Raw genomic sequence first — 139,030 nt, forward strand, 5'->3', positions numbered from 1 at the left:
CGAATCCAATGTCTAATCGCCGCCGACTTTTAGCAAGTCCACACCCGAGGGTGGTTGGGGTCCAATCCAGCCCCGGGCCAGGCCCAGGCCCCTTGGACTGGGCCACAGGAGGACACAGAGCAGGGTCCCGGCAACCACGGTAGCGGTGCCGGCAGTTCTCCAAGGGCTTGGGGGTTTTCCAGAGGTGGGAGATGGAGGGGACTGATCTCTTCAGCGGCCCCCAAACCACCTCGCCCCACCGCAGCCATGGGACACATCCCGAGAGACGCCCCTACACTCGCTCCCCTCCCCCACGCGCTGTGCCCCAGCCCTGGCCCTGGGGAATAGGCGGCAGCCCGCCCACCCACAGGGCGGGGGGCGCAGCTGAAAGGGGTTGTGCGGGAGGGCGGCCCCTGGCTGGGGTCAAAGGGTGAGCGCGCGTGCGCAGTCAGCAGCGGCGCGCTGGGGGTGGGGGCGGGTAGGTGAAGGAGGCGAGGTGAGGGGAGGAGGGGGGCTGGAAGGTTTCCACCTTGGCAGGTCCAGCCGTGGAGGCGCATCGTGTGTGCGTGTGTGTGTGTGTGTGTGTGTGTGTGTGTGTGTGTGTGTGTGTGGACAGCCCCCCACCCCACCCCACACCGCCCCGTCCCTCAACTCAGTCGGGTCAGCGCCATCGCGGGGAAGCGCGGTGAGGCTGGCTTCTTGAGCGGGGCAGGGGCGCCCTCCGCCGTCTACAGCCACACCACCCCGAACGCGCCCCGTCTCGTCTGATCTCCGAAGCTAAGCAGCATGGGGCCTGGCTAGTATGGCATCCCGGGGGGGGGGGGGGGGTGCCGTAGGCTTTTTTTTTTTTTTTTTTTTTTTTTGCCTGTTGCTCTGTCCCCTTGCTGGGAGCGCGGCCGGGCGGCGGTCCGGCGGATCACCCCCACCCTCAGCGCCCGCCGCGGTGCCTGCCGCCCCAGCCCGCACCGTGGGGCCTCCTTCTTGTCCCAAGACGCGACACCGCCGCCACGCGGCAGCATGCGTGGCATCTGGACTGTCAGGTCTCACACCAAAGGTCTGCTCTGTGGGAACCGACACGCTGGAGGAAAACTCGAGAGTCTGAGAGGGGAGGGAGCTCTGGAAGGATTCCAGGATGTCATTTTGAGCGAGTATGTCACCAGAACTCGTCCCGTTGCTTTTGGGGTTCTGTGGGCTACACGTAGGAATCTCTGGTGGTGGCACTGGAGGTTGGGGGATCCGGAGTCACACCCAGACCTGCTCGACAGGCCTCCTTTTACTTTTCTTTTCGGATTCATTTTCTTAGAAAGTGTCTCTTATCTCTATTATTGCATTTTCTTTTCTCTCTCTTTTCAAGCAGATGATGGGAGTACAAGTATTGAGGTGACATGTGTTGCCCGTGCCCCCCTCCCCCCTGTTTCCTTATTTATTTCTCATTTTCTCCCAGCGGATTGTGGGGGTACCAATGTTCAGGTCGGGTGCATTGCTCTTTCCCCGCCTCCCCCCTCGGGGCAGAGCTTCAAGTGCGCCCATCCCCCAGGCGGTGCGCACCCACCCCCTCCCTAATGGATGTGTATGCCCACCCCCTCCCCACGCCCGCCCGACACCCACCCGATGAAGGTGATTCCTCTGTGTCCACTTAGGTGTCCATCCGTTCCTACCAATTTGCCGGTGAGCGCGCGCACGTGGTGCTCGTGTGTCCATGCTTGGGATACCTGGCCTACTGGAACGGGTTCCAGCTCTGGCCAGGAGAGCACGAGAGGTGCCCTCTCACCGCTGCTCCTCACAGCCGAGTAGCACTCCGTGGTGTCCACGCGCCACATGTTATTAATGCACTCCTGGATGGATGGGCACTCGGGTCGCTTCCACATCTTTGCGATTGTGAATTGTGCCCTAACTGTCACCCTACCCCTTACCCAGCCCGACTCCTCTGCCCCTGCCTGACGCGCTCCTCCCCAGCCAGGCCCGTCACTGTCCTCGGCCCCTGCCCCTGCCTGACCGGCTCCTTCCCGCCCCGTCACCGTCACCGTCACCGTCCTCTGCCCCTGCCTGACAGGCTCCTCCCCGCCCGGCCCACCACCCGGGCCACTGCCTGACTGGCTCCTCCCCGGCCAGGCCCGTCGCTGTCCTGGGCCCCTGCCTGACACGCTCCTCCCCGCCCGTCACCGTCCTCGGCCCCTGCCTGACCGGCCCCTCCGTCGCCTGGGCCTTCCAGGGGCTTGGTGTGGACGCTGATTCCAGGAAGCCCTCCAGGAACCCGGCAGCAGGGCGGCCGCAGCAGTCTGGCACAGGCATGGCTAAGTCGCCTGCCGGGGACGTGCCCCCGCTGTGCCTGTGCCGCGGGGGCCCAGCCTGGTGTCTTCCCTGAGGCCCTGGGGCTGCCGCTCCCCGCAAGGGGAGAGCCGCGGAGGTGGGGACCGCCTCCTGATGGGGACGTACACGCAGCTCTCCACGTCGGATTCCGGGGCCCTCTGTCCTGCCTGAAGGCCCAGCTGGCCTGCGGGTCCTTAGAGTGGCAGAAACATCCTCAAACTGATATTGCGAGTCCGGTGGTTGTCTGCACTTTTGTGCTGGGCACCCCAGGGAGGCCCAGGGGCTGGCTGGACAACGCGGTCTGCTCGGGGGCTTTGGAGGAGCAACCGATGCCCTGTGGATTTTGGTAGCAGCGTCCGAGGTGTCTCTGAGCCCTGCGCCATGTCGGGGAGGAGGTGGGAGGGGCCGCGACCTGCAGTCGTGTTCCCGGGGTGGCACGGCATGTGGCTTCTTCCACAGGCTGCCTGGCCTGGGCTCCCCGCACCTGGGCCTTTGGAGGACTGGCCCTGTTCTTGCCAAGGCTTCCTGCAGGGACCCGGAGCTGGGAGGTTGCATCTCCCAGCCCTGGGTCGGGCAGAGCCCCAGCGGGCCATGCCCACAACCTCTCTCAGCACGGGTCCCCCAGAAGGCTCCTTTGGGACCAGGATTCTCCTGCGGGTGACTTCTTAAAGTCTGGCCCCTGGATGGAGGGGCACCAGGAGTAGAGGAGCCGGAAGCGGAAGGGGGTGCCCATGCGAGGGGACATTTTCAGGCCAAGTCCCAGCTTCAGCCTGATCCTCCTGGGAACCCCGGGGTGTACATCACACCCCCTGGTTGTCCCGCTCTGAGACAAGGAGCCGGGCTTCTTCGCATTCCCACTGCAGCCAGTCGTGGGCTGAGGACACCTGGGGCGTTGGGAACTCCCTGGCTTCTCTTTGGATTACCATTTGGAGCTGCTTGGGAATTGTGCCGCCACACACACCCGAGTGCAGGTGTCTTCTGCACAGACTGCGGGCCTCGCTCTTCTGAATGCCACTGGCTCGCCACCCACCCACGGGTGAACCTGGTCAGGGTACTTTCTCTAAGGAGCAGACTCTGATCCGGGCGGGCTACCGGTGTTTCTGTTTGCTCGTTTCTTTCTTCCATTTCGGGAAAGGCTTCCTTACTGGGTTTGGAAATCTCCTATGCCTTTCCTCGCCTATTCTGTCAGCTTTCAAATTCTCTTTCAGTTGCCACCCTCACAGATGGATTAGGAAACTCTTTTCGGTGCATTCATTAGTGAAATGACCTCAAGGAAGCTCGAATCCAATGTCTAATCGCCGCCGACTTTTAGCAAGTCCACACCCGAGGGTGGTTGGGGTCCAATCCAGCCCCGGGCCAGGCCCAGGCCCCTTGGACTGGGCCACAGGAGGACACAGAGCAGGGTCCCGGCAACCACGGTAGCGGTGCCGGCAGTTCTCCAAGGGCTTGGGGGTTTTCCAGAGGTGGGAGATGGAGGGGACTGATCTCTTCAGCGGCCCCCAAACCACCTCGCCCCACCGCAGCCATGGGACACATCCCGAGAGACGCCCCTACACTCGCTCCCCTCCCCCATGCGCTGTGCCCCAGCCCTGGCCCTGGGGAATAGGCGGCAGCCCGCCCACCCACAGGGCGGGGGGCGCAGCTGACAGGGGTTGTGCGGGAGGGCGGCCCCTGGCTGGGGTCAAAGGGTGAGCGCGCGTGCGCAGTCAGCAGCGGCGCGCTGGGGGTGGGGGCGGGTAGGTGAAGGAGGCGAGGTGAGGGGAGGAGGGGGGCTGGAAGGTTTCCACCTTGGCAGGTCCAGCCGTGGAGGCGCATCGTGTGTGCGTGTGTGTGTGTGTGTGTGTGTGTGTGTGTGTGTGTGTGTGGACAGCCCCCCACCCCACCCCACCCCGCCCCGTCCCTCACCTCAGTCGGGTCAGCGCCATGGCGGGGAAGCGCGGTGAGGCTGGCTTCTTGAGCGGGGCAGGGGCGCCCTCCGCCGTCTACAGCCACACCACCCCGAACGCGCCCCGTCTCGTCTGATCTCCGAAGCTAAGCAGCATGGGGCCTGGCTAGTATGGCATCGGGGGGGGGGGGGGGTGGTGCCGTAGGCTTTTTTTTTTTTTTTTTTTTTTTTGCCTGTTGCTCTGTCCCCTTGCTGGGAGCGCGGCCGGGCGGCGGTCCGGCGGATCACCCCCACCCTCAGCGCCCGCCGCGGTGCCTGCCGCCCCAGCCCGCACCGTGGGGCCTCCTTCTTGTCCCAAGACGCGACACCGCCGCCACGCGGCAGCATGCGTGGCATCTGGACTGTCAGGTCTCACACCAAAGGTCTGCTCTGTGGGAACCGACACGCTGGAGGAAAACTCGAGAGTCTGAGAGGGGAGGGAGCTCCGGAAGGATTCCAGGATGTCATTTTGAGCGAGTATGTCACCAGAACTCGTCCCGTTGCTTTTGGGGTTCTGTGGGCTACACGTAGGAATCTCTGGTGGTGGCACTGGAGGTTGGGGGATCCGGAGTCACACCCAGACCTGCTCGACAGGCCTCCTTTTACTTTTCTTTTCGGATTCATTTTCTTAGAAAGTGTCTCTTATCTCTATTATTGCATTTTCTTTTCTCTCTCTTTTCAAGCAGATGATGGGAGTACAAGTATTGAGGTGACATGTGTTGCCCGTGCCCCCCTCCCCCCTGTTTCCTTATTTATTTCTCATTTTCTCCCAGCGGATTGTGGGGGTACCAATGTTCAGGTCGGGTGCATTGCTCTTTCCCCGCCTCCCCCCTCGGGGCAGAGCTTCAAGTGCGCCCATCCCCCAGGCGGTGCGCACCCACCCCCTCCCTAATGGATATGTATGCCCACCCCTCCCCACGCCCGCCCGACACCCACCCGATGAAGGTGATTCCTCTGTGTCCACTTAGGTGTCCATCCGTTCCTACCAATTTGCCGGTGAGCGCGCGCACGTGGTGCTCGTGTGTCCATGCTTGGGATACCTGGCCTACTGGAACGGGTTCCAGCTCTGGCCAGGAGAGCACGAGAGGTGCCCTCTCACCGCTGCTCCTCACAGCCGAGTAGCACTCCGTGGTGTCCACGCGCCACATGTTATTAATGCACTCCTGGATGGATGGGCACTCGGGTCGCTTCCACATCTTTGCGATTGTGAATTGTGCCCTAACTGTCACCCTACCCCTTACCCAGCCCGACTCCTCTGCCCCTGCCTGACGCGCTCCTCCCCAGCCAGGCCCGTCACTGTCCTCGGCCCCTGCCCCTGCCTGACCGGCTCCTTCCCGCCCCGTCACCGTCACCGTCACCGTCCTCTGCCCCTGCCTGACAGGCTCCTCCCCGCCCGGCCCACCACCCGGGCCACTGCCTGACTGGCTCCTCCCCGGCCAGGCCCGTCGCTGTCCTGGGCCCCTGCCTGACACGCTCCTCCCCGCCCGTCACCGTCCTCGGCCCCTGCCTGACCGGCCCCTCCGTCGCCTGGGCCTTCCAGGGGCTTGGTGTGGACGCTGATTCCAGGAAGCCCTCCAGGAACCCGGCAGCAGGGCGGCCGCAGCAGTCTGGCACAGGCATGGCTAAGTCGCCTGCCGGGGACGTGCCCCCGCTGTGCCTGTGCCGCGGGGGCCCAGCCTGGTGTCTTCCCTGAGGCCCTGGGGCTGCCGCTCCCCGCAAGGGGAGAGCCGCGGAGGTGGGGACCGCCTCCTGATGGGGACGTACACGCAGCTCTCCACGTCGGATTCCGGGGCCCTCTGTCCTGCCTGAAGGCCCAGCTGGCCTGCGGGTCCTTAGAGTGGCAGAAACATCCTCAAACTGATATTGCGAGTCCGGTGGTTGTCTGCACTTTTGTGCTGGGCACCCCAGGGAGGCCCAGGGGCTGGCTGGACAACGCGGTCTGCTCGGGGGCTTTGGAGGAGCAACCGATGCCCTGTGGATTTTGGTAGCAGCGTCCGAGGTGTCTCTGAGCCCTGCGCCATGTCGGGGAGGAGGTGGGAGGGGCCGCGACCTGCAGTCGTGTTCCCGGGGTGGCACGGCATGTGGCTTCTTCCACAGGCTGCCTGGCCTGGGCTCCCCGCACCTGGGCCTTTGGAGGACTGGCCCTGTTCTTGCCAAGGCTTCCTGCAGGGACCCGGAGCTGGGAGGTTGCATCTCCCAGCCCTGGGTCGGGCAGAGCCCCAGCGGGCCATGCCCACAACCTCTCTCAGCACGGGTCCCCCAGAAGGCTCCTTTGGGACCAGGATTCTCCTGCGGGTGACTTCTTAAAGTCTGGCCCCTGGATGGAGGGGCACCAGGAGTAGAGGAGCCGGAAGCGGAAGGGGGTGCCCATGCGAGGGGACATTTTCAGGCCAAGTCCCAGCTTCAGCCTGATCCTCCTGGGAACCCCGGGGTGTACATCACACCCCCTGGTTGTCCCGCTCTGAGACAAGGAGCCGGGCTTCTTCGCATTCCCACTGCAGCCAGTCGTGGGCTGAGGACACCTGGGGCGTTGGGAACTCCCTGGCTTCTCTTTGGATTACCATTTGGAGCTGCTTGGGAATTGTGCCGCCACACACACCCGAGTGCAGGTGTCTTCTGCACAGACTGCGGGCCTCGCTCTTCTGAATGCCACTGGCTCGCCACCCACCCACGGGTGAACCTGGTCAGGGTACTTTCTCTAAGGAGCAGACTCTGATCCGGGCGGGCTACCGGTGTTTCTGTTTGCTCGTTTCTTTCTTCCATTTCGGGAAAGGCTTCCTTACTGGGTGTGGAAATCTCCTATGCCTTTCCTCGCCTATTCTGTCAGCTTTCAAATTCTCTTTCAGTTGCCACCCTCACAGATGGATTAGGAAACTCTTTTCGGTGCATTCATTAGTGAAATGACCTCAAGGAAGCTCGAATCCAATGTCTAACCGCCGCCGACTTTTAGCAAGTCCACACCCGAGGGTGGTTGGGGTCCAATCCAGCCCCGGGCCAGGCCCAGGCCCCTTGGACTGGGCCACAGGAGGACACAGAGCAGGGTCCCGGCAACCACGGTAGCGGTGCCGGCAGTTCTCCAAGGGCTTGGGGGTTTTCCAGAGGTGGGAGATGGAGGGGACTGATCTCTTCAGCGGCCCCCAAACCACCTCGCCCCACCGCAGCCATGGGACACATCCCGAGAGACGCCCCTACACTCGCTCCCCTCCCCCATGCGCTGTGCCCCAGCCCTGGCCCTGGGGAATAGGCGGCAGCCCGCCCACCCACAGGGCGGGGGGCGCAGCTGAAAGGGGTTGTGCGGGAGGGCGGCCCCTGGCTGGGGTCAAAGGGTGAGCGCGCGTGCGCAGTCAGCAGCGGCGCGCTGGGGGTGGGGGCGGGTAGGTGAAGGAGGCGAGGTGAGGGGAGGAGGGGGGCTGGAAGGTTTCCACCTTGGCAGGTCCAGCCGTGGAGGCGCATCGTGTGTGTGCGTGTGTGTGTGTGTGTTTGTGTGTGTGTGTGTGTGTGTGGACAGCCCACCACCCCACCCCACCCCGCCCCGTCCCTCACCTCAGTCGGGTCAGCGCCATCGCGGGGAAGCGCGGTGAGGCTGGCTTCTTGAGCGGGGCAGGGGCGCCCTCCGCCGTCTACGGCCACACCACCCCGAACGCGCCCCGTCTCGTCTGATCTCCGAAGCTAAGCAGCATCGGGCCTGGCTAGTACTTGGATGGGAGACCGCCTGGGCATCCCGGGGGGTGCCGTAGGCTTTTTTTTTTTTTTTTTTTTTTTTGCCTGTTGCTCTGTCCCCTTGCTGGGAGCGCGGCCGGGCGGCGGTCCGGCGGATCACCCCCACCCTCAGCGCCCGCCGCGGTGCCTGCCGCCCCAGCCCGCACCGTGGGGCCTCCTTCTTGTCCCAAGCCGCGACACCGCCGCCACGCGGCAGCATGCGTGGCATCTGGACTGTCAGGTCTCACACCAAAGGTCTGCTCTGTGGGAACCGACACGCTGGAGGAAAACTCGAGAGTCTGAGAGGGGAGGGAGCTCCGGAAGGATTCCAGGATGTCATTTTGAGCGAGTATGTCACCAGAACTCGTCCCGTTGCTTTTGGGGTTCTGTGGGCTACACGTAGGAATCTCTGGTGGTGGCACTGGAGGTTGGGGGATCCGGAGTCACACCCAGACCTGCTCGACAGGCCTCCTTTTACTTTTCTTTTCGGATTCATTTTCTTAGAAAGTGTCTCTTATCTCTATTATTGCATTTTCTTTTCTCTCTCTTTTCAAGCAGATGATGGGAGTACAAGTATTGAGGTGACATGTGTTGCCCGTGCCCCCCTCCCCCCTGTTTCCTTATTTATTTCTCATTTTCTCCCAGCGGATTGTGGGGGTACCAATGTTCAGGTCGGGTGCATTGCTCTTTCCCCGCCTCCCCCCTCGGGGCAGAGCTTCAAGTGCGCCGATCCCCCAGGCGGTGCGCACCCACCCCCTCCCTAATGGATGTGTATGCCCACCCCCTCCCCACGCCCGCCCGACACCCACCCGATGAAGGTGATTCCTCTGTGTCCACTTAGGTGTCCATCCGTTCCTACCAATTTGCCGGTGAGCGCGCGCACGTGGTGCTCGTGTGTCCATGCTTGGGATACCTGGCCTACTGGAACGGGTTCCAGCTCTGGCCAGGAGAGCACGAGAGGTGCCCTCTCACCGCTGCTCCTCACAGCCGAGTAGCACTCCGTGGTGTCCACGCGCCACATGTTATTAATGCACTCCTGGATGGATGGGCACTCGGGTCGCTTCCACATCTTTGCGATTGTGAATTGTGCCCTAACTGTCACCCTACCCCTTACCCAGCCCGACTCCTCTGCCCCTGCCTGACGCGCTCCTCCCCAGCCAGGCCCGTCACTGTCCTCGGCCCCTGCCCCTGCCTGACCGGCTCCTTCCCGCCCCGTCACCGTCACCGTCACCGTCACCGTCCTCTGCCCCTGCCTGACAGGCTCCTCCCCGCCCGGCCCACCACCCGGGCCACTGCCTGACTGGCTCCTCCCCGGCCAGGCCCGTCGCTGTCCTGGGCCCCTGCCTGACACGCTCCTCCCCGCCCGTCACCGTCCTCGGCCCCTGCCTGACCGGCCCCTCCGTCGCCTGGGCCTTCCAGGGGCTTGGTGTGGACGCTGATTCCAGGAAGCCCTCCAGGAACCCGGCAGCAGGGCGGCCGCAGCAGTCTGGCACAGGCATGGCTAAGTCGCCTGCCGGGGACGTGCCCCCGCTGTGCCTGTGCCGCGGGGGCCCAGCCTGGTGTCTTCCCTGAGGCCCTGGGGCTGCCGCTCCCCGCAAGGGGAGAGCCGCGGAGGTGGGGACCGCCTCCTGATGGGGACGTACACGCAGCTCTCCACGTCGGATTCCGGGGCCCTCTGTCCTGCCTGAAGGCCCAGCTGGCCTGCGGGTCCTTAGAGTGGCAGAAACATCCTCAAACTGATATTGCGAGTCCGGTGGTTGTCTGCACTTTTGTGCTGGGCACCCCAGGGAGGCCCAGGGGCTGGCTGGACAACGCGGTCTGCTCGGGGGCTTTGGAGGAGCAACCGATGCCCTGTGGATTTTGGTAGCAGCGTCCGAGGTGTCTCTGAGCCCTGCGCCATGTCGGGGAGGAGGTGGGAGGGGCCGCGACCTGCAGTCGTGTTCCCGGGGTGGCACGGCATGTGGCTTCTTCCACAGGCTGCCTGGCCTGGGCTCCCCGCACCTGGGCCTTTGGAGGACTGGCCCTGTTCTTGCCAAGGCTTCCTGCAGGGACCCGGAGCTGGGAGGTTGCATCTCCCAGCCCTGGGTCGGGCAGAGCCCCAGCGGGCCATGCCCACAACCTCTCTCAGCACGGGTCCCCCAGAAGGCTCCTTTGGGACCAGGATTCTCCTGCGGGTGACTTCTTAAAGTCTGGCCCCTGGATGGAGGGGCACCAGGAGTAGAGGAGCCGGAAGCGGAAGGGGGTGCCCATGCGAGGGGACATTTTCAGGCCAAGTCCCAGCTTCAGCCTGATCCTCCTGGGAACCCCGGGGTGTACATCACACCCCCTGGTTGTCCCGCTCTGAGACAAGGAGCCGGGCTTCTTCGCATTCCCACTGCAGCCAGTCGTGGGCTGAGGACACCTGGGGCGTTGGGAACTCCCTGGCTTCTCTTTGGATTACCATTTGGAGCTGCTTGGGAATTGTGCCGCCACACACACCCGAGTGCAGGTGTCTTCTGCACAGACTGCGGGCCTCGCTCTTCTGAATGCCACTGGCTCGCCACCCACCCACGGGTGAACCTGGTCAGGGTACTTTCTCTAAGGAGCAGACTCTGATCCGGGCGGGCTACCGGTGTTTCTGTTTGCTCGTTTCTTTCTTCCATTTCGGGAAAGGCTTCCTTACTGGGTTTGGAAATCTCCTATGCCTTTCCTCGCCTATTCTGTCAGCTTTCAAATTCTCTTTCAGTTGCCACCCTCACAGATGGATTAGGAAACTCTTTTCGGTGCATTCATTAGTGAAATGACCTCAAGGAAGCTCGAATCCAATGTCTAACCGCCGCCGACTTTTAGCAAGTCCACACCCGAGGGTGGTTGGGGTCCAATCCAGCCCCGGGCCAGGCCCAGGCCCCTTGGACTGGGCCACAGGAGGACACAGAGCAGGGTCCCGGCAACCACGGTAGCGGTGCCGGCAGTTCTCCAAGGGCTTGGGGGTTTTCCAGAGGTGGGAGATGGAGGGGACTGATCTCTTCAGCGGCCCCCAAACCACCTCGCCCCACCGCAGCCATGGGACACATCCCGAGAGACGCCCCTACACTCGCTCCCCTCCCCCATGCGCTGTGCCCCAGCCCTGGCCCTGGGGAATAGGCGGCAGCCCGCCCACCCACAGGGCGGGGGGCGCAGCTGACAGGGGTTGTGCGGGAGGGCGGCCCCTGGCTGGGGTCAAAGGGTGAGCGCGCGTGCGCAGTCAGCAGCGGCGCGCTGGGGGTGGGGGCGGGTAGGTGAAGGAGGCGAGGTGAGGGGAGGAGGGGGGCTGGAAGGTTTCCACCTTGGCAGGTCCAGCCGTGGAGGCGCATCGTGTGTGCGTGTGTGTGTGTGTGTGTGTGTGTGTGTGTGTGTGTGTGGACAGCCCCCCACCCCACCCCACACCGCCCCGTCCCTCACCTCAGTCGGGTCAGCGCCATCGCGGGGAAGCGCGGTGAGGCTGGCTTCTTGAGCGGGGCAGGGGCGCCCTCCGCCGTCTACAGCCACACCACCCAGAACGCGCCCCGTCTCCTCTGATCTCCGAAGCTAAGCAGCATCGGGCCTGGCTAGTATGGCATCCCGGGGGGGGGGGGGGGGGGGTGCCGTAGGCTTTTTTTTTTTTTTTTTTTTTTTTTGCCTGTTGCTCTGTCCCCTTGCTGGGAGCGCGGCCGGGCGGCGGTCCGGCGGATCACCCCCACCCTCAGCGCCCGCCGCGGTGCCTGCCGCCCCAGCCCGCACCGTGGGGCCTCCTTCTTGTCCCAAGCCGCGACACCGCCGCCACGCGGCAGCATGCGTGGCATCTGGACTGTCAGGTCTCACACCAAAGGTCTGCTCTGTGGGAACCGACACGCTGGAGGAAAACTCGAGAGTCTGAGAGGGGAGGGAGCTCCGGAAGGATTCCAGGATGTCATTTTGAGCGAGTATGTCACCAGAACTCGTCCCGTTGCTTTTGGGGTTCTGTGGGCTACACGTAGGAATCTCTGGTGGTGGCACTGGAGGTTGGGGGATCCGGAGTCACACCCAGACCTGCTCGACAGGCCTCCTTTTACTTTTCTTTTCGGATTCATTTTCTTAGAAAGTGTCTCTTATCTCTATTATTGCATTTTCTTTTCTCTCTCTTTTCAAGCAGATGATGGGAGTACAAGTATTGAGGTGACATGTGTTGCCCGTGCCCCCCTCCCCCCTGTTTCCTTATTTATTTCTCATTTTCTCCCAGCGGATTGTGGGGGTACCAATGTTCAGGTCGGGTGCATTGCTCTTTCCCCGCCTCCCCCCTCGGGGCAGAGCTTCAAGTGCGCCCATCCCCCAGGCGGTGCGCACCCACCCCCTCCCTAATGGATGTGTATGCCCACCCCTCCCCACGCCCGCCCGACACCCACCCGATGAAGGTGATTCCTCTGTGTCCACTTAGGTGTCCATCCGTTCCTACCAATTTGCCGGTGAGCGCGCGCACGTGGTGCTCGTGTGTCCATGCTTGGGATACCTGGCCTACTGGAACGGGTTCCAGCTCTGGCCAGGAGAGCACGAGAGGTGCCCTCTCACCGCTGCTCCTCACAGCCGAGTAGCACTCCGTGGTGTCCACGCGCCACATGTTATTAATGCACTCCTGGATGGATGGGCACTCGGGTCGCTTCCACATCTTTGCGATTGTGAATTGTGCCCTAACTGTCACCCTACCCCTTACCCAGCCCGACTCCTCTGCCCCTGCCTGACGCGCTCCTCCCCAGCCAGGCCCGTCACTGTCCTCGGCCCCTGCCCCTGCCTGACCGGCTCCTTCCCGCCCCGTCACCGTCACCGTCACCGTCCTCTGCCCCTGCCTGACAGGCTCCTCCCCGCCCGGCCCACCACCCGGGCCACTGCCTGACTGGCTCCTCCCCGGCCAGGCCCGTCGCTGTCCTGGGCCCCTGCCTGACACGCTCCTCCCCGCCCGTCACCGTCCTCGGCCCCTGCCTGACCGGCCCCTCCGTCGCCTGGGCCTTCCAGGGGCTTGGTGTGGACGCTGATTCCAGGAAGCCCTCCAGGAACCCGGCAGCAGGGCGGCCGCAGCAGTCTGGCACAGGCATGGCTAAGTCGCCTGCCGGGGACGTGCCCCCGCTGTGCCTGTGCCGCGGGGGCCCAGCCTGGTGTCTTCCCTGAGGCCCTGGGGCTGCCGCTCCCCGCAAGGGGAGAGCCGCGGAGGTGGGGACCGCCTCCTGATGGGGACGTACACGCAGCTCTCCACGTCGGATTCCGGGGCCCTCTGTCCTGCCTGAAGGCCCAGCTGGCCTGCGGGTCCTTAGAGTGGCAGAAACATCCTCAAACTGATATTGCGAGTCCGGTGGTTGTCTGCACTTTTGTGCTGGGCACCCCAGGGAGGCCCAGGGGCTGGCTGGACAACGCGGTCTGCTCGGGGGCTTTGGAGGAGCAACCGATGCCCTGTGGATTTTGGTAGCAGCGTCCGAGGTGTCTCTGAGCCCTGCGCCATGTCGGGGAGGAGGTGGGAGGGGCCGCGACCTGCAGTCGTGTTCCCGGGGTGGCACGGCATGTGGCTTCTTCCACAGGCTGCCTGGCCTGGGCTCCCCGCACCTGGGCCTTTGGAGGACTGGCCCTGTTCTTGCCAAGGCTTCCTGCAGGGACCCGGAGCTGGGAGGTTGCATCTCCCAGCCCTGGGTCGGGCAGAGCCCCAGCGGGCCATGCCCACAACCTCTCTCAGCACGGGTCCCCCAGAAGGCTCCTTTGGGACCAGGATTCTCCTGCGGGTGACTTCTTAAAGTCTGGCCCCTGGATGGAGGGGCACCAGGAGTAGAGGAGCCGGAAGCGGAAGGGGGTGCCCATGCGAGGGGACATTTTCAGGCCAAGTCCCAGCTTCAGCCTGATCCTCCTGGGAACCCCGGGGTGTACATCACACCCCCTGGTTGTCCCGCTCTGAGACAAGGAGCCGGGCTTCTTCGCATTCCCACTGCAGCCAGTCGTGGGCTGAGGACACCTGGGGCGTTGGGAACTCCCTGGCTTCTCTTTGGATTACCATTTGGAGCTGCTTGGGAATTGTGCCGCCACACACACCCGAGTGCAGGTGTCTTCTGCACAGACTGCGGGCCTCGCTCTTCTGAATGCCACTGGCTCGCCACCCACCCACGGGTGAACCTGGTCAGGGTACTTTCTCTAAGGAGCAGACTCTGATCCGGGCGGGCTACCGGTGTTTCTGTTTGCTCGTTTCTTTCTTCCATTTCGGGAAAGGCTTCCTTACTGGGTTTGGAAATCTCCTATGCCTTTCCTCGCCTATTCTGTCAGCTTTCAAATTCTCTTTCAGTTGCCACCCTCACAGATGGATTAGGAAACTCTTTTCGGTGCATTCATTAGTGAAATGACCTCAAGGAAGCTCGAATCCAATGTCTAACCGCCGCCGACTTTTAGCAAGTCCACACCCGAGGGTGGTTGGGGTCCAATCCAGCCCCGGGCCAGGCCCAGGCCCCTTGGACTGGGCCACAGGAGGACACAGAGCAGGGTCCCGGCAACCACGGTAGCGGTGCCGGCAGTTCTCCAAGGGCTTGGGGGTTTTCCAGAGGTGGGAGATGGAGGGGACTGATCTCTTCAGCGGCCCCCAAACCACCTCGCCCCACCGCAGCCATGGGACACATCCCGAGAGACGCCCCTACACTCGCTCCCCTCCCCCATGCGCTGTGCCCCAGCCCTGGCCCTGGGGAATAGGCGGCAGCCCGCCCACCCACAGGGCGGGGGGCACAGCTGACAGGGGTTGTGCGGGAGGGCGGCCCCTGGCTGGGGTCAAAGGGTGAGCGCGCGTGCGCAGTCAGCAGCGGCGCGCTGGGGGTGGGGGCGGGTAGGTGAAGGAGGCGAGGTGAGGGGAGGAGGGGGGCTGGAAGGTTTCCACCTTGGCAGGTCCAGCCGTGGAGGCGCATCGTGTGTGCGTGTGTGTGTGTGTGTGTGTGTGTGTGTGTGTGTGTGGACAGCCCCCCACCCCACCCCACACCGCCCCGTCCCTCACCTCAGTCGGGTCAGCGCCATCGCGGGGAAGCGCGGTGAGGCTGGCTTCTTGAGCGGGGCAGGGGCGCCCTCCGCCGTCTACAGCCACACCACCCAGAACGCGCCCCGTCTCGTCTGATCTCCGAAGCTAAGCAGCATCGGGCCTGGCTAGTATGGCATCCCGGGGGGGGGGGGGGGGTGCCGTAGGCTTTTTTTTTTTTTTTTTTTTTTTTGCCTGTTGCTCTGTCCCCTTGCTGGGAGCGCGGCCGGGCGGCGGTCCGGCGGATCACCCCCACCCTCAGCGCCCGCCGCGGTGCCTGCCGCCCCAGCCCGCACCGTGGGGCCTCCTTCTTGTCCCAAGCCGCGACACCGCCGCCACGCGGCAGCATGCGTGGCATCTGGACTGTCAGGTCTCACACCAAAGGTCTGCTCTGTGGGAACCGACACGCTGGAGGAAAACTCGAGAGTCTGAGAGGGGATGGAGCTCCGGAAGGATTCCAGGATGTCATTTTGAGCGAGTATGTCACCAGAACTCGTCCCGTTGCTTTTGGGGTTCTGTGGGCTACACGTAGGAATCTCTGGTGGTGGCACTGGAGGTTGGGGGATCCGGAGTCACACCCAGACCTGCTCGACAGGCCTCCTTTTACTTTTCTTTTCGGATTCATTTTCTTAGAAAGTGTCTCTTATCTCTATTATTGCATTTTCTTTTCTCTCTCTTTTCAAGCAGATGATGGGAGTACAAGTATTGAGGTGACATGTGTTGCCCGTGCCCCCCTCCCCCCTGTTTCCTTATTTATTTCTCATTTTCTCCCAGCGGATTGTGGGGGTACCAATGTTCAGGTCGGGTGCATTGCTCTTTCCCCGCCTCCCCCCTCGGGGCAGAGCTTCAAGTGCGCCCATCCCCCAGGCGGTGCGCACCCACCCCCTCCCTAATGGATGTGTATGCCCACCCCTCCCCACGCCCGCCCGACACCCACCCGATGAAGGTGATTCCTCTGTGTCCACTTAGGTGTCCATCCGTTCCTACCAATTTGCCGGTGAGCGCGCGCACGTGGTGCTCGTGTGTCCATGCTTGGGATACCTGGCCTACTGGAACGGGTTCCAGCTCTGGCCAGGAGAGCACGAGAGGTGCCCTCTCACCGCTGCTCCTCACAGCCGAGTAGCACTCCGTGGTGTCCACGCGCCACATGTTATTAATGCACTCCTGGATGGATGGGCACTCGGGTCGCTTCCACATCTTTGCGATTGTGAATTGTGCCCTAACTGTCACCCTACCCCTTACCCAGCCCGACTCCTCTGCCCCTGCCTGACGCGCTCCTCCCCAGCCAGGCCCGTCACTGTCCTCGGCCCCTGCCCCTGCCTGACCGGCTCCTTCCCGCCCCGTCACCGTCACCGTCACCGTCCTCTGCCCCTGCCTGACAGGCTCCTCCCCGCCCGGCCCACCACCCGGGCCACTGCCTGACTGGCTCCTCCCCGGCCAGGCCCGTCGCTGTCCTGGGCCCCTGCCTGACACGCTCCTCCCCGCCCGTCACCGTCCTCGGCCCCTGCCTGACCGGCCCCTCCGTCGCCTGGGCCTTCCAGGGGCTTGGTGTGGACGCTGATTCCAGGAAGCCCTCCAGGAACCCGGCAGCAGGGCGGCCGCAGCAGTCTGGCACAGGCATGGCTAAGTCGCCTGCCGGGGACGTGCCCCCGCTGTGCCTGTGCCGCGGGGGCCCAGCCTGGTGTCTTCCCTGAGGCCCTGGGGCTGCCGCTCCCCGCAAGGGGAGAGCCGCGGAGGTGGGGACCGCCTCCTGATGGGGACGTACACGCAGCTCTCCACGTCGGATTCCGGGGCCCTCTGTCCTGCCTGAAGGCCCAGCTGGCCTGCGGGTCCTTAGAGTGGCAGAAACATCCTCAAACTGATATTGCGAGTCCGGTGGTTGTCTGCACTTTTGTGCTGGGCACCCCAGGGAGGCCCAGGGGCTGGCTGGACAACGCGGTCTGCTCGGGGGCTTTGGAGGAGCAACCGATGCCCTGTGGATTTTGGTAGCAGCGTCCGAGGTGTCTCTGAGCCCTGCGCCATGTCGGGGAGGAGGTGGGAGGGGCCGCGACCTGCAGTCGTGTTCCCGGGGTGGCACGGCATGTGGCTTCTTCCACAGGCTGCCTGGCCTGGGCTCCCCGCACCTGGGCCTTTGGAGGACTGGCCCTGTTCTTGCCAAGGCTTCCTGCAGGGACCCGGAGCTGGGAGGTTGCATCTCCCAGCCCTGGGTCGGGCAGAGCCCCAGCGGGCCATGCCCACAACCTCTCTCAGCACGGGTCCCCCAGAAGGCTCCTTTGGGACCAGGATTCTCCTGCGGGTGACTTCTTAAAGTCTGGCCCCTGGATGGAGGGGCACCAGGAGTAGAGGAGCCGGAAGCGGAAGGGGGTGCCCATGCGAGGGGACATTTTCAGGCCAAGTCCCAGCTTCAGCCTGATCCTCCTGGGAACCCCGGGGTGTACATCACACCCCCTGGTTGTCCCGCTCTGAGACAAGGAGCCGGGCTTCTTCGCATTCCCACTGCAGCCAGTCGTGGGCTGAGGACACCTGGGGCGTTGGGAACTCCCTGGCTTCTCTTTGGATTACCATTTGGAGCTGCTTGGGAATTGTGCCGCCACACACACCCGAGTGCAGGTGTCTTCTGCACAGACTGCGGGCCTCGCTCTTCTGAATGCCACTGGCTCGCCACCCACCCACGGGTGAACCTGGTCAGGGTACTTTCTCTAAGGAGCAGACTCTGATCCGGGCGGGCTACCGGTGTTTCTGTTTGCTCGTTTCTTTCTTCCATTTCGGGAAAGGCTTCCTTACTGGGTGTGGAAATCTCCTATGCCTTTCCTCGCCTATTCTGTCAGCTTTCAAATTCTCTTTCAGTTGCCACCCTCACAGATGGATTAGGAAACTCTTTTCGGTGCATTCATTAGTGAAATGACCTCAAGGAAGCTCGAATCCAATGTCTAACCGCCGCCGACTTTTAGCAAGTCCACACCCGAGGGTGGTTGGGGTCCAATCCAGCCCCGGGCCAGGCCCAGGCCCCTTGGACTGGGCCACAGGAGGACACAGAGCAGGGTCCCGGCAACCACGGTAGCGGTGCCGGCAGTTCTCCAAGGGCTTGGGGGTTTTCCAGAGGTGGGAGATGGAGGGGACTGATCTCTTCAGCGGCCCCCAAACCACCTCGCCCCACCGCAGCCATGGGACACATCCCGAGAGACGCCCCTACACTCGCTCCCCTCCCCCATGCGCTGTGCCCCAGCCCTGGCCCTGGGGAATAGGCGGCAGCCCGCCCACCCACAGGGCGGGGGGCGCAGCTGAAAGGGGTTGTGCGGGAGGGCGGCCCCTGGCTGGGGTCAAAGGGTGAGCGCGCGTGCGCAGTCAGCAGCGGCGCGCTGGGGGTGGGGGCGGGTAGGTGAAGGAGGCGAGGTGAGGGGAGGAGGGGGGCTGGAAGGTTTCCACCTTGGCAGGTCCAGCCGTGGAGGCGCATCGTGTGTGTGCGTGTGTGTGTGTGTGTTTGTGTGTGTGTGTGTGTGTGTGTGGACAGCCCACCACCCCACCCCACCCCGCCCCGTCCCTCACCTCAGTCGGGTCAGCGCCATCGCGGGGAAGCGCGGTGAGGCTGGCTTCTTGAGCGGGGCAGGGGCGCCCTCCGCCGTCTACGGCCACACCACCCCGAACGCGCCCCGTCTCGTCTGATCTCCGAAGCTAAGCAGCATCGGGCCTGGCTAGTACTTGGATGGGAGACCGCCTGGGCATCCCGGGGGGTGCCGTAGGCTTTTTTTTTTTTTTTTTTTTTTTTGCCTGTTGCTCTGTCCCCTTGCTGGGAGCGCGGCCGGGCGGCGGTCCGGCGGATCACCCCCACCCTCAGCGCCCGCCGCGGTGCCTGCCGCCCCAGCCCGCACCGTGGGGCCTCCTTCTTGTCCCAAGCCGCGACACCGCCGCCACGCGGCAGCATGCGTGGCATCTGGACTGTCAGGTCTCACACCAAAGGTCTGCTCTGTGGGAACCGACACGCTGGAGGAAAACTCGAGAGTCTGAGAGGGGAGGGAGCTCCGGAAGGATTCCAGGATGTCATTTTGAGCGAGTATGTCACCAGAACTCGTCCCGTTGCTTTTGGGGTTCTGTGGGCTACACGTAGGAATCTCTGGTGGTGGCACTGGAGGTTGGGGGATCCGGAGTCACACCCAGACCTGCTCGACAGGCCTCCTTTTACTTTTCTTTTCGGATTCATTTTCTTAGAAAGTGTCTCTTATCTCTATTATTGCATTTTCTTTTCTCTCTCTTTTCAAGCAGATGATGGGAGTACAAGTATTGAGGTGACATGTGTTGCCCGTGCCCCCCTCCCCCCTGTTTCCTTATTTATTTCTCATTTTCTCCCAGCGGATTGTGGGGGTACCAATGTTCAGGTCGGGTGCATTGCTCTTTCCCCGCCTCCCCCCTCGGGGCAGAGCTTCAAGTGCGCCGATCCCCCAGGCGGTGCGCACCCACCCCCTCCCTAATGGATGTGTATGCCCACCCCCTCCCCACGCCCGCCCGACACCCACCCGATGAAGGTGATTCCTCTGTGTCCACTTAGGTGTCCATCCGTTCCTACCAATTTGCCGGTGAGCGCGCGCACGTGGTGCTCGTGTGTCCATGCTTGGGATACCTGGCCTACTGGAACGGGTTCCAGCTCTGGCCAGGAGAGCACGAGAGGTGCCCTCTCACCGCTGCTCCTCACAGCCGAGTAGCACTCCGTGGTGTCCACGCGCCACATGTTATTAATGCACTCCTGGATGGATGGGCACTCGGGTCGCTTCCACATCTTTGCGATTGTGAATTGTGCCCTAACTGTCACCCTACCCCTTACCCAGCCCGACTCCTCTGCCCCTGCCTGACGCGCTCCTCCCCAGCCAGGCCCGTCACTGTCCTCGGCCCCTGCCCCTGCCTGACCGGCTCCTTCCCGCCCCGTCACCGTCACCGTCACCGTCACCGTCCTCTGCCCCTGCCTGACAGGCTCCTCCCCGCCCGGCCCACCACCCGGGCCACTGCCTGACTGGCTCCTCCCCGGCCAGGCCCGTCGCTGTCCTGGGCCCCTGCCTGACACGCTCCTCCCCGCCCGTCACCGTCCTCGGCCCCTGCCTGACCGGCCCCTCCGTCGCCTGGGCCTTCCAGGGGCTTGGTGTGGACGCTGATTCCAGGAAGCCCTCCAGGAACCCGGCAGCAGGGCGGCCGCAGCAGTCTGGCACAGGCATGGCTAAGTCGCCTGCCGGGGACGTGCCCCCGCTGTGCCTGTGCCGCGGGGGCCCAGCCTGGTGTCTTCCCTGAGGCCCTGGGGCTGCCGCTCCCCGCAAGGGGAGAGCCGCGGAGGTGGGGACCGCCTCCTGATGGGGACGTACACGCAGCTCTCCACGTCGGATTCCGGGGCCCTCTGTCCTGCCTGAAGGCCCAGCTGGCCTGCGGGTCCTTAGAGTGGCAGAAACATCCTCAAACTGATATTGCGAGTCCGGTGGTTGTCTGCACTTTTGTGCTGGGCACCCCAGGGAGGCCCAGGGGCTGGCTGGACAACGCGGTCTGCTCGGGGGCTTTGGAGGAGCAACCGATGCCCTGTGGATTTTGGTAGCAGCGTCCGAGGTGTCTCTGAGCCCTGCGCCATGTCGGGGAGGAGGTGGGAGGGGCCGCGACCTGCAGTCGTGTTCCCGGGGTGGCACGGCATGTGGCTTCTTCCACAGGCTGCCTGGCCTGGGCTCCCCGCACCTGGGCCTTTGGAGGACTGGCCCTGTTCTTGCCAAGGCTTCCTGCAGGGACCCGGAGCTGGGAGGTTGCATCTCCCAGCCCTGGGTCGGGCAGAGCCCCAGCGGGCCATGCCCACAACCTCTCTCAGCACGGGTCCCCCAGAAGGCTCCTTTGGGACCAGGATTCTCCTGCGGGTGACTTCTTAAAGTCTGGCCCCTGGATGGAGGGGCACCAGGAGTAGAGGAGCCGGAAGCGGAAGGGGGTGCCCATGCGAGGGGACATTTTCAGGCCAAGTCCCAGCTTCAGCCTGATCCTCCTGGGAACCCCGGGGTGTACATCACACCCCCTGGTTGTCCCGCTCTGAGACAAGGAGCCGGGCTTCTTCGCATTCCCACTGCAGCCAGTCGTGGGCTGAGGACACCTGGGGCGTTGGGAACTCCCTGGCTTCTCTTTGGATTACCATTTGGAGCTGCTTGGGAATTGTGCCGCCACACACACCCGAGTGCAGGTGTCTTCTGCACAGACTGCGGGCCTCGCTCTTCTGAATGCCACTGGCTCGCCACCCACCCACGGGTGAACCTGGTCAGGGTACTTTCTCTAAGGAGCAGACTCTGATCCGGGCGGGCTACCGGTGTTTCTGTTTGCTCGTTTCTTTCTTCCATTTCGGGAAAGGCTTCCTTACTGGGTTTGGAAATCTCCTATGCCTTTCCTCGCCTATTCTGTCAGCTTTCAAATTCTCTTTCAGTTGCCACCCTCACAGATGGATTAGGAAACTCTTTTCGGTGCATTCATTAGTGAAATGACCTCAAGGAAGCTCGAATCCAATGTCTAACCGCCGCCGACTTTTAGCAAGTCCACACCCGAGGGTGGTTGGGGTCCAATCCAGCCCCGGGCCAGGCCCAGGCCCCTTGGACTGGGCCACAGGAGGACACAGAGCAGGGTCCCGGCAACCACGGTAGCGGTGCCGGCAGTTCTCCAAGGGCTTGGGGGTTTTCCAGAGGTGGGAGATGGAGGGGACTGATCTCTTCAGCGGCCCCCAAACCACCTCGCCCCACCGCAGCCATGGGACACATCCCGAGAGACGCCCCTACACTCGCTCCCCTCCCCCATGCGCTGTGCCCCAGCCCTGGCCCTGGGGAATAGGCGGCAGCCCGCCCACCCACAGGGCGGGGGGCGCAGCTGACAGGGGTTGTGCGGGAGGGCGGCCCCTGGCTGGGGTCAAAGGGTGAGCGCGCGTGCGCAGTCAGCAGCGGCGCGCTGGGGGTGGGGGCGGGTAGGTGAAGGAGGCGAGGTGAGGGGAGGAGGGGGGCTGGAAGGTTTCCACCTTGGCAGGTCCAGCCGTGGAGGCGCATCGTGTGTGCGTGTGTGTGTGTGTGTGTGTGTGTGTGTGTGTGTGTGTGGACAGCCCCCCACCCCACCCCACACCGCCCCGTCCCTCACCTCAGTCGGGTCAGCGCCATCGCGGGGAAGCGCGGTGAGGCTGGCTTCTTGAGCGGGGCAGGGGCGCCCTCCGCCGTCTACAGCCACACCACCCAGAACGCGCCCCGTCTCCTCTGATCTCCGAAGCTAAGCAGCATCGGGCCTGGCTAGTATGGCATCCCGGGGGGGGGGGGGGGGGGTGCCGTAGGCTTTTTTTTTTTTTTTTTTTTTTTTGCCTGTTGCTCTGTCCCCTTGCTGGGAGCGCGGCCGGGCGGCGGTCCGGCGGATCACCCCCACCCTCAGCGCCCGCCGCGGTGCCTGCCGCCCCAGCCCGCACCGTGGGGCCTCCTTCTTGTCCCAAGCCGCGACACCGCCGCCACGCGGCAGCATGCGTGGCATCTGGACTGTCAGGTCTCACACCAAAGGTCTGCTCTGTGGGAACCGACACGCTGGAGGAAAACTCGAGAGTCTGAGAGGGGAGGGAGCTCCGGAAGGATTCCAGGATGTCATTTTGAGCGAGTATGTCACCAGAACTCGTCCCGTTGCTTTTGGGGTTCTGTGGGCTACACGTAGGAATCTCTGGTGGTGGCACTGGAGGTTGGGGGATCCGGAGTCACACCCAGACCTGCTCGACAGGCCTCCTTTTACTTTTCTTTTCGGATTCATTTTCTTAGAAAGTGTCTCTTATCTCTATTATTGCATTTTCTTTTCTCTCTCTTTTCAAGCAGATGATGGGAGTACAAGTATTGAGGTGACATGTGTTGCCCGTGCCCCCCTCCCCCCTGTTTCCTTATTTATTTCTCATTTTCTCCCAGCGGATTGTGGGGGTACCAATGTTCAGGTCGGGTGCATTGCTCTTTCCCCGCCTCCCCCCTCGGGGCAGAGCTTCAAGTGCGCCCATCCCCCAGGCGGTGCGCACCCACCCCCTCCCTAATGGATGTGTATGCCCACCCCTCCCCACGCCCGCCCGACACCCACCCGATGAAGGTGATTCCTCTGTGTCCACTTAGGTGTCCATCCGTTCCTACCAATTTGCCGGTGAGCGCGCGCACGTGGTGCTCGTGTGTCCATGCTTGGGATACCTGGCCTACTGGAACGGGTTCCAGCTCTGGCCAGGAGAGCACGAGAGGTGCCCTCTCACCGCTGCTCCTCACAGCCGAGTAGCACTCCGTGGTGTCCACGCGCCACATGTTATTAATGCACTCCTGGATGGATGGGCACTCGGGTCGCTTCCACATCTTTGCGATTGTGAATTGTGCCCTAACTGTCACCGTACCCCTTACCCAGCCCGACTCCTCTGCCCCTGCCTGACGCGCTCCTCCCCAGCCAGGCCCGTCACTGTCCTCGGCCCCTGCCCCTGCCTGACCGGCTCCTTCCCGCCCCGTCACCGTCACCGTCACCGTCCTCTGCCCCTGCCTGACAGGCTCCTCCCCGCCCGGCCCACCACCCGGGCCACTGCCTGACTGGCTCCTCCCCGGCCAGGCCCGTCGCTGTCCTGGGCCCCTGCCTGACACGCTCCTCCCCGCCCGTCACCGTCCTCAGCCCCTGCCTGACCGGCCCCTCCGTCGCCTGGGCCTTCCAGGGGCTTGGTGTGGACGCTGATTCCAGGAAGCCCTCCAGGAACCCGGCAGCAGGGCGGCCGCAGCAGTCTGGCACAGGCATGGCTAAGTCGCCTGCCGGGGACGTGCCCCCGCTGTGCCTGTGCCGCGGGGGCCCAGCCTGGTGTCTTCCCTGAGGTCCTGGGGCTGCCGCTCCCCGCAAGGGGAGAGCCGCGGAGGTGGGGACCGCCTCCTGATGGGGACGTACACGCAGCTCTCCACGTCGGATTCCGGGGCCCTCTGTCCTGCCTGAAGGCCCAGCTGGCCTGCGGGTCCTTAGAGTGGCAGAAACATCCTCAAACTGATATTGCGAGTCCGGTGGTTGTCTGCACTTTTGTGCTGGGCACCCCAGGGAGGCCCAGGGGCTGGCTGGACAACGCGGTCTGCTCGGGGGCTTTGGAGGAGCAACCGATGCCCTGTGGATTTTGGTAGCAGCGTCCGAGGTGTCTCTGAGCCCTGCGCCATGTCGGGGAGGAGGTGGGAGGGGCCGCGACCTGCAGTCGTGTTCCCGGGGTGGCACGGCATGTGGCTTCTTCCACAGGCTGCCTGGCCTGGGCTCCCCGCACCTGGGCCTTTGGAGGACTGGCCCTGTTCTTGCCAAGGCTTCCTGCAGGGACCCGGAGCTGGGAGGTTGCATCTCCCAGCCCTGGGTCGGGCAGAGCCCCAGCGGGCCATGCCCACAACCTCTCTCAGCACGGGTCCCCCAGAAGGCTCCTTTGGGACCAGGATTCTCCTGCGGGTGACTTCTTAAAGTCTGGCCCCTGGATGGAGGGGCACCAGGAGTAGAGGAGCCGGAAGCGGAAGGGGGTGCCCATGCGAGGGGACATTTTCAGGCCAAGTCCCAGCTTCAGCCTGATCCTCCTGGGAACCCCGGGGTGTACATCACACCCCCTGGTTGTCCCGCTCTGAGACAAGGAGCCGGGCTTCTTCGCATTCCCACTGCAGCCAGTCGTGGGCTGAGGACACCTGGGGCGTTGGGAACTCCCTGGCTTCTCTTTGGATTACCATTTGGAGCTGCTTGGGAATTGTGCCGCCACACACACCCGAGTGCAGGTGTCTTCTGCACAGACTGCGGGCCTCGCTCTTCTGAATGCCACTGGCTCGCCACCCACCCACGGGTGAACCTGGTCAGGGTACTTTCTCTAAGGAGCAGACTCTGATCCGGGCGGGCTACCGGTGTTTCTGTTTGCTCGTTTCTTTCTTCCATTTCGGGAAAGGCTTCCTTACTGGGTTTGGAAATCTCCTATGCCTTTCCTCGCCTATTCTGTCAGCTTTCAAATTCTCTTTCAGTTGCCACCCTCACAGATGGATTAGGAAACTCTTTTCGGTGCATTCATTAGTGAAATGACCTCAAGGAAGCTCGAATCCAATGTCTAACCGCCGCCGACTTTTAGCAAGTCCACACCCGAGGGTGGTTGGGGTCCAATCCAGCCCCGGGCCAGGCCCAGGCCCCTTGGACTGGGCCACAGGAGGACACAGAGCAGGGTCCCGGCAACCACGGTAGCGGTGCCGGCAGTTCTCCAAGGGCTTGGGGGTTTTCCAGAGGTGGGAGATGGAGGGGACTGATCTCTTCAGCGGCCCCCAAACCACCTCGCCCCACCGCAGCCATGGGACACATCCCGAGAGACGCCCCTACACTCGCTCCCCTCCCCCATGCGCTGTGCCCCAGCCCTGGCCCTGGGGAATAGGCGGCAGCCCGCCCACCCACAGGGCGGGGGGCGCAGCTGACAGGGGTTGTGCGGGAGGGCGGCCCCTGGCTGGGGTCAAAGGGTGAGCGCGCGTGCGCAGTCAGCAGCGGCGCGCTGGGGGTGGGGGCGGGTAGGTGAAGGAGGCGAGGTGAGGGGAGGAGGGGGGCTGGAAGGTTTCCACCTTGGCAGGTCCAGCCGTGGAGGCGCATCGTGTGTGCGTGTGTGTGTGTGTGTGTGTGTGTGTGTGTGTGTGTGTGTGGACAGCCCCCCACCCCACCCCACACCGCCCCGTCCCTCACCTCAGTCGGGTCAGCGCCATCGCGGGGAAGCGCGGTGAGGCTGGCTTCTTGAGCGGGGCAGGGGCGCCCTCCGCCGTCTACAGCCACACCACCCAGAACGCGCCCCGTCTCGTCTGATCTCCGAAGCTAAGCAGCATCGGGCCTGGCTAGTATGGCATCGGGGGGGGGGGGGGGTGCCGTAGGCTTTTTTTTTTTTTTTTTGCCTGTTGCTCTGTCCCCTTGCTGGGAGCGCGGCCGGGCGGCGGTCCGGCGGATCACCCCCACCCTCAGCGCCCGCCGCGGTGCCTGCCGCCCCAGCCCGCACCGTGGGGCCTCCTTCTTGTCCCAAGCCGCGACACCACCGCCACGCGGCAGCATGCGTGGCATCTGGACTGTCAGGTCTCACACCAAAGGTCTGCTCTGTGGGAACCGACACGCTGGAGGAAAACTCGAGAGTCTGAGAGGGGAGGGAGCTCCGGAAGGATTCCAGGATGTCATTTTGAGCGAGTATGTCACCAGAACTCGTCCCGTTGCTTTTGGGGTTCTGTGGGCTACACGTAGGAATCTCTGGTGGTGGCACTGGAGGTTGGGGGATCCGGAGTCACACCCAGACCTGCTCGACAGGCCTCCTTTTACTTTTCTTTTCGGATTCATTTTCTTAGAAAGTGTCTCTTATCTCTATTATTGCATTTTCTTTTCTCTCTCTTTTCAAGCAGATGATGGGAGTACAAGTATTGAGGTGACATGTGTTGCCCGTGCCCCCCTCCCCCCTGTTTCCTTATTTATTTCTCATTTTCTCCCAGCGGATTGTGGGGGTACCAATGTTCAGGTCGGGTGCATTGCTCTTTCCCCGCCTCCCCCCTCGGGGCAGAGCTTCAAGTGCGCCCATCCCCCAGGCGGTGCGCACCCACCCCCTCCCTAATGGATGTGTATGCCCACCCCTCCCCACGCCCGCCCGACACCCACCCGATGAAGGTGATTCCTCTGTGTCCACTTAGGTGTCCATCCGTTCCTACCAATTTGCCGGTGAGCGCGCGCACGTGGTGCTCGTGTGTCCATGCTTGGGATACCTGGCCTACTGGAACGGGTTCCAGCTCTGGCCAGGAGAGCACGAGAGGTGCCCTCTCACCGCTGCTCCTCACAGCCGAGTAGCACTCCGTGGTGTCCACGCGCCACATGTTATTAATGCACTCCTGGATGGATGGGCACTCGGGTCGCTTCCACATCTTTGCGATTGTGAATTGTGCCCTAACTGTCACCCTACCCCTTACCCAGCCCGACTCCTCTGCCCCTGCCTGACGCGCTCCTCCCCAGCCAGGCCCGTCACTGTCCTCGGCCCCTGCCCCTGCCTGACCGGCTCCTTCCCGCCCCGTCACCGTCACCGTCACCGTCCTCTGCCCCTGCCTGACAGGCTCCTCCCCGCCCGGCCCACCACCCGGGCCACTGCCTGACTGGCTCCTCCCCGGCCAGGCCCGTCGCTGTCCTGGGCCCCTGCCTGACACGCTCCTCCCCGCCCGTCACCGTCCTCGGCCCCTGCCTGACCGGCCCCTCCGTCGCCTGGGCCTTCCAGGGGCTTGGTGTGGACGCTGATTCCAGGAAGCCCTCCAGGAACCCGGCAGCAGGGCGGCCGCAGCAGTCTGGCACAGGCATGGCTAAGTCGCCTGCCGGGGACGTGCCCCCGCTGTGCCTGTGCCGCGGGGGCCCAGCCTGGTGTCTTCCCTGAGGCCCTGGGGCTGCCGCTCCCCGCAAGGGGAGAGCCGCGGAGGTGGGGACCGCCTCCTGATGGGGACGTACACGCAGCTCTCCACGTCGGATTCCGGGGCCCTCTGTCCTGCCTGAAGGCCCAGCTGGCCTGCGGGTCCTTAGAGTGGCAGAAACATCCTCAAACTGATATTGCGAGTCCGGTGGTTGTCTGCACTTTTGTGCTGGGCACCCCAGGGAGGCCCAGGGGCTGGCTGGACAACGCGGTCTGCTCGGGGGCTTTGGAGGAGCAACCGATGCCCTGTGGATTTTGGTAGCAGCGTCCGAGGTGTCTCTGAGCCCTGCGCCATGTCGGGGAGGAGGTGGGAGGGGCCGCGACCTGCAGTCGTGTTCCCGGGGTGGCACGGCATGTGGCTTCTTCCACAGGCTGCCTGGCCTGGGCTCCCCGCACCTGGGCCTTTGGAGGACTGGCCCTGTTCTTGCCAAGGCTTCCTGCAGGGACCCGGAGCTGGGAGGTTGCATCTCCCAGCCCTGGGTCGGGCAGAGCCCCAGCGGGCCATGCCCACAACCTCTCTCAGCACGGGTCCCCCAGAAGGCTCCTTTGGGACCAGGATTCTCCTGCGGGTGACTTCTTAAAGTCTGGCCCCTGGATGGAGGGGCACCAGGAGTAGAGGAGCCGGAAGCGGAAGGGGGTGCCCATGCGAGGGGACATTTTCAGGCCAAGTCCCAGCTTCAGCCTGATCCTCCTGGGAACCCCGGGGTGTACATCACACCCCCTGGTTGTCCCGCTCTGAGACAAGGAGCCGGGCTTCTTCGCATTCCCACTGCAGCCAGTCGTGGGCTGAGGACACCTGGGGCGTTGGGAACTCCCTGGCTTCTCTTTGGATTACCATTTGGAGCTGCTTGGGAATTGTGCCGCCACACACACCCGAGTGCAGGTGTCTTCTGCACAGACTGCGGGCCTCGCTCTTCTGAATGCCACTGGCTCGCCACCCACCCACGGGTGAACCTGGTCAGGGTACTTTCTCTAAGGAGCAGACTCTGATCCGGGCGGGCTACCGGTGTTTCTGTTTGCTCGTTTCTTTCTTCCATTTCGGGAAAGGCTTCCTTACTGGGTTTGGAAATCTCCTATGCCTTTCCTCGCCTATTCTGTCAGCTTTCAAATTCTCTTTCAGTTGCCACCCTCACAGATGGATTAGGAAACTCTTTTCGGTGCATTCATTAGTGAAATGACCTCAAGGAAGCTCGAATCCAATGTCTAACCGCCGCCGACTTTTAGCAAGTCCACACCCGAGGGTGGTTGGGGTCCAATCCAGCCCCGGGCCAGGCCCAGGCCCCTTGGACTGGGCCACAGGAGGACACAGAGCAGGGTCCCGGCAACCACGGTAGCGGTGCCGGCAGTTCTCCAAGGGCTTGGGGGTTTTCCAGAGGTGGGAGATGGAGGGGACTGATCTCTTCAGCGGCCCCCAAACCACCTCGCCCCACCGCAGCCATGGGACACATCCCGAGAGACGCCCCTACACTCGCTCCCCTCCCCCATGCGCTGTGCCCCAGCCCTGGCCCTGGGGAATAGGCGGCAGCCCGCCCACCCACAGGGCGGGGGGCGCAGCTGACAGGGGTTGTGCGGGAGGGCGGCCCCTGGCTGGGGTCAAAGGGTGAGCGCGCGTGCGCAGTCAGCAGCGGCGCGCTGGGGGTGGGGGCGGGTAGGTGAAGGAGGCGAGGTGAGGGGAGGAGGGGGGCTGGAAGGTTTCCACCTTGGCAGGTCCAGCCGTGGAGGCGCATCGTGTGTGCGTGTGTGTGTGTGTGTGTGTGTGTGTGTGTGTGTGTGTGGACAGCCCCCCACCCCACCCCACACCGCCCCGTCCCTCACCTCAGTCGGGTCAGCGCCATCGCGGGGAAGCGCGGTGAGGCTGGCTTCTTGAGCGGGGCAGGGGCGCCCTCCGCCGTCTACAGCCACACCACCCAGAACGCGCCCCGTCTCCTCTGATTTCCGAAGCTAAGCAGCATCGGGCCTGGCTAGTATGGCATCCCGGGGGGGGGGGGGGGGGGTGCCGTAGGCTTTTTTTTTTTTTTTTTTTTTTTTGCCTGTTGCTCTGTCCCCTTGCTGGGAGCGCGGCCGGGCGGCGGTCCGGCGGATCACCCCCACCCTCAGCGCCCGCCGCGGTGCCTGCCGCCCCAGCCCGCACCGTGGGGCCTCCTTCTTGTCCCAAGCCGCGACACCGCCGCCACGCGGCAGCATGCGTGGCATCTGGACTGTCAGGTCTCACACCAAAGGTCTGCTCTGTGGGAACCGACACGCTGGAGGAAAACTCGAGAGTCTGAGAGGGGAGGGAGCTCCGGAAGGATTCCAGGATGTCATTTTGAGCGAGTATGTCACCAGAACTCGTCCCGTTGCTTTTGGGGTTCTGTGGGCTACACGTAGGAATCTCTGGTGGTGGCACTGGAGGTTGGGGGATCCGGAGTCACACCCAGACCTGCTCGACAGGCCTCCTTTTACTTTTCTTTTCGGATTCATTTTCTTAGAAAGTGTCTCTTATCTCTATTATTGCATTTTCTTTTCTCTCTCTTTTCAAGCAGATGATGGGAGTACAAGTATTGAGGTGACATGTGTTGCCCGTGCCCCCCTCCCCCCTGTTTCCTTATTTATTTCTCATTTTCTCCCAGCGGATTGTGGGGGTACCAATGTTCAGGTCGGGTGCATTGCTCTTTCCCCGCCTCCCCCCTCGGGGCAGAGCTTCAAGTGCGCCCATCCCCCAGGCGGTGCGCACCCACCCCCTCCCTAATGGATGTGTATGCCCACCCCTCCCCACGCCCGCCCGACACCCACCCGATGAAGGTGATTCCTCTGTGTCCACTTAGGTGTCCATCCGTTCCTACCAATTTGCCGGTGAGCGCGCGCACGTGGTGCTCGTGTGTCCATGCTTGGGATACCTGGCCTACTGGAACGGGTTCCAGCTCTGGCCAGGAGAGCACGAGAGGTGCCCTCTCACCGCTGCTCCTCACAGCCGAGTAGCACTCCGTGGTGTCCACGCGCCACATGTTATTAATGCACTCCTGGATGGATGGGCACTCGGGTCGCTTCCACATCTTTGCGATTGTGAATTGTGCCCTAACTGTCACCGTACCCCTTACCCAGCCCGACTCCTCTGCCCCTGCCTGACGCGCTCCTCCCCAGCCAGGCCCGTCACTGTCCTCGGCCCCTGCCCCTGCCTGACCGGCTCCTTCCCGCCCCGTCACCGTCACCGTCACCGTCCTCTGCCCCTGCCTGACAGGCTCCTCCCCGCCCGGCCCACCACCCGGGCCACTGCCTGACTGGCTCCTCCCCGGCCAGGCCCGTCGCTGTCCTGGGCCCCTGCCTGACACGCTCCTCCCCGCCCGTCACCGTCCTCAGCCCCTGCCTGACCGGCCCCTCCGTCGCCTGGGCCTTCCAGGGGCTTGGTGTGGACGCTGATTCCAGGAAGCCCTCCAGGAACCCGGCAGCAGGGCGGCCGCAGCAGTCTGGCACAGGCATGGCTAAGTCGCCTGCCGGGGACGTGCCCCCGCTGTGCCTGTGCCGCGGGGGCCCAGCCTGGTGTCTTCCCTGAGGTCCTGGGGCTGCCGCTCCCCGCAAGGGGAGAGCCGCGGAGGTGGGGACCGCCTCCTGATGGGGACGTACACGCAGCTCTCCACGTCGGATTCCGGGGCCCTCTGTCCTGCCTGAAGGCCCAGCTGGCCTGCGGGTCCTTAGAGTGGCAGAAACATCCTCAAACTGATATTGCGAGTCCGGTGGTTGTCTGCACTTTTGTGCTGGGCACCCCAGGGAGGCCCAGGGGCTGGCTGGACAACGCGGTCTGCTCGGGGGCTTTGGAGGAGCAACCGATGCCCTGTGGATTTTGGTAGCAGCGTCCGAGGTGTCTCTGAGCCCTGCGCCATGTCGGGGAGGAGGTGGGAGGGGCCGCGACCTGCAGTCGTGTTCCCGGGGTGGCACGGCATGTGGCTTCTTCCACAGGCTGCCTGGCCTGGGCTCCCCGCACCTGGGCCTTTGGAGGACTGGCCCTGTTCTTGCCAAGGCTTCCTGCAGGGACCCGGAGCTGGGAGGTTGCATCTCCCAGCCCTGGGTCGGGCAGAGCCCCAGCGGGCCATGCCCACAACCTCTCTCAGCACGGGTCCCCCAGAAGGCTCCTTTGGGACCAGGATTCTCCTGCGGGTGACTTCTTAAAGTCTGGCCCCTGGATGGAGGGGCACCAGGAGTAGAGGAGCCGGAAGCGGAAGGGGGTGCCCATGCGAGGGGACATTTTCAGGCCAAGTCCCAGCTTCAGCCTGATCCTCCTGGGAACCCCGGGGTGTACATCACACCCCCTGGTTGTCCCGCTCTGAGACAAGGAGCCGGGCTTCTTCGCATTCCCACTGCAGCCAGTCGTGGGCTGAGGACACCTGGGGCGTTGGGAACTCCCTGGCTTCTCTTTGGATTACCATTTGGAGCTGCTTGGGAATTGTGCCGCCACACACACCCGAGTGCAGGTGTCTTCTGCACAGACTGCGGGCCTCGCTCTTCTGAATGCCACTGGCTCGCCACCCACCCACGGGTGAACCTGGTCAGGGTACTTTCTCTAAGGAGCAGACTCTGATCCGGGCGGGCTACCGGTGTTTCTGTTTGCTCGTTTCTTTCTTCCATTTCGGGAAAGGCTTCCTTACTGGGTTTGGAAATCTCCTATGCCTTTCCTCGCCTATTCTGTCAGCTTTCAAATTCTCTTTCAGTTGCCACCCTCACAGATGGATTAGGAAACTCTTTTCGGTGCATTCATTAGTGAAATGACCTCAAGGAAGCTCGAATCCAATGTCTAACCGCCGCCGACTTTTAGCAAGTCCACACCCGAGGGTGGTTGGGGTCCAATCCAGCCCCGGGCCAGGCCCAGGCCCCTTGGACTGGGCCACAGGAGGACACAGAGCAGGGTCCCGGCAACCACGGTAGCGGTGCCGGCAGTTCTCCAAGGGCTTGGGGGTTTTCCAGAGGTGGGAGATGGAGGGGACTGATCTCTTCAGCGGCCCCCAAACCACCTCGCCCCACCGCAGCCATGGGACACATCCCGAGAGACGCCCCTACACTCGCTCCCCTCCCCCATGCGCTGTGCCCCAGCCCTGGCCCTGGGGAATAGGCGGCAGCCCGCCCACCCACAGGGCGGGGGGCGCAGCTGACAGGGGTTGTGCGGGAGGGCGGCCCCTGGCTGGGGTCAAAGGGTGAGCGCGCGTGCGCAGTCAGCAGCGGCGCGCTGGGGGTGGGGGCGGGTAGGTGAAGGAGGCGAGGTGAGGGGAGGAGGGGGGCTGGAAGGTTTCCACCTTGGCAGGTCCAGCCGTGGAGGCGCATCGTGTGTGCGTGTGTGTGTGTGTGTGTGTGTGTGTGTGTGTGTGTGTGTGTGGACAGCCCCCCACCCCACCCCACACCGCCCCGTCCCTCACCTCAGTCGGGTCAGCGCCATCGCGGGGAAGCGCGGTGAGGCTGGCTTCTTGAGCGGGGCAGGGGCGCCCTCCGCCGTCTACAGCCACACCACCCAGAACGCGCCCCGTCTCGTCTGATCTCCGAAGCTAAGCAGCATCGGGCCTGGCTAGTATGGCATCCGGGGGGGGGGGGGTGCCGTAGGCTTTTTTTTTTTTTTTTTGCCTGTTGCTCTGTCCCCTTGCTGGGAGCGCGGCCGGGCGGCGGTCCGGCGGATCACCCCCACCCTCAGCGCCCGCCGCGGTGCCTGCCGCCCCAGCCCGCACCGTGGGGCCTCCTTCTTGTCCCAAGCCGCGACACCACCGCCACGCGGCAGCATGCGTGGCATCTGGACTGTCAGGTCTCACACCAAAGGTCTGCTCTGTGGGAACCGACACGCTGGAGGAAAACTCGAGAGTCTGAGAGGGGAGGGAGCTCCGGAAGGATTCCAGGATGTCATTTTGAGCGAGTATGTCACCAGAACTCGTCCCGTTGCTTTTGGGGTTCTGTGGGCTACACGTAGGAATCTCTGGTGGTGGCACTGGAGGTTGGGGGATCCGGAGTCACACCCAGACCTGCTCGACAGGCCTCCTTTTACTTTTCTTTTCGGATTCATTTTCTTAGAAAGTGTCTCTTATCTCTATTATTGCATTTTCTTTTCTCTCTCTTTTCAAGCAGATGATGGGAGTACAAGTATTGAGGTGACATGTGTTGCCCGTGCCCCCCTCCCCCCTGTTTCCTTATTTATTTCTCATTTTCTCCCAGCGGATTGTGGGGGTACCAATGTTCAGGTCGGGTGCATTGCTCTTTCCCCGCCTCCCCCCTCGGGGCAGAGCTTCAAGTGCGCCCATCCCCCAGGCGGTGCGCACCCACCCCCTCCCTAATGGATGTGTATGCCCACCCCTCCCCACGCCCGCCCGACACCCACCCGATGAAGGTGATTCCTCTGTGTCCACTTAGGTGTCCATCCGTTCCTACCAATTTGCCGGTGAGCGCGCGCACGTGGTGCTCGTGTGTCCATGCTTGGGATACCTGGCCTACTGGAACGGGTTCCAGCTCTGGCCAGGAGAGCACGAGAGGTGCCCTCTCACCGCTGCTCCTCACAGCCGAGTAGCACTCCGTGGTGTCCACGCGCCACATGTTATTAATGCACTCCTGGATGGATGGGCACTCGGGTCGCTTCCACATCTTTGCGATTGTGAATTGTGCCCTAACTGTCACCCTACCCCTTACCCAGCCCGACTCCTCTGCCCCTGCCTGACGCGCTCCTCCCCAGCCAGGCCCGTCACTGTCCTCGGCCCCTGCCCCTGCCTGACCGGCTCCTTCCCGCCCCGTCACCGTCACCGTCACCGTCCTCTGCCCCTGCCTGACAGGCTCCTCCCCGCCCGGCCCACCACCCGGGCCACTGCCTGACTGGCTCCTCCCCGGCCAGGCCCGTCGCTGTCCTGGGCCCCTGCCTGACACGCTCCTCCCCGCCCGTCACCGTCCTCGGCCCCTGCCTGACCGGCCCCTCCGTCGCCTGGGCCTTCCAGGGGCTTGGTGTGGACGCTGATTCCAGGAAGCCCTCCAGGAACCCGGCAGCAGGGCGGCCGCAGCAGTCTGGCACAGGCATGGCTAAGTCGCCTGCCGGGGACGTGCCCCCGCTGTGCCTGTGCCGCGGGGGCCCAGCCTGGTGTCTTCCCTGAGGCCCTGGGGCTGCCGCTCCCCGCAAGGGGAGAGCCGCGGAGGTGGGGACCGCCTCCTGATGGGGACGTACACGCAGCTCTCCACGTCGGATTCCGGGGCCCTCTGTCCTGCCTGAAGGCCCAGCTGGCCTGCGGGTCCTTAGAGTGGCAGAAACATCCTCAAACTGATATTGCGAGTCCGGTGGTTGTCTGCACTTTTGTGCTGGGCACCCCAGGGAGGCCCAGGGGCTGGCTGGACAACGCGGTCTGCTCGGGGGCTTTGGAGGAGCAACCGATGCCCTGTGGATTTTGGTAGCAGCGTCCGAGGTGTCTCTGAGCCCTGCGCCATGTCGGGGAGGAGGTGGGAGGGGCCGCGACCTGCAGTCGTGTTCCCGGGGTGGCACGGCATGTGGCTTCTTCCACAGGCTGCCTGGCCTGGGCTCCCCGCACCTGGGCCTTTGGAGGACTGGCCCTGTTCTTGCCAAGGCTTCCTGCAGGGACCCGGAGCTGGGAGGTTGCATCTCCCAGCCCTGGGTCGGGCAGAGCCCCAGCGGGCCATGCCCACAACCTCTCTCAGCACGGGTCCCCCAGAAGGCTCCTTTGGGACCAGGATTCTCCTGCGGGTGACTTCTTAAAGTCTGGCCCCTGGATGGAGGGGCACCAGGAGTAGAGGAGCCGGAAGCGGAAGGGGGTGCCCATGCGAGGGGACATTTTCAGGCCAAGTCCCAGCTTCAGCCTGATCCTCCTGGGAACCCCGGGGTGTACATCACACCCCCTGGTTGTCCCGCTCTGAGACAAGGAGCCGGGCTTCTTCGCATTCCCACTGCAGCCAGTCGTGGGCTGAGGACACCTGGGGCGTTGGGAACTCCCTGGCTTCTCTTTGGATTACCATTTGGAGCTGCTTGGGAATTGTGCCGCCACACACACCCGAGTGCAGGTGTCTTCTGCACAGACTGCGGGCCTCGCTCTTCTGAATGCCACTGGCTCGCCACCCACCCACGGGTGAACCTGGTCAGGGTACTTTCTCTAAGGAGCAGACTCTGATCCGGGCGGGCTACCGGTGTTTCTGTTTGCTCGTTTCTTTCTTCCATTTCGGGAAAGGCTTCCTTACTGGGTTTGGAAATCTCCTATGCCTTTCCTCGCCTATTCTGTCAGCTTTCAAATTCTCTTTCAGTTGCCACCCTCACAGATGGATTAGGAAACTCTTTTCGGTGCATTCATTAGTGAAATGACCTCAAGGAAGCTCGAATCCAATGTCTAACCGCCGCCGACTTTTAGCAAGTCCACACCCGAGGGTGGTTGGGGTCCAATCCAGCCCCGGGCCAGGCCCAGGCCCCTTGGACTGGGCCACAGGAGGACACAGAGCAGGGTCCCGGCAACCACGGTAGCGGTGCCGGCAGTTCTCCAAGGGCTTGGGGGTTTTCCAGAGGTGGGAGATGGAGGGGACTGATCTCTTCAGCGGCCCCCAAACCACCTCGCCCCACCGCAGCCATGGGACACATCCCGAGAGACGCCCCTACACTCGCTCCCCTCCCCCATGCGCTGTGCCCCAGCCCTGGCCCTGGGGAATAGGCGGCAGCCCGCCCACCCACAGGGCGGGGGGCACAGCTGACAGGGGTTGTGCGGGAGGGCGGCCCCTGGCTGGGGTCAAAGGGTGAGCGCGCGTGCGCAGTCAGCAGCGGCGCGCTGGGGGTGGGGGCGGGTAGGTGAAGGAGGCGAGGTGAGGGGAGGAGGGGGGCTGGAAGGTTTCCACCTTGGCAGGTCCAGCCGTGGAGGCGCATCGTGTGTGCGTGTGTGTGTGTGTGTGTGTGTGTGTGTGTGTGTGTGGACAGCCCCCCACCCCACCCCACACCGCCCCGTCCCTCACCTCAGTCGGGTCAGCGCCATCGCGGGGAAGCGCGGTGAGGCTGGCTTCTTGAGCGGGGCAGGGGCGCCCTCCGCCGTCTACAGCCACACCACCCAGAACGCGCCCCGTCTCGTCTGATCTCCGAAGCTAAGCAGCATCGGGCCTGGCTAGTATGGCATCCCGGGGGGGGGGGGGGGGGGTGCCGTAGGCTTTTTTTTTTTTTTTTTTTTTTTTGCCTGATGCTCTGTCCCCTTGCTGGGAGCGCGGCCGGGCGGCGGTCCGGCGGATCACCCCCACCCTCAGCGCCCGCCGCGGTGCCTGCCGCCCCAGCCCGCACCGTGGGGCCTCCTTCTTGTCCCAAGCCGCGACACCGCCGCCACGCGGCAGCATGCGTGGCATCTGGACTGTCAGGTCTCACACCAAAGGTCTGCTCTGTGGGAACCGACACGCTGGAGGAAAACTCGAGAGTCTGAGAGGGGATGGAGCTCCGGAAGGATTCCAGGATGTCATTTTGAGCGAGTATGTCACCAGAACTCGTCCCGTTGCTTTTGGGGTTCTGTGGGCTACACGTAGGAATCTCTGGTGGTGGCACTGGAGGTTGGGGGATCCGGAGTCACACCCAGACCTGCTCGACAGGCCTCCTTTTACTTTTCTTTTCGGATTCATTTTCTTAGAAAGTGTCTCTTATCTCTATTATTGCATTTTCTTTTCTCTCTCTTTTCAAGCAGATGATGGGAGTACAAGTATTGAGGTGACATGTGTTGCCCGTGCCCCCCTCCCCCCTGTTTCCTTATTTATTTCTCATTTTCTCCCAGCGGATTGTGGGGGTACCAATGTTCAGGTCGGGTGCATTGCTCTTTCCCCGCCTCCCCCCTCGGGGCAGAGCTTCAAGTGCGCCCATCCCCCAGGCGGTGCGCACCCACCCCCTCCCTAATGGATGTGTATGCCCACCCCTCCCCACGCCCGCCCGACACCCACCCGATGAAGGTGATTCCTCTGTGTCCACTTAGGTGTCCATCCGTTCCTACCAATTTGCCGGTGAGCGCGCGCACGTGGTGCTCGTGTGTCCATGCTTGGGATACCTGGCCTACTGGAACGGGTTCCAGCTCTGGCCAGGAGAGCACGAGAGGTGCCCTCTCACCGCTGCTCCTCACAGCCGAGTAGCACTCCGTGGTGTCCACGCGCCACATGTTATTAATGCACTCCTGGATGGATGGGCACTCGGGTCGCTTCCACATCTTTGCGATTGTGAATTGTGCCCTAACTGTCACCCTACCCCTTACCCAGCCCGACTCCTCTGCCCCTGCCTGACGCGCTCCTCCCCAGCCAGGCCCGTCACTGTCCTCGGCCCCTGCCCCTGCCTGACCGGCTCCTTCCCGCCCCGTCACCGTCACCGTCACCGTCCTCTGCCCCTGCCTGACAGGCTCCTCCCCGCCCGGCCCACCACCCGGGCCACTGCCTGACTGGCTCCTCCCCGGCCAGGCCCGTCGCTGTCCTGGGCCCCTGCCTGACACGCTCCTCCCCGCCCGTCACCGTCCTCGGCCCCTGCCTGACCGGCCCCTCCGTCGCCTGGGCCTTCCAGGGGCTTGGTGTGGACGCTGATTCCAGGAAGCCCTCCAGGAACCCGGCAGCAGGGCGGCCGCAGCAGTCTGGCACAGGCATGGCTAAGTCGCCTGCCGGGGACGTGCCCCCGCTGTGCCTGTGCCGCGGGGGCCCAGCCTGGTGTCTTCCCTGAGGCCCTGGGGCTGCCGCTCCCCGCAAGGGGAGAGCCGCGGAGGTGGGGACCGCCTCCTGATGGGGACGTACACGCAGCTCTCCACGTCGGATTCCGGGGCCCTCTGTCCTGCCTGAAGGCCCAGCTGGCCTGCGGGTCCTTAGAGTGGCAGAAACATCCTCAAACTGATATTGCGAGTCCGGTGGTTGTCTGCACTTTTGTGCTGGGCACCCCAGGGAGGCCCAGGGGCTGGCTGGACAACGCGGTCTGCTCGGGGGCTTTGGAGGAGCAACCGATGCCCTGTGGATTTTGGTAGCAGCGTCCGAGGTGTCTCTGAGCCCTGCGCCATGTCGGGGAGGAGGTGGGAGGGGCCGCGACCTGCAGTCGTGTTCCCGGGGTGGCACGGCATGTGGCTTCTTCCACAGGCTGCCTGGCCTGGGCTCCCCGCACCTGGGCCTTTGGAGGACTGGCCCTGTTCTTGCCAAGGCTTCCTGCAGGGACCCGGAGCTGGGAGGTTGCATCTCCCAGCCCTGGGTCGGGCAGAGCCCCAGCGGGCCATGCCCACAACCTCTCTCAGCACGGGTCCCCCAGAAGGCTCCTTTGGGACCAGGATTCTCCTGCGGGTGACTTCTTAAAGTCTGGCCCCTGGATGGAGGGGCACCAGGAGTAGAGGAGCCGGAAGCGGAAGGGGGTGCCCATGCGAGGGGACATTTTCAGGCCAAGTCCCAGCTTCAGCCTGATCCTCCTGGGAACCCCGGGGTGTACATCACACCCCCTGGTTGTCCCGCTCTGAGACAAGGAGCCGGGCTTCTTCGCATTCCCACTGCAGCCAGTCGTGGGCTGAGGACACCTGGGGCGTTGGGAACTCCCTGGCTTCTCTTTGGATTACCATTTGGAGCTGCTTGGGAATTGTGCCGCCACACACACCCGAGTGCAGGTGTCTTCTGCACAGACTGCGGGCCTCGCTCTTCTGAATGCCACTGGCTCGCCACCCACCCACGGGTGAACCTGGTCAGGGTACTTTCTCTAAGGAGCAGACTCTGATCCGGGCGGGCTACCGGTGTTTCTGTTTGCTCGTTTCTTTCTTCCATTTCGGGAAAGGCTTCCTTACTGGGTGTGGAAATCTCCTATGCCTTTCCTCGCCTATTCTGTCAGCTTTCAAATTCTCTTTCAGTTGCCACCCTCACAGATGGATTAGGAAACTCTTTTCGGTGCATTCATTAGTGAAATGACCTCAAGGAAGCTCGAATCCAATGTCTAACCGCCGCCGACTTTTAGCAAGTCCACACCCGAGGGTGGTTGGGGTCCAATCCAGCCCCGGGCCAGGCCCAGGCCCCTTGGACTGGGCCACAGGAGGACACAGAGCAGGGTCCCGGCAACCACGGTAGCGGTGCCGGCAGTTCTCCAAGGGCTTGGGGGTTTTCCAGAGGTGGGAGATGGAGGGGACTGATCTCTTCAGCGGCCCCCAAACCACCTCGCCCCACCGCAGCCATGGGACACATCCCGAGAGACGCCCCTACACTCGCTCCCCTCCCCCATGCGCTGTGCCCCAGCCCTGGCCCTGGGAAATAGGCGGCAGCCCGCCCACCCACAGGGCGGGGGGCGCAGCTGAAAGGGGTTGTGCGGGAGGGCGGCCCCTGGCTGGGGTCAAAGGGTGAGCGCGCGTGCGCAGTCAGCAGCGGCGCGCTGGGGGTGGGGGCGGGTAGGTGAAGGAGGCGAGGTGAGGGGAGGAGGGGGGCTGGAAGGTTTCCACCTTGGCAGGTCCAGCCGTGGAGGCGCATCGTGTGTGTGCGTGTGTGTGTGTGTGTTTGTGTGTGTGTGTGTGTGTGTGGACAGCCCACCACCCCACCCCACCCCGCCCCGTCCCTCACCTCAGTCGGGTCAGCGCCATCGCGGGGAAGCGCGGTGAGGCTGGCTTCTTGAGCGGGGCAGGGGCGCCCTCCGCCGTCTACGGCCACACCACCCCGAACGCGCCCCGTCTCGTCTGATCTCCGAAGCTAAGCAGCATCGGGCCTGGCTAGTACTTGGATGGGAGACCGCCTGGGCATCCCGGGGGGTGCCGTAGGCTTTTTTTTTTTTTTTTTTTTTTTTTGCCTGTTGCTCTGTCCCCTTGCTGGGAGCGCGGCCGGGCGGCGGTCCGGCGGATCACCCCCACCCTCAGCGCCCGCCGCGGTGCCTGCCGCCCCAGCCCGCACCGTGGGGCCTCCTTCTTGTCCCAAGCCGCGACACCGCCGCCACGCGGCAGCATGCGTGGCATCTGGACTGTCAGGTCTCACACCAAAGGTCTGCTCTGTGGGAACCGACACGCTGGAGGAAAACTCGAGAGTCTGAGAGGGGAGGGAGCTCCGGAAGGATTCCAGGATGTCATTTTGAGCGAGTATGTCACCAGAACTCGTCCCGTTGCTTTTGGGGTTCTGTGGGCTACACGTAGGAATCTCTGGTGGTGGCACTGGAGGTTGGGGGATCCGGAGTCACACCCAGACCTGCTCGACAGGCCTCCTTTTACTTTTCTTTTCGGATTCATTTTCTTAGAAAGTGTCTCTTATCTCTATTATTGCATTTTCTTTTCTCTCTCTTTTCAAGCAGATGATGGGAGTACAAGTATTGAGGTGACATGTGTTGCCCGTGCCCCCCTCCCCCCTGTTTCCTTATTTATTTCTCATTTTCTCCCAGCGGATTGTGGGGGTACCAATGTTCAGGTCGGGTGCATTGCTCTTTCCCCGCCTCCCCCCTCGGGGCAGAGCTTCAAGTGCGCCCATCCCCCAGGCGGTGCGCACCCACCCCCTCCCTAATGGATGTGTATGCCCACCCCCTCCCCACGCCCGCCCGACACCCACCCGATGAAGGTGATTCCTCTGTGTCCACTTAGGTGTCCATCCGTTCCTACCAATTTGCCGGTGAGCGCGCGCACGTGGTGCTCGTGTGTCCATGCTTGGGATACCTGGCCTACTGGAACGGGTTCCAGCTCTGGCCAGGAGAGCACGAGAGGTGCCCTCTCACCGCTGCTCCTCACAGCCGAGTAGCACTCCGTGGTGTCCACGCGCCACATGTTATTAATGCACTCCTGGATGGATGGGCACTCGGGTCGCTTCCACATCTTTGCGATTGTGAATTGTGCCCTAACTGTCACCCTACCCCTTACCCAGCCCGACTCCTCTGCCCCTGCCTGACGCGCTCCTCCCCAGCCAGGCCCGTCACTGTCCTCGGCCCCTGCCCCTGCCTGACCGGCTCCTTCCCGCCCCGTCACCGTCACCGTCCTCTGCCCCTGCCTGACAGGCTCCTCCCCGCCCGGCCCACCACCCGGGCCACTGCCTGACTGGCTCCTCCCCGGCCAGGCCCGTCGCTGTCCTGGGCCCCTGCCTGACACGCTCCTCCCCGCCCGTCACCGTCCTCGGCCCCTGCCTGACCGGCCCCTCCGTCGCCTGGGCCTTCCAGGGGCTTGGTGTGGACGCTGATTCCAGGAAGCCCTCCAGGAACCCGGCAGCAGGGCGGCCGCAGCAGTCTGGCACAGGCATGGCTAAGTCGCCTGCCGGGGACGTGCCCCCGCTGTGCCTGTGCCGCGGGGGCCCAGCCTGGTGTCTTCCCTGAGGTCCTGGGGCTGCCGCTCCCCGCAAGGGGAGAGCCGCGGAGGTGGGGACCGCCTCCTGATAGGGACGTACACGCAGCTCTCCACGTCGGATTCCGGGGCCCTCTGTCCTGCCTGAAGGCCCAGCTGGCCTGCGGGTCCTTAGAGTGGCAGAAACATCCTCAAACTGATATTGCGAGTCCGGTGGTTGTCTGCACTTTTGTGCTGGGCACCCCAGGGAGGCCCAGGGGCTGGCTGGACAACGCGGTCTGCTCGGGGGCTTTGGAGGAGCAACCGATGCCCTGTGGATTTTGGTAGCAGCGTCCGAGGTGTCTCTGAGCCCTGCGCCATGTCGGGGAGGAGGTGGGAGGGGCCGCGACCTGCAGTCGTGTTCCCGGGGTGGCACGGCATGTGGCTTCTTCCACAGGCTGCCTGGCCTGGGCTCCCCGCACCTGGGCCTTTGGAGGACTGGCCCTGTTCTTGCCAAGGCTTCCTGCAGGGACCCGGAGCTGGGAGGTTGCATCTCCCAGCCCTGGGTCGGGCAGAGCCCCAGCGGGCCATGCCCACAACCTCTCTCAGCACGGGTCCCCCAGAAGGCTCCTTTGGGACCAGGATTCTCCTGCGGGTGACTTCTTAAAGTCTGGCCCCTGGATGGAGGGGCACCAGGAGTAGAGGAGCCGGAAGCGGAAGGGGGTGCCCATGCGAGGGGACATTTTCAGGCCAAGTCCCAGCTTCAGCCTGATCCTCCTGGGAACCCCGGGGTGTACATCACACCCCCTGGTTGTCCCGCTCTGAGACAAGGAGCCGGGCTTCTTCGCATTCCCACTGCAGCCAGTCGTGGGCTGAGGACACCTGGGGCGTTGGGAACTCCCTGGCTTCTCTTTGGATTACCATTTGGAGCTGCTTGGGAATTGTGCCGCCACACACACCCGAGTGCAGGTGTCTTCTGCACAGACTGCGGGCCTCGCTCTTCTGAATGCCACTGGCTCGCCACCCACCCACGGGTGAACCTGGTCAGGGTACTTTCTCTAAGGAGCAGACTCTGATCCGGGCGGGCTACCGGTGTTTCTGTTTGCTCGTTTCTTTCTTCCATTTCGGGAAAGGCTTCCTTACTGGGTTTGGAAATCTCCTATGCCTTTCCTCGCCTATTCTGTCAGCTTTCAAATTCTCTTTCAGTTGCCACCCTCACAGATGGATTAGGAAACTCTTTTCGGTGCATTCATTAGTGAAATGACCTCAAGGAAGCTCGAATCCAATGTCTAACCGCCGCCGACTTTTAGCAAGTCCACACCCGAGGGTGGTTGGGGTCCAATCCAGCCCCGGGCCAGGCCCAGGCCCCTTGGACTGGGCCACAGGAGGACACAGAGCAGGGTCCCGGCAACCACGGTAGCGGTGCCGGCAGTTCTCCAAGGGCTTGGGGGTTTTCCAGAGGTGGGAGATGGAGGGGACTGATCTCTTCAGCGGCCCCCAAACCACCTCGCCCCACCGCAGCCATGGGACACATCCCGAGAGACGCCCCTACACTCGCTCCCCTCCCCCATGCGCTGTGCCCCAGCCCTGGCCCTGGGGAATAGGCGGCAGCCCGCCCACCCACAGGGCGGGGGGCACAGCTGACAGGGGTTGTGCGGGAGGGCGGCCCCTGGCTGGGGTCAAAGGGTGAGCGCGCGTGCGCAGTCAGCAGCGGCGCGCTGGGGGTGGGGGCGGGTAGGTGAAGGAGGCGAGGTGAGGGGAGGAGGGGGGCTGGAAGGTTTCCACCTTGGCAGGTCCAGCCGTGGAGGCGCATCGTGTGTGCGTGTGTGTGTGTGTGTGTGTGTGTGTGTGTGTGTGTGGACAGCCCCCCACCCCACCCCACACCGCCCCGTCCCTCACCTCAGTCGGGTCAGCGCCATCGCGGGGAAGCGCGGTGAGGCTGGCTTCTTGAGCGGGGCAGGGGCGCCCTCCGCCGTCTACAGCCACACCACCCAGAACGCGCCCCGTCTCGTCTGATCTCCGAAGCTAAGCAGCATCGGGCCTGGCTAGTATGGCATCCCGGGGGGGGGGGGGGGGGTGCCGTAGGCTTTTTTTTTTTTTTTTTTTTTTTTGCCTGATGCTCTGTCCCCTTGCTGGGAGCGCGGCCGGGCGGCGGTCCGGCGGATCACCCCCACCCTCAGCGCCCGCCGCGGTGCCTGCCGCCCCAGCCCGCACCGTGGGGCCTCCTTCTTGTCCCAAGCCGCGACACCGCCGCCACGCGGCAGCATGCGTGGCATCTGGACTGTCAGGTCTCACACCAAAGGTCTGCTCTGTGGGAACCGACACGCTGGAGGAAAACTCGAGAGTCTGAGAGGGGATGGAGCTCCGGAAGGATTCCAGGATGTCATTTTGAGCGAGTATGTCACCAGAACTCGTCCCGTTGCTTTTGGGGTTCTGTGGGCTACACGTAGGAATCTCTGGTGGTGGCACTGGAGGTTGGGGGATCCGGAGTCACACCCAGACCTGCTCGACAGGCCTCCTTTTACTTTTCTTTTCGGATTCATTTTCTTAGAAAGTGTCTCTTATCTCTATTATTGCATTTTCTTTTCTCTCTCTTTTCAAGCAGATGATGGGAGTACAAGTATTGAGGTGACATGTGTTGCCCGTGCCCCCCTCCCCCCTGTTTCCTTATTTATTTCTCATTTTCTCCCAGCGGATTGTGGGGGTACCAATGTTCAGGTCGGGTGCATTGCTCTTTCCCCGCCTCCCCCCTCGGGGCAGAGCTTCAAGTGCGCCCATCCCCCAGGCGGTGCGCACCCACCCCCTCCCTAATGGATGTGTATGCCCACCCCTCCCCACGCCCGCCCGACACCCACCCGATGAAGGTGATTCCTCTGTGTCCACTTAGGTGTCCATCCGTTCCTACCAATTTGCCGGTGAGCGCGCGCACGTGGTGCTCGTGTGTCCATGCTTGGGATACCTGGCCTACTGGAACGGGTTCCAGCTCTGGCCAGGAGAGCACGAGAGGTGCCCTCTCACCGCTGCTCCTCACAGCCGAGTAGCACTCCGTGGTGTCCACGCGCCACATGTTATTAATGCACTCCTGGATGGATGGGCACTCGGGTCGCTTCCACATCTTTGCGATTGTGAATTGTGCCCTAACTGTCACCCTACCCCTTACCCAGCCCGACTCCTCTGCCCCTGCCTGACGCGCTCCTCCCCAGCCAGGCCCGTCACTGTCCTCGGCCCCTGCCCCTGCCTGACCGGCTCCTTCCCGCCCCGTCACCGTCACCGTCACCGTCCTCTGCCCCTGCCTGACAGGCTCCTCCCCGCCCGGCCCACCACCCGGGCCACTGCCTGACTGGCTCCTCCCCGGCCAGGCCCGTCGCTGTCCTGGGCCCCTGCCTGACACGCTCCTCCCCGCCCGTCACCGTCCTCGGCCCCTGCCTGACCGGCCCCTCCGTCGCCTGGGCCTTCCAGGGGCTTGGTGTGGACGCTGATTCCAGGAAGCCCTCCAGGAACCCGGCAGCAGGGCGGCCGCAGCAGTCTGGCACAGGCATGGCTAAGTCGCCTGCCGGGGACGTGCCCCCGCTGTGCCTGTGCCGCGGGGGCCCAGCCTGGTGTCTTCCCTGAGGCCCTGGGGCTGCCGCTCCCCGCAAGGGGAGAGCCGCGGAGGTGGGGACCGCCTCCTGATGGGGACGTACACGCAGCTCTCCACGTCGGATTCCGGGGCCCTCTGTCCTGCCTGAAGGCCCAGCTGGCCTGCGGGTCCTTAGAGTGGCAGAAACATCCTCAAACTGATATTGCGAGTCCGGTGGTTGTCTGCACTTTTGTGCTGGGCACCCCAGGGAGGCCCAGGGGCTGGCTGGACAACGCGGTCTGCTCGGGGGCTTTGGAGGAGCAACCGATGCCCTGTGGATTTTGGTAGCAGCGTCCGAGGTGTCTCTGAGCCCTGCGCCATGTCGGGGAGGAGGTGGGAGGGGCCGCGACCTGCAGTCGTGTTCCCGGGGTGGCACGGCATGTGGCTTCTTCCACAGGCTGCCTGGCCTGGGCTCCCCGCACCTGGGCCTTTGGAGGACTGGCCCTGTTCTTGCCAAGGCTTCCTGCAGGGACCCGGAGCTGGGAGGTTGCATCTCCCAGCCCTGGGTCGGGCAGAGCCCCAGCGGGCCATGCCCACAACCTCTCTCAGCACGGGTCCCCCAGAAGGCTCCTTTGGGACCAGGATTCTCCTGCGGGTGACTTCTTAAAGTCTGGCCCCTGGATGGAGGGGCACCAGGAGTAGAGGAGCCGGAAGCGGAAGGGGGTGCCCATGCGAGGGGACATTTTCAGGCCAAGTCCCAGCTTCAGCCTGATCCTCCTGGGAACCCCGGGGTGTACATCACACCCCCTGGTTGTCCCGCTCTGAGACAAGGAGCCGGGCTTCTTCGCATTCCCACTGCAGCCAGTCGTGGGCTGAGGACACCTGGGGCGTTGGGAACTCCCTGGCTTCTCTTTGGATTACCATTTGGAGCTGCTTGGGAATTGTGCCGCCACACACACCCGAGTGCAGGTGTCTTCTGCACAGACTGCGGGCCTCGCTCTTCTGAATGCCACTGGCTCGCCACCCACCCACGGGTGAACCTGGTCAGGGTACTTTCTCTAAGGAGCAGACTCTGATCCGGGCGGGCTACCGGTGTTTCTGTTTGCTCGTTTCTTTCTTCCATTTCGGGAAAGGCTTCCTTACTGGGTGTGGAAATCTCCTATGCCTTTCCTCGCCTATTCTGTCAGCTTTCAAATTCTCTTTCAGTTGCCACCCTCACAGATGGATTAGGAAACTCTTTTCGGTGCATTCATTAGTGAAATGACCTCAAGGAAGCTCGAATCCAATGTCTAACCGCCGCCGACTTTTAGCAAGTCCACACCCGAGGGTGGTTGGGGTCCAATCCAGCCCCGGGCCAGGCCCAGGCCCCTTGGACTGGGCCACAGGAGGACACAGAGCAGGGTCCCGGCAACCACGGTAGCGGTGCCGGCAGTTCTCCAAGGGCTTGGGGGTTTTCCAGAGGTGGGAGATGGAGGGGACTGATCTCTTCAGCGGCCCCCAAACCACCTCGCCCCACCGCAGCCATGGGACACATCCCGAGAGACGCCCCTACACTCGCTCCCCTCCCCCATGCGCTGTGCCCCAGCCCTGGCCCTGGGAAATAGGCGGCAGCCCGCCCACCCACAGGGCGGGGGGCGCAGCTGAAAGGGGTTGTGCGGGAGGGCGGCCCCTGGCTGGGGTCAAAGGGTGAGCGCGCGTGCGCAGTCAGCAGCGGCGCGCTGGGGGTGGGGGCGGGTAGGTGAAGGAGGCGAGGTGAGGGGAGGAGGGGGGCTGGAAGGTTTCCACCTTGGCAGGTCCAGCCGTGGAGGCGCATCGTGTGTGTGCGTGTGTGTGTGTGTGTTTGTGTGTGTGTGTGTGTGTGTGGACAGCCCACCACCCCACCCCACCCCGCCCCGTCCCTCACCTCAGTCGGGTCAGCGCCATCGCGGGGAAGCGCGGTGAGGCTGGCTTCTTGAGCGGGGCAGGGGCGCCCTCCGCCGTCTACGGCCACACCACCCCGAACGCGCCCCGTCTCGTCTGATCTCCGAAGCTAAGCAGCATCGGGCCTGGCTAGTACTTGGATGGGAGACCGCCTGGGCATCCCGGGGGGTGCCGTAGGCTTTTTTTTTTTTTTTTTTTTTTTTGCCTGTTGCTCTGTCCCCTTGCTGGGAGCGCGGCCGGGCGGCGGTCCGGCGGATCACCCCCACCCTCAGCGCCCGCCGCGGTGCCTGCCGCCCCAGCCCGCACCGTGGGGCCTCCTTCTTGTCCCAAGCCGCGACACCGCCGCCACGCGGCAGCATGCGTGGCATCTGGACTGTCAGGTCTCACACCAAAGGTCTGCTCTGTGGGAACCGACACGCTGGAGGAAAACTCGAGAGTCTGAGAGGGGAGGGAGCTCCGGAAGGATTCCAGGATGTCATTTTGAGCGAGTATGTCACCAGAACTCGTCCCGTTGCTTTTGGGGTTCTGTGGGCTACACGTAGGAATCTCTGGTGGTGGCACTGGAGGTTGGGGGATCCGGAGTCACACCCAGACCTGCTCGACAGGCCTCCTTTTACTTTTCTTTTCGGATTCATTTTCTTAGAAAGTGTCTCTTATCTCTATTATTGCATTTTCTTTTCTCTCTCTTTTCAAGCAGATGATGGGAGTACAAGTATTGAGGTGACATGTGTTGCCCGTGCCCCCCTCCCCCCTGTTTCCTTATTTATTTCTCATTTTCTCCCAGCGGATTGTGGGGGTACCAATGTTCAGGTCGGGTGCATTGCTCTTTCCCCGCCTCCCCCCTCGGGGCAGAGCTTCAAGTGCGCCCATCCCCCAGGCGGTGCGCACCCACCCCCTCCCTAATGGATGTGTATGCCCACCCCCTCCCCACGCCCGCCCGACACCCACCCGATGAAGGTGATTCCTCTGTGTCCACTTAGGTGTCCATCCGTTCCTACCAATTTGCCGGTGAGCGCGCGCACGTGGTGCTCGTGTGTCCATGCTTGGGATACCTGGCCTACTGGAACGGGTTCCAGCTCTGGCCAGGAGAGCACGAGAGGTGCCCTCTCACCGCTGCTCCTCACAGCCGAGTAGCACTCCGTGGTGTCCACGCGCCACATGTTATTAATGCACTCCTGGATGGATGGGCACTCGGGTCGCTTCCACATCTTTGCGATTGTGAATTGTGCCCTAACTGTCACCCTACCCCTTACCCAGCCCGACTCCTCTGCCCCTGCCTGACGCGCTCCTCCCCAGCCAGGCCCGTCACTGTCCTCGGCCCCTGCCCCTGCCTGACCGGCTCCTTCCCGCCCCGTCACCGTCACCGTCCTCTGCCCCTGCCTGACAGGCTCCTCCCCGCCCGGCCCACCACCCGGGCCACTGCCTGACTGGCTCCTCCCCGGCCAGGCCCGTCGCTGTCCTGGGCCCCTGCCTGACACGCTCCTCCCCGCCCGTCACCGTCCTCGGCCCCTGCCTGACCGGCCCCTCCGTCGCCTGGGCCTTCCAGGGGCTTGGTGTGGACGCTGATTCCAGGAAGCCCTCCAGGAACCCGGCAGCAGGGCGGCCGCAGCAGTCTGGCACAGGCATGGCTAAGTCGCCTGCCGGGGACGTGCCCCCGCTGTGCCTGTGCCGCGGGGGCCCAGCCTGGTGTCTTCCCTGAGGTCCTGGGGCTGCCGCTCCCCGCAAGGGGAGAGCCGCGGAGGTGGGGACCGCCTCCTGATAGGGACGTACACGCAGCTCTCCACGTCGGATTCCGGGGCCCTCTGTCCTGCCTGAAGGCCCAGCTGGCCTGCGGGTCCTTAGAGTGGCAGAAACATCCTCAAACTGATATTGCGAGTCCGGTGGTTGTCTGCACTTTTGTGCTGGGCACCCCAGGGAGGCCCAGGGGCTGGCTGGACAACGCGGTCTGCTCGGGGGCTTTGGAGGAGCAACCGATGCCCTGTGGATTTTGGTAGCAGCGTCCGAGGTGTCTCTGAGCCCTGCGCCATGTCGGGGAGGAGGTGGGAGGGGCCGCGACCTGCAGTCGTGTTCCCGGGGTGGCACGGCATGTGGCTTCTTCCACAGGCTGCCTGGCCTGGGCTCCCCGCACCTGGGCCTTTGGAGGACTGGCCCTGTTCTTGCCAAGGCTTCCTGCAGGGACCCGGAGCTGGGAGGTTGCATCTCCCAGCCCTGGGTCGGGCAGAGCCCCAGCGGGCCATGCCCACAACCTCTCTCAGCACGGGTCCCCCAGAAGGCTCCTTTGGGACCAGGATTCTCCTGCGGGTGACTTCTTAAAGTCTGGCCCCTGGATGGAGGGGCACCAGGAGTAGAGGAGCCGGAAGCGGAAGGGGGTGCCCATGCGAGGGGACATTTTCAGGCCAAGTCCCAGCTTCAGCCTGATCCTCCTGGGAACCCCGGGGTGTACATCACACCCCCTGGTTGTCCCGCTCTGAGACAAGGAGCCGGGCTTCTTCGCATTCCCACTGCAGCCAGTCGTGGGCTGAGGACACCTGGGGCGTTGGGAACTCCCTGGCTTCTCTTTGGATTACCATTTGGAGCTGCTTGGGAATTGTGCCGCCACACACACCCGAGTGCAGGTGTCTCCTGCACAGACTGCGGGCCTCCCTCTTCTGAATGCCACTGGCTCGCCACCCACCCACGGGTGAACCTGGTCAGGGTACTTTCTCTAAGGAGCAGACTCTGATCCGGGCGGGCTACCGGTGTTTGTGTTTGCTCGTTTCTTTCTTCCATTTCGGGAAAGGCTTCCTTACTGGGTGTGGAAATCTCCTATGCCTTTCCTCGCCTATTCTGTCAGCTTTCAAATTCTCTTTCAGTTGCCACCCTCACAGATGGATTAGGAAACTCTTTTCGGTGCATTCATTAGTGAAATGACCTCAAGGAAGCTCGAATCCAATGTCTAATCGCCGCCGACTTTTAGCAAGTCCACACCCGAGGGTGGTTGGGGTCCAATCCAGCCCCGGGCCAGGCCCAGGCCCCTTGGACTGGGCCACAGGAGGACACAGAGCAGGGTCCCGGCAACCACGGTAGCGGTGCCGGCAGTTCTCCAAGGGCTTGGGGGTTTTCCAGAGGTGGGAGATGGAGGGGACTGATCTCTTCAGCGGCCCCCAAACCACCTCGCCCCACCGCAGCCATGGGACACATCCCGAGAGACGCCCCTACACTCGCTCCCCTCCCCCATGCGCTGTGCCCCAGCCCTGGCCCTGGGGAATAGGCGGCAGCCCGCCCACCCACAGGGCGGGGGGCGCAGCTGAAAGGGGTTGTGCGGGAGGGCGGCCCCTGGCTGGGGTCAAAGGGTGAGCGCGCGTGCGCAGTCAGCAGCGGCGCGCTGGGGGTGGGGGCGGGTAGGTGAAGGAGGCGAGGTGAGGGGAGGAGGGGGGCTGGAAGGTTTCCACCTTGGCAGGTCCAGCCGTGGAGGCGCATCGTGTGTGTGCGTGTGTGTGTGTGTGTGTGTGTGTGTGTGTGTGTGTGTGTGGACAGCCCCCCACCCCACCCCACCCCGCCCCGTCCCTCACCTCAGTCGGGTCAGCGCCATCGCGGGGAAGCGCGGTGAGGCTGGCTTCTTGAGCGGGGCAGGGGCGCCCTCCGCCCTCTACGGCCACACCACCCCGAACGCGCCCCGTCTCGTCTGATCTCCGAAGCTAAGCAGCATCGGGCCTGGCTAGTACTTGGATGGGAGACCGCCTGGGCATCCCGGGGGGTGTCGTAGGCTTTTTTTTTTTTTTTTTTTTTTTTTTTTGCCTGTTGCTCTGTCCCCTTGCTGGGAGTGCGGCCGGGCGGCGGTCCGGCGGATCACCCCCACCCTCAGCGCCCGCCGCGGTGCCTGCCGCCCCAGCCCGCACCGTGGGGCCTCCTTCTTGTCCCAAGCCGCGACACCGCCGCCACGCGGCAGCATGCGTGGCATCTGGACTGTCAGGTCTCACACCAAAGGTCTGCTCTGTGGGAACCGACACGCTGGAGGAAAACTCGAGAGTCTGAGAGGGGAGGGAGCTCCGGAAGGATTCCAGGATGTCATTTTGAGCGAGTATGTCACCAGAACTCGTCCCGTTGCTTTTGGGGTTCTGTGGGCTACACGTAGGAATCTCTGGTGGTGGCACTGGAGGTTGGGGGATCCGGAGTCACACCCAGACCTGCTCGACAGGCCTCCTTTTACTTTTCTTTTCGGATTCATTTTCTTAGAAAGTGTCTCTTATCTCTATTATTGCATTTTCTTTTCTCTCTCTTTTCAAGCAGATGATGGGAGTACAAGTATTGAGGTGACATGTGTTGCCCGTGCCCCCCTCCCCCCTGTTTCCTTATTTATTTCTCATTTTCTCCCAGCGGATTGTGGGGGTACCAATGTTCAGGTCGGGTGCATTGCTCTTTCCCCGCCTCCCCCCTCGGGGCAGAGCTTCAAGTGCGCCCATCCCCCAGGCGGTGCGCACCCACCCCCTCCCTAATGGATGTGTATGCCCACCCCCTCCCCACGCCCGCCCGACACCCACCCGATGAAGGTGATTCCTCTGTGTCCACTTAGGTGTCCATCCGTTCCTACCAATTTGCCGGTGAGCGCGCGCACGTGGTGCTCGTGTGTCCATGCTTGGGATACCTGGCCTACTGGAACGGGTTCCAGCTCTGGCCAGGAGAGCACGAGAGGTGCCCTCTCACCGCTGCTCCTCACAGCCGAGTAGCACTCCGTGGTGTCCACGCGCCACATGTTATTAATGCACTCCTGGATGGATGGGCACTCGGGTCGCTTCCACATCTTTGCGATTGTGAATTGTGCCCTAACTGTCACCCTACCCCTTACCCAGCCCGACTCCTCTGCCCCTGCCTGACGCGCTCCTCCCCAGCCAGGCCCGTCACTGTCCTCGGCCCCTGCCCCTGCCTGACCGGCTCCTTCCCGCCCCGTCACCGTCACCGTCACCGTCCTCTGCCCCTGCCTGACAGGCTCCTCCCCGCCCGGCCCACCACCCGGGCCACTGCCTGACTGGCTCCTCCCCGGCCAGGCCCGTCGCTGTCCTGGGCCCCTGCCTGACACGCTCCTCCCCGCCCGTCACCGTCCTCGGCCCCTGCCTGACCGGCCCCTCCGTCGCCTGGGCCTTCCAGGGGCTTGGTGTGGACGCTGATTCCAGGAAGCCCTCCAGGAACCCGGCAGCAGGGCGGCCGCAGCAGTCTGGCACAGGCATGGCTAAGTCGCCTGCCGGGGACGTGCCCCCGCTGTGCCTGTGCCGCGGGGGCCCAGCCTGGTGTCTTCCCTGAGGCCCTGGGGCTGCCGCTCCCCGCAAGGGGAGAGCCGCGGAGGTGGGGACCGCCTCCTGATGGGGACGTACACGCAGCTCTCCACGTCGGATTCCGGGGCCCTCTGTCCTGCCTGAAGGCCCAGCTGGCCTGCGGGTCCTTAGAGTGGCAGAAACATCCTCAAACTGATATTGCGAGTCCGGTGGTTGTCTGCACTTTTGTGCTGGGCACCCCAGGGAGGCCCAGGGGCTGGCTGGACAACGCGGTCTGCTCGGGGGCTTTGGAGGAGCAACCGATGCCCTGTGGATTTTGGTAGCAGCGTCCGAGGTGTCTCTGAGCCCTGCGCCATGTCGGGGAGGAGGTGGGAGGGGCCGCGACCTGCAGTCGTGTTCCCGGGGTGGCACGGCATGTGGCTTCTTCCACAGGCTGCCTGGCCTGGGCTCCCCGCACCTGGGCCTTTGGAGGACTGGCCCTGTTCTTGCCAAGGCTTCCTGCAGGGACCCGGAGCTGGGAGGTTGCATCTCCCAGCCCTGGGTCGGGCAGAGCCCCAGCGGGCCATGCCCACAACCTCTCTCAGCACGGGTCCCCCAGAAGGCTCCTTTGGGACCAGGATTCTCCTGCGGGTGACTTCTTAAAGTCTGGCCCCTGGATGGAGGGGCACCAGGAGTAGAGGAGCCGGAAGCGGAAGGGGGTGCCCATGCGAGGGGACATTTTCAGGCCAAGTCCCAGCTTCAGCCTGATCCTCCTGGGAACCCCGGGGTGTACATCACACCCCCTGGTTGTCCCGCTCTGAGACAAGGAGCCGGGCTTCTTCGCATTCCCACTGCAGCCAGTCGTGGGCTGAGGACACCTGGGGCGTTGGGAACTCCCTGGCTTCTCTTTGGATTACCATTTGGAGCTGCTTGGGAATTGTGCCGCCACACACACCCGAGTGCAGGTGTCTTCTGCACAGACTGCGGGCCTCGCTCTTCTGAATGCCACTGGCTCGCCACCCACCCACGGGTGAACCTGGTCAGGGTACTTTCTCTAAGGAGCAGACTCTGATCCGGGCGGGCTACCGGTGTTTCTGTTTGCTCGTTTCTTTCTTCCATTTCGGGAAAGGCTTCCTTACTGGGTTTGGAAATCTCCTATGCCTTTCCTCGCCTATTCTGTCAGCTTTCAAATTCTCTTTCAGTTGCCACCCTCACAGATGGATTAGGAAACTCTTTTCGGTGCATTCATTAGTGAAATGACCTCAAGGAAGCTCGAATCCAATGTCTAACCGCCGCCGACTTTTAGCAAGTCCACACCCGAGGGTGGTTGGGGTCCAATCCAGCCCCGGGCCAGGCCCAGGCCCCTTGGACTGGGCCACAGGAGGACACAGAGCAGGGTCCCGGCAACCACGGTAGCGGTGCCGGCAGTTCTCCAAGGGCTTGGGGGTTTTCCAGAGGTGGGAGATGGAGGGGACTGATCTCTTCAGCGGCCCCCAAACCACCTCGCCCCACCGCAGCCATGGGACACATCCCGAGAGACGCCCCTACACTCGCTCCCCTCCCCCATGCGCTGTGCCCCAGCCCTGGCCCTGGGGAATAGGCGGCAGCCCGCCCACCCACAGGGCGGGGGGCGCAGCTGACAGGGGTTGTGCGGGAGGGCGGCCCCTGGCTGGGGTCAAAGGGTGAGCGCGCGTGCGCAGTCAGCAGCGGCGCGCTGGGGGTGGGGGCGGGTAGGTGAAGGAGGCGAGGTGAGGGGAGGAGGGGGGCTGGAAGGTTTCCACCTTGGCAGGTCCAGCCGTGGAGGCGCATCGTGTGTGCGTGTGTGTGTGTGTGTGTGTGTGTGTGTGTGTGTGTGTGTGGACAGCCCCCCACCCCACCCCACACCGCCCCGTCCCTCACCTCAGTCGGGTCAGCGCCATCGCGGGGAAGCGCGGTGAGGCTGGCTTCTTGAGCGGGGCAGGGGCGCCCTCCGCCGTCTACAGCCACACCACCCAGAACGCGCCCCGTCTCGTCTGATCTCCGAAGCTAAGCAGCATCGGGCCTGGCTAGTATGGCATCCGGGGGGGGGGGGGTGCCGTAGGCTTTTTTTTTTTTTTTTTGCCTGTTGCTCTGTCCCCTTGCTGGGAGCGCGGCCGGGCGGCGGTCCGGCGGATCACCCCCACCCTCAGCGCCCGCCGCGGTGCCTGCCGCCCCAGCCCGCACCGTGGGGCCTCCTTCTTGTCCCAAGCCGCGACACCACCGCCACGCGGCAGCATGCGTGGCATCTGGACTGTCAGGTCTCACACCAAAGGTCTGCTCTGTGGGAACCGACACGCTGGAGGAAAACTCGAGAGTCTGAGAGGGGAGGGAGCTCCGGAAGGATTCCAGGATGTCATTTTGAGCGAGTATGTCACCAGAACTCGTCCCGTTGCTTTTGGGGTTCTGTGGGCTACACGTAGGAATCTCTGGTGGTGGCACTGGAGGTTGGGGGATCCGGAGTCACACCCAGACCTGCTCGACAGGCCTCCTTTTACTTTTCTTTTCGGATTCATTTTCTTAGAAAGTGTCTCTTATCTCTATTATTGCATTTTCTTTTCTCTCTCTTTTCAAGCAGATGATGGGAGTACAAGTATTGAGGTGACATGTGTTGCCCGTGCCCCCCTCCCCCCTGTTTCCTTATTTATTTCTCATTTTCTCCCAGCGGATTGTGGGGGTACCAATGTTCAGGTCGGGTGCATTGCTCTTTCCCCGCCTCCCCCCTCGGGGCAGAGCTTCAAGTGCGCCCATCCCCCAGGCGGTGCGCACCCACCCCCTCCCTAATGGATGTGTATGCCCACCCCTCCCCACGCCCGCCCGACACCCACCCGATGAAGGTGATTCCTCTGTGTCCACTTAGGTGTCCATCCGTTCCTACCAATTTGCCGGTGAGCGCGCGCACGTGGTGCTCGTGTGTCCATGCTTGGGATACCTGGCCTACTGGAACGGGTTCCAGCTCTGGCCAGGAGAGCACGAGAGGTGCCCTCTCACCGCTGCTCCTCACAGCCGAGTAGCACTCCGTGGTGTCCACGCGCCACATGTTATTAATGCACTCCTGGATGGATGGGCACTCGGGTCGCTTCCACATCTTTGCGATTGTGAATTGTGCCCTAACTGTCACCCTACCCCTTACCCAGCCCGACTCCTCTGCCCCTGCCTGACGCGCTCCTCCCCAGCCAGGCCCGTCACTGTCCTCGGCCCCTGCCCCTGCCTGACCGGCTCCTTCCCGCCCCGTCACCGTCACCGTCACCGTCCTCTGCCCCTGCCTGACAGGCTCCTCCCCGCCCGGCCCACCACCCGGGCCACTGCCTGACTGGCTCCTCCCCGGCCAGGCCCGTCGCTGTCCTGGGCCCCTGCCTGACACGCTCCTCCCCGCCCGTCACCGTCCTCGGCCCCTGCCTGACCGGCCCCTCCGTCGCCTGGGCCTTCCAGGGGCTTGGTGTGGACGCTGATTCCAGGAAGCCCTCCAGGAACCCGGCAGCAGGGCGGCCGCAGCAGTCTGGCACAGGCATGGCTAAGTCGCCTGCCGGGGACGTGCCCCCGCTGTGCCTGTGCCGCGGGGGCCCAGCCTGGTGTCTTCCCTGAGGCCCTGGGGCTGCCGCTCCCCGCAAGGGGAGAGCCGCGGAGGTGGGGACCGCCTCCTGATGGGGACGTACACGCAGCTCTCCACGTCGGATTCCGGGGCCCTCTGTCCTGCCTGAAGGCCCAGCTGGCCTGCGGGTCCTTAGAGTGGCAGAAACATCCTCAAACTGATATTGCGAGTCCGGTGGTTGTCTGCACTTTTGTGCTGGGCACCCCAGGGAGGCCCAGGGGCTGGCTGGACAACGCGGTCTGCTCGGGGGCTTTGGAGGAGCAACCGATGCCCTGTGGATTTTGGTAGCAGCGTCCGAGGTGTCTCTGAGCCCTGCGCCATGTCGGGGAGGAGGTGGGAGGGGCCGCGACCTGCAGTCGTGTTCCCGGGGTGGCACGGCATGTGGCTTCTTCCACAGGCTGCCTGGCCTGGGCTCCCCGCACCTGGGCCTTTGGAGGACTGGCCCTGTTCTTGCCAAGGCTTCCTGCAGGGACCCGGAGCTGGGAGGTTGCATCTCCCAGCCCTGGGTCGGGCAGAGCCCCAGCGGGCCATGCCCACAACCTCTCTCAGCACGGGTCCCCCAGAAGGCTCCTTTGGGACCAGGATTCTCCTGCGGGTGACTTCTTAAAGTCTGGCCCCTGGATGGAGGGGCACCAGGAGTAGAGGAGCCGGAAGCGGAAGGGGGTGCCCATGCGAGGGGACATTTTCAGGCCAAGTCCCAGCTTCAGCCTGATCCTCCTGGGAACCCCGGGGTGTACATCACACCCCCTGGTTGTCCCGCTCTGAGACAAGGAGCCGGGCTTCTTCGCATTCCCACTGCAGCCAGTCGTGGGCTGAGGACACCTGGGGCGTTGGGAACTCCCTGGCTTCTCTTTGGATTACCATTTGGAGCTGCTTGGGAATTGTGCCGCCACACACACCCGAGTGCAGGTGTCTTCTGCACAGACTGCGGGCCTCGCTCTTCTGAATGCCACTGGCTCGCCACCCACCCACGGGTGAACCTGGTCAGGGTACTTTCTCTAAGGAGCAGACTCTGATCCGGGCGGGCTACCGGTGTTTCTGTTTGCTCGTTTCTTTCTTCCATTTCGGGAAAGGCTTCCTTACTGGGTTTGGAAATCTCCTATGCCTTTCCTCGCCTATTCTGTCAGCTTTCAAATTCTCTTTCAGTTGCCACCCTCACAGATGGATTAGGAAACTCTTTTCGGTGCATTCATTAGTGAAATGACCTCAAGGAAGCTCGAATCCAATGTCTAACCGCCGCCGACTTTTAGCAAGTCCACACCCGAGGGTGGTTGGGGTCCAATCCAGCCCCGGGCCAGGCCCAGGCCCCTTGGACTGGGCCACAGGAGGACACAGAGCAGGGTCCCGGCAACCACGGTAGCGGTGCCGGCAGTTCTCCAAGGGCTTGGGGGTTTTCCAGAGGTGGGAGATGGAGGGGACTGATCTCTTCAGCGGCCCCCAAACCACCTCGCCCCACCGCAGCCATGGGACACATCCCGAGAGACGCCCCTACACTCGCTCCCCTCCCCCATGCGCTGTGCCCCAGCCCTGGCCCTGGGGAATAGGCGGCAGCCCGCCCACCCACAGGGCGGGGGGCACAGCTGACAGGGGTTGTGCGGGAGGGCGGCCCCTGGCTGGGGTCAAAGGGTGAGCGCGCGTGCGCAGTCAGCAGCGGCGCGCTGGGGGTGGGGGCGGGTAGGTGAAGGAGGCGAGGTGAGGGGAGGAGGGGGGCTGGAAGGTTTCCACCTTGGCAGGTCCAGCCGTGGAGGCGCATCGTGTGTGCGTGTGTGTGTGTGTGTGTGTGTGTGTGTGTGTGTGTGGACAGCCCCCCACCCCACCCCACACCGCCCCGTCCCTCACCTCAGTCGGGTCAGCGCCATCGCGGGGAAGCGCGGTGAGGCTGGCTTCTTGAGCGGGGCAGGGGCGCCCTCCGCCGTCTACAGCCACACCACCCAGAACGCGCCCCGTCTCGTCTGATCTCCGAAGCTAAGCAGCATCGGGCCTGGCTAGTATGGCATCCCGGGGGGGGGGGGGGGGTGCCGTAGGCTTTTTTTTTTTTTTTTTTTTTTTTGCCTGATGCTCTGTCCCCTTGCTGGGAGCGCGGCCGGGCGGCGGTCCGGCGGATCACCCCCACCCTCAGCGCCCGCCGCGGTGCCTGCCGCCCCAGCCCGCACCGTGGGGCCTCCTTCTTGTCCCAAGCCGCGACACCGCCGCCACGCGGCAGCATGCGTGGCATCTGGACTGTCAGGTCTCACACCAAAGGTCTGCTCTGTGGGAACCGACACGCTGGAGGAAAACTCGAGAGTCTGAGAGGGGATGGAGCTCCGGAAGGATTCCAGGATGTCATTTTGAGCGAGTATGTCACCAGAACTCGTCCCGTTGCTTTTGGGGTTCTGTGGGCTACACGTAGGAATCTCTGGTGGTGGCACTGGAGGTTGGGGGATCCGGAGTCACACCCAGACCTGCTCGACAGGCCTCCTTTTACTTTTCTTTTCGGATTCATTTTCTTAGAAAGTGTCTCTTATCTCTATTATTGCATTTTCTTTTCTCTCTCTTTTCAAGCAGATGATGGGAGTACAAGTATTGAGGTGACATGTGTTGCCCGTGCCCCCCTCCCCCCTGTTTCCTTATTTATTTCTCATTTTCTCCCAGCGGATTGTGGGGGTACCAATGTTCAGGTCGGGTGCATTGCTCTTTCCCCGCCTCCCCCCTCGGGGCAGAGCTTCAAGTGCGCCCATCCCCCAGGCGGTGCGCACCCACCCCCTCCCTAATGGATGTGTATGCCCACCCCTCCCCACGCCCGCCCGACACCCACCCGATGAAGGTGATTCCTCTGTGTCCACTTAGGTGTCCATCCGTTCCTACCAATTTGCCGGTGAGCGCGCGCACGTGGTGCTCGTGTGTCCATGCTTGGGATACCTGGCCTACTGGAACGGGTTCCAGCTCTGGCCAGGAGAGCACGAGAGGTGCCCTCTCACCGCTGCTCCTCACAGCCGAGTAGCACTCCGTGGTGTCCACGCGCCACATGTTATTAATGCACTCCTGGATGGATGGGCACTCGGGTCGCTTCCACATCTTTGCGATTGTGAATTGTGCCCTAACTGTCACCCTACCCCTTACCCAGCCCGACTCCTCTGCCCCTGCCTGACGCGCTCCTCCCCAGCCAGGCCCGTCACTGTCCTCGGCCCCTGCCCCTGCCTGACCGGCTCCTTCCCGCCCCGTCACCGTCACCGTCCTCTGCCCCTGCCTGACAGGCTCCTCCCCGCCCGGCCCACCACCCGGGCCACTGCCTGACTGGCTCCTCCCCGGCCAGGCCCGTCGCTGTCCTGGGCCCCTGCCTGACACGCTCCTCCCCGCCCGTCACCGTCCTCGGCCCCTGCCTGACCGGCCCCTCCGTCGCCTGGGCCTTCCAGGGGCTTGGTGTGGACGCTGATTCCAGGAAGCCCTCCAGGAACCCGGCAGCAGGGCGGCCGCAGCAGTCTGGCACAGGCATGGCTAAGTCGCCTGCCGGGGACGTGCCCCCGCTGTGCCTGTGCCGCGGGGGCCCAGCCTGGTGTCTTCCCTGAGGCCCTGGGGCTGCCGCTCCCCGCAAGGGGAGAGCCGCGGAGGTGGGGACCGCCTCCTGATGGGGACGTACACGCAGCTCTCCACGTCGGATTCCGGGGCCCTCTGTCCTGCCTGAAGGCCCAGCTGGCCTGCGGGTCCTTAGAGTGGCAGAAACATCCTCAAACTGATATTGCGAGTCCGGTGGTTGTCTGCACTTTTGTGCTGGGCACCCCAGGGAGGCCCAGGGGCTGGCTGGACAACGCGGTCTGCTCGGGGGCTTTGGAGGAGCAACCGATGCCCTGTGGATTTTGGTAGCAGCGTCCGAGGTGTCTCTGAGCCCTGCGCCATGTCGGGGAGGAGGTGGGAGGGGCCGCGACCTGCAGTCGTGTTCCCGGGGTGGCACGGCATGTGGCTTCTTCCACAGGCTGCCTGGCCTGGGCTCCCCGCACCTGGGCCTTTGGAGGACTGGCCCTGTTCTTGCCAAGGCTTCCTGCAGGGACCCGGAGCTGGGAGGTTGCATCTCCCAGCCCTGGGTCGGGCAGAGCCCCAGCGGGCCATGCCCACAACCTCTCTCAGCACGGGTCCCCCAGAAGGCTCCTTTGGGACCAGGATTCTCCTGCGGGTGACTTCTTAAAGTCTGGCCCCTGGATGGAGGGGCACCAGGAGTAGAGGAGCCGGAAGCGGAAGGGGGTGCCCATGCGAGGGGACATTTTCAGGCCAAGTCCCAGCTTCAGCCTGATCCTCCTGGGAACCCCGGGGTGTACATCACACCCCCTGGTTGTCCCGCTCTGAGACAAGGAGCCGGGCTTCTTCGCATTCCCACTGCAGCCAGTCGTGGGCTGAGGACACCTGGGGCGTTGGGAACTCCCTGGCTTCTCTTTGGATTACCATTTGGAGCTGCTTGGGAATTGTGCCGCCACACACACCCGAGTGCAGGTGTCTTCTGCACAGACTGCGGGCCTCGCTCTTCTGAATGCCACTGGCTCGCCACCCACCCACGGGTGAACCTGGTCAGGGTACTTTCTCTAAGGAGCAGACTCTGATCCGGGCGGGCTACCGGTGTTTCTGTTTGCTCGTTTCTTTCTTCCATTTCGGGAAAGGCTTCCTTACTGGGTGTGGAAATCTCCTATGCCTTTCCTCGCCTATTCTGTCAGCTTTCAAATTCTCTTTCAGTTGCCACCCTCACAGATGGATTAGGAAACTCTTTTCGGTGCATTCATTAGTGAAATGACCTCAAGGAAGCTCGAATCCAATGTCTAACCGCCGCCGACTTTTAGCAAGTCCACACCCGAGGGTGGTTGGGGTCCAATCCAGCCCCGGGCCAGGCCCAGGCCCCTTGGACTGGGCCACAGGAGGACACAGAGCAGGGTCCCGGCAACCACGGTAGCGGTGCCGGCAGTTCTCCAAGGGCTTGGGGGTTTTCCAGAGGTGGGAGATGGAGGGGACTGATCTCTTCAGCGGCCCCCAAACCACCTCGCCCCACCGCAGCCATGGGACACATCCCGAGAGACGCCCCTACACTCGCTCCCCTCCCCCATGCGCTGTGCCCCAGCCCTGGCCCTGGGGAATAGGCGGCAGCCCGCCCACCCACAGGGCGGGGGGCGCAGCTGAAAGGGGTTGTGCGGGAGGGCGGCCCCTGGCTGGGGTCAAAGGGTGAGCGCGCGTGCGCAGTCAGCAGCGGCGCGCTGGGGGTGGGGGCGGGTAGGTGAAGGAGGCGAGGTGAGGGGAGGAGGGGGGCTGGAAGGTTTCCACCTTGGCAGGTCCAGCCGTGGAGGCGCATCGTGTGTGTGCGTGTGTGTGTGTGTGTTTGTGTGTGTGTGTGTGTGTGTGGACAGCCCACCACCCCACCCCACCCCGCCCCGTCCCTCACCTCAGTCGGGTCAGCGCCATCGCGGGGAAGCGCGGTGAGGCTGGCTTCTTGAGCGGGGCAGGGGCGCCCTCCGCCGTCTACGGCCACACCACCCCGAACGCGCCCCGTCTCGTCTGATCTCCGAAGCTAAGCAGCATCGGGCCTGGCTAGTACTTGGATGGGAGACCGCCTGGGCATCCCGGGGGGTGCCGTAGGCTTTTTTTTTTTTTTTTTTTTTTTTGCCTGTTGCTCTGTCCCCTTGCTGGGAGCGCGGCCGGGCGGCGGTCCGGCGGATCACCCCCACCCTCAGCGCCCGCCGCGGTGCCTGCCGCCCCAGCCCGCACCGTGGGGCCTCCTTCTTGTCCCAAGCCGCGACACCGCCGCCACGCGGCAGCATGCGTGGCATCTGGACTGTCAGGTCTCACACCAAAGGTCTGCTCTGTGGGAACCGACACGCTGGAGGAAAACTCGAGAGTCTGAGAGGGGAGGGAGCTCCGGAAGGATTCCAGGATGTCATTTTGAGCGAGTATGTCACCAGAACTCGTCCCGTTGCTTTTGGGGTTCTGTGGGCTACACGTAGGAATCTCTGGTGGTGGCACTGGAGGTTGGGGGATCCGGAGTCACACCCAGACCTGCTCGACAGGCCTCCTTTTACTTTTCTTTTCGGATTCATTTTCTTAGAAAGTGTCTCTTATCTCTATTATTGCATTTTCTTTTCTCTCTCTTTTCAAGCAGATGATGGGAGTACAAGTATTGAGGTGACATGTGTTGCCCGTGCCCCCCTCCCCCCTGTTTCCTTATTTATTTCTCATTTTCTCCCAGCGGATTGTGGGGGTACCAATGTTCAGGTCGGGTGCATTGCTCTTTCCCCGCCTCCCCCCTCGGGGCAGAGCTTCAAGTGCGCCCATCCCCCAGGCGGTGCGCACCCACCCCCTCCCTAATGGATGTGTATGCCCACCCCCTCCCCACGCCCGCCCGACACCCACCCGATGAAGGTGATTCCTCTGTGTCCACTTAGGTGTCCATCCGTTCCTACCAATTTGCCGGTGAGCGCGCGCACGTGGTGCTCGTGTGTCCATGCTTGGGATACCTGGCCTACTGGAACGGGTTCCAGCTCTGGCCAGGAGAGCACGAGAGGTGCCCTCTCACCGCTGCTCCTCACAGCCGAGTAGCACTCCGTGGTGTCCACGCGCCACATGTTATTAATGCACTCCTGGATGGATGGGCACTCGGGTCGCTTCCACATCTTTGCGATTGTGAATTGTGCCCTAACTGTCACCCTACCCCTTACCCAGCCCGACTCCTCTGCCCCTGCCTGACGCGCTCCTCCCCAGCCAGGCCCGTCACTGTCCTCGGCCCCTGCCCCTGCCTGACCGGCTCCTTCCCGCCCCGTCACCGTCACCGTCACCGTCACCGTCCTCTGCCCCTGCCTGACAGGCTCCTCCCCGCCCGGCCCACCACCCGGGCCACTGCCTGACTGGCTCCTCCCCGGCCAGGCCCGTCGCTGTCCTGGGCCCCTGCCTGACACGCTCCTCCCCGCCCGTCACCGTCCTCGGCCCCTGCCTGACCGGCCCCTCCGTCGCCTGGGCCTTCCAGGGGCTTGGTGTGGACGCTGATTCCAGGAAGCCCTCCAGGAACCCGGCAGCAGGGCGGCCGCAGCAGTCTGGCACAGGCATGGCTAAGTCGCCTGCCGGGGACGTGCCCCCGCTGTGCCTGTGCCGCGGGGGCCCAGCCTGGTGTCTTCCCTGAGGCCCTGGGGCTGCCGCTCCCCGCAAGGGGAGAGCCGCGGAGGTGGGGACCGCCTCCTGATGGGGACGTACACGCAGCTCTCCACGTCGGATTCCGGGGCCCTCTGTCCTGCCTGAAGGCCCAGCTGGCCTGCGGGTCCTTAGAGTGGCAGAAACATCCTCAAACTGATATTGCGAGTCCGGTGGTTGTCTGCACTTTTGTGCTGGGCACCCCAGGGAGGCCCAGGGGCTGGCTGGACAACGCGGTCTGCTCGGGGGCTTTGGAGGAGCAACCGATGCCCTGTGGATTTTGGTAGCAGCGTCCGAGGTGTCTCTGAGCCCTGCGCCATGTCGGGGAGGAGGTGGGAGGGGCCGCGACCTGCAGTCGTGTTCCCGGGGTGGCACGGCATGTGGCTTCTTCCACAGGCTGCCTGGCCTGGGCTCCCCGCACCTGGGCCTTTGGAGGACTGGCCCTGTTCTTGCCAAGGCTTCCTGCAGGGACCCGGAGCTGGGAGGTTGCATCTCCCAGCCCTGGGTCGGGCAGAGCCCCAGCGGGCCATGCCCACAACCTCTCTCAGCACGGGTCCCCCAGAAGGCTCCTTTGGGACCAGGATTCTCCTGCGGGTGACTTCTTAAAGTCTGGCCCCTGGATGGAGGGGCACCAGGAGTAGAGGAGCCGGAAGCGGAAGGGGGTGCCCATGCGAGGGGACATTTTCAGGCCAAGTCCCAGCTTCAGCCTGATCCTCCTGGGAACCCCGGGGTGTACATCACACCCCCTGGTTGTCCCGCTCTGAGACAAGGAGCCGGGCTTCTTCGCATTCCCACTGCAGCCAGTCGTGGGCTGAGGACACCTGGGGCGTTGGGAACTCCCTGGCTTCTCTTTGGATTACCATTTGGAGCTGCTTGGGAATTGTGCCGCCACACACACCCGAGTGCAGGTGTCTTCTGCACAGACTGCGGGCCTCGCTCTTCTGAATGCCACTGGCTCGCCACCCACCCACGGGTGAACCTGGTCAGGGTACTTTCTCTAAGGAGCAGACTCTGATCCGGGCGGGCTACCGGTGTTTCTGTTTGCTCGTTTCTTTCTTCCATTTCGGGAAAGGCTTCCTTACTGGGTGTGGAAATCTCCTATGCCTTTCCTCGCCTATTCTGTCAGCTTTCAAATTCTCTTTCAGTTGCCACCCTCACAGATGGATTAGGAAACTCTTTTCGGTGCATTCATTAGTGAAATGACCTCAAGGAAGCTCGAATCCAATGTCTAACCGCCGCCGACTTTTAGCAAGTCCACACCCGAGGGTGGTTGGGGTCCAATCCAGCCCCGGGCCAGGCCCAGGCCCCTTGGACTGGGCCACAGGAGGACACAGAGCAGGGTCCCGGCAACCACGGTAGCGGTGCCGGCAGTTCTCCAAGGGCTTGGGGGTTTTCCAGAGGTGGGAGATGGAGGGGACTGATCTCTTCAGCGGCCCCCAAACCACCTCGCCCCACCGCAGCCATGGGACACATCCCCAGAGACGCCCCTACACTCGCTCCCCTCCCCCACGCGCTGTGCCCCAGCCCTGGCCCTGGGGAATAGGCGGCAGCCCGCCCACCCACAGGGCGGGGGGGGGGGGGGGCGCAGCTGAAAGGGGTTGTGCGGGAGGGCGGCCCCTGGCTGGGGTCAAAGGGTGAGCGCGCGTGCGCAGTCAGCAGCGGCGCGCTGGGGGTGGGGGCGGGTAGGTGAAGGAGGCGAGGTGAGGGGAGGAGGGGGGCTGGAAGGTTTCCACCTTGGCAGGTCCAGCCATGGAGGCGCATCGTGTGTGCGTGTGTGTGTGTGTGTGTGTGTGTGTGTGTGTGTGTGTGGACAGCCCCCCACCCCACCCCACCCCGCCCCGTCCCTCACCTCAGTCGGGTCAGCGCCATCGCGGGGAAGCGCGGTGAGGCTGGCTTCTTGAGCGGGGCAGGGGCGCCCTCCGCCGTCTACGGCCACACCACCCCGAACGCGCCCCGTCTCGTCTGATCTCCGAAGCTAAGCAGCATCGGGCCTGGCTAGTACTTGGATGGGAGACCGCCTGGGCATCCCGGGGGGTGCCGTAGGCTTTTTTTTTTTTTTTTGCCTGTTGCTCTGTCCCCTTGCTGGGAGCGCGGCCGGGCGGCGGTCCGGCGGATCACCCCCACCCTCAGCGCCCGCCGCGGTGCCTGCCGCCCCAGCCCGCACCGTGGGGCCTCCTTCTTGTCCCAAGCCGCGACACCGCCGCCACGCGGCAGCATGCGTGGCATCTGGACTGTCAGGTCTCACACCAAAGGTCTGCTCTGTGGGAACCGACACGCTGGAGGAAAACTCGAGAGTCTGAGAGGGGAGGGAGCTCCGGAAGGATTCCAGGATGTCATTTTGAGCGAGTATGTCACCAGAACTCGTCCCGTTGCTCTTGGGGTTCTGTGGGCTACACGTAGGAATCTCTGGTGGTGGCACTGGAGGTTGGGGGATCCGGAGTCACACCCAGACCTGCTCGACAGGCCTCCTTTTACTTTTCTTTTCGGATTCATTTTCTTAGAAAGTGTCTCTTATCTCTATTATTGCATTTTCTTTTCTCTCTCTTTTCAAGCAGATGATGGGAGTACAAGTATTGAGGTGACATGTGTTGCCCGTGCCCCCCTCCCCCCTGTTTCCTTATTTATTTCTCATTTTCTCCCAGCGGATTGTGGGGGTACCAATGTTCAGGTCGGGTGCATTGCTCTTTCCCCGCCTCCCCCCTCGGGGCAGAGCTTCAAGTGCGCCCATCCCCCAGGCGGTGCGCACCCACCCCCTCCCTAATGGATGTGTATGCCCACCCCCTCCCCACGCCCGCCCGACACCCACCCGATGAAGGTGATTCCTCTGTGTCCACTTAGGTGTCCATCCGTTCCTACCAATTTGCCGGTGAGCGCGCGCACGTGGTGCTCGTGTGTCCATGCTTGGGATACCTGGCCTACTGGAACGGGTTCCAGCTCTGGCCAGGAGAGCACGAGAGGTGCCCTCTCACCGCTGCTCCTCACAGCCGAGTAGCACTCCGTGGTGTCCACGCGCCACATGTTATTAATGCACTCCTGGATGGATGGGCACTCGGGTCGCTTCCACATCTTTGCGATTGTGAATTGTGCCCTAACTGTCACCCTACCCCTTACCCAGCCCGACTCCTCTGCCCCTGCCTGACGCGCTCCTCCCCAGCCAGGCCCGTCACTGTCCTCGGCCCCTGCCCCTGCCTGACCGGCTCCTTCCCGCCCCGTCACCGTCACCGTCCTCTGCCCCTGCCTGACAGGCTCCTCCCCGCCCGGCCCACCACCCGGGCCACTGCCTGACTGGCTCCTCCCCGGCCAGGCCCGTCGCTGTCCTGGGCCCCTGCCTGACACGCTCCTCCCCGCCCGTCACCGTCCTCGGCCCCTGCCTGACCGGCCCCTCCGTCGCCTGGGCCTTCCAGGGGCTTGGTGTGGACGCTGATTCCAGGAAGCCCTCCAGGAACCCGGCAGCAGGGCGGCCGCAGCAGTCTGGCACAGGCATGGCTAAGTCGCCTGCCGGGGACGTGCCCCCGCTGTGCCTGTGCCGCGGGGGCCCAGCCTGGTGTCTTCCCTGAGGCCCTGGGGCTGCCGCTCCCCGCAAGGGGAGAGCCGCGGAGGTGGGGACCGCCTCCTGATGGGGACGTACACGCAGCTCTCCACGTCGGATTCCGGGGCCCTCTGTCCTGCCTGAAGGCCCAGCTGGCCTGCGGGTCCTTAGAGTGGCAGAAACATCCTCAAACTGATATTGCGAGTCCGGTGGTTGTCTGCATTTTTGTGCTGGGCACCCCAGGGAGGCCCAGGGGCTGGCTGGACAACGCGGTCTGCTCGGGGGCTTTGGAGGAGCAACCGATGCCCTGTGGATTTTGGTAGCAGCGTCCGAGGTGTCTCTGAGCCCTGCGCCATGTCGGGGAGGAGGTGGGAGGGGCCGCGACCTGCAGTCGTGTTCCCGGGGTGGCACGGCATGTGGCTTCTTCCACAGGCTGCCTGGCCTGGGCTCCCCGCACCTGGGCCTTTGGAGGACTGGCCCTGTTCTTGCCAAGGCTTCCTGCAGGGACCCGGAGCTGGGAGGTTGCATCTCCCAGCCCTGGGTCGGGCAGAGCCCCAGCGGGCCATGCCCACAACCTCTCTCAGCACGGGTCCCCCAGAAGGCTCCTTTGGGACCAGGATTCTCCTGCGGGTGACTTCTTAAAGTCTGGCCCCTGGATGGAGGGGCACCAGGAGTAGAGGAGCCGGAAGCGGAAGGGGGTGCCCATGCGAGGGGACATTTTCAGGCCAAGTCCCAGCTTCAGCCTGATCCTCCTGGGAACCCCGGGGTGTACATCACACCCCCTGGTTGTCCCGCTCTGAGACAAGGAGCCGGGCTTCTTCGCATTCCCACTGCAGCCAGTCGTGGGCTGAGGACACCTGGGGCGTTGGGAACTCCCTGGCTTCTCTTTGGATTACCATTTGGAGCTGCTTGGGAATTGTGCCGCCACACACACCCGAGTGCAGGTGTCTTCTGCACAGACTGCGGGCCTCCCTCTTCTGAATGCCACTGGCTCGCCACCCACCCACGGGTGAACCTGGTCAGGGTACTTTCTCTAAGGAGCAGACTCTGATCCGGGCGGGCTACCGGTGTTTCTGTTTGCTCGTTTCTTTCTTCCATTTCGGGAAAGGCTTCCTTACTGGGTTTGGAAATCTCCTATGCCTTTCCTCGCCTATTCTGTCAGCTTTCAAATTCTCTTTCAGTTGCCACCCTCACAGATGGATTAGGAAACTCTTTTCGGTGCATTCATTAGTGAAATGACCTCAAGGAAGCTCGAATCCAATGTCTAATCGCCGCCGACTTTTAGCAAGTCCACACCCGAGGGTGGTTGGGGTCCAATCCAGCCCCGGGCCAGGCCCAGGCCCCTTGGACTGGGCCACAGGAGGACACAGAGCAGGGTCCCGGCAACCACGGTAGCGGTGCCGGCAGTTCTCCAAGGGCTTGGGGGTTTTCCAGAGGTGGGAGATGGAGGGGACTGATCTCTTCAGCGGCCCCCAAACCACCTCGCCCCACCGCAGCCATGGGACACATCCCGAGAGACGCCCCTACACTCGCTCCCCTCCCCCACGCGCTGTGCCCCAGCCCTGGCCCTGGGGAATAGGCGGCAGCCCGCCCACCCACAGGGCGGGGGGCGCAGCTGAAAGGGGTTGTGCGGGAGGGCGGCCCCTGGCTGGGGTCAAAGGGTGAGCGCGCGTGCGCAGTCAGCAGCGGCGCGCTGGGGGTGGGGGCGGGTAGGTGAAGGAGGCGAGGTGAGGGGAGGAGGGGGGCTGGAAGGTTTCCACCTTGGCAGGTCCAGCCGTCGAGGCGCATCGTGTGTGTGCGTGTGTGTGTGTGTGTGTGTGTGTGTGTGTGTGTGTGTGTGGACAGCCCCCCACCCCACCCCACCCCGCCCCGTCCCTCACCTCAGTCGGGTCAGCGCCATCGCGGGGAAGCGCGGTGAGGCTGGCTTCTTGAGCGGGGCAGGGGCGCCCTCCGCCGTCTACGGCCACACCACCCCGAACGCGCCCCGTCTCGTCTGATCTCCGAAGCTAAGCAGCATCGGGCCTGGCTAGTACTTGGATGGGAGACCGCCTGGGCATCCCGGGGGGGTGCCGTAGGCTTTTTTTTTTTTTTTTTTTTTTTTTTGCCTGTTGCTCTGTCCCCTTGCTGGGAGCGCGGCCGGGCGGCGGTCCGGCGGATCACCCCCACCCTCAGCGCCCGCCGCGGTGCCTGCCGCCCCAGCCCGCACCGTGGGGCCTCCTTCTTGTCCCAAGCCGCGACACCGCCGCCACGCGGCAGCATGCGTGGCATCTGGACTGTCAGGTCTCACACCAAAGGTCTGCTCTGTGGGAACCGACACGCTGGAGGAAAACTCGAGAGTCTGAGAGGGGAGGGAGCTCCGGAAGGATTCCAGGATGTCATTTTGAGCGAGTATGTCACCAGAACTCGTCCCGTTGCTTTTGGGGTTCTGTGGGCTACACGTAGGAATCTCTGGTGGTGGCACTGGAGGTTGGGGGATCCGGAGTCACACCCAGACCTGCTCGACAGGCCTCCTTTTACTTTTCTTTTCGGATTCATTTTCTTAGAAAGTGTCTCTTATCTCTATTATTGCATTTTCTTTTCTCTCTCTTTTCAAGCAGATGATGGGAGTACAAGTATTGAGGTGACATGTGTTGCCCGTGCCCCCCTCCCCCCTGTTTCCTTATTTATTTCTCATTTTCTCCCAGCGGATTGTGGGGGTACCAATGTTCAGGTCGGGTGCATTGCTCTTTCCCCGCCTCCCCCCTCGGGGCAGAGCTTCAAGTGCGCCGATCCCCCAGGCGGTGCGCACCCACCCCCTCCCTAATGGATGTGTATGCCCACCCCCTCCCCACGCCCGCCCGACACCCACCCGATGAAGGTGATTCCTCTGTGTCCACTTAGGTGTCCATCCGTTCCTACCAATTTGCCGGTGAGCGCGCGCACGTGGTGCTCGTGTGTCCATGCTTGGGATACCTGGCCTACTGGAACGGGTTCCAGCTCTGGCCAGGAGAGCACGAGAGGTGCCCTCTCACCGCTGCTCCTCACAGCCGAGTAGCACTCCGTGGTGTCCACGCGCCACATGTTATTAATGCACTCCTGGATGGATGGGCACTCGGGTCGCTTCCACATCTTTGCGATTGTGAATTGTGCCCTAACTGTCACCCTACCCCTTACCCAGCCCGACTCCTCTGCCCCTGCCTGACGCGCTCCTCCCCAGCCAGGCCCGTCACTGTCCTCGGCCCCTGCCCCTGCCTGACCGGCTCCTTCCCGCCCCGTCACCGTCACCGTCCTCTGCCCCTGCCTGACAGGCTCCTCCCCGCCCGGCCCACCACCCGGGCCACTGCCTGACTGGCTCCTCCCCGGCCAGGCCCGTCGCTGTCCTGGGCCCCTGCCTGACACGCTCCTCCCCGCCCGTCACCGTCCTCGGCCCCTGCCTGACCGGCCCCTCCGTCGCCTGGGCCTTCCAGGGGCTTGGTGTGGACGCTGATTCCAGGAAGCCCTCCAGGAACCCGGCAGCAGGGCGGCCGCAGCAGTCTGGCACAGGCATGGCTAAGTCGCCTGCCGGGGACGTGCCCCCGCTGTGCCTGTGCCGCGGGGGCCCAGCCTGGTGTCTTCCCTGAGGTCCTGGGGCTGCCGCTCCCCGCAAGGGGAGAGCCGCGGAGGTGGGGACCGCCTCCTGATGGGGACGTACACGCAGCTCTCCACGTCGGATTCCGGGGCCCTCTGTCCTGCCTGAAGGCCCAGCTGGCCTGCGGGTCCTTAGAGTGGCAGAAACATCCTCAAACTGATATTGCGAGTCCGGTGGTTGTCTGCACTTTTGTGCTGGGCACCCCAGGGAGGCCCAGGGGCTGGCTGGACAACGCGGTCTGCTCGGGGGCTTTGGAGGAGCAACCGATGCCCTGTGGATTTTGGTAGCAGCGTCCGAGGTGTCTCTGAGCCCTGCGCCATGTCGGGGAGGAGGTGGGAGGGGCCGCGACCTGCAGTCGTGTTCCCGGGGTGGCACGGCATGTGGCTTCTTCCACAGGCTGCCTGGCCTGGGCTCCCCGCACCTGGGCCTTTGGAGGACTGGCCCTGTTCTTGCCAAGGCTTCCTGCAGGGACCCGGAGCTGGGAGGTTGCATCTCCCAGCCCTGGGTCGGGCAGAGCCCCAGCGGGCCATGCCCACAACCTCTCTCAGCACGGGTCCCCCAGAAGGCTCCTTTGGGACCAGGATTCTCCTGCGGGTGACTTCTTAAAGTCTGGCCCCTGGATGGAGGGGCACCAGGAGTAGAGGAGCCGGAAGCGGAAGGGGGTGCCCATGCGAGGGGACATTTTCAGGCCAAGTCCCAGCTTCAGCCTGATCCTCCTGGGAACCCCGGGGTGTACATCACACCCCCTGGTTGTCCCGCTCTGAGACAAGGAGCCGGGCTTCTTCGCATTCCCACTGCAGCCAGTCGTGGGCTGAGGACACCTGGGGCGTTGGGAACTCCCTGGCTTCTCTTTGGATTACCATTTGGAGCTGCTTGGGAATTGTGCCGCCACACACACCCGAGTGCAGGTGTCTCCTGCACAGACTGCGGGCCTCCCTCTTCTGAATGCCACTGGCTCGCCACCCACCCACGGGTGAACCTGGTCAGGGTACTTTCTCTAAGGAGCAGACTCTGATCCGGGCGGGCTACCGGTGTTTCTGTTTGCTCGTTTCTTTCTTCCATTTCGGGAAAGGCTTCCTTACTGGGTTTGGAAATCTCCTATGCCTTTCCTCGCCTATTCTGTCAGCTTTCAAATTCTCTTTCAGTTGCCACCCTCACAGATGGATTAGGAAACTCTTTTCGGTGCATTCATTAGTGAAATGACCTCAAGGAAGCTCGAATCCAATGTCTAATCGCCGCCGACTTTTAGCAAGTCCACACCCGAGGGTGGTTGGGGTCCAATCCAGCCCCGGGCCAGGCCCAGGCCCCTTGGACTGGGCCACAGGAGGACACAGAGCAGGGTCCCGGCAACCACGGTAGCGGTGCCGGCAGTTCTCCAAGGGCTTGGGGGTTTTCCAGAGGTGGGAGATGGAGGGGACTGATCTCTTCAGCGGCCCCCAAACCACCTCGCCCCACCGCAGCCATGGGACACATCCCGAGAGACGCCCCTACACTCGCTCCCCTCCCCCATGCGCTGTGCCCCAGCCCTGGCCCTGGGGAATAGGCGGCAGCCCGCCCACCCACAGGGCGGGGGGCGCAGCTGAAAGGGGTTGTGCGGGAGGGCGGCCCCTGGCTGGGGTCAAAGGGTGAGCGCGCGTGCGCAGTCAGCAGCGGCGCGCTGGGGGTGGGGGCGGGTAGGTGAAGGAGGCGAGGTGAGGGGAGGAGGGGGGCTGGAAGGTTTCCACCTTGGCAGGTCCAGCCGTGGAGGCGCATCGTGTGTGTGCGTGTGTGTGTGTGTGTGTGTGTGTGTGTGTGTGTGTGTGTGGACAGCCCCCCACCCCACCCCACCCCGCCCCGTCCCTCACCTCAGTCGGGTCAGCGCCATCGCGGGGAAGCGCGGTGAGGCTGGCTTCTTGAGCGGGGCAGGGGCGCCCTCCGCCCTCTACGGCCACACCACCCCGAACGCGCCCCGTCTCGTCTGATCTCCGAAGCTAAGCAGCATCGGGCCTGGCTAGTACTTGGATGGGAGACCGCCTGGGCATCCCGGGGGGTGTCGTAGGCTTTTTTTTTTTTTTTTTTTTTTTTTTTTGCCTGTTGCTCTGTCCCCTTGCTGGGAGCGCGGCCGGGCGGCGGTCCGGCGGATCACCCCCACCCTCAGCGCCCGCCGCGGTGCCTGCCGCCCCAGCCCGCACCGTGGGGCCTCCTTCTTGTCCCAAGCCGCGACACCGCCGCCACGCGGCAGCATGCGTGGCATCTGGACTGTCAGGTCTCACACCAAAGGTCTGCTCTGTGGGAACCGACACGCTGGAGGAAAACTCGAGAGTCTGAGAGGGGAGGGAGCTCCGGAAGGATTCCAGGATGTCATTTTGAGCGAGTATGTCACCAGAACTCGTCCCGTTGCTTTTGGGGTTCTGTGGGCTACACGTAGGAATCTCTGGTGGTGGCACTGGAGGTTGGGGGATCCGGAGTCACACCCAGACCTGCTCGACAGGCCTCCTTTTACTTTTCTTTTCGGATTCATTTTCTTAGAAAGTGTCTCTTATCTCTATTATTGCATTTTCTTTTCTCTCTCTTTTCAAGCAGATGATGGGAGTACAAGTATTGAGGTGACATGTGTTGCCCGTGCCCCCCTCCCCCCTGTTTCCTTATTTATTTCTCATTTTCTCCCAGCGGATTGTGGGGGTACCAATGTTCAGGTCGGGTGCATTGCTCTTTCCCCGCCTCCCCCCTCGGGGCAGAGCTTCAAGTGCGCCGATCCCCCAGGCGGTGCGCACCCACCCCCTCCCTAATGGATGTGTATGCCCACCCCCTCCCCACGCCCGCCCGACACCCACCCGATGAAGGTGATTCCTCTGTGTCCACTTAGGTGTCCATCCGTTCCTACCAATTTGCCGGTGAGCGCGCGCACGTGGTGCTCGTGTGTCCATGCTTGGGATACCTGGCCTACTGGAACGGGTTCCAGCTCTGGCCAGGAGAGCACGAGAGGTGCCCTCTCACCGCTGCTCCTCACAGCCGAGTAGCACTCCGTGGTGTCCACGCGCCACATGTTATTAATGCACTCCTGGATGGATGGGCACTCGGGTCGCTTCCACATCTTTGCGATTGTGAATTGTGCCCTAACTGTCACCCTACCCCTTACCCAGCCCGACTCCTCTGCCCCTGCCTGACGCGCTCCTCCCCAGCCAGGCCCGTCACTGTCCTCGGCCCCTGCCCCTGCCTGACCGGCTCCTTCCCGCCCCGTCACCGTCACCGTCACCGTCCTCTGCCCCTGCCTGACAGGCTCCTCCCCGCCCGGCCCACCACCCGGGCCACTGCCTGACTGGCTCCTCCCCGGCCAGGCCCGTCGCTGTCCTGGGCCCCTGCCTGACACGCTCCTCCCCGCCCGTCACCGTCCTCGGCCCCTGCCTGACCGGCCCCTCCGTCGCCTGGGCCTTCCAGGGGCTTGGTGTGGACGCTGATTCCAGGAAGCCCTCCAGGAACCCGGCAGCAGGGCGGCCGCAGCAGTCTGGCACAGGCATGGCTAAGTCGCCTGCCGGGGACGTGCCCCCGCTGTGCCTGTGCCGCGGGGGCCCAGCCTGGTGTCTTCCCTGAGGCCCTGGGGCTGCCGCTCCCCGCAAGGGGAGAGCCGCGGAGGTGGGGACCGCCTCCTGATGGGGACGTACACGCAGCTCTCCACGTCGGATTCCGGGGCCCTCTGTCCTGCCTGAAGGCCCAGCTGGCCTGCGGGTCCTTAGAGTGGCAGAAACATCCTCAAACTGATATTGCGAGTCCGGTGGTTGTCTGCACTTTTGTGCTGGGCACCCCAGGGAGGCCCAGGGGCTGGCTGGACAACGCGGTCTGCTCGGGGGCTTTGGAGGAGCAACCGATGCCCTGTGGATTTTGGTAGCAGCGTCCGAGGTGTCTCTGAGCCCTGCGCCATGTCGGGGAGGAGGTGGGAGGGGCCGCGACCTGCAGTCGTGTTCCCGGGGTGGCACGGCATGTGGCTTCTTCCACAGGCTGCCTGGCCTGGGCTCCCCGCACCTGGGCCTTTGGAGGACTGGCCCTGTTCTTGCCAAGGCTTCCTGCAGGGACCCGGAGCTGGGAGGTTGCATCTCCCAGCCCTGGGTCGGGCAGAGCCCCAGCGGGCCATGCCCACAACCTCTCTCAGCACGGGTCCCCCAGAAGGCTCCTTTGGGACCAGGATTCTCCTGCGGGTGACTTCTTAAAGTCTGGCCCCTGGATGGAGGGGCACCAGGAGTAGAGGAGCCGGAAGCGGAAGGGGGTGCCCATGCGAGGGGACATTTTCAGGCCAAGTCCCAGCTTCAGCCTGATCCTCCTGGGAACCCCGGGGTGTACATCACACCCCCTGGTTGTCCCGCTCTGAGACAAGGAGCCGGGCTTCTTCGCATTCCCACTGCAGCCAGTCGTGGGCTGAGGACACCTGGGGCGTTGGGAACTCCCTGGCTTCTCTTTGGATTACCATTTGGAGCTGCTTGGGAATTGTGCCGCCACACACACCCGAGTGCAGGTGTCTTCTGCACAGACTGCGGGCCTCGCTCTTCTGAATGCCACTGGCTCGCCACCCACCCACGGGTGAACCTGGTCAGGGTACTTTCTCTAAGGAGCAGACTCTGATCCGGGCGGGCTACCGGTGTTTCTGTTTGCTCGTTTCTTTCTTCCATTTCGGGAAAGGCTTCCTTACTGGGTTTGGAAATCTCCTATGCCTTTCCTCGCCTATTCTGTCAGCTTTCAAATTCTCTTTCAGTTGCCACCCTCACAGATGGATTAGGAAACTCTTTTCGGTGCATTCATTAGTGAAATGACCTCAAGGAAGCTCGAATCCAATGTCTAACCGCCGCCGACTTTTAGCAAGTCCACACCCGAGGGTGGTTGGGGTCCAATCCAGCCCCGGGCCAGGCCCAGGCCCCTTGGACTGGGCCACAGGAGGACACAGAGCAGGGTCCCGGCAACCACGGTAGCGGTGCCGGCAGTTCTCCAAGGGCTTGGGGGTTTTCCAGAGGTGGGAGATGGAGGGGACTGATCTCTTCAGCGGCCCCCAAACCACCTCGCCCCACCGCAGCCATGGGACACATCCCGAGAGACGCCCCTACACTCGCTCCCCTCCCCCATGCGCTGTGCCCCAGCCCTGGCCCTGGGGAATAGGCGGCAGCCCGCCCACCCACAGGGCGGGGGGCACAGCTGACAGGGGTTGTGCGGGAGGGCGGCCCCTGGCTGGGGTCAAAGGGTGAGCGCGCGTGCGCAGTCAGCAGCGGCGCGCTGGGGGTGGGGGCGGGTAGGTGAAGGAGGCGAGGTGAGGGGAGGAGGGGGGCTGGAAGGTTTCCACCTTGGCAGGTCCAGCCGTGGAGGCGCATCGTGTGTGCGTGTGTGTGTGTGTGTGTGTGTGTGTGTGTGTGTGTGGACAGCCCCCCACCCCACCCCACACCGCCCCGTCCCTCACCTCAGTCGGGTCAGCGCCATCGCGGGGAAGCGCGGTGAGGCTGGCTTCTTGAGCGGGGCAGGGGCGCCCTCCGCCGTCTACAGCCACACCACCCAGAACGCGCCCCGTCTCGTCTGATCTCCGAAGCTAAGCAGCATCGGGCCTGGCTAGTATGGCATCCCGGGGGGGGGGGGGGGGGGGGGGTGCCGTAGGCTTTTTTTTTTTTTTTTTTTTTTTTGCCTGATGCTCTGTCCCCTTGCTGGGAGCGCGGCCGGGCGGCGGTCCGGCGGATCACCCCCACCCTCAGCGCCCGCCGCGGTGCCTGCCGCCCCAGCCCGCACCGTGGGGCCTCCTTCTTGTCCCAAGCCGCGACACCGCCGCCACGCGGCAGCATGCGTGGCATCTGGACTGTCAGGTCTCACACCAAAGGTCTGCTCTGTGGGAACCGACACGCTGGAGGAAAACTCGAGAGTCTGAGAGGGGATGGAGCTCCGGAAGGATTCCAGGATGTCATTTTGAGCGAGTATGTCACCAGAACTCGTCCCGTTGCTTTTGGGGTTCTGTGGGCTACACGTAGGAATCTCTGGTGGTGGCACTGGAGGTTGGGGGATCCGGAGTCACACCCAGACCTGCTCGACAGGCCTCCTTTTACTTTTCTTTTCGGATTCATTTTCTTAGAAAGTGTCTCTTATCTCTATTATTGCATTTTCTTTTCTCTCTCTTTTCAAGCAGATGATGGGAGTACAAGTATTGAGGTGACATGTGTTGCCCGTGCCCCCCTCCCCCCTGTTTCCTTATTTATTTCTCATTTTCTCCCAGCGGATTGTGGGGGTACCAATGTTCAGGTCGGGTGCATTGCTCTTTCCCCGCCTCCCCCCTCGGGGCAGAGCTTCAAGTGCGCCCATCCCCCAGGCGGTGCGCACCCACCCCCTCCCTAATGGATGTGTATGCCCACCCCTCCCCACGCCCGCCCGACACCCACCCGATGAAGGTGATTCCTCTGTGTCCACTTAGGTGTCCATCCGTTCCTACCAATTTGCCGGTGAGCGCGCGCACGTGGTGCTCGTGTGTCCATGCTTGGGATACCTGGCCTACTGGAACGGGTTCCAGCTCTGGCCAGGAGAGCACGAGAGGTGCCCTCTCACCGCTGCTCCTCACAGCCGAGTAGCACTCCGTGGTGTCCACGCGCCACATGTTATTAATGCACTCCTGGATGGATGGGCACTCGGGTCGCTTCCACATCTTTGCGATTGTGAATTGTGCCCTAACTGTCACCCTACCCCTTACCCAGCCCGACTCCTCTGCCCCTGCCTGACGCGCTCCTCCCCAGCCAGGCCCGTCACTGTCCTCGGCCCCTGCCCCTGCCTGACCGGCTCCTTCCCGCCCCGTCACCGTCACCGTCACCGTCCTCTGCCCCTGCCTGACAGGCTCCTCCCCGCCCGGCCCACCACCCGGGCCACTGCCTGACTGGCTCCTCCCCGGCCAGGCCCGTCGCTGTCCTGGGCCCCTGCCTGACACGCTCCTCCCCGCCCGTCACCGTCCTCGGCCCCTGCCTGACCGGCCCCTCCGTCGCCTGGGCCTTCCAGGGGCTTGGTGTGGACGCTGATTCCAGGAAGCCCTCCAGGAACCCGGCAGCAGGGCGGCCGCAGCAGTCTGGCACAGGCATGGCTAAGTCGCCTGCCGGGGACGTGCCCCCGCTGTGCCTGTGCCGCGGGGGCCCAGCCTGGTGTCTTCCCTGAGGCCCTGGGGCTGCCGCTCCCCGCAAGGGGAGAGCCGCGGAGGTGGGGACCGCCTCCTGATGGGGACGTACACGCAGCTCTCCACGTCGGATTCCGGGGCCCTCTGTCCTGCCTGAAGGCCCAGCTGGCCTGCGGGTCCTTAGAGTGGCAGAAACATCCTCAAACTGATATTGCGAGTCCGGTGGTTGTCTGCACTTTTGTGCTGGGCACCCCAGGGAGGCCCAGGGGCTGGCTGGACAACGCGGTCTGCTCGGGGGCTTTGGAGGAGCAACCGATGCCCTGTGGATTTTGGTAGCAGCGTCCGAGGTGTCTCTGAGCCCTGCGCCATGTCGGGGAGGAGGTGGGAGGGGCCGCGACCTGCAGTCGTGTTCCCGGGGTGGCACGGCATGTGGCTTCTTCCACAGGCTGCCTGGCCTGGGCTCCCCGCACCTGGGCCTTTGGAGGACTGGCCCTGTTCTTGCCAAGGCTTCCTGCAGGGACCCGGAGCTGGGAGGTTGCATCTCCCAGCCCTGGGTCGGGCAGAGCCCCAGCGGGCCATGCCCACAACCTCTCTCAGCACGGGTCCCCCAGAAGGCTCCTTTGGGACCAGGATTCTCCTGCGGGTGACTTCTTAAAGTCTGGCCCCTGGATGGAGGGGCACCAGGAGTAGAGGAGCCGGAAGCGGAAGGGGGTGCCCATGCGAGGGGACATTTTCAGGCCAAGTCCCAGCTTCAGCCTGATCCTCCTGGGAACCCCGGGGTGTACATCACACCCCCTGGTTGTCCCGCTCTGAGACAAGGAGCCGGGCTTCTTCGCATTCCCACTGCAGCCAGTCGTGGGCTGAGGACACCTGGGGCGTTGGGAACTCCCTGGCTTCTCTTTGGATTACCATTTGGAGCTGCTTGGGAATTGTGCCGCCACACACACCCGAGTGCAGGTGTCTTCTGCACAGACTGCGGGCCTCGCTCTTCTGAATGCCACTGGCTCGCCACCCACCCACGGGTGAACCTGGTCAGGGTACTTTCTCTAAGGAGCAGACTCTGATCCGGGCGGGCTACCGGTGTTTCTGTTTGCTCGTTTCTTTCTTCCATTTCGGGAAAGGCTTCCTTACTGGGTGTGGAAATCTCCTATGCCTTTCCTCGCCTATTCTGTCAGCTTTCAAATTCTCTTTCAGTTGCCACCCTCACAGATGGATTAGGAAACTCTTTTCGGTGCATTCATTAGTGAAATGACCTCAAGGAAGCTCGAATCCAATGTCTAACCGCCGCCGACTTTTAGCAAGTCCACACCCGAGGGTGGTTGGGGTCCAATCCAGCCCCGGGCCAGGCCCAGGCCCCTTGGACTGGGCCACAGGAGGACACAGAGCAGGGTCCCGGCAACCACGGTAGCGGTGCCGGCAGTTCTCCAAGGGCTTGGGGGTTTTCCAGAGGTGGGAGATGGAGGGGACTGATCTCTTCAGCGGCCCCCAAACCACCTCGCCCCACCGCAGCCATGGGACACATCCCGAGAGACGCCCCTACACTCGCTCCCCTCCCCCATGCGCTGTGCCCCAGCCCTGGCCCTGGGGAATAGGCGGCAGCCCGCCCACCCACAGGGCGGGGGGCGCAGCTGAAAGGGGTTGTGCGGGAGGGCGGCCCCTGGCTGGGGTCAAAGGGTGAGCGCGCGTGCGCAGTCAGCAGCGGCGCGCTGGGGGTGGGGGCGGGTAGGTGAAGGAGGCGAGGTGAGGGGAGGAGGGGGGCTGGAAGGTTTCCACCTTGGCAGGTCCAGCCGTGGAGGCGCATCGTGTGTGTGCGTGTGTGTGTGTGTGTTTGTGTGTGTGTGTGTGTGTGTGGACAGCCCACCACCCCACCCCACCCCGCCCCGTCCCTCACCTCAGTCGGGTCAGCGCCATCGCGGGGAAGCGCGGTGAGGCTGGCTTCTTGAGCGGGGCAGGGGCGCCCTCCGCCGTCTACGGCCACACCACCCCGAACGCGCCCCGTCTCGTCTGATCTCCGAAGCTAAGCAGCATCGGGCCTGGCTAGTACTTGGATGGGAGACCGCCTGGGCATCCCGGGGGGTGCCGTAGGCTTTTTTTTTTTTTTTTTTTTTTTTGCCTGTTGCTCTGTCCCCTTGCTGGGAGCGCGGCCGGGCGGCGGTCCGGCGGATCACCCCCACCCTCAGCGCCCGCCGCGGTGCCTGCCGCCCCAGCCCGCACCGTGGGGCCTCCTTCTTGTCCCAAGCCGCGACACCGCCGCCACGCGGCAGCATGCGTGGCATCTGGACTGTCAGGTCTCACACCAAAGGTCTGCTCTGTGGGAACCGACACGCTGGAGGAAAACTCGAGAGTCTGAGAGGGGAGGGAGCTCCGGAAGGATTCCAGGATGTCATTTTGAGCGAGTATGTCACCAGAACTCGTCCCGTTGCTTTTGGGGTTCTGTGGGCTACACGTAGGAATCTCTGGTGGTGGCACTGGAGGTTGGGGGATCCGGAGTCACACCCAGACCTGCTCGACAGGCCTCCTTTTACTTTTCTTTTCGGATTCATTTTCTTAGAAAGTGTCTCTTATCTCTATTATTGCATTTTCTTTTCTCTCTCTTTTCAAGCAGATGATGGGAGTACAAGTATTGAGGTGACATGTGTTGCCCGTGCCCCCCTCCCCCCTGTTTCCTTATTTATTTCTCATTTTCTCCCAGCGGATTGTGGGGGTACCAATGTTCAGGTCGGGTGCATTGCTCTTTCCCCGCCTCCCCCCTCGGGGCAGAGCTTCAAGTGCGCCCATCCCCCAGGCGGTGCGCACCCACCCCCTCCCTAATGGATGTGTATGCCCACCCCCTCCCCACGCCCGCCCGACACCCACCCGATGAAGGTGATTCCTCTGTGTCCACTTAGGTGTCCATCCGTTCCTACCAATTTGCCGGTGAGCGCGCGCACGTGGTGCTCGTGTGTCCATGCTTGGGATACCTGGCCTACTGGAACGGGTTCCAGCTCTGGCCAGGAGAGCACGAGAGGTGCCCTCTCACCGCTGCTCCTCACAGCCGAGTAGCACTCCGTGGTGTCCACGCGCCACATGTTATTAATGCACTCCTGGATGGATGGGCACTCGGGTCGCTTCCACATCTTTGCGATTGTGAATTGTGCCCTAACTGTCACCCTACCCCTTACCCAGCCCGACTCCTCTGCCCCTGCCTGACGCGCTCCTCCCCAGCCAGGCCCGTCACTGTCCTCGGCCCCTGCCCCTGCCTGACCGGCTCCTTCCCGCCCCGTCACCGTCACCGTCACCGTCACCGTCCTCTGCCCCTGCCTGACAGGCTCCTCCCCGCCCGGCCCACCACCCGGGCCACTGCCTGACTGGCTCCTCCCCGGCCAGGCCCGTCGCTGTCCTGGGCCCCTGCCTGACACGCTCCTCCCCGCCCGTCACCGTCCTCGGCCCCTGCCTGACCGGCCCCTCCGTCGCCTGGGCCTTCCAGGGGCTTGGTGTGGACGCTGATTCCAGGAAGCCCTCCAGGAACCCGGCAGCAGGGCGGCCGCAGCAGTCTGGCACAGGCATGGCTAAGTCGCCTGCCGGGGACGTGCCCCCGCTGTGCCTGTGCCGCGGGGGCCCAGCCTGGTGTCTTCCCTGAGGCCCTGGGGCTGCCGCTCCCCGCAAGGGGAGAGCCGCGGAGGTGGGGACCGCCTCCTGATGGGGACGTACACGCAGCTCTCCACGTCGGATTCCGGGGCCCTCTGTCCTGCCTGAAGGCCCAGCTGGCCTGCGGGTCCTTAGAGTGGCAGAAACATCCTCAAACTGATATTGCGAGTCCGGTGGTTGTCTGCACTTTTGTGCTGGGCACCCCAGGGAGGCCCAGGGGCTGGCTGGACAACGCGGTCTGCTCGGGGGCTTTGGAGGAGCAACCGATGCCCTGTGGATTTTGGTAGCAGCGTCCGAGGTGTCTCTGAGCCCTGCGCCATGTCGGGGAGGAGGTGGGAGGGGCCGCGACCTGCAGTCGTGTTCCCGGGGTGGCACGGCATGTGGCTTCTTCCACAGGCTGCCTGGCCTGGGCTCCCCGCACCTGGGCCTTTGGAGGACTGGCCCTGTTCTTGCCAAGGCTTCCTGCAGGGACCCGGAGCTGGGAGGTTGCATCTCCCAGCCCTGGGTCGGGCAGAGCCCCAGCGGGCCATGCCCACAACCTCTCTCAGCACGGGTCCCCCAGAAGGCTCCTTTGGGACCAGGATTCTCCTGCGGGTGACTTCTTAAAGTCTGGCCCCTGGATGGAGGGGCACCAGGAGTAGAGGAGCCGGAAGCGGAAGGGGGTGCCCATGCGAGGGGACATTTTCAGGCCAAGTCCCAGCTTCAGCCTGATCCTCCTGGGAACCCCGGGGTGTACATCACACCCCCTGGTTGTCCCGCTCTGAGACAAGGAGCCGGGCTTCTTCGCATTCCCACTGCAGCCAGTCGTGGGCTGAGGACACCTGGGGCGTTGGGAACTCCCTGGCTTCTCTTTGGATTACCATTTGGAGCTGCTTGGGAATTGTGCCGCCACACACACCCGAGTGCAGGTGTCTCCTGCACAGACTGCGGGCCTCCCTCTTCTGAATGCCACTGGCTCGCCACCCACCCACGGGTGAACCTGGTCAGGGTACTTTCTCTAAGGAGCAGACTCTGATCCGGGCGGGCTACCGGTGTTTCTGTTTGCTCGTTTCTTTCTTCCATTTCGGGAAAGGCTTCCTTACTGGGTTTGGAAATCTCCTATGCCTTTCCTCGCCTATTCTGTCAGCTTTCAAATTCTCTTTCAGTTGCCACCCTCACAGATGGATTAGGAAACTCTTTTCGGTGCATTCATTAGTGAAATGACCTCAAGGAAGCTCGAATCCAATGTCTAATCGCCGCCGACTTTTAGCAAGTCCACACCCGAGGGTGGTTGGGGTCCAATCCAGCCCCGGGCCAGGCCCAGGCCCCTTGGACTGGGCCACAGGAGGACACAGAGCAGGGTCCCGGCAACCACGGTAGCGGTGCCGGCAGTTCTCCAAGGGCTTGGGGGTTTTCCAGAGGTGGGAGATGGAGGGGACTGATCTCTTCAGCGGCCCCCAAACCACCTCGCCCCACCGCAGCCATGGGACACATCCCGAGAGACGCCCCTACACTCGCTCCCCTCCCCCATGCGCTGTGCCCCAGCCCTGGCCCTGGGGAATAGGCGGCAGCCCGCCCACCCACAGGGCGGGGGGCGCAGCTGAAAGGGGTTGTGCGGGAGGGCGGCCCCTGGCTGGGGTCAAAGGGTGAGCGCGCGTGCGCAGTCAGCAGCGGCGCGCTGGGGGTGGGGGCGGGTAGGTGAAGGAGGCGAGGTGAGGGGAGGAGGGGGGCTGGAAGGTTTCCACCTTGGCAGGTCCAGCCGTGGAGGCGCATCGTGTGTGTGCGTGTGTGTGTGTGTGTGTGTGTGTGTGTGTGTGTGTGTGTGGACAGCCCCCCACCCCACCCCACCCCGCCCCGTCCCTCACCTCAGTCGGGTCAGCGCCATCGCGGGGAAGCGCGGTGAGGCTGGCTTCTTGAGCGGGGCAGGGGCGCCCTCCGCCCTCTACGGCCACACCACCCCGAACGCGCCCCGTCTCGTCTGATCTCCGAAGCTAAGCAGCATCGGGCCTGGCTAGTACTTGGATGGGAGACCGCCTGGGCATCCCGGGGGGTGTCGTAGGCTTTTTTTTTTTTTTTTTTTTTTTTTTTTTGCCTGTTGCTCTGTCCCCTTGCTGGGAGCGCGGCCGGGCGGCGGTCCGGCGGATCACCCCCACCCTCAGCGCCCGCCGCGGTGCCTGCCGCCCCAGCCCGCACCGTGGGGCCTCCTTCTTGTCCCAAGCCGCGACACCGCCGCCACGCGGCAGCATGCGTGGCATCTGGACTGTCAGGTCTCACACCAAAGGTCTGCTCTGTGGGAACCGACACGCTGGAGGAAAACTCGAGAGTCTGAGAGGGGAGGGAGCTCCGGAAGGATTCCAGGATGTCATTTTGAGCGAGTATGTCACCAGAACTCGTCCCGTTGCTTTTGGGGTTCTGTGGGCTACACGTAGGAATCTCTGGTGGTGGCACTGGAGGTTGGGGGATCCGGAGTCACACCCAGACCTGCTCGACAGGCCTCCTTTTACTTTTCTTTTCGGATTCATTTTCTTAGAAAGTGTCTCTTATCTCTATTATTGCATTTTCTTTTCTCTCTCTTTTCAAGCAGATGATGGGAGTACAAGTATTGAGGTGACATGTGTTGCCCGTGCCCCCCTCCCCCCTGTTTCCTTATTTATTTCTCATTTTCTCCCAGCGGATTGTGGGGGTACCAATGTTCAGGTCGGGTGCATTGCTCTTTCCCCGCCTCCCCCCTCGGGGCAGAGCTTCAAGTGCGCCGATCCCCCAGGCGGTGCGCACCCACCCCCTCCCTAATGGATGTGTATGCCCACCCCCTCCCCACGCCCGCCCGACACCCACCCGATGAAGGTGATTCCTCTGTGTCCACTTAGGTGTCCATCCGTTCCTACCAATTTGCCGGTGAGCGCGCGCACGTGGTGCTCGTGTGTCCATGCTTGGGATACCTGGCCTACTGGAACGGGTTCCAGCTCTGGCCAGGAGAGCACGAGAGGTGCCCTCTCACCGCTGCTCCTCACAGCCGAGTAGCACTCCGTGGTGTCCACGCGCCACATGTTATTAATGCACTCCTGGATGGATGGGCACTCGGGTCGCTTCCACATCTTTGCGATTGTGAATTGTGCCCTAACTGTCACCCTACCCCTTACCCAGCCCGACTCCTCTGCCCCTGCCTGACGCGCTCCTCCCCAGCCAGGCCCGTCACTGTCCTCGGCCCCTGCCCCTGCCTGACCGGCTCCTTCCCGCCCCGTCACCGTCACCGTCACCGTCCTCTGCCCCTGCCTGACAGGCTCCTCCCCGCCCGGCCCACCACCCGGGCCACTGCCTGACTGGCTCCTCCCCGGCCAGGCCCGTCGCTGTCCTGGGCCCCTGCCTGACACGCTCCTCCCCGCCCGTCACCGTCCTCGGCCCCTGCCTGACCGGCCCCTCCGTCGCCTGGGCCTTCCAGGGGCTTGGTGTGGACGCTGATTCCAGGAAGCCCTCCAGGAACCCGGCAGCAGGGCGGCCGCAGCAGTCTGGCACAGGCATGGCTAAGTCGCCTGCCGGGGACGTGCCCCCGCTGTGCCTGTGCCGCGGGGGCCCAGCCTGGTGTCTTCCCTGAGGCCCTGGGGCTGCCGCTCCCCGCAAGGGGAGAGCCGCGGAGGTGGGGACCGCCTCCTGATGGGGACGTACACGCAGCTCTCCACGTCGGATTCCGGGACCCTCTGTCCTGCCTGAAGGCCCAGCTGGCCTGCGGGTCCTTAGAGTGGCAGAAACATCCTCAAACTGATATTGCGAGTCCGGTGGTTGTCTGCACTTTTGTGCTGGGCACCCCAGGGAGGCCCAGGGGCTGGCTGGACAACGCGGTCTGCTCGGGGGCTTTGGAGGAGCAACCGATGCCCTGTGGATTTTGGTAGCAGCGTCCGAGGTGTCTCTGAGCCCTGCGCCATGTCGGGGAGGAGGTGGGAGGGGCCGCGACCTGCAGTCGTGTTCCCGGGGTGGCACGGCATGTGGCTTCTTCCACAGGCTGCCTGGCCTGGGCTCCCCGCACCTGGGCCTTTGGAGGACTGGCCCTGTTCTTGCCAAGGCTTCCTGCAGGGACCCGGAGCTGGGAGGTTGCATCTCCCAGCCCTGGGTCGGGCAGAGCCCCAGCGGGCCATGCCCACAACCTCTCTCAGCACGGGTCCCCCAGAAGGCTCCTTTGGGACCAGGATTCTCCTGCGGGTGACTTCTTAAAGTCTGGCCCCTGGATGGAGGGGCACCAGGAGTAGAGGAGCCGGAAGCGGAAGGGGGTGCCCATGCGAGGGGACATTTTCAGGCCAAGTCCCAGCTTCAGCCTGATCCTCCTGGGAACCCCGGGGTGTACATCACACCCCCTGGTTGTCCCGCTCTGAGACAAGGAGCCGGGCTTCTTCGCATTCCCACTGCAGCCAGTCGTGGGCTGAGGACACCTGGGGCGTTGGGAACTCCCTGGCTTCTCTTTGGATTACCATTTGGAGCTGCTTGGGAATTGTGCCGCCACACACACCCGAGTGCAGGTGTCTCCTGCACAGACTGCGGGCCTCCCTCTTCTGAATGCCACTGGCTCGCCACCCACCCACGGGTGAACCTGGTCAGGGTACTTTCTCTAAGGAGCAGACTCTGATCCGGGCGGGCTACCGGTGTTTCTGTTTGCTCGTTTCTTTCTTCCATTTCGGGAAAGGCTTCCTTACTGGGTTTGGAAATCTCCTATGCCTTTCCTCGCCTATTCTGTCAGCTTTCAAATTCTCTTTCAGTTGCCACCCTCACAGATGGATTAGGAAACTCTTTTCGGTGCATTCATTAGTGAAATGACCTCAAGGAAGCTCGAATCCAATGTCTAATCGCCGCCGACTTTTAGCAAGTCCACACCCGAGGGTGGTTGGGGTCCAATCCAGCCCCGGGCCAGGCCCAGGCCCCTTGGACTGGGCCACAGGAGGACACAGAGCAGGGTCCCGGCAACCACGGTAGCGGTGCCGGCAGTTCTCCAAGGGCTTGGGGGTTTTCCAGAGGTGGGAGATGGAGGGGACTGATCTCTTCAGCGGCCCCCAAACCACCTCGCCCCACCGCAGCCATGGGACACATCCCGAGAGACGCCCCTACACTCGCTCCCCTCCCCCATGCGCTGTGCCCCAGCCCTGGCCCTGGGGAATAGGCGGCAGCCCGCCCACCCACAGGGCGGGGGGCGCAGCTGAAAGGGGTTGTGCGGGAGGGCGGCCCCTGGCTGGGGTCAAAGGGTGAGCGCGCGTGCGCAGTCAGCAGCGGCGCGCTGGGGGTGGGGGCGGGTAGGTGAAGGAGGCGAGGTGAGGGGAGGAGGGGGGCTGGAAGGTTTCCACCTTGGCAGGTCCAGCCGTGGAGGCGCATCGTGTGTGTGCGTGTGTGTGTGTGTGTTTGTGTGTGTGTGTGTGTGTGTGGACAGCCCCCCACCCCACCCCACCCCGCCCCGTCCCTCACCTCAGTCGGGTCAGCGCCATCGCGGGGAAGCGCGGTGAGGCTGGCTTCTTGAGCGGGGCAGGGGCGCCCTCCGCCGTCTACGGCCACACCACCCCGAACGCGCCCCGTCTCGTCTGATCTCCGAAGCTAAGCAGCATCGGGCCTGGCTAGTACTTGGATGGGAGACCGCCTGGGCATCCCGGGGGGTGCCGTAGGCTTTTTTTTTTTTTTTTTTTTTTTTGCCTGTTGCTCTGTCCCCTTGCTGGGAGCGCGGCCGGGCGGCGGTCCGGCGGATCACCCCCACCCTCAGCGCCCGCCGCGGTGCCTGCCGCCCCAGCCCGCACCGTGGGGCCTCCTTCTTGTCCCAAGCCGCGACACCGCCGCCACGCGGCAGCATGCGTGGCATCTGGACTGTCAGGTCTCACACCAAAGGTCTGCTCTGTGGGAACCGACACGCTGGAGGAAAACTCGAGAGTCTGAGAGGGGAGGGAGCTCCGGAAGGATTCCAGGATGTCATTTTGAGCGAGTATGTCACCAGAACTCGTCCCGTTGCTTTTGGGGTTCTGTGGGCTACACGTAGGAATCTCTGGTGGTGGCACTGGAGGTTGGGGGATCCGGAGTCACACCCAGACCTGCTCGACAGGCCTCCTTTTACTTTTCTTTTCGGATTCATTTTCTTAGAAAGTGTCTCTTATCTCTATTATTGCATTTTCTTTTCTCTCTCTTTTCAAGCAGATGATGGGAGTACAAGTATTGAGGTGACATGTGTTGCCCGTGCCCCCCTCCCCCCTGTTTCCTTATTTATTTCTCATTTTCTCCCAGCGGATTGTGGGGGTACCAATGTTCAGGTCGGGTGCATTGCTCTTTCCCCGCCTCCCCCCTCGGGGCAGAGCTTCAAGTGCGCCGATCCCCCAGGCGGTGCGCACCCACCCCCTCCCTAATGGATGTGTATGCCCACCCCCTCCCCACGCCCGCCCGACACCCACCCGATGAAGGTGATTCCTCTGTGTCCACTTAGGTGTCCATCCGTTCCTACCAATTTGCCGGTGAGCGCGCGCACGTGGTGCTCGTGTGTCCATGCTTGGGATACCTGGCCTACTGGAACGGGTTCCAGCTCTGGCCAGGAGAGCACGAGAGGTGCCCTCTCACCGCTGCTCCTCACAGCCGAGTAGCACTCCGTGGTGTCCACGCGCCACATGTTATTAATGCACTCCTGGATGGATGGGCACTCGGGTCGCTTCCACATCTTTGCGATTGTGAATTGTGCCCTAACTGTCACCCTACCCCTTACCCAGCCCGACTCCTCTGCCCCTGCCTGACGCGCTCCTCCCCAGCCAGGCCCGTCACTGTCCTCGGCCCCTGCCCCTGCCTGACCGGCTCCTTCCCGCCCCGTCACCGTCACCGTCACCGTCCTCTGCCCCTGCCTGACAGGCTCCTCCCCGCCCGGCCCACCACCCGGGCCACTGCCTGACTGGCTCCTCCCCGGCCAGGCCCGTCGCTGTCCTGGGCCCCTGCCTGACACGCTCCTCCCCGCCCGTCACCGTCCTCGGCCCCTGCCTGACCGGCCCCTCCGTCGCCTGGGCCTTCCAGGGGCTTGGTGTGGACGCTGATTCCAGGAAGCCCTCCAGGAACCCGGCAGCAGGGCGGCCGCAGCAGTCTGGCACAGGCATGGCTAAGTCGCCTGCCGGGGACGTGCCCCCGCTGTGCCTGTGCCGCGGGGGCCCAGCCTGGTGTCTTCCCTGAGGCCCTGGGGCTGCCGCTCCCCGCAAGGGGAGAGCCGCGGAGGTGGGGACCGCCTCCTGATGGGGACGTACACGCAGCTCTCCACGTCGGATTCCGGGACCCTCTGTCCTGCCTGAAGGCCCAGCTGGCCTGCGGGTCCTTAGAGTGGCAGAAACATCCTCAAACTGATATTGCGAGTCCGGTGGTTGTCTGCACTTTTGTGCTGGGCACCCCAGGGAGGCCCAGGGGCTGGCTGGACAACGCGGTCTGCTCGGGGGCTTTGGAGGAGCAACCGATGCCCTGTGGATTTTGGTAGCAGCGTCCGAGGTGTCTCTGAGCCCTGCGCCATGTCGGGGAGGAGGTGGGAGGGGCCGCGACCTGCAGTCGTGTTCCCGGGGTGGCACGGCATGTGGCTTCTTCCACAGGCTGCCTGGCCTGGGCTCCCCGCACCTGGGCCTTTGGAGGACTGGCCCTGTTCTTGCCAAGGCTTCCTGCAGGGACCCGGAGCTGGGAGGTTGCATCTCCCAGCCCTGGGTCGGGCAGAGCCCCAGCGGGCCATGCCCACAACCTCTCTCAGCACGGGTCCCCCAGAAGGCTCCTTTGGGACCAGGATTCTCCTGCGGGTGACTTCTTAAAGTCTGGCCCCTGGATGGAGGGGCACCAGGAGTAGAGGAGCCGGAAGCGGAAGGGGGTGCCCATGCGAGGGGACATTTTCAGGCCAAGTCCCAGCTTCAGCCTGATCCTCCTGGGAACCCCGGGGTGTACATCACACCCCCTGGTTGTCCCGCTCTGAGACAAGGAGCCGGGCTTCTTCGCATTCCCACTGCAGCCAGTCGTGGGCTGAGGACACCTGGGGCGTTGGGAACTCCCTGGCTTCTCTTTGGATTACCATTTGGAGCTGCTTGGGAATTGTGCCGCCACACACACCCGAGTGCAGGTGTCTCCTGCACAGACTGCGGGCCTCCCTCTTCTGAATGCCACTGGCTCGCCACCCACCCACGGGTGAACCTGGTCAGGGTACTTTCTCTAAGGAGCAGACTCTGATCCGGGCGGGCTACCGGTGTTTCTGTTTGCTCGTTTCTTTCTTCCATTTCGGGAAAGGCTTCCTTACTGGGTTTGGAAATCTCCTATGCCTTTCCTCGCCTATTCTGTCAGCTTTCAAATTCTCTTTCAGTTGCCACCCTCACAGATGGATTAGGAAACTCTTTTCGGTGCATTCATTAGTGAAATGACCTCAAGGAAGCTCGAATCCAATGTCTAATCGCCGCCGACTTTTAGCAAGTCCACACCCGAGGGTGGTTGGGGTCCAATCCAGCCCCGGGCCAGGCCCAGGCCCCTTGGACTGGGCCACAGGAGGACACAGAGCAGGGTCCCGGCAACCACGGTAGCGGTGCCGGCAGTTCTCCAAGGGCTTGGGGGTTTTCCAGAGGTGGGAGATGGAGGGGACTGATCTCTTCAGCGGCCCCCAAACCACCTCGCCCCACCGCAGCCATGGGACACATCCCGAGAGACGCCCCTACACTCGCTCCCCTCCCCCATGCGCTGTGCCCCAGCCCTGGCCCTGGGGAATAGGCGGCAGCCCGCCCACCCACAGGGCGGGGGGCGCAGCTGAAAGGGGTTGTGCGGGAGGGCGGCCCCTGGCTGGGGTCAAAGGGTGAGCGCGCGTGCGCAGTCAGCAGCGGCGCGCTGGGGGTGGGGGCGGGTAGGTGAAGGAGGCGAGGTGAGGGGAGGAGGGGGGCTGGAAGGTTTCCACCTTGGCAGGTCCAGCCGTGGAGGCGCATCGTGTGTGTGCGTGTGTGTGTGTGTGTTTGTGTGTGTGTGTGTGTGTGTGGACAGCCCCCCACCCCACCCCACCCCGCCCCGTCCCTCACCTCAGTCGGGTCAGCGCCATCGCGGGGAAGCGCGGTGAGGCTGGCTTCTTGAGCGGGGCAGGGGCGCCCTCCGCCGTCTACGGCCACACCACCCCGAACGCGCCCCGTCTCGTCTGATCTCCGAAGCTAAGCAGCATCGGGCCTGGCTAGTACTTGGATGGGAGACCGCCTGGGCATCCCGGGGGGTGCCGTAGGCTTTTTTTTTTTTTTTTTTTTTTTTTGCCTGTTGCTCTGTCCCCTTGCTGGGAGCGCGGCCGGGCGGCGGTCCGGCGGATCACCCCCACCCTCAGCGCCCGCCGCGGTGCCTGCCGCCCCAGCCCGCACCGTGGGGCCTCCTTCTTGTCCCAAGCCGCGACACCGCCGCCACGCGGCAGCATGCGTGGCATCTGGACTGTCAGGTCTCACACCAAAGGTCTGCTCTGTGGGAACCGACACGCTGGAGGAAAACTCGAGAGTCTGAGAGGGGAGGGAGCTCCGGAAGGATTCCAGGATGTCATTTTGAGCGAGTATGTCACCAGAACTCGTCCCGTTGCTCTTGGGGTTCTGTGGGCTACACGTAGGAATCTCTGGTGGTGGCACTGGAGGTTGGGGGATCCGGAGTCACACCCAGACCTGCTCGACAGGCCTCCTTTTACTTTTCTTTTCGGATTCATTTTCTTAGAAAGTGTCTCTTATCTCTATTATTGCATTTTCTTTTCTCTCTCTTTTCAAGCAGATGATGGGAGTACAAGTATTGAGGTGACATGTGTTGCCCGTGCCCCCCTCCCCCCTGTTTCCTTATTTATTTCTCATTTTCTCCCAGCGGATTGTGGGGGTACCAATGTTCAGGTCGGGTGCATTGCTCTTTCCCCGCCTCCCCCCTCGGGGCAGAGCTTCAAGTGCGCCCATCCCCCAGGCGGTGCGCACCCACCCCCTCCCTAATGGATGTGTATGCCCACCCCCTCCCCACGCCCGCCCGACACCCACCCGATGAAGGTGATTCCTCTGTGTCCACTTAGGTGTCCATCCGTTCCTACCAATTTGCCGGTGAGCGCGCGCACGTGGTGCTCGTGTGTCCATGCTTGGGATACCTGGCCTACTGGAACGGGTTCCAGCTCTGGCCAGGAGAGCACGAGAGGTGCCCTCTCACCGCTGCTCCTCACAGCCGAGTAGCACTCCGTGGTGTCCACGCGCCACATGTTATTAATGCACTCCTGGATGGATGGGCACTCGGGTCGCTTCCACATCTTTGCGATTGTGAATTGTGCCCTAACTGTCACCCTACCCCTTACCCAGCCCGACTCCTCTGCCCCTGCCTGACGCGCTCCTCCCCAGCCAGGCCCGTCACTGTCCTCGGCCCCTGCCCCTGCCTGACCGGCTCCTTCCCGCCCCGTCACCGTCACCGTCACCGTCACCGTCCTCTGCCCCTGCCTGACAGGCTCCTCCCCGCCCGGCCCACCACCCGGGCCACTGCCTGACTGGCTCCTCCCCGGCCAGGCCCGTCGCTGTCCTGGGCCCCTGCCTGACACGCTCCTCCCCGCCCGTCACCGTCCTCGGCCCCTGCCTGACCGGCCCCTCCGTCGCCTGGGCCTTCCAGGGGCTTGGTGTGGACGCTGATTCCAGGAAGCCCTCCAGGAACCCGGCAGCAGGGCGGCCGCAGCAGTCTGGCACAGGCATGGCTAAGTCGCCTGCCGGGGACGTGCCCCCGCTGTGCCTGTGCCGCGGGGGCCCAGCCTGGTGTCTTCCCTGAGGCCCTGGGGCTGCCGCTCCCCGCAAGGGGAGAGCCGCGGAGGTGGGGACCGCCTCCTGATGGGGACGTACACGCAGCTCTCCACGTCGGATTCCGGGGCCCTCTGTCCTGCCTGAAGGCCCAGCTGGCCTGCGGGTCCTTAGAGTGGCAGAAACATCCTCAAACTGATATTGCGAGTCCGGTGGTTGTCTGCACTTTTGTGCTGGGCACCCCAGGGAGGCCCAGGGGCTGGCTGGACAACGCGGTCTGCTCGGGGGCTTTGGAGGAGCAACCGATGCCCTGTGGATTTTGGTAGCAGCGTCCGAGGTGTCTCTGAGCCCTGCGCCATGTCGGGGAGGAGGTGGGAGGGGCCGCGACCTGCAGTCGTGTTCCCGGGGTGGCACGGCATGTGGCTTCTTCCACAGGCTGCCTGGCCTGGGCTCCCCGCACCTGGGCCTTTGGAGGACTGGCCCTGTTCTTGCCAAGGCTTCCTGCAGGGACCCGGAGCTGGGAGGTTGCATCTCCCAGCCCTGGGTCGGGCAGAGCCCCAGCGGGCCATGCCCACAACCTCTCTCAGCACGGGTCCCCCAGAAGGCTCCTTTGGGACCAGGATTCTCCTGCGGGTGACTTCTTAAAGTCTGGCCCCTGGATGGAGGGGCACCAGGAGTAGAGGAGCCGGAAGCGGAAGGGGGTGCCCATGCGAGGGGACATTTTCAGGCCAAGTCCCAGCTTCAGCCTGATCCTCCTGGGAACCCCGGGGTGTACATCACACCCCCTGGTTGTCCCGCTCTGAGACAAGGAGCCGGGCTTCTTCGCATTCCCACTGCAGCCAGTCGTGGGCTGAGGACACCTGGGGCGTTGGGAACTCCCTGGCTTCTCTTTGGATTACCATTTGGAGCTGCTTGGGAATTGTGCCGCCACACACACCCGAGTGCAGGTGTCTTCTGCACAGACTGCGGGCCTCGCTCTTCTGAATGCCACTGGCTCGCCACCCACCCACGGGTGAACCTGGTCAGGGTACTTTCTCTAAGGAGCAGACTCTGATCCGGGCGGGCTACCGGTGTTTCTGTTTGCTCGTTTCTTTCTTCCATTTCGGGAAAGGCTTCCTTACTGGGTTTGGAAATCTCCTATGCCTTTCCTCGCCTATTCTGTCAGCTTTCAAATTCTCTTTCAGTTGCCACCCTCACAGATGGATTAGGAAACTCTTTTCGGTGCATTCATTAGTGAAATGACCTCAAGGAAGCTCGAATCCAATGTCTAACCGCCGCCGACTTTTAGCAAGTCCACACCCGAGGGTGGTTGGGGTCCAATCCAGCCCCGGGCCAGGCCCAGGCCCCTTGGACTGGGCCACAGGAGGACACAGAGCAGGGTCCCGGCAACCACGGTAGCGGTGCCGGCAGTTCTCCAAGGGCTTGGGGGTTTTCCAGAGGTGGGAGATGGAGGGGACTGATCTCTTCAGCGGCCCCCAAACCACCTCGCCCCACCGCAGCCATGGGACACATCCCGAGAGACGCCCCTACACTCGCTCCCCTCCCCCACGCGCTGTGCCCCAGCCCTGGCCCTGGGGAATAGGCGGCAGCCCGCCCACCCACAGGGCGGGGGGCGCAGCTGAAAGGGGTTGTGCGGGAGGGCGGCCCCTGGCTGGGGTCAAAGGGTGAGCGCGCGTGCGCAGTCAGCAGCGGCGCGCTGGGGGTGGGGGCGGGTAGGTGAAGGAGGCGAGGTGAGGGGAGGAGGGGGGCTGGAAGGTTTCCACCTTGGCAGGTCCAGCCGTCGAGGCGCATCGTGTGTGTGCGTGTGTGTGTGTGTGTGTGTGTGTGTGTGTGTGTGTGTGGACAGCCCCCCACCCCACCCCACCCCGCCCCGTCCCTCACCTCAGTCGGGTCAGCGCCATCGCGGGGAAGCGCGGTGAGGCTGGCTTCTTGAGCGGGGCAGGGGCGCCCTCCGCCGTCTACGGCCACACCACCCCGAACGCGCCCCGTCTCGTCTGATCTCCGAAGCTAAGCAGCATCGGGCCTGGCTAGTACTTGGATGGGAGACCGCCTGGGCATCCCGGGGGGTGCCGTAGGCTTTTTTTTTTTTTTTTGCCTGTTGCTCTGTCCCCTTGCTGGGAGCGCGGCCGGGCGGCGGTCCGGCGGATCACCCCCACCCTCAGCGCCCGCCGCGGTGCCTGCCGCCCCAGCCCGCACCGTGGGGCCTCCTTCTTGTCCCAAGCCGCGACACCGCCGCCACGCGGCAGCATGCGTGGCATCTGGACTGTCAGGTCTCACACCAAAGGTCTGCTCTGTGGGAACCGACACGCTGGAGGAAAACTCGAGAGTCTGAGAGGGGAGGGAGCTCCGGAAGGATTCCAGGATGTCATTTTGAGCGAGTATGTCACCAGAACTCGTCCCGTTGCTCTTGGGGTTCTGTGGGCTACACGTAGGAATCTCTGGTGGTGGCACTGGAGGTTGGGGGATCCGGAGTCACACCCAGACCTGCTCGACAGGCCTCCTTTTACTTTTCTTTTCGGATTCATTTTCTTAGAAAGTGTCTCTTATCTCTATTATTGCATTTTCTTTTCTCTCTCTTTTCAAGCAGATGATGGGAGTACAAGTATTGAGGTGACATGTGTTGCCCGTGCCCCCCTCCCCCCTGTTTCCTTATTTATTTCTCATTTTCTCCCAGCGGATTGTGGGGGTACCAATGTTCAGGTCGGGTGCATTGCTCTTTCCCCGCCTCCCCCCTCGGGGCAGAGCTTCAAGTGCGCCCATCCCCCAGGCGGTGCGCACCCACCCCCTCCCTAATGGATGTGTATGCCCACCCCCTCCCCACGCCCGCCCGACACCCACCCGATGAAGGTGATTCCTCTGTGTCCACTTAGGTGTCCATCCGTTCCTACCAATTTGCCGGTGAGCGCGCGCACGTGGTGCTCGTGTGTCCATGCTTGGGATACCTGGCCTACTGGAACGGGTTCCAGCTCTGGCCAGGAGAGCACGAGAGGTGCCCTCTCACCGCTGCTCCTCACAGCCGAGTAGCACTCCGTGGTGTCCACGCGCCACATGTTATTAATGCACTCCTGGATGGATGGGCACTCGGGTCGCTTCCACATCTTTGCGATTGTGAATTGTGCCCTAACTGTCACCCTACCCCTTACCCAGCCCGACTCCTCTGCCCCTGCCTGACGCGCTCCTCCCCAGCCAGGCCCGTCACTGTCCTCGGCCCCTGCCCCTGCCTGACCGGCTCCTTCCCGCCCCGTCACCGTCACCGTCACCGTCCTCTGCCCCTGCCTGACAGGCTCCTCCCCGCCCGGCCCACCACCCGGGCCACTGCCTGACTGGCTCCTCCCCGGCCAGGCCCGTCGCTGTCCTGGGCCCCTGCCTGACACGCTCCTCCCCGCCCGTCACCGTCCTCGGCCCCTGCCTGACCGGCCCCTCCGTCGCCTGGGCCTTCCAGGGGCTTGGTGTGGACGCTGATTCCAGGAAGCCCTCCAGGAACCCGGCAGCAGGGCGGCCGCAGCAGTCTGGCACAGGCATGGCTAAGTCGCCTGCCGGGGACGTGCCCCCGCTGTGCCTGTGCCGTGGGGGCCCAGCCTGGTGTCTTCCCTGAGGCCCTGGGGCTGCCGCTCCCCGCAAGGGGAGAGCCGCGGAGGTGGGGACCGCCTCCTGATGGGGACGTACACGCAGCTCTCCACGTCGGATTCCGGGGCCCTCTGTCCTGCCTGAAGGCCCAGCTGGCCTGCGGGTCCTTAGAGTGGCAGAAACATCCTCAAACTGATATTGCGAGTCCGGTGGTTGTCTGCACTTTTGTGCTGGGCACCCCAGGGAGGCCCAGGGGCTGGCTGGACAACGCGGTCTGCTCGGGGGCTTTGGAGGAGCAACCGATGCCCTGTGGATTTTGGTAGCAGCGTCCGAGGTGTCTCTGAGCCCTGCGCCATGTCGGGGAGGAGGTGGGAGGGGCCGCGACCTGCAGTCGTGTTCCCGGGGTGGCACGGCATGTGGCTTCTTCCACAGGCTGCCTGGCCTGGGCTCCCCGCACCTGGGCCTTTGGAGGACTGGCCCTGTTCTTGCCAAGGCTTCCTGCAGGGACCCGGAGCTGGGAGGTTGCATCTCCCAGCCCTGGGTCGGGCAGAGCCCCAGCGGGCCATGCCCACAACCTCTCTCAGCACGGGTCCCCCAGAAGGCTCCTTTGGGACCAGGATTCTCCTGCGGGTGACTTCTTAAAGTCTGGCCCCTGGATGGAGGGGCACCAGGAGTAGAGGAGCCGGAAGCGGAAGGGGGTGCCCATGCGAGGGGACATTTTCAGGCCAAGTCCCAGCTTCAGCCTGATCCTCCTGGGAACCCCGGGGTGTACATCACACCCCCTGGTTGTCCCGCTCTGAGACAAGGAGCCGGGCTTCTTCGCATTCCCACTGCAGCCAGTCGTGGGCTGAGGACACCTGGGGCGTTGGGAACTCCCTGGCTTCTCTTTGGATTACCATTTGGAGCTGCTTGGGAATTGTGCCGCCACACACACCCGAGTGCAGGTGTCTTCTGCACAGACTGCGGGCCTCGCTCTTCTGAATGCCACTGGCTCGCCACCCACCCACGGGTGAACCTGGTCAGGGTACTTTCTCTAAGGAGCAGACTCTGATCCGGGCGGGCTACCGGTGTTTGTGTTTGCTCGTTTCTTTCTTCCATTTCGGGAAAGGCTTCCTTACTGGGTGTGGAAATCTCCTATGCCTTTCCTCGCCTATTCTGTCAGCTTTCAAATTCTCTTTCAGTTGCCACCCTCACAGATGGATTAGGAAACTCTTTTCGGTGCATTCATTAGTGAAATGACCTCAAGGAAGCTCGAATCCAATGTCTAACCGCCGCCGACTTTTAGCAAGTCCACACCCGAGGGTGGTTGGGGTCCAATCCAGCCCCGGGCCAGGCCCAGGCCCCTTGGACTGGGCCACAGGAGGACACAGAGCAGGGTCCCGGCAACCACGGTAGCGGTGCCGGCAGTTCTCCAAGGGCTTGGGGGTTTTCCAGAGGTGGGAGATGGAGGGGACTGATCTCTTCAGCGGCCCCCAAACCACCTCGCCCCACCGCAGCCATGGGACACATCCTGAGAGACGCCCCTACACTCGCTCCCCTCCCCCACGCGCTGTGCCCCAGCCCTGGCCCTGGGGAATAGGCGGCAGCCCGCCCACCCACAGGGCGGGGGGCGCAGCTGAAAGGGGTTGTGCGGGAGGGCGGCCCCTGGCTGGGGTCAAAGGGTGAGCGCGCGTGCGCAGTCAGCAGCGGCGCGCTGGGGGTGGGGGCGGGTAGGTGAAGGAGGCGAGGTGAGGGGAGGAGGGGGGCTGGAAGGTTTCCACCTTGGCAGGTCCAGCCGTCGAGGCGCATCGTGTGTGTGCGTGTGTGTGTGTGTGTGTGTGTGTGTGTGTGTGTGTGTGGACAGCCCCCCACCCCACCCCACCCCGCCCCGTCCCTCACCTCAGTCGGGTCAGCGCCATCGCGGGGAAGCGCGGTGAGGCTGGCTTCTTGAGCGGGGCAGGGGCGCCCTCCGCCGTCTACGGCCACACCACCCCGAACGCGCCCCGTCTCGTCTGATCTCCGAAGCTAAGCAGCATCGGGCCTGGCTAGTACTTGGATGGGAGACCGCCTGGGCATCCCGGGGGGTGCCGTAGGCTTTTTTTTTTTTTTTTGCCTGTTGCTCTGTCCCCTTGCTGGGAGCGCGGCCGGGCGGCGGTCCGGCGGATCACCCCCACCCTCAGCGCCCGCCGCGGTGCCTGCCGCCCCAGCCCGCACCGTGGGGCCTCCTTCTTGTCCCAAGCCGCGACACCGCCGCCACGCGGCAGCATGCGTGGCATCTGGACTGTCAGGTCTCACACCAAAGGTCTGCTCTGTGGGAACCGACACGCTGGAGGAAAACTCGAGAGTCTGAGAGGGGAGGGAGCTCCGGAAGGATTCCAGGATGTCATTTTGAGCGAGTATGTCACCAGAACTCGTCCCGTTGCTCTTGGGGTTCTGTGGGCTACACGTAGGAATCTCTGGTGGTGGCACTGGAGGTTGGGGGATCCGGAGTCACACCCAGACCTGCTCGACAGGCCTCCTTTTACTTTTCTTTTCGGATTCATTTTCTTAGAAAGTGTCTCTTATCTCTATTATTGCATTTTCTTTTCTCTCTCTTTTCAAGCAGATGATGGGAGTACAAGTATTGAGGTGACATGTGTTGCCCGTGCCCCCCTCCCCCCTGTTTCCTTATTTATTTCTCATTTTCTCCCAGCGGATTGTGGGGGTACCAATGTTCAGGTCGGGTGCATTGCTCTTTCCCCGCCTCCCCCCTCGGGGCAGAGCTTCAAGTGCGCCCATCCCCCAGGCGGTGCGCACCCACCCCCTCCCTAATGGATGTGTATGCCCACCCCCTCCCCACGCCCGCCCGACACCCACCCGATGAAGGTGATTCCTCTGTGTCCACTTAGGTGTCCATCCGTTCCTACCAATTTGCCGGTGAGCGCGCGCACGTGGTGCTCGTGTGTCCATGCTTGGGATACCTGGCCTACTGGAACGGGTTCCAGCTCTGGCCAGGAGAGCACGAGAGGTGCCCTCTCACCGCTGCTCCTCACAGCCGAGTAGCACTCCGTGGTGTCCACGCGCCACATGTTATTAATGCACTCCTGGATGGATGGGCACTCGGGTCGCTTCCACATCTTTGCGATTGTGAATTGTGCCCTAACTGTCACCCTACCCCTTACCCAGCCCGACTCCTCTGCCCCTGCCTGACGCGCTCCTCCCCAGCCAGGCCCGTCACTGTCCTCGGCCCCTGCCCCTGCCTGACCGGCTCCTTCCCGCCCCGTCACCGTCACCGTCACCGTCACCGTCCTCTGCCCCTGCCTGACAGGCTCCTCCCCGCCCGGCCCACCACCCGGGCCACTGCCTGACTGGCTCCTCCCCGGCCAGGCCCGTCGCTGTCCTGGGCCCCTGCCTGACACGCTCCTCCCCGCCCGTCACCGTCCTCGGCCCCTGCCTGACCGGCCCCTCCGTCGCCTGGGCCTTCCAGGGGCTTGGTGTGGACGCTGATTCCAGGAAGCCCTCCAGGAACCCGGCAGCAGGGCGGCCGCAGCAGTCTGGCACAGGCATGGCTAAGTCGCCTGCCGGGGACGTGCCCCCGCTGTGCCTGTGCCGCGGGGGCCCAGCCTGGTGTCTTCCCTGAGGCCCTGGGGCTGCCGCTCCCCGCAAGGGGAGAGCCGCGGAGGTGGGGACCGCCTCCTGATGGGGACGTACACGCAGCTCTCCACGTCGGATTCCGGGGCCCTCTGTCCTGCCTGAAGGCCCAGCTGGCCTGCGGGTCCTTAGAGTGGCAGAAACATCCTCAAACTGATATTGCGAGTCCGGTGGTTGTCTGCACTTTTGTGCTGGGCACCCCAGGGAGGCCCAGGGGCTGGCTGGACAACGCGGTCTGCTCGGGGGCTTTGGAGGAGCAACCGATGCCCTGTGGATTTTGGTAGCAGCGTCCGAGGTGTCTCTGAGCCCTGCGCCATGTCGGGGAGGAGGTGGGAGGGGCCGCGACCTGCAGTCGTGTTCCCGGGGTGGCACGGCATGTGGCTTCTTCCACAGGCTGCCTGGCCTGGGCTCCCCGCACCTGGGCCTTTGGAGGACTGGCCCTGTTCTTGCCAAGGCTTCCTGCAGGGACCCGGAGCTGGGAGGTTGCATCTCCCAGCCCTGGGTCGGGCAGAGCCCCAGCGGGCCATGCCCACAACCTCTCTCAGCACGGGTCCCCCAGAAGGCTCCTTTGGGACCAGGATTCTCCTGCGGGTGACTTCTTAAAGTCTGGCCCCTGGATGGAGGGGCACCAGGAGTAGAGGAGCCGGAAGCGGAAGGGGGTGCCCATGCGAGGGGACATTTTCAGACCAAGTCCCAGCTTCAGCCTGATCCTCCTGGGAACCCCGGGGTGTACATCACACCCCCTGGTTGTCCCGCTCTGAGACAAGGAGCCGGGCTTCTTCGCATTCCCACTGCAGCCAGTCGTGGGCTGAGGACACCTGGGGCGTTGGGAACTCCCTGGCTTCTCTTTGGATTACCATTTGGAGCTGCTTGGGAATTGTGCCGCCACACACACCCGAGTGCAGGTGTCTTCTGCACAGACTGCGGGCCTCGCTCTTCTGAATGCCACTGGCTCGCCACCCACCCACGGGTGAACCTGGTCAGGGTACTTTCTCTAAGGAGCAGACTCTGATCCGGGCGGGCTACCGGTGTTTCTGTTTGCTCGTTTCTTTCTTCCATTTCGGGAAAGGCTTCCTTACTGGGTGTGGAAATCTCCTATGCCTTTCCTCGCCTATTCTGTCAGCTTTCAAATTCTCTTTCAGTTGCCACCCTCACAGATGGATTAGGAAACTCTTTTCGGTGCATTCATTAGTGAAATGACCTCAAGGAAGCTCGAATCCAATGTCTAACCGCCGCCGACTTTTAGCAAGTCCACACCCGAGGGTGGTTGGGGTCCAATCCAGCCCCGGGCCAGGCCCAGGCCCCTTGGACTGGGCCACAGGAGGACACAGAGCAGGGTCCCGGCAACCACGGTAGCGGTGCCGGCAGTTCTCCAAGGGCTTGGGGGTTTTCCAGAGGTGGGAGATGGAGGGGACTGATCTCTTCAGCGGCCCCCAAACCACCTCGCCCCACCGCAGCCATGGGACACATCCCGAGAGACGCCCCTACACTCGCTCCCCTCCCCCACGCGCTGTGCCCCAGCCCTGGCCCTGGGGAATAGGCGGCAGCCCGCCCACCCACAGGGCGGGGGGCGCAGCTGAAAGGGGTTGTGCGGGAGGGCGGCCCCTGGCTGGGGTCAAAGGGTGAGCGCGCGTGCGCAGTCAGCAGCGGCGCGCTGGGGGTGGGGGCGGGTAGGTGAAGGAGGCGAGGTGAGGGGAGGAGGGGGGCTGGAAGGTTTCCACCTTGGCAGGTCCAGCCGTCGAGGCGCATCGTGTGTGTGCGTGTGTGTGTGTGTGTGTGTGTGTGTGTGTGTGTGTGTGGACAGCCCCCCACCCCACCCCACCCCGCCCCGTCCCTCACCTCAGTCGGGTCAGCGCCATCGCGGGGAAGCGCGGTGAGGCTGGCTTCTTGAGCGGGGCAGGGGCGCCCTCCGCCGTCTACGGCCACACCACCCCGAACGCGCCCCGTCTCGTCTGATCTCCGAAGCTAAGCAGCATCGGGCCTGGCTAGTACTTGGATGGGAGACCGCCTGGGCATCCCGGGGGGTGCCGTAGGCTTTTTTTTTTTTTTTTTTTTTTTGCCTGTTGCTCTGTCCCCTTGCTGGGAGCGCGGCCGGGCGGCGGTCCGGCGGATCACCCCCACCCTCAGCGCCCGCCGCGGTGCCTGCCGCCCCAGCCCGCACCGTGGGGCCTCCTTCTTGTCCCAAGCCGCGACACCGCCGCCACGCGGCAGCATGCGTGGCATCTGGACTGTCAGGTCTCACACCAAAGGTCTGCTCTGTGGGAACCGACACGCTGGAGGAAAACTCGAGAGTCTGAGAGGGGAGGGAGCTCCGGAAGGATTCCAGGATGTCATTTTGAGCGAGTATGTCACCAGAACTCGTCCCGTTGCTTTTGGGGTTCTGTGGGCTACACGTAGGAATCTCTGGTGGTGGCACTGGAGGTTGGGGGATCCGGAGTCACACCCAGACCTGCTCGACAGGCCTCCTTTTACTTTTCTTTTCGGATTCATTTTCTTAGAAAGTGTCTCTTATCTCTATTATTGTATTTTCTTTTCTCTCTCTTTTCAAGCAGATGATGGGAGTACAAGTATTGAGGTGACATGTGTTGCCCGTGCCCCCCTCCCCCCTGTTTCCTTATTTATTTCTCATTTTCTCCCAGCGGATTGTGGGGGTACCAATGTTCAGGTCGGGTGCATTGCTCTTTCCCCGCCTCCCCCCTCGGGGCAGAGCTTCAAGTGCGCCCATCCCCCAGGCGGTGCGCACCCACCCCCTCCCTAATGGATGTGTATGCCCACCCCCTCCCCACGCCCGCCCGACACCCACCCGATGAAGGTGATTCCTCTGTGTCCACTTAGGTGTCCATCCGTTCCTACCAATTTGCCGGTGAGCGCGCGCACGTGGTGCTCGTGTGTCCATGCTTGGGATACCTGGCCTACTGGAACGGGTTCCAGCTCTGGCCAGGAGAGCACGAGAGGTGCCCTCTCACCGCTGCTCCTCACAGCCGAGTAGCACTCCGTGGTGTCCACGCGCCACATGTTATTAATGCACTCCTGGATGGATGGGCACTCGGGTCGCTTCCACATCTTTGCGATTGTGAATTGTGCCCTAACTGTCACCCTACCCCTTACCCAGCCCGACTCCTCTGCCCCTGCCTGACGCGCTCCTCCCCAGCCAGGCCCGTCACTGTCCTCGGCCCCTGCCCCTGCCTGACCGGCTCCTTCCCGCCCCGTCACCGTCACCGTCACCGTCACCGTCCTCTGCCCCTGCCTGACAGGCTCCTCCCCGCCCGGCCCACCACCCGGGCCACTGCCTGACTGGCTCCTCCCCGGCCAGGCCCGTCGCTGTCCTGGGCCCCTGCCTGACACGCTCCTCCCCGCCCGTCACCATCCTCGGCCCCTGCCTGACCGGCCCCTCCGTCGCCTGGGCCTTCCAGGGGCTTGGTGTGGACGCTGATTCCAGGAAGCCCTCCAGGAACCCGGCAGCAGGGCGGCCGCAGCAGTCTGGCACAGGCATGGCTAAGTCGCCTGCCGGGGACGTGCCCCCGCTGTGCCTGTGCCGCGGGGGCCCAGCCTGGTGTCTTCCCTGAGGCCCTGGGGCTGCCGCTCCCCGCAAGGGGAGAGCCGCGGAGGTGGGGACCGCCTCCTGATGGGGACGGACACGCAGCTCTCCACGTCGGATTCCGGGGCCCTCTGTCCTGCCTGAAGGCCCAGCTGGCCTGCGGGTCCTTAGAGTGGCAGAAACATCCTCAAACTGATATTGCGAGTCCGGTGGTTGTCTGCACTTTTGTGCTGGGCACCCCAGGGAGGCCCAGGGGCTGGCTGGACAACGCGGTCTGCTCTGGGGCTTTGGAGGAGCAACCGATGCCCTGTGGATTTTGGTAGCAGCGTCCGAGGTGTCTCTGAGCCCTGCGCCATGTCGGGGAGGAGGTGGGAGGGGCCGCGATCTGCAGTCGTGTTCCCGGGGTGGCACGGCATGTGGCTTCTTCCACAGGCTGCCTGGCCTGGGCTCCCCGCACCTGGGCTTTTGGAGGACTGGCCCTGTTCTTGCCAAGGCTTCCTGCAGGGACCTGGAGCTGGGAGGTTGCATCTCCCAGCCCTGGGTCGGGCAGAGCCCCAGCGGGCCATGCCCACAACCTCTCTCAGCACGGGTCCCCCAGAAGGCTCCTTTGGGACCAGGATTCTCCTGCGGGTGACTTCTTAAAGTCTGGCCCCTGGATGGAGGGGCACCAGGAGTAGAGGAGCCGGAAGCGGAAGGGGGTGCCCATGCGAGGGGACATTTTCAGGCCAAGTCCCAGCTTCAGCCTGATCCTCCTGGGAACCCCGGGGTGTACATCACACCCCCTGGTTGTCCCGCTCTGAGACAAGGAGCCGGGCTTCTTCGCATTCCCACTGCAGCCAGTCGTGGGCTGAGGACACCTGGGGCGTTGGGAACTCCCTGGCTTCTCTTTGGATTACCATTTGGAGCTGCTTGGGAATTGTGCCGCCACACACACCCGAGTGCAGGTGTCTTCTGCACAGACTGCGGGCCTCGCTCTTCTGAATGCCACTGGCTCGCCACCCAGCCACGGGTGAACCTGGTCAGGGTACTTTCTCTAAGGAGCAGACTCTGATCCAGGCGGGCTACCGGTGTTTATGTTTGCTCGTTTCTTTCTTCCATTTCGGGAAAGGCTTCCTTACTGGGTTTGGAAATCTCCTATGCCTTTCCTCGCCTATTCTGTCAGCTTTCAAATTCTCTTTCAGTTGCCACCCTCACAGATGGATTAGGAAACTCTTTTCGGTGCATTCATTAGTGAAATGACCTCAAGGAAGCTCGAATCCAATGTCTAACCGCCGCCGACTTTTAGCAAGTCCACACCCGAGGGTGGTTGGGGTCCAATCCAGCCCCGGGCCAGGCCCAGGCCCCTTGGACTGGGCCACAGGAGGACACAGAGCAGGGTCCCGGCAACCACGGTAGCGGTGCCGGCAGTTCTCCAAGGGCTTGGGGGTTTTCCAGAGGTGGGAGATGGAGGGGACTGATCTCTTCAGCGGCCCCCAAACCACCTCGCCCCACCGCAGCCATGGGACACATCCCGAGAGACGCCCCTACACTCGCTCCCCTCCCCCACGCGCTGTGCCCCAGCCCTGGCCCTGGGGAATAGGCGGCAGCCCGCCCACCCACAGGGCGGGGGGCGCAGCTGAAAGGGGTTGTGCGGGAGGGCGGCCCCTGGCTGGGGTCAAAGGGTGAGCGCGCGTGCGCAGTCAGCAGCGGCGCGCTGGGGGTTGGGGCGGGTAGGTGAAGGAGGCGAGGCGAGGTGAGGGGAGGAGGGGGGCTGGAAGGTTTCCACCTTGGCAGGTCCAGCCGTGGAGGCGCATCGTGTGTGTGCGTGTGTGTGTGTGTGTGTGTGTGTGTGTGTGTGTGTGTGTGTGAGTGTGGACAGCCCCCCACCCCACCCCACCCCGCCCCGTCCCTCACCTCAGTCGGGTCAGCGCCATCGCGGGGAAGCGCGGTGAGGCTGGCTTCTTGAGCGGGGCAGGGGCGCCCTCCGCCGTCTACAGCCACACCACCCCGAACGCGCCCTGTCTCGTCTGATCTCCGAAGCTAAGCAGCATCGGGCCTGCCTAGTACTTGGATGGGAGACCGCCTGGGCATCCCGGGGGGTGCCGTAGGCTTTTTTTTTTTTTTTGCCTGTTGCTCTGTCCCCTTGCTGGGAGCGCGGCCGGGCGGCGGTCCGGCGGATCACCCCCACCCTCAGCGCCCGCCGCGGTGCCTGCCGCCCCAGCCCGCACCGTGGGGCCTCCTTCTTGTCCCAAGCCGCGACACCGCCGCCACGCGGCAGCATGCGTGGCATCTGGACTGTCAGGTCTCACACCAAAGGTCTGCTCTGTGGGAACCGACACGCTGGAGGAAAACTCGAGAGTCTGAGAGGGGAGGGAGCTCCGGAAGGATTCCAGGATGTCATTTTGAGCGAGTATGTCACCAGAACTCGTCCCGTTGCTCTTGGGTTTCTGTGGGCTACACGTAGGAATCTCTGGTGGTGGCACTGGAGGTTGGGGGATCCGGAGTCACACCCAGACCTGCTCGACAGGCCTCCTTTTACTTTTCTTTTCGGATTCATTTTCTTAGAAAGTGTCTCTTATCTCTATTATTGCATTTTCTTTTCTCTCTCTTTTCAAGCAGATGATGGGAGTACAAGTATTGAGGTGACATGTGTTGCCCGTGCCCCCCTCCCCCCTGTTTCCTTATTTATTTCTCATTTTCTCCCAGCGGATTGTGGGGGTACCAATGTTCAGGTCGGGTGCATTGCTCTTTCCCCGCCTCCCCCCTCGGGGCAGAGCTTCAAGTGCGCCCATCCCCCAGGCGGTGCGCACCCACCCCCTCCCTAATGGATGTGTATGCCCACCCCCTCCCCACGCCCGCCCGACACCCACCCGATGAAGGTGATTCCTCTGTGTCCACTTAGGTGTCCATCCGTTCCTACCAATTTGCCGGTGAGCGCGCGCACGTGGTGCTCGTGTGTCCATGCTTGGGATACCTGGCCTACTGGAACGGGTTCCAGCTCTGGCCAGGAGAGCACGAGAGGTGCCCTCTCACCGCTGCTCCTCACAGCCGAGTAGCACTCCGTGGTGTCCACGCGCCACATGTTATTAATGCACTCCTGGATGGATGGGCACTCGGGTCGCTTCCACATCTTTGCGATTGTGAATTGTGCCCTAACTGTCACCCTACCCCTTACCCAGCCCGACTCCTCTGCCCCTGCCTGACGCGCTCCTCCCCAGCCAGGCCCGTCACTGTCCTCGGCCCCTGCCCCTGCCTGACCGGCTCCTTCCCGCCCCGTCACCGTCACCGTCACCGTCACCGTCCTCTGCCCCTGCCTGACAGGCTCCTCCCCGCCCGGCCCACCACCCGGGCCACTGCCTGACTGGCTCCTCCCCGGCCAGGCCCGTCGCTGTCCTGGGCCCCTGCCTGACACGCTCCTCCCCGCCCGTCACCGTCCTCGGCCCCTGCCTGACCGGCCCCTCCGTCGCCTGGGCCTTCCAGGGGCTTGGTGTGGACGCTGATTCCAGGAAGCCCTCCAGGAACCCGGCAGCAGGGCGGCCGCAGCAGTCTGGCACAGGCATGGCTAAGTCGCCTGCCGGGGACGTGCCCCCGCTGTGCCTGTGCCGCGGGGGCCCAGCCTGGTGTCTTCCCTGAGGCCCTGGGGCTGCCGCTCCCCGCAAGGGGAGAGCCGCGGAGGTGGGGACCGCCTCCTGATGGGGACGTACACGCAGCTCTCCACGTCGGATTCCGGGGCCCTCTGTCCTGCCTGAAGGCCCAGCTGGCCTGCGGGTCCTTAGAGTGGCAGAAACATCCTCAAACTGATATTGCGAGTCCGGTGGTTGTCTGCACTTTTGTGCTGGGCACCCCAGGGAGGCCCAGGGGCTGGCTGGACAACGCGGTCTGCTCGGGGGCTTTGGAGGAGCAACCGATGCCCTGTGGATTTTGGTAGCAGCGTCCGAGGTGTCTCTGAGCCCTGCGCCATGTCGGGGAGGAGGTGGGAGGGGCCGCGACCTGCAGTCGTGTTCCCGGGGTGGCACGGCATGTGGCTTCTTCCACAGGCTGCCTGGCCTGGGCTCCCCGCACCTGGGCCTTTGGAGGACTGGCCCTGTTCTTGCCAAGGCTTCCTGCAGGGACCCGGAGCTGGGAGGTTGCATCTCCCAGCCCTGGGTCGGGCAGAGCCCCAGCGGGCCATGCCCACAACCTCTCTCAGCACGGGTCCCCCAGAAGGCTCCTTTGGGACCAGGATTCTCCTGCGGGTGACTTCTTAAAGTCTGGCCCCTGGATGGAGGGGCACCAGGAGTAGAGGAGCCGGAAGCGGAAGGGGGTGCCCATGCGAGGGGACATTTTCAGGCCAAGTCCCAGCTTCAGCCTGATCCTCCTGGGAACCCCGGGGTGTACATCACACCCCCTGGTTGTCCCGCTCTGAGACAAGGAGCCGGGCTTCTTCGCATTCCCACTGCAGCCAGTCGTGGGCTGAGGACACCTGGGGCGTTGGGAACTCCCTGGCTTCTCTTTGGATTACCATTTGGAGCTGCTTGGGAATTGTGCCGCCACACACACCCGAGTGCAGGTGTCTTCTGCACAGACTGCGGGCCTCGCTCTTCTGAATGCCACTGGCTCGCCACCCACCCACGGGTGAACCTGGTCAGGGTACTTTCTCTAAGGAGCAGACTCTGATCCGGGCGGGCTACCGGTGTTTGTGTTTGCTCGTTTCTTTCTTCCATTTCGGGAAAGGCTTCCTTACTGGGTTTGGAAATCTCCTATGCCTTTCCTCGCCTATTCTGTCAGCTTTCAAATTCTCTTTCAGTTGCCACCCTCACAGATGGATTAGGAAACTCTTTTCGGTGCATTCATTAGTGAAATGACCTCAAGGAAGCTCGAATCCAATGTCTAACCGCCGCCGACTTTTAGCAAGTCCACACCCGAGGGTGGTTGGGGTCCAATCCAGCCCCGGGCCAGGCCCAGGCCCCTTGGACTGGGCCACAGGAGGACACAGAGCAGGGTCCCGGCAACCACGGTAGCGGTGCCGGCAGTTCTCCAAGGGCTTGGGGGTTTTCCAGAGGTGGGAGATGGAGGGGACTGATCTCTTCAGCGGCCCCCAAACCACCTCGCCCCACCGCAGCCATGGGACACATCCTGAGAGACGCCCCTACACTCGCTCCCCTCCCCCACGCGCTGTGCCCCAGCCCTGGCCCTGGGGAATAGGCGGCAGCCCGCCCACCCACAGGGCGGGGGGCGCAGCTGAAAGGGGTTGTGCGGGAGGGCGGCCCCTGGCTGGGGTCAAAGGGTGAGCGCGCGTGCGCAGTCAGCAGCGGCGCGCTGGGGGTGGGGGCGGGTAGGTGAAGGAGGCGAGGTGAGGGGAGGAGGGGGGCTGGAAGGTTTCCACCTTGGCAGGTCCAGCCGTCGAGGCGCATCGTGTGTGTGCGTGTGTGTGTGTGTGTGTGTGTGTGTGTGTGTGTGTGTGGACAGCCCCCCACCCCACCCCACCCCGCCCCGTCCCTCACCTCAGTCGGGTCAGCGCCATCGCGGGGAAGCGCGGTGAGGCTGGCTTCTTGAGCGGGGCAGGGGCGCCCTCCGCCGTCTACGGCCACACCACCCCGAACGCGCCCCGTCTCGTCTGATCTCCGAAGCTAAGCAGCATCGGGCCTGGCTAGTACTTGGATGGGAGACCGCCTGGGCATCCCGGGGGGTGCCGTAGGCTTTTTTTTTTTTTTTGCCTGTTGCTCTGTCCCCTTGCTGGGAGCGCGGCCGGGCGGCGGTCCGGCGGATCACCCCCACCCTCAGCGCCCGCCGCGGTGCCTGCCGCCCCAGCCCGCACCGTGGGGCCTCCTTCTTGTCCCAAGCCGCGACACCGCCGCCACGCGGCAGCATGCGTGGCATCTGGACTGTCAGGTCTCACACCAAAGGTCTGCTCTGTGGGAACCGACACGCTGGAGGAAAACTCGAGAGTCTGAGAGGGGAGGGAGCTCCGGAAGGATTCCAGGATGTCATTTTGAGCGAGTATGTCACCAGAACTCGTCCCGTTGCTCTTGGGGTTCTGTGGGCTACACGTAGGAATCTCTGGTGGTGGCACTGGAGGTTGGGGGATCCGGAGTCACACCCAGACCTGCTCGACAGGCCTCCTTTTACTTTTCTTTTCGGATTCATTTTCTTAGAAAGTGTCTCTTATCTCTATTATTGCATTTTCTTTTCTCTCTCTTTTCAAGCAGATGATGGGAGTACAAGTATTGAGGTGACATGTGTTGCCCGTGCCCCCCTCCCCCCTGTTTCCTTATTTATTTCTCATTTTCTCCCAGCGGATTGTGGGGGTACCAATGTTCAGGTCGGGTGCATTGCTCTTTCCCCGCCTCCCCCCTCGGGGCAGAGCTTCAAGTGCGCCCATCCCCCAGGCGGTGCGCACCCACCCCCTCCCTAATGGATGTGTATGCCCACCCCCTCCCCACGCCCGCCCGACACCCACCCGATGAAGGTGATTCCTCTGTGTCCACTTAGGTGTCCATCCGTTCCTACCAATTTGCCGGTGAGCGCGCGCACGTGGTGCTCGTGTGTCCATGCTTGGGATACCTGGCCTACTGGAACGGGTTCCAGCTCTGGCCAGGAGAGCACGAGAGGTGCCCTCTCACCGCTGCTCCTCACAGCCGAGTAGCACTCCGTGGTGTCCACGCGCCACATGTTATTAATGCACTCCTGGATGGATGGGCACTCGGGTCGCTTCCACATCTTTGCGATTGTGAATTGTGCCCTAACTGTCACCCTACCCCTTACCCAGCCCGACTCCTCTGCCCCTGCCTGACGCGCTCCTCCCCAGCCAGGCCCGTCACTGTCCTCGGCCCCTGCCCCTGGCTGACCGGCTCCTTCCCGCCCCGTCACCGTCACCGTCACCGTCACCGTCCTCTGCCCCTGCCTGACAGGCTCCTCCCCGCCCGGCCCACCACCCGGGCCACTGCCTGACTGGCTCCTCCCCGGCCAGGCCCGTCGCTGTCCTGGGCCCCTGCCTGACACGCTCCTCCCCGCCCGTCACCGTCCTCGGCCCCTGCCTGACCGGCCCCTCCGTCGCCTGGGCCTTCCAGGGGCTTGGTGTGGACGCTGATTCCAGGAAGCCCTCCAGGAACCCGGCAGCAGGGCGGCCGCAGCAGTCTGGCACAGGCATGGCTAAGTCGCCTGCCGGGGACGTGCCCCCGCTGTGCCTGTGCCGCGGGGGCCCAGCCTGGTGTCTTCCCTGAGGCCCTGGGGCTGCCGCTCCCCGCAAGGGGAGAGCCGCGGAGGTGGGGACCGCCTCCTGATGGGGACGTACACGCAGCTCTCCACGTCGGATTCCGGGGCCCTCTGTCCTGCCTGAAGGCCCAGCTGGCCTGCGGGTCCTTAGAGTGGCAGAAACATCCTCAAACTGATATTGCGAGTCCGGTGGTTGTCTGCACTTTTGTGCTGGGCACCCCAGGGAGGCCCAGGGGCTGGCTGGACAACGCGGTCTGCTCGGGGGCTTTGGAGGAGCAACCGATGCCCTGTGGATTTCGGTAGCAGCGTCCGAGGTGTCTCTGAGCCCTGCGCCATGTCGGGGAGGAGGTGGGAGGGGCCGCGACCTGCAGTCGTGTTCCCGGGGTGGCACGGCATGTGGCTTCTTCCACAGGCTGCCTGGCCTGGGCTCCCCGCACCTGGGCCTTTGGAGGACTGGCCCTGTTCTTGCCAAGGCTTCCTGCAGGGACCCGGAGCTGGGAGGTTGCATCTCCCAGCCCTGGGTCGGGCAGAGCCCCAGCGGGCCATGCCCACAACCTCTCTCAGCACGGGTCCCCCAGAAGGCTCCTTTGGGACCAGGATTCTCCTGCGGGTGACTTCTTAAAGTCTGGCCCCTGGATGGAGGGGCACCAGGAGTAGAGGAGCCGGAAGCGGAAGGGGGTGCCCATGCGAGGGGACATTTTCAGGCCAAGTCCCAGCTTCAGCCTGATCCTCCTGGGAACCCCGGGGTGTACATCACACCCCCTGGTTGTCCCGCTCTGAGACAAGGAGCCGGGCTTCTTCGCATTCCCACTGCAGCCAGTCGTGGGCTGAGGACACCTGGGGCGTTGGGAACTCCCTGGCTTCTCTTTGGATTACCATTTGGAGCTGCTTGGGAATTGTGCCGCCACACACACCCGAGTGCAGGTGTCTTCTGCACAGACTGCGGGCCTCGCTCTTCTGAATGCCACTGGCTCGCCACCCACCCACGGGTGAACCTGGTCAGGGTACTTTCTCTAAGGAGCAGACTCTGATCCGGGCGGGCTACCGGTGTTTATGTTTGCTCGTTTCTTTCTTCCATTTCGGGAAAGGCTTCCTTACTGGGTTTGGAAATCTCCTATGCCTTTCCTCGCCTATTCTGTCAGCTTTCAAATTCTCTTTCAGTTGCCACCCTCACAGATGGATTAGGAAACTCTTTTCGGTGCATTCATTAGTGAAATGACCTCAAGGAAGCTCGAATCCAATGTCTAACCGCCGCCGACTTTTAGCAAGTCCACACCCGAGGGTGGTTGGGGTCCAATCCAGCCCCGGGCCAGGCCCAGGCCCCTTGGACTGGGCCACAGGAGGACACAGAGCAGGGTCCCGGCAACCACGGTAGCGGTGCCGGCAGTTCTCCAAGGGCTTGGGGGTTTTCCAGAGGTGGGAGATGGAGGGGACTGATCTCTTCAGCGGCCCCCAAACCACCTCGCCCCACCGCAGCCATGGGACACATCCCGAGAGACGCCCCTACACTCGCTCCCCTCCCCCACGCGCTGTGCCCCAGCCCTGGCCCTGGGGAATAGGCGGCAGCCCGCCCACCCACAGGGCGGGGGGCGCAGCTGAAAGGGGTTGTGCGGGAGGGCGGCCCCTGGCTGGGGTCAAAGGGTGAGCGCGCGTGCGCAGTCAGCAGCGGCGCGCTGGGGGTTGGGGCGGGTAGGTGAAGGAGGCGAGGCGAGGTGAGGGGAGGAGGGGGGCTGGAAGGTTTCCACCTTGGCAGGTCCAGCCGTGGAGGCGCATCGTGTGTGTGCGTGTGTGTGTGTGTGTGTGTGTGTGTGTGTGTGTGTGTGAGTGTGGACAGCCCCCCACCCCACCCCACCCCGCCCCGTCCCTCACCTCAGTCGGGTCAGCGCCATCGCGGGGAAGCGCGGTGAGGCTGGCTTCTTGAGCGGGGCAGGGGCGCCCTGCGCCGTCTACGGCCACACCACCCCGAACGCGCCCTGTCTCGTCTGATCTCCGAAGCTAAGCAGCATCGGGCCTGCCTAGTACTTGGATGGGAGACCGCCTGGGCATCCCGGGGGGTGCCGTAGGCTTTTTTTTTTTTTTTGCCTGTTGCTCTGTCCCCTTGCTGGGAGCGCGGCCGGGCGGCGGTCCGGCGGATCACCCCCACCCTCAGCGCCCGCCGCGGTGCCTGCCGCCCCAGCCCGCACCGTGGGGCCTCCTTCTTGTCCCAAGCCGCGACACCGCCGCCACGCGGCAGCATGCGTGGCATCTGGACTGTCAGGTCTCACACCAAAGGTCTGCTCTGTGGGAACCGACACGCTGGAGGAAAACTCGAGAGTCTGAGAGGGGAGGGAGCTCCGGAAGGATTCCAGGATGTCATTTTGAGCGAGTATGTCACCAGAACTCGTCCCGTTGCTTTTGGGGTTCTGTGGGCTACACGTAGGAATCTCTGGTGGTGGCACTGGAGGTTGGGGGATCCGGAGTCACACCCAGACCTGCTCGACAGGCCTCCTTTTACTTTTCTTTTCGGATTCATTTTCTTAGAAAGTGTCTCTTATCTCTATTATTGCATTTTCTTTTCTCTCTCTTTTCAAGCAGATGATGGGAGTACAAGTATTGAGGTGACATGTGTTGCCCGTGCCCCCCTCCCCCCTGTTTCCTTATTTATTTCTCATTTTCTCCCAGCGGATTGTGGGGGTACCAATGTTCAGGTCGGGTGCATTGCTCTTTCCCCGCCTCCCCCCTCGGGGCAGAGCTTCAAGTGCGCCCATCCCCCAGGCGGTGCGCACCCACCCCCTCCCTAATGGATGTGTATGCCCACCCCCTCCCCACGCCCGCCCGACACCCACCCGATGAAGGTGATTCCTCTGTGTCCACTTAGGTGTCCATCCGTTCCTACCAATTTGCCGGTGAGCGCGCGCACGTGGTGCTCGTGTGTCCATGCTTGGGATACCTGGCCTACTGGAACGGGTTCCAGCTCTGGCCAGGAGAGCACGAGAGGTGCCCTCTCACCGCTGCTCCTCACAGCCGAGTAGCACTCCGTGGTGTCCACGCGCCACATGTTATTAATGCACTCCTGGATGGATGGGCACTCGGGTCGCTTCCACATCTTTGCGATTGTGAATTGTGCCCTAACTGTCACCCTACCCCTTACCCAGCCCGACTCCTCTGCCCCTGCCTGACGCGCTCCTCCCCAGCCAGGCCCGTCACTGTCCTCGGCCCCTGCCCCTGCCTGACCGGCTCCTTCCCGCCCCGTCACCGTCACCGTCACCGTCACCGTCCTCTGCCCCTGCCTGACAGGCTCCTCCCCGCCCGGCCCACCACCCGGGCCACTGCCTGACTGGCTCCTCCCCGGCCAGGCCCGTCGCTGTCCTGGGCCCCTGCCTGACACGCTCCTCCCCGCCCGTCACCGTCCTCGGCCCCTGCCTGACCGGCCCCTCCGTCGCCTGGGCCTTCCAGGGGCTTGGTGTGGACGCTGATTCCAGGAAGCCCTCCAGGAACCCGGCAGCAGGGCGGCCGCAGCAGTCTGGCACAGGCATGGCTAAGTCGCCTGCCGGGGACGTGCCCCCGCTGTGCCTGTGCCGCGGGGGCCCAGCCTGGTGTCTTCCCTGAGGCCCTGGGGCTGCCGCTCCCCGCAAGGGGAGAGCCGCGGAGGTGGGGACCGCCTCCTGATGGGGACGTACACGCAGCTCTCCACGTCGGATTCCGGGGCCCTCTGTCCTGCCTGAAGGCCCAGCTGGCCTGCGGGTCCTTAGAGTGGCAGAAACATCCTCAAACTGATATTGCGAGTCCGGTGGTTGTCTGCACTTTTGTGCTGGGCACCCCAGGGAGGCCCAGGGGCTGGCTGGACAACGCGGTCTGCTCGGGGGCTTTGGAGGAGCAACCGATGCCCTGTGGATTTCGGTAGCAGCGTCCGAGGTGTCTCTGAGCCCTGCGCCATGTCGGGGAGGAGGTGGGAGGGGCCGCGACCTGCAGTCGTGTTCCCGGGGTGGCACGGCATGTGGCTTCTTCCACAGGCTGCCTGGCCTGGGCTCCCCGCACCTGGGCCTTTGGAGGACTGGCCCTGTTCTTGCCAAGGCTTCCTGCAGGGACCCGGAGCTGGGAGGTTGCATCTCCCAGCCCTGGGTCGGGCAGAGCCCCAGCGGGCCATGCCCACAACCTCTCTCAGCACGGGTCCCCCAGAAGGCTCCTTTGGGACCAGGATTCTCCTGCGGGTGACTTCTTAAAGTCTGGCCCCTGGATGGAGGGGCACCAGGAGTAGAGGAGCCGGAAGCGGAAGGGGGTGCCCATGCGAGGGGACATTTTCAGGCCAAGTCCCAGCTTCAGCCTGATCCTCCTGGGAACCCCGGGGTGTACATCACACCCCCTGGTTGTCCCGCTCTGAGACAAGGAGCCGGGCTTCTTCGCATTCCCACTGCAGCCAGTCGTGGGCTGAGGACACCTGGGGCGTTGGGAACTCCCTGGCTTCTCTTTGGATTACCATTTGGAGCTGCTTGGGAATTGTGCCGCCACACACACCCGAGTGCAGGTGTCTTCTGCACAGACTGCGGGCCTCGCTCTTCTGAATGCCACTGGCTCGCCACCCACCCACGGGTGAACCTGGTCAGGGTACTTTCTCTAAGGAGCAGACTCTGATCCGGGCGGGCTACCGGTGTTTGTGTTTGCTCGTTTCTTTCTTCCATTTCGGGAAAGGCTTCCTTACTGGGTTTGGAAATCTCCTATGCCTTTCCTCGCCTATTCTGTCAGCTTTCAAATTCTCTTTCAGTTGCCACCCTCACAGATGGATTAGGAAACTCTTTTCGGTGCATTCATTAGTGAAATGACCTCAAGGAAGCTCGAATCCAATGTCTAACCGCCGCCGACTTTTAGCAAGTCCACACCCGAGGGTGGTTGGGGTCCAATCCAGCCCCGGGCCAGGCCCAGGCCCCTTGGACTGGGCCACAGGAGGACACAGAGCAGGGTCCCGGCAACCACGGTAGCGGTGCCGGCAGTTCTCCAAGGGCTTGGGGGTTTTCCAGAGGTGGGAGATGGAGGGGACTGATCTCTTCAGCGGCCCCCAAACCACCTCGCCCCACCGCAGCCATGGGACACATCCCGAGAGACGCCCCTACACTCGCTCCCCTCCCCCATGCGCTGTGCCCCAGCCCTGGCCCTGGGGAATAGGCGGCAGCCCGCCCACCCACAGGGCGGGGGGCGCAGCTGAAAGGGGTTGTGCGGGAGGGCGGCCCCTGGCTGGGGTCAAAGGGTGAGCGCGCGTGCGCAGTCAGCAGCGGCGCGCTGGGGGTGGGGGCGGGTAGGTGAAGGAGGCGAGGTGAGGGGAGGAGGGGGGCTGGAAGGTTTCCACCTTGGCAGGTCCAGCCGTCGAGGCGCATCGTGTGTGTGCGTGTGTGTGTGTGTGTGTGTGTGTGTGTGTGTGTGTGTGTGGACAGCCCCCCACCCCACCCCACCCCGCCCCGTCCCTCACCTCAGTCGGGTCAGCGCCATCGCGGGGAAGCGCGGTGAGGCTGGCTTCTTGAGCGGGGCAGGGGCGCCCTCCGCCGTCTACGGCCACACCACCCCGAACGCGCCCCGTCTCGTCTGATCTCCGAAGCTAAGCAGCATCGGGCCTGGCTAGTACTTGGATGGGAGACCGCCTGGGCATCCCGGGGGGTGCCGTAGGCTTTTTTTTTTTTTTTTGCCTGTTGCTCTGTCCCCTTGCTGGGAGCGCGGCCGGGCGGCGGTCCGGCGGATCACCCCCACCCTCAGCGCCCGCCGCGGTGCCTGCCGCCCCAGCCCGCACCGTGGGGCCTCCTTCTTGTCCCAAGCCGCGACACCGCCGCCACGCGGCAGCATGCGTGGCATCTGGACTGTCAGGTCTCACACCAAAGGTCTGCTCTGTGGGAACCGACACGCTGGAGGAAAACTCGAGAGTCTGAGAGGGGAGGGAGCTCCGGAAGGATTCCAGGATGTCATTTTGAGCGAGTATGTCACCAGAACTCGTCCCGTTGCTCTTGGGGTTCTGTGGGCTACACGTAGGAATCTCTGGTGGTGGCACTGGAGGTTGGGGGATCCGGAGTCACACCCAGACCTGCTCGACAGGCCTCCTTTTACTTTTCTTTTCGGATTCATTTTCTTAGAAAGTGTCTCTTATCTCTATTATTGCATTTTCTTTTCTCTCTCTTTTCAAGCAGATGATGGGAGTACAAGTATTGAGGTGACATGTGTTGCCCGTGCCCCCCTCCCCCCTGTTTCCTTATTTATTTCTCATTTTCTCCCAGCGGATTGTGGGGGTACCAATGTTCAGGTCGGGTGCATTGCTCTTTCCCCGCCTCCCCCCTCGGGGCAGAGCTTCAAGTGCGCCCATCCCCCAGGCGGTGCGCACCCACCCCCTCCCTAATGGATGTGTATGCCCACCCCCTCCCCACGCCCGCCCGACACCCACCCGATGAAGGTGATTCCTCTGTGTCCACTTAGGTGTCCATCCGTTCCTACCAATTTGCCGGTGAGCGCGCGCACGTGGTGCTCGTGTGTCCATGCTTGGGATACCTGGCCTACTGGAACGGGTTCCAGCTCTGGCCAGGAGAGCACGAGAGGTGCCCTCTCACCGCTGCTCCTCACAGCCGAGTAGCACTCCGTGGTGTCCACGCGCCACATGTTATTAATGCACTCCTGGATGGATGGGCACTCGGGTCGCTTCCACATCTTTGCGATTGTGAATTGTGCCCTAACTGTCACCCTACCCCTTACCCAGCCCGACTCCTCTGCCCCTGCCTGACGCGCTCCTCCCCAGCCAGGCCCGTCACTGTCCTCGGCCCCTGCCCCTGGCTGACCGGCTCCTTCCCGCCCCGTCACCGTCACCGTCACCGTCCTCTGCCCCTGCCTGACAGGCTCCTCCCCGCCCGGCCCACCACCCGGGCCACTGCCTGACTGGCTCCTCCCCGGCCAGGCCCGTCGCTGTCCTGGGCCCCTGCCTGACACGCTCCTCCCCGCCCGTCACCGTCCTCGGCCCCTGCCTGACCGGCCCCTCCGTCGCCTGGGCCTTCCAGGGGCTTGGTGTGGACGCTGATTCCAGGAAGCCCTCCAGGAACCCGGCAGCAGGGCGGCCGCAGCAGTCTGGCACAGGCATGGCTAAGTCGCCTGCCGGGGACGTGCCCCCGCTGTGCCTGTGCCGCGGGGGCCCAGCCTGGTGTCTTCCCTGAGGCCCTGGGGCTGCCGCTCCCCGCAAGGGGAGAGCCGCGGAGGTGGGGACCGCCTCCTGATGGGGACGTACACGCAGCTCTCCACGTCGGATTCCGGGGCCCTCTGTCCTGCCTGAAGGCCCAGCTGGCCTGCGGGTCCTTAGAGTGGCAGAAACATCCTCAAACTGATATTGCGAGTCCGGTGGTTGTCTGCACTTTTGTGCTGGGCACCCCAGGGAGGCCCAGGGGCTGGCTGGACAACGCGGTCTGCTCGGGGGCTTTGGAGGAGCAACCGATGCCCTGTGGATTTCGGTAGCAGCGTCCGAGGTGTCTCTGAGCCCTGCGCCATGTCGGGGAGGAGGTGGGAGGGGCCGCGACCTGCAGTCGTGTTCCCGGGGTGGCACGGCATGTGGCTTCTTCCACAGGCTGCCTGGCCTGGGCTCCCCGCACCTGGGCCTTTGGAGGACTGGCCCTGTTCTTGCCAAGGCTTCCTGCAGGGACCCGGAGCTGGGAGGTTGCATCTCCCAGCCCTGGGTCGGGCAGAGCCCCAGCGGGCCATGCCCACAACCTCTCTCAGCACGGGTCCCCCAGAAGGCTCCTTTGGGACCAGGATTCTCCTGCGGGTGACTTCTTAAAGTCTGGCCCCTGGATGGAGGGGCACCAGGAGTAGAGGAGCCGGAAGCGGAAGGGGGTGCCCATGCGAGGGGACATTTTCAGGCCAAGTCCCAGCTTCAGCCTGATCCTCCTGGGAACCCCGGGGTGTACATCACACCCCCTGGTTGTCCCGCTCTGAGACAAGGAGCCGGGCTTCTTCGCATTCCCACTGCAGCCAGTCGTGGGCTGAGGACACCTGGGGCGTTGGGAACTCCCTGGCTTCTCTTTGGATTACCATTTGGAGCTGCTTGGGAATTGTGCCGCCACACACACCCGAGTGCAGGTGTCTTCTGCACAGACTGCGGGCCTCGCTCTTCTGAATGCCACTGGCTCGCCACCCACCCACGGGTGAACCTGGTCAGGGTACTTTCTCTAAGGAGCAGACTCTGATCCGGGCGGGCTACCGGTGTTTGTGTTTGCTCGTTTCTTTCTTCCATTTCGGGAAAGGCTTCCTTACTGGGTTTGGAAATCTCCTATGCCTTTCCTCGCCTATTCTGTCAGCTTTCAAATTCTCTTTCAGTTGCCACCCTCACAGATGGATTAGGAAACTCTTTTCGGTGCATTCATTAGTGAAATGACCTCAAGGAAGCTCGAATCCAATGTCTAACCGCCGCCGACTTTTAGCAAGTCCACACCCGAGGGTGGTTGGGGTCCAATCCAGCCCCGGGCCAGGCCCAGGCCCCTTGGACTGGGCCACAGGAGGACACAGAGCAGGGTCCCGGCAACCACGGTAGCGGTGCCGGCAGTTCTCCAAGGGCTTGGGGGTTTTCCAGAGGTGGGAGATGGAGGGGACTGATCTCTTCAGCGGCCCCCAAACCACCTCGCCCCACCGCAGCCATGGGACACATCCCGAGAGACGCCCCTACACTCGCTCCCCTCCCCCATGCGCTGTGCCCCAGCCCTGGCCCTGGGGAATAGGCGGCAGCCCGCCCACCCACAGGGCGGGGGGCGCAGCTGAAAGGGGTTGTGCGGGAGGGCGGCCCCTGGCTGGGGTCAAAGGGTGAGCGCGCGTGCGCAGTCAGCAGCGGCGCGCTGGGGGTTGGGGCGGGTAGGTGAAGGAGGCGAGGTGAGGGGAGGAGGGGGGCTGGAAGGTTTCCACCTTGGCAGGTCCAGCCGTCGAGGCGCATCGTGTGTGTGCGTGTGTGTGTGTGTGTGTGTGTGTGTGTGTGTGTGTGTGGACAGCCCCCCACCCCACCCCACCCCGCCCCGTCCCTCACCTCAGTCGGGTCAGCGCCATCGCGGGGAAGCGCGGTGAGGCTGGCTTCTTGAGCGGGGCAGGGGCGCCCTCCGCCGTCTACGGCCACACCACCCCGAACGCGCCCCGTCTCGTCTGATCTCCGAAGCTAAGCAGCATCGGGCCTGGCTAGTACTTGGATGGGAGACCGCCTGGGCATCCCGGGGGGTGCCGTAGGCTTTTTTTTTTTTTTTTGCCTGTTGCTCTGTCCCCTTGCTGGGAGCGCGGCCGGGCGGCGGTCCGGCGGATCACCCCCACCCTCAGCGCCCGCCGCGGTGCCTGCCGCCCCAGCCCGCACCGTGGGGCCTCCTTCTTGTCCCAAGCCGCGACACCGCCGCCACGCGGCAGCATCCGTGGCATCTGGACTGTCAGGTCTCACACCAAAGGTCTGCTCTGTGGGAACCGACACGCTGGAGGAAAACTCGAGAGTCTGAGAGGGGAGGGAGCTCCGGAAGGATTCCAGGATGTCATTTTGAGCGAGTATGTCACCAGAACTCGTCCCGTTGCTCTTGGGGTTCTGTGGGCTACACGTAGGAATCTCTGGTGGTGGCACTGGAGGTTGGGGGATCCGGAGTCACACCCAGACCTGCTCGACAGGCCTCCTTTTACTTTTCTTTTCGGATTCATTTTCTTAGAAAGTGTCTCTTATCTCTATTATTGCATTTTCTTTTCTCTCTCTTTTCAAGCAGATGATGGGAGTACAAGTATTGAGGTGACATGTGTTGCCCGTGCCCCCCTCCCCCCTGTTTCCTTATTTATTTCTCATTTTCTCCCAGCGGATTGTGGGGGTACCAATGTTCAGGTCGGGTGCATTGCTCTTTCCCCGCCTCCCCCCTCGGGGCAGAGCTTCAAGTGCGCCCATCCCCCAGGCGGTGCGCACCCACCCCCTCCCTAATGGATGTGTATGCCCACCCCCTCCCCACGCCCGCCCGACACCCACCCGATGAAGGTGATTCCTCTGTGTCCACTTAGGTGTCCATCCGTTCCTACCAATTTGCCGGTGAGCGCGCGCACGTGGTGCTCGTGTGTCCATGCTTGGGATACCTGGCCTACTGGAACGGGTTCCAGCTCTGGCCAGGAGAGCACGAGAGGTGCCCTCTCACCGCTGCTCCTCACAGCCGAGTAGCACTCCGTGGTGTCCACGCGCCACATGTTATTAATGCACTCCTGGATGGATGGGCACTCGGGTCGCTTCCACATCTTTGCGATTGTGAATTGTGCCCTAACTGTCACCCTACCCCTTACCCAGCCCGACTCCTCTGCCCCTGCCTGACGCGCTCCTCCCCAGCCAGGCCCGTCACTGTCCTCGGCCCCTGCCCCTGGCTGACCGGCTCCTTCCCGCCCCGTCACCGTCACCGTCACCGTCACCGTCCTCTGCCCCTGCCTGACAGGCTCCTCCCCGCCCGGCCCACCACCCGGGCCACTGCCTGACTGGCTCCTCCCCGGCCAGGCCCGTCGCTGTCCTGGGCCCCTGCCTGACACGCTCCTCCCCGCCCGTCACCGTCCTCGGCCCCTGCCTGACCGGCCCCTCCGTCGCCTGGGCCTTCCAGGGGCTTGGTGTGGACGCTGATTCCAGGAAGCCCTCCAGGAACCCGGCAGCAGGGCGGCCGCAGCAGTCTGGCACAGGCATGGCTAAGTCGCCTGCCGGGGACGTGCCCCCGCTGTGCCTGTGCCGCGGGGGCCCAGCCTGGTGTCTTCCCTGAGGCCCTGGGGCTGCCGCTCCCCGCAAGGGGAGAGCCGCGGAGGTGGGGACCGCCTCCTGATGGGGACGTACACGCAGCTCTCCACGTCGGATTCCGGGGCCCTCTGTCCTGCCTGAAGGCCCAGCTGGCCTGCGGGTCCTTAGAGTGGCAGAAACATCCTCAAACTGATATTGCGAGTCCGGTGGTTGTCTGCACTTTTGTGCTGGGCACCCCAGGGAGGCCCAGGGGCTGGCTGGACAACGCGGTCTGCTCGGGGGCTTTGGAGGAGCAACCGATGCCCTGTGGATTTCGGTAGCAGCGTCCGAGGTGTCTCTGAGCCCTGCGCCATGTCGGGGAGGAGGTGGGAGGGGCCGCGACCTGCAGTCGTGTTCCCGGGGTGGCACGGCATGTGGCTTCTTCCACAGGCTGCCTGGCCTGGGCTCCCCGCACCTGGGCCTTTGGAGGACTGGCCCTGTTCTTGCCAAGGCTTCCTGCAGGGACCCGGAGCTGGGAGGTTGCATCTCCCAGCCCTGGGTCGGGCAGAGCCCCAGCGGGCCATGCCCACAACCTCTCTCAGCACGGGTCCCCCAGAAGGCTCCTTTGGGACCAGGATTCTCCTGCGGGTGACTTCTTAAAGTCTGGCCCCTGGATGGAGGGGCACCAGGAGTAGAGGAGCCGGAAGCGGAAGGGGGTGCCCATGCGAGGGGACATTTTCAGGCCAAGTCCCAGCTTCAGCCTGATCCTCCTGGGAACCCCGGGGTGTACATCACACCCCCTGGTTGTCCCGCTCTGAGACAAGGAGCCGGGCTTCTTCGCATTCCCACTGCAGCCAGTCGTGGGCTGAGGACACCTGGGGCGTTGGGAACTCCCTGGCTTCTCTTTGGATTACCATTTGGAGCTGCTTGGGAATTGTGCCGCCACACACACCCGAGTGCAGGTGTCTTCTGCACAGACTGCGGGCCTCGCTCTTCTGAATGCCACTGGCTCGCCACCCACCCACGGGTGAACCTGGTCAGGGTACTTTCTCTAAGGAGCAGACTCTGATCCGGGCGGGCTACCGGTGTTTATGTTTGCTCGTTTCTTTCTTCCATTTCGGGAAAGGCTTCCTTACTGGGTTTGGAAATCTCCTATGCCTTTCCTCGCCTATTCTGTCAGCTTTCAAATTCTCTTTCAGTTGCCACCCTCACAGATGGATTAGGAAACTCTTTTCGGTGCATTCATTAGTGAAATGACCTCAAGGAAGCTCGAATCCAATGTCTAACCGCCGCCGACTTTTAGCAAGTCCACACCCGAGGGTGGTTGGGGTCCAATCCAGCCCCGGGCCAGGCCCAGGCCCCTTGGACTGGGCCACAGGAGGACACAGAGCAGGGTCCCGGCAACCACGGTAGCGGTGCCGGCAGTTCTCCAAGGGCTTGGGGGTTTTCCAGAGGTGGGAGATGGAGGGGACTGATCTCTTCAGCGGCCCCCAAACCACCTCGCCCCACCGCAGCCATGGGACACATCCCGAGAGACGCCCCTACACTCGCTCCCCTCCCCCACGCGCTGTGCCCCAGCCCTGGCCCTGGGGAATAGGCGGCAGCCCGCCCACCCACAGGGCGGGGGGCGCAGCTGAAAGGGGTTGTGCGGGAGGGCGGCCCCTGGCTGGGGTCAAAGGGTGAGCGCGCGTGCGCAGTCAGCAGCGGCGCGCTGGGGGTTGGGGCGGGTAGGTGAAGGAGGCGAGGCGAGGTGAGGGGAGGAGGGGGGCTGGAAGGTTTCCACCTTGGCAGGTCCAGCCGTGGAGGCGCATCGTGTGTGTGCGTGTGTGTGTGTGTGTGTGTGTGTGTGTGTGTGTGTGTGAGTGTGGACAGCCCCCCACCCCACCCCACCCCGCCCCGTCCCTCACCTCAGTCGGGTCAGCGCCATCGCGGGGAAGCGCGGTGAGGCTGGCTTCTTGAGCGGGGCAGGGGCGCCCTGCGCCGTCTACGGCCACACCACCCCGAACGCGCCCTGTCTCGTCTGATCTCCGAAGCTAAGCAGCATCGGGCCTGCCTAGTACTTGGATGGGAGACCGCCTGGGCATCCCGGGGGGTGCCGTAGGCTTTTTTTTTTTTTTTGCCTGTTGCTCTGTCCCCTTGCTGGGAGCGCGGCCGGGCGGCGGTCCGGCGGATCACCCCCACCCTCAGCGCCCGCCGCGGTGCCTGCCGCCCCAGCCCGCACCGTGGGGCCTCCTTCTTGTCCCAAGCCGCGACACCGCCGCCACGCGGCAGCATGCGTGGCATCTGGACTGTCAGGTCTCACACCAAAGGTCTGCTCTGTGGGAACCGACACGCTGGAGGAAAACTCGAGAGTCTGAGAGGGGAGGGAGCTCCGGAAGGATTCCAGGATGTCATTTTGAGCGAGTATGTCACCAGAACTCGTCCCGTTGCTTTTGGGGTTCTGTGGGCTACACGTAGGAATCTCTGGTGGTGGCACTGGAGGTTGGGGGATCCGGAGTCACACCCAGACCTGCTCGACAGGCCTCCTTTTACTTTTCTTTTCGGATTCATTTTCTTAGAAAGTGTCTCTTATCTCTATTATTGCATTTTCTTTTCTCTCTCTTTTCAAGCAGATGATGGGAGTACAAGTATTGAGGTGACATGTGTTGCCCGTGCCCCCCTCCCCCCTGTTTCCTTATTTATTTCTCATTTTCTCCCAGCGGATTGTGGGGGTACCAATGTTCAGGTCGGGTGCATTGCTCTTTCCCCGCCTCCCCCCTCGGGGCAGAGCTTCAAGTGCGCCCATCCCCCAGGCGGTGCGCACCCACCCCCTCCCTAATGGATGTGTATGCCCACCCCCTCCCCACGCCCGCCCGACACCCACCCGATGAAGGTGATTCCTCTGTGTCCACTTAGGTGTCCATCCGTTCCTACCAATTTGCCGGTGAGCGCGCGCACGTGGTGCTCGTGTGTCCATGCTTGGGATACCTGGCCTACTGGAACGGGTTCCAGCTCTGGCCAGGAGAGCACGAGAGGTGCCCTCTCACCGCTGCTCCTCACAGCCGAGTAGCACTCCGTGGTGTCCACGCGCCACATGTTATTAATGCACTCCTGGATGGATGGGCACTCGGGTCGCTTCCACATCTTTGCGATTGTGAATTGTGCCCTAACTGTCACCCTACCCCTTACCCAGCCCGACTCCTCTGCCCCTGCCTGACGCGCTCCTCCCCAGCCAGGCCCGTCACTGTCCTCGGCCCCTGCCCCTGCCTGACCGGCTCCTTCCCGCCCCGTCACCGTCACCGTCACCGTCACCGTCCTCTGCCCCTGCCTGACAGGCTCCTCCCCGCCCGGCCCACCACCCGGGCCACTGCCTGACTGGCTCCTCCCCGGCCAGGCCCGTCGCTGTCCTGGGCCCCTGCCTGACACGCTCCTCCCCGCCCGTCACCGTCCTCGGCCCCTGCCTGACCGGCCCCTCCGTCGCCTGGGCCTTCCAGGGGCTTGGTGTGGACGCTGATTCCAGGAAGCCCTCCAGGAACCCGGCAGCAGGGCGGCCGCAGCAGTCTGGCACAGGCATGGCTAAGTCGCCTGCCGGGGACGTGCCCCCGCTGTGCCTGTGCCGCGGGGGCCCAGCCTGGTGTCTTCCCTGAGGCCCTGGGGCTGCCGCTCCCCGCAAGGGGAGAGCCGCGGAGGTGGGGACCGCCTCCTGATGGGGACGTACACGCAGCTCTCCACGTCGGATTCCGGGGCCCTCTGTCCTGCCTGAAGGCCCAGCTGGCCTGCGGGTCCTTAGAGTGGCAGAAACATCCTCAAACTGATATTGCGAGTCCGGTGGTTGTCTGCACTTTTGTGCTGGGCACCCCAGGGAGGCCCAGGGGCTGGCTGGACAACGCGGTCTGCTCGGGGGCTTTGGAGGAGCAACCGATGCCCTGTGGATTTCGGTAGCAGCGTCCGAGGTGTCTCTGAGCCCTGCGCCATGTCGGGGAGGAGGTGGGAGGGGCCGCGACCTGCAGTCGTGTTCCCGGGGTGGCACGGCATGTGGCTTCTTCCACAGGCTGCCTGGCCTGGGCTCCCCGCACCTGGGCCTTTGGAGGACTGGCCCTGTTCTTGCCAAGGCTTCCTGCAGGGACCCGGAGCTGGGAGGTTGCATCTCCCAGCCCTGGGTCGGGCAGAGCCCCAGCGGGCCATGCCCACAACCTCTCTCAGCACGGGTCCCCCAGAAGGCTCCTTTGGGACCAGGATTCTCCTGCGGGTGACTTCTTAAAGTCTGGCCCCTGGATGGAGGGGCACCAGGAGTAGAGGAGCCGGAAGCGGAAGGGGGTGCCCATGCGAGGGGACATTTTCAGGCCAAGTCCCAGCTTCAGCCTGATCCTCCTGGGAACCCCGGGGTGTACATCACACCCCCTGGTTGTCCCGCTCTGAGACAAGGAGCCGGGCTTCTTCGCATTCCCACTGCAGCCAGTCGTGGGCTGAGGACACCTGGGGCGTTGGGAACTCCCTGGCTTCTCTTTGGATTACCATTTGGAGCTGCTTGGGAATTGTGCCGCCACACACACCCGAGTGCAGGTGTCTTCTGCACAGACTGCGGGCCTCGCTCTTCTGAATGCCACTGGCTCGCCACCCACCCACGGGTGAACCTGGTCAGGGTACTTTCTCTAAGGAGCAGACTCTGATCCGGGCGGGCTACCGGTGTTTGTGTTTGCTCGTTTCTTTCTTCCATTTCGGGAAAGGCTTCCTTACTGGGTTTGGAAATCTCCTATGCCTTTCCTCGCCTATTCTGTCAGCTTTCAAATTCTCTTTCAGTTGCCACCCTCACAGATGGATTAGGAAACTCTTTTCGGTGCATTCATTAGTGAAATGACCTCAAGGAAGCTCGAATCCAATGTCTAACCGCCGCCGACTTTTAGCAAGTCCACACCCGAGGGTGGTTGGGGTCCAATCCAGCCCCGGGCCAGGCCCAGGCCCCTTGGACTGGGCCACAGGAGGACACAGAGCAGGGTCCCGGCAACCACGGTAGCGGTGCCGGCAGTTCTCCAAGGGCTTGGGGGTTTTCCAGAGGTGGGAGATGGAGGGGACTGATCTCTTCAGCGGCCCCCAAACCACCTCGCCCCACCGCAGCCATGGGACACATCCCGAGAGACGCCCCTACACTCGCTCCCCTCCCCCATGCGCTGTGCCCCAGCCCTGGCCCTGGGGAATAGGCGGCAGCCCGCCCACCCACAGGGCGGGGGGCGCAGCTGAAAGGGGTTGTGCGGGAGGGCGGCCCCTGGCTGGGGTCAAAGGGTGAGCGCGCGTGCGCAGTCAGCAGCGGCGCGCTGGGGGTGGGGGCGGGTAGGTGAAGGAGGCGAGGTGAGGGGAGGAGGGGGGCTGGAAGGTTTCCACCTTGGCAGGTCCAGCCGTCGAGGCGCATCGTGTGTGTGCGTGTGTGTGTGTGTGTGTGTGTGTGTGTGTGTGTGTGTGTGGACAGCCCCCCACCCCACCCCACCCCGCCCCGTCCCTCACCTCAGTCGGGTCAGCGCCATCGCGGGGAAGCGCGGTGAGGCTGGCTTCTTGAGCGGGGCAGGGGCGCCCTCCGCCGTCTACGGCCACACCACCCCGAACGCGCCCCGTCTCGTCTGATCTCCGAAGCTAAGCAGCATCGGGCCTGGCTAGTACTTGGATGGGAGACCGCCTGGGCATCCCGGGGGGTGCCGTAGGCTTTTTTTTTTTTTTTTGCCTGTTGCTCTGTCCCCTTGCTGGGAGCGCGGCCGGGCGGCGGTCCGGCGGATCACCCCCACCCTCAGCGCCCGCCGCGGTGCCTGCCGCCCCAGCCCGCACCGTGGGGCCTCCTTCTTGTCCCAAGCCGCGACACCGCCGCCACGCGGCAGCATGCGTGGCATCTGGACTGTCAGGTCTCACACCAAAGGTCTGCTCTGTGGGAACCGACACGCTGGAGGAAAACTCGAGAGTCTGAGAGGGGAGGGAGCTCCGGAAGGATTCCAGGATGTCATTTTGAGCGAGTATGTCACCAGAACTCGTCCCGTTGCTCTTGGGGTTCTGTGGGCTACACGTAGGAATCTCTGGTGGTGGCACTGGAGGTTGGGGGATCCGGAGTCACACCCAGACCTGCTCGACAGGCCTCCTTTTACTTTTCTTTTCGGATTCATTTTCTTAGAAAGTGTCTCTTATCTCTATTATTGCATTTTCTTTTCTCTCTCTTTTCAAGCAGATGATGGGAGTACAAGTATTGAGGTGACATGTGTTGCCCGTGCCCCCCTCCCCCCTGTTTCCTTATTTATTTCTCATTTTCTCCCAGCGGATTGTGGGGGTACCAATGTTCAGGTCGGGTGCATTGCTCTTTCCCCGCCTCCCCCCTCGGGGCAGAGCTTCAAGTGCGCCCATCCCCCAGGCGGTGCGCACCCACCCCCTCCCTAATGGATGTGTATGCCCACCCCCTCCCCACGCCCGCCCGACACCCACCCGATGAAGGTGATTCCTCTGTGTCCACTTAGGTGTCCATCCGTTCCTACCAATTTGCCGGTGAGCGCGCGCACGTGGTGCTCGTGTGTCCATGCTTGGGATACCTGGCCTACTGGAACGGGTTCCAGCTCTGGCCAGGAGAGCACGAGAGGTGCCCTCTCACCGCTGCTCCTCACAGCCGAGTAGCACTCCGTGGTGTCCACGCGCCACATGTTATTAATGCACTCCTGGATGGATGGGCACTCGGGTCGCTTCCACATCTTTGCGATTGTGAATTGTGCCCTAACTGTCACCCTACCCCTTACCCAGCCCGACTCCTCTGCCCCTGCCTGACGCGCTCCTCCCCAGCCAGGCCCGTCACTGTCCTCGGCCCCTGCCCCTGGCTGACCGGCTCCTTCCCGCCCCGTCACCGTCACCGTCACCGTCCTCTGCCCCTGCCTGACAGGCTCCTCCCCGCCCGGCCCACCACCCGGGCCACTGCCTGACTGGCTCCTCCCCGGCCAGGCCCGTCGCTGTCCTGGGCCCCTGCCTGACACGCTCCTCCCCGCCCGTCACCGTCCTCGGCCCCTGCCTGACCGGCCCCTCCGTCGCCTGGGCCTTCCAGGGGCTTGGTGTGGACGCTGATTCCAGGAAGCCCTCCAGGAACCCGGCAGCAGGGCGGCCGCAGCAGTCTGGCACAGGCATGGCTAAGTCGCCTGCCGGGGACGTGCCCCCGCTGTGCCTGTGCCGCGGGGGCCCAGCCTGGTGTCTTCCCTGAGGCCCTGGGGCTGCCGCTCCCCACAAGGGGAGAGCCGCGGAGGTGGGGACCGCCTCCTGATGGGGACGTACACGCAGCTCTCCACGTCGGATTCCGGGGCCCTCTGTCCTGCCTGAAGGCCCAGCTGGCCTGCGGGTCCTTAGAGTGGCAGAAACATCCTCAAACTGATATTGCGAGTCCGGTGGTTGTCTGCACTTTTGTGCTGGGCACCCCAGGGAGGCCCAGGGGCTGGCTGGACAACGCGGTCTGCTCGGGGGCTTTGGAGGAGCAACCGATGCCCTGTGGATTTCGGTAGCAGCGTCCGAGGTGTCTCTGAGCCCTGCGCCATGTCGGGGAGGAGGTGGGAGGGGCCGCGACCTGCAGTCGTGTTCCCGGGGTGGCACGGCATGTGGCTTCTTCCACAGGCTGCCTGGCCTGGGCTCCCCGCACCTGGGCCTTTGGAGGACTGGCCCTGTTCTTGCCAAGGCTTCCTGCAGGGACCCGGAGCTGGGAGGTTGCATCTCCCAGCCCTGGGTCGGGCAGAGCCCCAGCGGGCCATGCCCACAACCTCTCTCAGCACGGGTCCCCCAGAAGGCTCCTTTGGGACCAGGATTCTCCTGCGGGTGACTTCTTAAAGTCTGGCCCCTGGATGGAGGGGCACCAGGAGTAGAGGAGCCGGAAGCGGAAGGGGGTGCCCATGCGAGGGGACATTTTCAGGCCAAGTCCCAGCTTCAGCCTGATCCTCCTGGGAACCCCGGGGTGTACATCACACCCCCTGGTTGTCCCGCTCTGAGACAAGGAGCCGGGCTTCTTCGCATTCCCACTGCAGCCAGTCGTGGGCTGAGGACACCTGGGGCGTTGGGAACTCCCTGGCTTCTCTTTGGATTACCATTTGGAGCTGCTTGGGAATTGTGCCGCCACACACACCCGAGTGCAGGTGTCTTCTGCACAGACTGCGGGCCTCGCTCTTCTGAATGCCACTGGCTCGCCACCCACCCACGGGTGAACCTGGTCAGGGTACTTTCTCTAAGGAGCAGACTCTGATCCGGGCGGGCTACCGGTGTTTGTGTTTGCTCGTTTCTTTCTTCCATTTCGGGAAAGGCTTCCTTACTGGGTTTGGAAATCTCCTATGCCTTTCCTCGCCTATTCTGTCAGCTTTCAAATTCTCTTTCAGTTGCCACCCTCACAGATGGATTAGGAAACTCTTTTCGGTGCATTCATTAGTGAAATGACCTCAAGGAAGCTCGAATCCAATGTCTAACCGCCGCCGACTTTTAGCAAGTCCACACCCGAGGGTGGTTGGGGTCCAATCCAGCCCCGGGCCAGGCCCAGGCCCCTTGGACTGGGCCACAGGAGGACACAGAGCAGGGTCCCGGCAACCACGGTAGCGGTGCCGGCAGTTCTCCAAGGGCTTGGGGGTTTTCCAGAGGTGGGAGATGGAGGGGACTGATCTCTTCAGCGGCCCCCAAACCACCTCGCCCCACCGCAGCCATGGGACACATCCCGAGAGACGCCCCTACACTCGCTCCCCTCCCCCATGCGCTGTGCCCCAGCCCTGGCCCTGGGGAATAGGCGGCAGCCCGCCCACCCACAGGGCGGGGGGCGCAGCTGAAAGGGGTTGTGCGGGAGGGCGGCCCCTGGCTGGGGTCAAAGGGTGAGCGCGCGTGCGCAGTCAGCAGCGGCGCGCTGGGGGTTGGGGCGGGTAGGTGAAGGAGGCGAGGTGAGGGGAGGAGGGGGGCTGGAAGGTTTCCACCTTGGCAGGTCCAGCCGTCGAGGCGCATCGTGTGTGTGCGTGTGTGTGTGTGTGTGTGTGTGTGTGTGTGTGTGTGTGGACAGCCCCCCACCCCACCCCACCCCGCCCCGTCCCTCACCTCAGTCGGGTCAGCGCCATCGCGGGGAAGCGCGGTGAGGCTGGCTTCTTGAGCGGGGCAGGGGCGCCCTCCGCCGTCTACGGCCACACCACCCCGAACGCGCCCCGTCTCGTCTGATCTCCGAAGCTAAGCAGCATCGGGCCTGGCTAGTACTTGGATGGGAGACCGCCTGGGCATCCCGGGGGGTGCCGTAGGCTTTTTTTTTTTTTTTTGCCTGTTGCTCTGTCCCCTTGCTGGGAGCGCGGCCGGGCGGCGGTCCGGCGGATCACCCCCACCCTCAGCGCCCGCCGCGGTGCCTGCCGCCCCAGCCCGCACCGTGGGGCCTCCTTCTTGTCCCAAGCCGCGACACCGCCGCCACGCGGCAGCATGCGTGGCATCTGGACTGTCAGGTCTCACACCAAAGGTCTGCTCTGTGGGAACCGACACGCTGGAGGAAAACTCGAGAGTCTGAGAGGGGAGGGAGCTCCGGAAGGATTCCAGGATGTCATTTTGAGCGAGTATGTCACCAGAACTCGTCCCGTTGCTCTTGGGGTTCTGTGGGCTACACGTAGGAATCTCTGGTGGTGGCACTGGAGGTTGGGGGATCCGGAGTCACACCCAGACCTGCTCGACAGGCCTCCTTTTACTTTTCTTTTCGGATTCATTTTCTTAGAAAGTGTCTCTTATCTCTATTATTGCATTTTCTTTTCTCTCTCTTTTCAAGCAGATGATGGGAGTACAAGTATTGAGGTGACATGTGTTGCCCGTGCCCCCCTCCCCCCTGTTTCCTTATTTATTTCTCATTTTCTCCCAGCGGATTGTGGGGGTACCAATGTTCAGGTCGGGTGCATTGCTCTTTCCCCGCCTCCCCCCTCGGGGCAGAGCTTCAAGTGCGCCCATCCCCCAGGCGGTGCGCACCCACCCCCTCCCTAATGGATGTGTATGCCCACCCCCTCCCCACGCCCGCCCGACACCCACCCGATGAAGGTGATTCCTCTGTGTCCACTTAGGTGTCCATCCGTTCCTACCAATTTGCCGGTGAGCGCGCGCACGTGGTGCTCGTGTGTCCATGCTTGGGATACCTGGCCTACTGGAACGGGTTCCAGCTCTGGCCAGGAGAGCACGAGAGGTGCCCTCTCACCGCTGCTCCTCACAGCCGAGTAGCACTCCGTGGTGTCCACGCGCCACATGTTATTAATGCACTCCTGGATGGATGGGCACTCGGGTCGCTTCCACATCTTTGCGATTGTGAATTGTGCCCTAACTGTCACCCTACCCCTTACCCAGCCCGACTCCTCTGCCCCTGCCTGACGCGCTCCTCCCCAGCCAGGCCCGTCACTGTCCTCGGCCCCTGCCCCTGGCTGACCGGCTCCTTCCCGCCCCGTCACCGTCACCGTCACCGTCACCGTCCTCTGCCCCTGCCTGACAGGCTCCTCCCCGCCCGGCCCACCACCCGGGCCACTGCCTGACTGGCTCCTCCCCGGCCAGGCCCGTCGCTGTCCTGGGCCCCTGCCTGACACGCTCCTCCCCGCCCGTCACCGTCCTCGGCCCCTGCCTGACCGGCCCCTCCGTCGCCTGGGCCTTCCAGGGGCTTGGTGTGGACGCTGATTCCAGGAAGCCCTCCAGGAACCCGGCAGCAGGGCGGCCGCAGCAGTCTGGCACAGGCATGGCTAAGTCGCCTGCCGGGGACGTGCCCCCGCTGTGCCTGTGCCGCGGGGGCCCAGCCTGGTGTCTTCCCTGAGGCCCTGGGGCTGCCGCTCCCCGCAAGGGGAGAGCCGCGGAGGTGGGGACCGCCTCCTGATGGGGACGTACACGCAGCTCTCCACGTCGGATTCCGGGGCCCTCTGTCCTGCCTGAAGGCCCAGCTGGCCTGCGGGTCCTTAGAGTGGCAGAAACATCCTCAAACTGATATTGCGAGTCCGGTGGTTGTCTGCACTTTTGTGCTGGGCACCCCAGGGAGGCCCAGGGGCTGGCTGGACAACGCGGTCTGCTCGGGGGCTTTGGAGGAGCAACCGATGCCCTGTGGATTTCGGTAGCAGCGTCCGAGGTGTCTCTGAGCCCTGCGCCATGTCGGGGAGGAGGTGGGAGGGGCCGCGACCTGCAGTCGTGTTCCCGGGGTGGCACGGCATGTGGCTTCTTCCACAGGCTGCCTGGCCTGGGCTCCCCGCACCTGGGCCTTTGGAGGACTGGCCCTGTTCTTGCCAAGGCTTCCTGCAGGGACCCGGAGCTGGGAGGTTGCATCTCCCAGCCCTGGGTCGGGCAGAGCCCCAGCGGGCCATGCCCACAACCTCTCTCAGCACGGGTCCCCCAGAAGGCTCCTTTGGGACCAGGATTCTCCTGCGGGTGACTTCTTAAAGTCTGGCCCCTGGATGGAGGGGCACCAGGAGTAGAGGAGCCGGAAGCGGAAGGGGGTGCCCATGCGAGGGGACATTTTCAGGCCAAGTCCCAGCTTCAGCCTGATCCTCCTGGGAACCCCGGGGTGTACATCACACCCCCTGGTTGTCCCGCTCTGAGACAAGGAGCCGGGCTTCTTCGCATTCCCACTGCAGCCAGTCGTGGGCTGAGGACACCTGGGGCGTTGGGAACTCCCTGGCTTCTCTTTGGATTACCATTTGGAGCTGCTTGGGAATTGTGCCGCCACACACACCCGAGTGCAGGTGTCTTCTGCACAGACTGCGGGCCTCGCTCTTCTGAATGCCACTGGCTCGCCACCCACCCACGGGTGAACCTGGTCAGGGTACTTTCTCTAAGGAGCAGACTCTGATCCGGGCGGGCTACCGGTGTTTATGTTTGCTCGTTTCTTTCTTCCATTTCGGGAAAGGCTTCCTTACTGGGTTTGGAAATCTCCTATGCCTTTCCTCGCCTATTCTGTCAGCTTTCAAATTCTCTTTCAGTTGCCACCCTCACAGATGGATTAGGAAACTCTTTTCGGTGCATTCATTAGTGAAATGACCTCAAGGAAGCTCGAATCCAATGTCTAACCGCCGCCGACTTTTAGCAAGTCCACACCCGAGGGTGGTTGGGGTCCAATCCAGCCCCGGGCCAGGCCCAGGCCCCTTGGACTGGGCCACAGGAGGACACAGAGCAGGGTCCCGGCAACCACGGTAGCGGTGCCGGCAGTTCTCCAAGGGCTTGGGGGTTTTCCAGAGGTGGGAGATGGAGGGGACTGATCTCTTCAGCGGCCCCCAAACCACCTCGCCCCACCGCAGCCATGGGACACATCCCGAGAGACGCCCCTACACTCGCTCCCCTCCCCCACGCGCTGTGCCCCAGCCCTGGCCCTGGGGAATAGGCGGCAGCCCGCCCACCCACAGGGCGGGGGGCGCAGCTGAAAGGGGTTGTGCGGGAGGGCGGCCCCTGGCTGGGGTCAAAGGGTGAGCGCGCGTGCGCAGTCAGCAGCGGCGCGCTGGGGGTTGGGGCGGGTAGGTGAAGGAGGCGAGGCGAGGTGAGGGGAGGAGGGGGGCTGGAAGGTTTCCACCTTGGCAGGTCCAGCCGTGGAGGCGCATCGTGTGTGTGCGTGTGTGTGTGTGTGTGTGTGTGTGTGTGTGTGTGTGTGAGTGTGGACAGCCCCCCACCCCACCCCACCCCGCCCCGTCCCTCACCTCAGTCGGGTCAGCGCCATCGCGGGGAAGCGCGGTGAGGCTGGCTTCTTGAGCGGGGCAGGGGCGCCCTGCGCCGTCTACGGCCACACCACCCCGAACGCGCCCTGTCTCGTCTGATCTCCGAAGCTAAGCAGCATCGGGCCTGCCTAGTACTTGGATGGGAGACCGCCTGGGCATCCCGGGGGGTGCCGTAGGCTTTTTTTTTTTTTTTGCCTGTTGCTCTGTCCCCTTGCTGGGAGCGCGGCCGGGCGGCGGTCCGGCGGATCACCCCCACCCTCAGCGCCCGCCGCGGTGCCTGCCGCCCCAGCCCGCACCGTGGGGCCTCCTTCTTGTCCCAAGCCGCGACACCGCCGCCACGCGGCAGCATGCGTGGCATCTGGACTGTCAGGTCTCACACCAAAGGTCTGCTCTGTGGGAACCGACACGCTGGAGGAAAACTCGAGAGTCTGAGAGGGGAGGGAGCTCCGGAAGGATTCCAGGATGTCATTTTGAGCGAGTATGTCACCAGAACTCGTCCCGTTGCTTTTGGGGTTCTGTGGGCTACACGTAGGAATCTCTGGTGGTGGCACTGGAGGTTGGGGGATCCGGAGTCACACCCAGACCTGCTCGACAGGCCTCCTTTTACTTTTCTTTTCGGATTCATTTTCTTAGAAAGTGTCTCTTATCTCTATTATTGCATTTTCTTTTCTCTCTCTTTTCAAGCAGATGATGGGAGTACAAGTATTGAGGTGACATGTGTTGCCCGTGCCCCCCTCCCCCCTGTTTCCTTATTTATTTCTCATTTTCTCCCAGCGGATTGTGGGGGTACCAATGTTCAGGTCGGGTGCATTGCTCTTTCCCCGCCTCCCCCCTCGGGGCAGAGCTTCAAGTGCGCCCATCCCCCAGGCGGTGCGCACCCACCCCCTCCCTAATGGATGTGTATGCCCACCCCCTCCCCACGCCCGCCCGACACCCACCCGATGAAGGTGATTCCTCTGTGTCCACTTAGGTGTCCATCCGTTCCTACCAATTTGCCGGTGAGCGCGCGCACGTGGTGCTCGTGTGTCCATGCTTGGGATACCTGGCCTACTGGAACGGGTTCCAGCTCTGGCCAGGAGAGCACGAGAGGTGCCCTCTCACCGCTGCTCCTCACAGCCGAGTAGCACTCCGTGGTGTCCACGCGCCACATGTTATTAATGCACTCCTGGATGGATGGGCACTCGGGTCGCTTCCACATCTTTGCGATTGTGAATTGTGCCCTAACTGTCACCCTACCCCTTACCCAGCCCGACTCCTCTGCCCCTGCCTGACGCGCTCCTCCCCAGCCAGGCCCGTCACTGTCCTCGGCCCCTGCCCCTGCCTGACCGGCTCCTTCCCGCCCCGTCACCGTCACCGTCACCGTCACCGTCCTCTGCCCCTGCCTGACAGGCTCCTCCCCGCCCGGCCCACCACCCGGGCCACTGCCTGACTGGCTCCTCCCCGGCCAGGCCCGTCGCTGTCCTGGGCTCCTGCCTGACACGCTCCTCCCCGCCCGTCACCGTCCTCGGCCCCTGCCTGACCGGCCCCTCCGTCGCCTGGGCCTTCCAGGGGCTTGGTGTGGACGCTGATTCCAGGAAGCCCTCCAGGAACCCGGCAGCAGGGCGGCCGCAGCAGTCTGGCACAGGCATGGCTAAGTCGCCTGCCGGGGACGTGCCCCCGCTGTGCCTGTGCCGCGGGGGCCCAGCCTGGTGTCTTCCCTGAGGCCCTGGGGCTGCCGCTCCCCGCAAGGGGAGAGCCGCGGAGGTGGGGACCGCCTCCTGATGGGGACGTACACGCAGCTCTCCACGTCGGATTCCGGGGCCCTCTGTCCTGCCTGAAGGCCCAGCTGGCCTGCGGGTCCTTAGAGTGGCAGAAACATCCTCAAACTGATATTGCGAGTCCGGTGGTTGTCTGCACTTTTGTGCTGGGCACCCCAGGGAGGCCCAGGGGCTGGCTGGACAACGCGGTCTGCTCGGGGGCTTTGGAGGAGCAACCGATGCCCTGTGGATTTTGGTAGCAGCGTCCGAGGTGTCTCTGAGCCCTGCGCCATGTCGGGGAGGAGGTGGGAGGGGCCGCGACCTGCAGTCGTGTTCCCGGGGTGGCACGGCATGTGGCTTCTTCCACAGGCTGCCTGGCCTGGGCTCCCCGCACCTGGGCCTTGGGAGGACTGGCCCTGTTCTTGCCAAGGCTTCCTGCAGGGACCCGGAGCTGGGAGGTTGCATCTCCCAGCCCTGGGTCGGGCAGAGCCCCAGCGGGCCATGCCCACAACCTCTCTCAGCACGGGTCCCCCAGAAGGCTCCTTTGGGACCAGGATTCTCCTGCGGGTGACTTCTTAAAGTCTGGCCCCTGGATGGAGGGGCACCAGGAGTAGAGGAGCCGGAAGCGGAAGGGGGTGCCCATGCGAGGGGACATTTTCAGACCAAGTCCCAGCTTCAGCCTGATCCTCCTGGGAACCCCGGGGTGTACATCACACCCCCTGGTTGTCCCGCTCTGAGACAAGGAGCCGGGCTTCTTCGCATTCCCACTGCAGCCAGTCGTGGGCTGAGGACACCTGGGGCGTTGGGAACTCCCTGGCTTCTCTTTGGATTACCATTTGGAGCTGCTTGGGAATTGTGCCGCCACACACACCCGAGTGCAGGTGTCTTCTGCACAGACTGCGGGCCTCGCTCTTCTGAATGCCACTGGCTCGCCACCCACCCACGGGTGAACCTGGTCAGGGTACTTTCTCTAAGGAGCAGACTCTGATCCGGGCGGGCTACCGGTGTTTGTGTTTGCTCGTTTCTTTCTTCCATTTCGGGAAAGGCTTCCTTACTGGGTGTGGAAATCTCCTATGCCTTTCCTCGCCTATTCTGTCAGCTTTCAAATTCTCTTTCAGTTGCCACCCTCACAGATGGATTAGGAAACTCTTTTCGGTGCATTCATTAGTGAAATGACCTCAAGGAAGCTCGAATCCAATGTCTAACCGCCGCCGACTTTTAGCAAGTCCACACCCGAGGGTGGTTGGGGTCCAATCCAGCCCCGGGCCAGGCCCAGGCCCCTTGGACTGGGCCACAGGAGGACACAGAGCAGGGTCCCGGCAACCACGGTAGCGGTGCCGGCAGTTCTCCAAGGGCTTGGGGGTTTTCCAGAGGTGGGAGATGGAGGGGACTGATCTCTTCAGCGGCCCCCAAACCACCTCGCCCCACCGCAGCCATGGGACACATCCCGAGAGACGCCCCTACACTCGCTCCCCTCCCCCACGCGCTGTGCCCCAGCCCTGGCCCTGGGGAATAGGCGGCAGCCCGCCCACCCACAGGGCGGGGGGCGCAGCTGAAAGGGGTTGTGCGGGAGGGCGGCCCCTGGCTGGGGTCAAAGGGTGAGCGCGCGTGCGCAGTCAGCAGCGGCGCGCTGGGGGTGGGGGCGGGTAGGTGAAGGAGGCGAGGTGAGGGGAGGAGGGGGGCTGGAAGGTTTCCACCTTGGCAGGTCCAGCCGTCGAGGCGCATCGTGTGTGTGCGTGTGTGTGTGTGTGTGTGTGTGTGTGTGTGTGTGTGTGTGGACAGCCCCCCAACCCACCCCACCCCGCCCCGTCCCTCACCTCAGTCGGGTCAGCGCCATCGCGGGGAAGCGCGGTGAGGCTGGCTTCTTGAGCGGGGCAGGGGCGCCCTCCGCCGTCTACGGCCACACCACCCCGAACGCGCCCCGTCTCGTCTGATCTCCGAAGCTAAGCAGCATCGGGCCTGGCTAGTACTTGGATGGGAGACCGCCTGGGCATCCCGGGGGGTGCCGTAGGCTTTTTTTTTTTTTTTTGCCTGTTGCTCTGTCCCCTTGCTGGGAGCGCGGCCGGGCGGCGGTCCGGCGGATCACCCCCACCCTCAGCGCCCGCCGCGGTGCCTGCCGCCCCAGCCCGCACCGTGGGGCCTCCTTCTTGTCCCAAGCCGCGACACCGCCGCCACGCGGCAGCATGCGTGGCATCTGGACTGTCAGGTCTCACACCAAAGGTCTGCTCTGTGGGAACCGACACGCTGGAGGAAAACTCGAGAGTCTGAGAGGGGAGGGAGCTCCGGAAGGATTCCAGGATGTCATTTTGAGCGAGTATGTCACCAGAACTCGTCCCGTTGCTCTTGGGGTTCTGTGGGCTACACGTAGGAATCTCTGGTGGTGGCACTGGAGGTTGGGGGATCCGGAGTCACACCCAGACCTGCTCGACAGGCCTCCTTTTACTTTTCTTTTCGGATTCATTTTCTTAGAAAGTGTCTCTTATCTCTATTATTGCATTTTCTTTTCTCTCTCTTTTCAAGCAGATGATGGGAGTACAAGTATTGAGGTGACATGTGTTGCCCGTGCCCCCCTCCCCCCTGTTTCCTTATTTATTTCTCATTTTCTCCCAGCGGATTGTGGGGGTACCAATGTTCAGGTCGGGTGCATTGCTCTTTCCCCGCCTCCCCCCTCGGGGCAGAGCTTCAAGTGCGCCCATCCCCCAGGCGGTGCGCACCCACCCCCTCCCTAATGGATGTGTATGCCCACCCCCTCCCCACGCCCGCCCGACACCCACCCGATGAAGGTGATTCCTCTGTGTCCACTTAGGTGTCCATCCGTTCCTACCAATTTGCCGGTGAGCGCGCGCACGTGGTGCTCGTGTGTCCATGCTTGGGATACCTGGCCTACTGGAACGGGTTCCAGCTCTGGCCAGGAGAGCACGAGAGGTGCCCTCTCACCGCTGCTCCTCACAGCCGAGTAGCACTCCGTGGTGTCCACGCGCCACATGTTATTAATGCACTCCTGGATGGATGGGCACTCGGGTCGCTTCCACATCTTTGCGATTGTGAATTGTGCCCTAACTGTCACCCTACCCCTTACCCAGCCCGACTCCTCTGCCCCTGCCTGACGCGCTCCTCCCCAGCCAGGCCCGTCACTGTCCTCGGCCCCTGCCCCTGGCTGACCGGCTCCTTCCCGCCCCGTCACCGTCACCGTCACCGTCACCGTCCTCTGCCCCTGCCTGACAGGCTCCTCCCCGCCCGGCCCACCACCCGGGCCACTGCCTGACTGGCTCCTCCCCGGCCAGGCCCGTCGCTGTCCTGGGCCCCTGCCTGACACGCTCCTCCCCGCCCGTCACCGTCCTCGGCCCCTGCCTGACCGGCCCCTCCGTCGCCTGGGCCTTCCAGGGGCTTGGTGTGGACGCTGATTCCAGGAAGCCCTCCAGGAACCCGGCAGCAGGGCGGCCGCAGCAGTCTGGCACAGGCATGGCTAAGTCGCCTGCCGGGGACGTGCCCCCGCTGTGCCTGTGCCGCGGGGGCCCAGCCTGGTGTCTTCCCTGAGGCCCTGGGGCTGCCGCTCCCCGCAAGGGGAGAGCCGCGGAGGTGGGGACCGCCTCCTGATGGGGACGTACACGCAGCTCTCCACGTCGGATTCCGGGGCCCTCTGTCCTGCCTGAAGGCCCAGCTGGCCTGCGGGTCCTTAGAGTGGCAGAAACATCCTCAAACTGATATTGCGAGTCCGGTGGTTGTCTGCACTTTTGTGCTGGGCACCCCAGGGAGGCCCAGGGGCTGGCTGGACAACGCGGTCTGCTCGGGGGCTTTGGAGGAGCAACCGATGCCCTGTGGATTTCGGTAGCAGCGTCCGAGGTGTCTCTGAGCCCTGCGCCATGTCGGGGAGGAGGTGGGAGGGGCCGCGACCTGCAGTCGTGTTCCCGGGGTGGCACGGCATGTGGCTTCTTCCACAGGCTGCCTGGCCTGGGCTCCCCGCACCTGGGCCTTTGGAGGACTGGCCCTGTTCTTGCCAAGGCTTCCTGCAGGGACCCGGAGCTGGGAGGTTGCATCTCCCAGCCCTGGGTCGGGCAGAGCCCCAGCGGGCCATGCCCACAACCTCTCTCAGCACGGGTCCCCCAGAAGGCTCCTTTGGGACCAGGATTCTCCTGCGGGTGACTTCTTAAAGTCTGGCCCCTGGATGGAGGGGCACCAGGAGTAGAGGAGCCGGAAGCGGAAGGGGGTGCCCATGCGAGGGGACATTTTCAGGCCAAGTCCCAGCTTCAGCCTGATCCTCCTGGGAACCCCGGGGTGTACATCACACCCCCTGGTTGTCCCGCTCTGAGACAAGGAGCCGGGCTTCTTCGCATTCCCACTGCAGCCAGTCGTGGGCTGAGGACACCTGGGGCGTTGGGAACTCCCTGGCTTCTCTTTGGATTACCATTTGGAGCTGCTTGGGAATTGTGCCGCCACACACACCCGAGTGCAGGTGTCTTCTGCACAGACTGCGGGCCTCGCTCTTCTGAATGCCACTGGCTCGCCACCCACCCACGGGTGAACCTGGTCAGGGTACTTTCTCTAAGGAGCAGACTCTGATCCGGGCGGGCTACCGGTGTTTATGTTTGCTCGTTTCTTTCTTCCAT

Source organism: Microcebus murinus, chromosome 27 (assembly GCF_040939455.1).
Source record: "Microcebus murinus isolate Inina chromosome 27, M.murinus_Inina_mat1.0, whole genome shotgun sequence".
Lineage (NCBI taxonomy): Eukaryota > Metazoa > Chordata > Mammalia > Primates > Cheirogaleidae > Microcebus > Microcebus murinus.